Source organism: Gallinula chloropus (genome assembly GCF_964237585.1).
Source record: "Gallinula chloropus genome assembly, chromosome: 2".
Lineage (NCBI taxonomy): Eukaryota > Metazoa > Chordata > Aves > Gruiformes > Rallidae > Gallinula > Gallinula chloropus.
In genome coordinates this window covers 27,574,064-27,718,242 of record NC_140086.1, presented here as the reverse complement: position 1 = coordinate 27,718,242, position 144,179 = coordinate 27,574,064, and the positions used below count along the sequence as shown (strand labels likewise).

At 41.4% G+C, this 144,179-nt stretch overlaps 2 protein-coding genes across 2 annotated transcripts; one reads left to right on the top strand and one right to left on the bottom strand.

Annotated features, from left to right (window-relative positions):
• Positions 1 to 7,712: 7,712 nt before the first annotated feature.
• Positions 7,713 to 18,204, bottom strand: TMEM64 (transmembrane protein 64; the record flags this gene model as incomplete). Its single annotated transcript, XM_084260095.1, has 3 exons — positions 7,713 to 8,196; positions 11,589 to 11,744; positions 17,437 to 18,204. 3 exons carry the CDS (start codon positions 18,202 to 18,204, stop codon positions 8,002 to 8,004), a joined length of 1,119 nt encoding a protein of 372 aa, XP_084116221.1. The 3' UTR covers positions 7,713 to 8,001.
• Positions 18,205 to 49,844: 31,640 nt separating this feature from the next.
• NECAB1 (N-terminal EF-hand calcium binding protein 1) lies at positions 49,845 to 115,034 on the top strand (the record flags this gene model as incomplete). The annotated part of the gene is made up of 13 exons (XM_084280448.1): positions 49,845 to 49,886; positions 54,267 to 54,291; positions 66,331 to 66,439; positions 81,761 to 81,786; positions 84,156 to 84,253; positions 99,248 to 99,384; positions 101,631 to 101,743; positions 102,616 to 102,692; positions 106,518 to 106,571; positions 107,993 to 108,105; positions 110,853 to 110,930; positions 111,962 to 112,053; positions 115,006 to 115,034. 13 exons carry the CDS (start codon positions 49,845 to 49,847, stop codon positions 115,032 to 115,034), a joined length of 993 nt encoding a protein of 330 aa, XP_084136574.1.
• Between the last annotated feature and the right edge of the window lie 29,145 nt (positions 115,035 to 144,179).

The following is a 144,179-nucleotide window of genomic DNA, read 5'->3' as shown; positions in this document are numbered from 1 at the left end:
GATGTCACTTGGGATTTCATATTTTTCTTTGTTCTCTAGCTGTAACTTAGCCAGGTCAGCATCTGGAGATGCCTTTCTCCTCATCCGTGACCTTCTTGCAGAAATAACCCCTTTGCAATGTAAATAAGAGAAGTGAATGCATTGCATTACAATCACAGAGCGACAACAGACCCAAGCCACTGTGTGTTCCTTTGAGCTGCAGGGCTACATGTATGAACCTGACCTTTTTGCACCTCTGCTGCCTGCACAGCCAAGCTTCCCTATTGCAGTACCAACCTCCCAGTGCCAGCCCTCATGCCAGCATCTTCTGGCTCATCATCTTCCAGCTCTGGCAGGCCAGGGCAAGGCATGAGCAGACCAGAAGTGCCTCTGAGGAAACTGTGCCTCCCAGCTCCTGCTCAACTGCTGTCTTTGACTACCTAATGGACAGGGAAGAGAAGACAAAGCCAGATTCTTCTCAGTGGTGCTCAATGGCAGGAGGAGAGGCAACAGACACAAACTGCAACACAAAAAATTCTGACCAAGTATGAGGAAAAATTCCTTCACCGTGGTAGTGGCCAGATACTGGACTAGGTCTCCTGGACTTCTGGATCCTCCACCCTTGAAAGTATTCAGGCCTCAACTAGATGTAGCCCTCTGGCAACCTGATCTTACTGGATGTGATCTGAGCAGGGGCTGGACTGGATGACCTCCAGGGTCCCTTCCAATTTTCGGTACTCTATATTGCTACAGCCTAGAGGCAAACAGCTATTCAGAGGAGCTTCAGCTGATCAATCTGATCTCTCCTGTCTGAGACATGTTCCCAACTTTCCTATGCTGAAATATGAGGTGAAGCCAAAACTTTACTCGTAGGCAAATGCCATCACACATTCCACCTGTACAGGGCTTCCATCAAGGGTATCTGAAACACTGTAAATAACATTAAGGATAATTATTATCAGAAGACATAAGTGCATCTCCCAACTTTCCTTTATTCAAGTTTCAAACTGGTAAGAGGTGCTGCTGAGAGAAAGGGACTGTTTGCTCAGGCTTATGCCACATTATTGCAGCTATACATCTGGCTGATTCTGAGACACAAGCAGCTCAGTGGCAGTCAACACGGAGCACAGGAAGAAGACACTAGGTACTTCGGCACTATACCCAACCCTAAATGACTGGATTCCCAAAGACTTTTCCCCCCCCAAGAGAATATAATCCCCATGACACAAATCTGTGTGTGCTACACCACACGGCTCACTTTCCTTCACTGTTTATCAGAGTGGATATAATGGAGAAAAGGAGAATTGTACCAACATACCTGCCACTTAAAAAAGTAAATTTCTGACTTGCCTCAAGGTTAATATTCAGTAATCTTTATGAGTTTGCATTTTCTGCATTGTTAATACATTCTTCTGTGACTCCCTCTCCTTTTTCCTCTTGGCTTTTAACAAGCGAAAAGGATTTAGAGAGAAATAAAATACATTTAATCCATTCCCTAAGGAATGACTCATTGAAAAGGGGAGAATAACCTCGCCTAATTATAGCTGCCAGGATTTTTACCTCCTGGTAAGTATACTAATACCCTTGCACTAATTGCAACTTTTCCCCTCCTCCTTCAAGTTTTCAATTCCAGTCTCAAACTGTTTCTTTATGGAAATATTTTAAAAACTGATTACCACCAGTCTCCCTTCCCCAGCACAGATGCCAGGGGAGCTCAGGGTTCTTCCTCCAGACCCTGACATTTTCCCATCTCAAAGCTTGTTTAAAAGAACAGTAGCACTGTCATAACCACCATAATCTAAGGAAGCATCATTTGCAAAGAGAGACAATGCCTTTTATTACACTGACTGTACATAGCTGGGGGGAAAAAAAAGACAAAAAGAGCCTGAAAGGAGCCAGCCACAGCAAAAAGACCACCTCGGTGCTGGATGAACATGTTGCTTACTGAAGTATTCTGTTTGACTGCAAAGTCAGTGATTTTCCCACACCTGGAAAACAACTGGGGCTGGTGGGGAGGGGGCATGCTATGTCCAGTGAGATACAATTCAACTTGCTGCACCAAATAAACCAATAAACCAAATAAACCAAACTCTACTCTTGCCAGAACCTGGAGGAGAGACACATCACCTTACAACCAGTGCAGTCTTCCTACAAAGTGCATCAGAAACAACACAAAATGCTTGCAAAGTATCAATTCCTGAGATGCTGGAGCAGCACATAGGGGTGCAGTTATTGTTCCCACAGTTCTGAAACCTAAAATTCAGTGCAACATTTAGATGACAGGAAATCAACACCCTGATACAGGGTAAGCTGTAAGGATAAAACCTTTCATGGCTACCAAATACTGCACCCTAACAAGCCCAGCAGCAGGAGAACTTGGGTTTGGTGCAGAAGTTGCTGAGGCATGGAAGAGGTTACTACAGCTGGCTGAACACAGAACACCATCTTCTACCTCAACTTACATCTGCAGAAGAATATACAGGAAATCCATTTACTGGTAGGAATTTTACTAATCCTGAAATTTGGGAGGCACTGGGAATTTTCTGGGGGGTGATTTTGTTTTCTGGGGTTTTTTAGAGCAGAGGGAAAGGAAACTCCTCAAAGCGGTTTGAGAACAAACAGAGCAACCTCTGCCTTAACTCAACAACCCCTGCCTCCTTGGATGGTGGAAAAGCAAACGGGGAGTGGTGCACGGTTCTTCCTCAGTGAGCTACCACCTGAGCAAGGGGAAGCAGAGCAAAGCAACTCCCAAGCCTTTCAGGCAGGTGAACCCTTTGCCACATACTTGTGCTGCGTAGGATATCAAAGGGGCGGCAACAAGCATCCCTCTTCTGAGAGGCACCTGCTGCTGCTGGCTTGGGCTTTGCTAGCCCAGGCTGTAGGCCCTACAGGCAAAGGCACAAATTCAGCAGCCCTCCAGAAGCAGAGATGCTCTCACTTCAGAGCTCTTACTTGAGCTGCTGCTGAGACACTACTCCCCATAGCTGTAAAAGATATCTGAAGCAGTGGTAATAGGTCATGGTTCAACAGAATCATCATTAACTTAATATCATTGCCATTTCAGCATTATTCACTTCCACTAGCGCATGCCCCAACCCCCAAAAAACTGACAAAAAAACCCCACCCCTCGACCATCTGGGTGCTTCATCGCTTACTGAATCAAATTGTTACTCCCTCACAAAAATCAGTCAGAGAATTCATTAGTCTATTCCCTCACCACCTACCCTTTCTCACATTAAATGGAGAATATTTGTGATCTAAGCAGTCAAGTTTCTAAGGCAGAGAGCGAAAATTTGCTGTTAGAATAGTCCATCACCACAGGCCTTTCCTTCCTTCCTCCCACCCACCAACCCACAGCCTTTAAGGGAAAGTTACAGCTCACTGGGAATCGAGGGAAACACCTCACGTTCAGCAAACCCAGCTCCCACACAGTGCTCTACAGCTCCTGCTTGGCCAGGTGCTCGTGCAAGAACACCACCATTCTAATCAGCAAAAAATCAGTGAAACTTGTCAAGAAACTATTTCAGAAGTTAAGAGGTCCAAAAAACTCAAAACATGCTAAAATTCTCTAGAAGAGAAAATGGTGACCTACCTCTAGGTGACATCACCCAACTGCCCTGCCATGGAAAGAAGCACAAGTTGTCAAGAGGATTTGGCACTTAGAAAAAAAGACACTGACATCTATTCACAGTTCTGGTAACATTAAGGTTAGTTTAACCTCCTCAAACTGAGTCCGCAGTGCTCAGACTATTATTGCTTCCCCTTCAGGTTGAAAGACTCGTAGCTCTCAATTCCTCCTCCTGCAGATGAGGAGGGGTGGGAAGCAACTCACTGCAGCCACCAGTGCCAACAGGTGCTAGTCTGTAGATCATGCAATAAAACCAGACTTGCCATACTAATCTGAAGATAGAGATTTTACAACCTCTTCATCAAAGCAGGCACACAATTACCTTGACTCACCTAAGCTTACATGCATCTGGGCAACATTCTCGTCTCTGAAAAAGGATGATACCCAGTATCCATGTCCCAGGACCAGGACAGAATAAGTCCTTCTTTTGCTTTCTTGCTAGTGACCTTTTTTTCCACAACAAAACAAAACAAACAAAAACCTGTGTATAATAAACCTATTCTGCTAATTTATTTCACAATGTATCTAGTCCTAAGTAATTAGAAGGAAAGTTAGAGGACTTTGCACACGCACAAATCCTGCCCAGGTAATTTTCCAAATGAATCAAGAATCTGGATCCGGCCAACTACACATTAGTCCCCTGGCTAGCAAGGATAACTTAACTTAATGAACGCAAAACTTGATTAAAATATGGTTTTAAGTTTAGCAATATGACAGAATAATCTATTGAAGGAGGAAAAGGGCAGGACTGAATCCGCAAACTCAGTAGTTATTTCTTCCTACTTATCACTTAATATGACTTAAAAATCAATACAGCAGGATAGCACAAGACAAATACTGATGCTCACGAAGACAGGATGTGTTAGACCCATCATCCCTGCGCTGCCAGAGACCTCACTAATTCTGGAAGACTGGAGAGGACAGGGACGAGCTGTTTCCCTGACCAGACACAGAATTTGCATCCATCGGCTTCCCCTCTGTAATTTCCTGTTCCCTCATGCCCAAAACATCACCTCTTTATGTAGGCAGAACTGGTACCGACATTGAACTTATAGCAAGGAAGCCTAGCAGAGAACTGCTGGAACTATTTGCTTCTGTCATTGAGAATGACCACAGAGTAAATGGGAACACATTTAAAGTGTTTCCACTTAAGCGCTGTATCCTACATTATTTGCAAGGCCACTGATGACTCCAGTTTGGTCAGTCAAAATTCAAATCATACCAGCCTTGGATAGAAAGCTGGAAGTGAATGCAAAGGATCCAATACATGACACTACCCACACACCACTCAGAGCAGGTTTTCTATTCTTCAAACAACCTTGGCAACACTTATTATGGTGCAGAAATCAGTATGAAAATAGTATATAAAGCTCTCAGACAAAAAAGGGGTTTACTCACAGATGCTTAGCATAATTATTAACAGATCTATTACAAACTGGCACTTACCACAAGGAAGAAAAACTGGTGCCCCATAGATGAGCTTCCTTCTATATGATCTGCAGTTTAGGTACATTTCATATACAGAATGTAGAAATTTCATCATCATGGCAACTCAGAAAAAATTTAGGAAGGTTACTTGCCACACGTTATTTAAACTGGATTTATACCCTTTCATTTTTAAAATTGTACTAGGTAGGGAGACTATCTACAAAGAAAAATAAAAATCATGTAACTTTCACATTTCAGTAGGTTTCTCATAAGCACATGTATGCTGCTGCTTCTTCTATTCAAAAGGCAGCTACAAATACCTAACCTTCAAAGGACTGAATAGAATTAAGCATGTATTTAATTTCAATTAAAAAAATAAAAGATCTTTCCCTTTTAACTCCCCACCCATGGATTCCATCCTTAAAACCTAACTTGGTACACAGCTTAACGTAAAAAACTGTTTGCATGCATATGTAATAACAACACTTCACTGCATGTTCTTTCCAGCTACTTCATAACAACCTAAACATTTAATAAATATTCCTTTAAAGAAATTTGAGTGACTTTATTGTATAAAATTATGATTGGCATGGTACAGAAAAGTTCATTTTTAATGCACATTTCCCATTAACTTGTACACAAATATTACAAGTATCAAGCAAAATGTAAAAGTCTTAAGAGCTAATTCCATACTACAAAAGTGTTCACATAGTGAAGTTACTCTGGTTACAAAATGTCATGGAAATAAAAGCACTTCAAAATACATATTTGGGAAATGTCCTCAAATAACCAAGACAACTTTAAGTTAGTTAAAAAATGCAAAGAAAGAGACACCGTCTTCAAAACACTGTTGTTGATTTGGCAAAACAGAGCAAAGTTCAGATCAATTCATTTACTGAAGGATTGTTCTTTCCAAGAAACAAAAAAAAAAAAAGTAAAAAAAAAACCTTTAAGAAAGGGCTTGACTATACTGTGATGACAAATAACGTCATCAAAAAGTTATCTGGCTCTCTTGTTCGCACACAGGAGCTGTCAGAGGCAGAGATGTGTAAATGAACACTCCCAGGTATATACAGGTTGCCTTTTTAAAAACAAACCAACCAACAAACCAAAGGAAAAAACCCAACTAAACCCAAACCAACCCCTAAACAAATCCAACCAATCCCCAAAACAACAAAAAGGAGACAATCTGAACTTTGTTGTTTCATTTAACTAGTTCAGCTCCTTAAGTCACAAGGCCCAAGAACAGCGGTCTGCAAAGGATACATATTCAAACAACAAAATTGACCTTCCGCTGGCAAGGAACACGCAGACGCCACGTTATGCCAGTACCCTGTACCTTCACAGTAAGACTGCTAGAGGCTATCAGCTCTCTGCTTCCCAACGACCTTGAAGACCTGCTATTCTCAACAAGACAAAAATGCTTGAACCCAACAAACAGCCTTACAAAAAGGCGGCACAACCGTCCTGTTGAATAACAGCACAAAATCTTGAAGACTGAAGCCATCCTTAAAAACTTACACAAAATAACTACAAAGTAAGCAATATGTTATTTTTGCCTCGGATGACTGGAGCGTGTTTGAGCAGTTGAACACTGGTACGTCTATCTATGTGAAACTCACACACACAAGACCTGGTGTTCAGGCATCATCGTTGTTTTCCTTTCACACACACGCACACGTCACTACTGGGTTACCCAGTCTGTTCAAGCACAGTGAAAAAACAGTCCACAGCACGCATAAAAGGAGCGTTATCCTATACAGCGTCGTCTCGCAAATACGGAGTCAGAATTCCTGAGTCTCAGAGACACTACTGTCCTCCTCCATTGCTAGATTACTTGTTTTTCCAAGGAGAACCTCTAGTTTTCACTTCTTCTCTCTGATGAAATTTATAATAGATTGCGTCTTTTAAAAAGTGTAAAGCTTTTAGAAAAGAACATGCCAACCAACGGGATTTTTTTAAAGCTTTTTAAGGGGAGGAGGGATTCACTTACAAAATAAAGGCCACCTTCATGTAAAATTAGTACTGCCAGTATCCCACCATTTTGTTTAAAAGAGAGATTTAGCTCCCTGTTCTGGAAGCCTTATTACATGCAGTTGAAAAACTCTATCTTCTTGAAAATTAAAAATATTATAAATAGGACTTATGTGGAACAGCCCTTTGTTACATCAGTTTTACCAACTTGGTGATTGTAACAGTTAAGTCTTGAAGTCTCCTTCCAATAGTCACTGCAATCTATTATAACTTCTGTATTTTCCCTTTTGCTTTGCATATTACACAGTGTAACTTAAAATGTTATTTAAGAGCACTTCAGTCCCACAATGTAGGATTTAAGCTTGTGTGAATACATATGCATGGCTCTGCAACATTTTTAATGACTTACAAAAATACATTCAACCAAAATTTTTATAGAGCTCTCTTTTTTCCTTTTTTTTTAAACCAAAAATGAAGGAAAAGCCAAATGGTCCCATCGTTACGTAAATAATACACTCCAAGTTCTAGAAGCATTTCCAAAGCGAAAGCACATTCAAGAATAACATACACTGAATCGCATACTTTCTCATTCATCTTTACCAGTAATAAAATTCTACTACATATAATTATTCAGCCTTATAAATAACGCTAAGCAGAAAAATATTTACCTCTGTTCTACTTTTCTCAGTTTATAGATGCATTTCTCAGTTTATAGAAGCAAAGGAAAAAAAAAAAACCCTAAAGTGCAGACTACAGGCCGTGACAGGTATAATAAACGACCAAAGGTGCAGCCAAATTTACGTTTACATCTTAAGTTACTTCACCATCTCTCTTGTCTTGCTAGAAGTCGCCCCGTGTGCAACTGAAGAGCTGGTCGGTTGGTTTGTGCCACAGTAAGACCTGCAACCACTTGTAGATTTGTAAAAAACTGGTTGAATTGTCCATAGATATTTCTAGGCAATAGCTTAGGTTCACAAAACCTTACTTAAAAATCACACAATATTGACACCTCCTCCAGAGAACGCTACTGTCCTTTTGTTGCAGTATGTAGTTGAACCACTGATGCTTGGTTGACTGTCCTTAACATGTGATGTCTTCATTTCCATTTCACAAGCTACAATAGCTGCATTCAGTTCTACTTGAGCTCGGTGGACGACATAAAACATGAGTCCTATGCTTATGACAATCTGTGAACGAAACAAGAGTGTTGTAGGCTATATAAACTCCAAGCATGAATACAAAGCAACTGTTTTGAACAAAAAGTCATCAACACAAAGATGCATAAAGGCATCTTTTGACTCAATGGTTCACAGGTAAGCCATTAGAAAGCAGATGAACTTAACCAACAAGTGTCTCTAAACCTACAGATACTAACAACATAACTAGCATATCAGAACACAGACATTATGCTGAACTTAAATACTGATATGAATTGAAAAAGTAGTTTCTTTCCTTCTCTCCCCCTTTCCATTGACTTCTACATACTTGCTAGAAAGCAATCCCTTCACCTTCTCTCTTGACAAAAATGTTTACACAAAGAAATGTGGGTTTTTTTCTGTAAGTCAAAAGGGTTGTTTTCTATGTGCCAACTAAATAATAGGTTGAAACTGCACTGGGCATCTGCAACTTGCAAGATAGCAGACACACAGTAAAGGAAATAAAACTCTTTTTCCTTGCCCCTCTAGAGTGAAAGACAGCAGAGAGCAGCAGTATCACTGCTACTTGGGTATCAGGACTGAAGAGGGCTGAATCAGTGTTTCCCAGCAACTTGGGGCAGTCTGTATGGAAAGAACTTGGTTTCTGGAGGACGGCTCAGGAAGGGGCAGGCTGTTGGAGGTGTGGGGTTTTCATTTATTTTAAGGAGGAAATACTGTCCAAAACTAGGGGTTTTAGTTCAGTTTTTCGCTCTGAATTTTATTGCTAAGAAATTTCAAGCTTACACCACAAAAATTATAAGGAATGAACCTGGATACTTTTTACTTAGAAATTACTCAGTGACATTAGCACGCACGGCATTCCCCACCGGCTGCCTTTGGTTTCAATAAATCAACAGAACTTTCCGGCTGAGATCCTCCTTAAAAAAATAAATCTTCAAATAGAAATCACAGCCTCATAGCCACGCCTCATAGTGAGAGTTCCTGTTTTCAGAATGTTTTACAAGACTAGCTGGAATCTGCAACTTCCTTTCAGAAAACCAAAAAGGTTTTATTGTTTACAACAGAACGTGAAGTTTTGAGTCCAAAATCTGAACTTCTTTATTAATTGGTAGGGCTATGTTTTCTTTAACATTAAAGACTTACCACTTAAAACTTCTATCAGCGTGGCACAAAAGATGCTAGATCATCGCCATGATGACTGACAAGTATGGTCACAGGATAATTGCCGCTGGAAGGCAGCCTGGCAGTCTCTACCCCAACCTGCTGCTCAGAGCAGGGCTGGCTGCAAGAACAGACCAGGTTGCTCAGGACTTTTGTCCCATCAGATCTTGAAAGCTCCCAAGGATAGAGATTTTACCACCTCACTGGGCAATCTGCTCCACTGACTGACTATCGTTGTAGTGAGAATGATATTCCTCACTAATTCAAGTTACACGTTTCAAAAGCTGGCCAATGTAAGAGCCAGAAAGAGACTACAGACACCAAGTTCTGCATATACAGGAAAAATCCTATTCTAAAAGCTTACCCAAAAATTTAAATTTGACTGGGTTTAGACTTATTACTACCAGTAGCCTAGTTCCCTGAGTTATTTTTTTTAATATATATATACACACATAGACAACCATGAAATATGAAGGATTTTTTAGAGCTATTAAATATTTAGAGTTATTAAATCAAAGTCCATCAATGTCCATCGAGGCAAAGCACCAGGCAGATGCCTGAGAGAAAGTGGGAGAACAGTAAGTAACTCCTTCACTAACAGTCTCCCCTTTACATACAGTCAGCTCCCACGGGTTGCTCTCAAGGACATGAGCACTGCTATTCCAACATTCAGACCCTCCAGCTAGCGCTCACCTGAGCGACAGTTCTATTACAAACTATATAATCTACAAAGGAGAGTCAATGTCATTTAAAAAAAAAAACCCACAAACCTAATCCCCAAACTTTAGTAGGAAGAAAAAAATATATGGGAAAAGACCACTGGAAACTACTACCCTGGAAATAACATTTCACGACTAAAATGAAAGCTAATCAAGTAACCATTTATTTTCTCTTTGATCTATCAAGGCCCCACATTTACAAAGAAGTTTTTAATACTCATAAACCTGTTCCATGAAGCCTATAAAAGATATGTTTCATTTAACAAACATAAGAGTTTCAGGATGGGAGGGTTAAAATGGTCCTAGCCTTGATTTTATATCTTAGCATTGTTAAACATCAGCTTTATGATTGCGAAAACCAAGGAAGATAAATGACTGTAGTACCAACTGGAACTCTGTAAACCATGTTAACTGCTGCTCAGACATAGCCTGAAGTATCAATGCTGTCAGAAGAGGTTTTAATATGTATAATCTGGTTCTGAAATACTCATGACGTCTATGCTTGTAATGGTCTTACCCCCAAGATTTACTGACAAATTATTTCATCAGCTAAACTCATGTAAGAAGTACTATATACTTCTTATGAATTTACCCACTTGCAAAATTAGGATATTCTGATTTAGGCATTAGCAAAATGGTATTTCTACAGCACTTTCAGTCCTTAATACCTAGGCAAAATCGGGAACGTTCAGTACTAACAGTGAACGCTGCACAGGTGCTGGATCTACTACACACCCTGAGCGTGCTACTTCGCAGCTGGTAGCTCATGGGCTTCTGTGTATGGCTGGTCTGAAAGTCTGAAATTCAGCAGATTACCACAGAGGGCAAGAGAAAACTTGACAAAACTGTAGCAGAAAAACAAAACATTAAGTTCTGCTTCATTTCACATGAAATACAAGAGAATTAACCTCTTCTAACAGGAGAAAACAGTATCAAAACAATAAGCTGGAAATCCATTTCTCTAGGTATCTAGCAGTCAGTTAGTCTGTGGAAAAGAAACATCAGCTCATTTTTACACAATCTGCTGACAGTACCAGAGTTGTACATTAAACACCTCTTAAAACCTGTGACTCTTCAGTATCACACGCCATGCTTGCTTGGCATGCAGTCTGTAAGGGTCGGCTGCTTCAGCCTACAGAGCTGTTACGCTGACAGAGAGCAGCAATTAAACCCTGCAAAACACATTCCCCCAAAGCTTCTGCAGATCACCCCTTTTACACTCCAGGCTGTACAACCTCAAAAACAAACTCGCAATACTGAATCTTTCTGCTTTTCATGCTTTCCTATGGGCATGCAGGTCCCAAAGCAAAGAAGATTCAATGACTTGAAGAGGCAAAGCTACAAGGAAGAAAATTATCTACTGTCTCCAGAAGAAAAACTATCTTCAATCCCACTGGAACGGGAGATGAACAAGAAATACAGTGATATAGAAATAAACCAAAGACGACGATGGTTTCCAAGCGTAATTGCTTACCCAAGCAGTCATAAAATAGACTGACATTACTGTTACCAAGGTCCATGAAAGCAATCATTTTAACTCACCTGTAAACTGAATATAAAATAGCCACTAACACTTTGTTCGGCAATCACATCCTCCATGGTACGCAAGGTAGTGCCCAAGTACGAGTTCAGAAGCTGCGTAGGAAGCAGCCCAACTGAAGAAGCCATCAGGTAGTTGGGTAGTGACAAATCTGTAATCTGAGTAAAAGAAAGTGTAAGAACCCAAGCACACCTCCAGCACAATCTAGGTATATGAACAACCAGACTGACACTTCCACAAGCATCGGGGGAAGTGTTTCCTTCACTGAAACTTTCCACTCTGCGGGAATCTAAGATAATAAAACAGTATGTTGCTACTTTTCACCAGGCCTTTTTTAAGTTATTAAGTATTATTTCATTCCACCTCACATTACACAACACCTCTGTGCAGAAGTCATTAACCAAGGATGCAATTACACCGTTCGTGGAAGATTTTTAATTTCTTCATGGTGAACAGAGCCCTACAATTTGAGAGTTCTTCACTTGAACAAATAACCTTATCAGGTGTGAAGGCCTAAAGCAAAACCTTCCTTTATTTTTCACATGTATGGCAACCAATAAAAGAGGTAACTGCTTAAAACATCACTGTTTTAAATATGATCTAGGTAAAATAGAGCAGCAGATACAATATGCTCTGCAAGGGAAGTTAAATATTCATTATGACAGATGTATCTAGCAGTGATATCTATCTATACCTATCAGTGACATACATGGGTGCCATTAAGGTTTTCTACCAAAGATATTTTATAACATATTTTAACTTATGAACAAAACAGTACACATGGTTATGGCTTTTTTATTTTTTTGTTAGCTTCTCGGAAAAAAATACTAGTAATACCTCAAGATATTTTCCTCTCTCTGTTGTGAAACTTCTGTTCTGAGTCAGTATGTGGACAGCTTACATGGGAACAAAGTACAGAGTACTAGCTAAATTAGTATCAGCAGCCACAGGGAAATACTAAAAGCAAGAGCCAAGAGGCCGAAAAAGATATTTACACAAGAAAAATGAAAGCAGGAGAAGACTATGGGTTGAAATTGAGTATGAAAAGGATGATTCTGAAACAAGCAGTCTAAGGAATTTTCCAGACAATTCAGTTGATCACAAAGTAATAAAAGAAGTTCTAATTAAGAACAGCCCCTAACACTGGGAGCCTACATGGAAATTATTGACCTTGATAGTCTTCAATGTCGAAGACAAGAGAATAGCAGCAAAGTTACTCACTTCACCATGTTATTCTTAAAATAAACTCTGGCTACTATGAAAGTCACAGTACTGAATTCTCAGGGCTCTGAGCACCATCAGTGGAAAGTTTTTGGGAGGAAGGAAGGGCAACAGAGAATGCAACGAAGCATAAAGATCAAGAATAATTCACTGGAACAAGATCCAATAAACCAATTCTAAACTTCACACTACAAATTACACTTCCCACAGACTGAAATATATACAAGCAACACAAATAATACATTTCCCTTTCTATGCAAGATTAATTTAGATTTCTAATGAAAAAGAAATATGCAATTATGTCAGAACTTCGTATTTGACTGATGCTTTGAAAAGACTTTTTTTATTATTATTTTAAAGATTACAGTAATCTGGGCTATGTAATAACGCTCAACCGAAACTTGCCATATTGCCAAGGGAATGAGGGAACTGCTATTAAAAGTCTCTGAAATACTAATGCTAAAGCAAGATTTGCTAAGTAGGACACTGTCATTAAATCTAATGGAGCTGGGAAACTTCCCAAAGATTGTTTTAACACTCCCGGGCACCTCTTTCATTTCTGTATATGTATTAAGGACACTTTGGCTGCAGAGCAACACATCTGGACATCTGAAGCAGCTGGACCTCCTGGGCCACAAGAGATTGTTTCCAAATGAAGGGGAGAGGCTGACAATGCACACGCTGGACTCAGCATCGTGCTTCTCTCTAAAATGGAAGCCAAGGAGAGAGGAAAAAAAAAGATTGGAGGTACCCTTTTAACTCCTGGTTTGCGAGGTTTAGACCTACAGTGGTATCCCTTCCCCCAGAAAGCACAGGAATTGGACAGCATGCCTCAGGGGTCAATAAAACTTACGAGTCTTCCACATCTGTTTTTCTATGAAACTTCACCTGTTCTAGACACCTGATAATCTGGGGTCTGCAAGGTCAAACTGCCAAACAGAAGCTACCAAGACTCTCAAGCTCAAGCCAACAAAAATTGACATCCAATGCAAGTATGGATGCAATTCTTATAGGCCATACCAATGTACTAAAATGAATTAAGAACTACCTAACTACTCTGCTAAATTCTTCCACTAAGTTCTTCCACTAAGCCTTGGACAGTATTTGTCCAGTAGAACTTAGAATCACTGTATGCGTTAGGTTGAAAGGGACCTTTAAAGGCCACCTAGTCCAACCCCCCTGCAGTAAGCAGGGACATCTTCACTAGATCAGGTCACTCAGAGCCCTGTCAAGCCTGACCTTGAATATCTCCAGGGATGAGGCCTCCACTACCTATCTGAGCAGCCTGTTCCAGTGATCCACCACCCTCATACTGAAGGAACTTCTGTGTGTTCTTTGCAGCTGACACCTTTGGTTCAGCCCTGTCAAAGAACAAACACTTCTGTCACTACTTTGCTGGGGGATCATGTGACTTTGGGGATTGTAGCAGATCTCTCTCCCCTGAAGTTACAAAATCCCATGTTTCAGATCAGGAAGGCTTAGCAACCAAGAGCACAAGACAATTCTCATGCTCTTTACTTTCTCCTAAAAAACCCCACAACAGGTAGAGAATAAGTACAACAACAAAAAACCCACACCCACAATAATAAATAAAAAAAAAAAACAACTTAGCAACTTTCCAACAAGCAGAGCAAGCAGCCTGCATGTTCCAGCAAAGCAAGGACCATTTCTTGAGCTCTTATTTCACTGCGTGCCTTTTTCGAACCAGAGATGCATACTCGAACAATACTCCTCCTAGAGGAGAGAGAATAAATATGAATTCTGATCTAAGCTACACCTGGCACTACCAATAATCAGTTTGCACAAATATAGCTCCAAGGACGCAGTAGTGGGAAGGAGGTGATAACCTGCATACCAGCCTTCAGAACACTCAAGAGCTGCCAAGGGGAGAGGGCTGTGCGTGGGCAAACACTTTGGTAAGAGCTATGTGGCCACCTGAGTGCCCCAGGCCAGCCTGGCATCACAATTAAATGACAATTAAGCAAAACCCTCTCAAAGAGAGATAGACACATGCTTTCAGTTAAGAAGTTTCTAGGTCTCCCAGGAAAGCAAGTAACTGCGCTCATCACCCTGGTGCTCCATTCCCACAGAGCAGCCAAACAACCTCAAGAAGCAAGATGTTGACATCTGGCTAGTGAGAAACTACATTAGTGTTAATTTTCTTCTGCTGCTGTTTCAGACAATATCATCCCATCAGTAATCATATGCTAGGAAGTTCTTGCTTCCTTCTGTACACTCCTCTCCAATTCCACCTCCTCAAAACCCTCAGGAGACGGTAGACGCCACTGGACAAGTGCTTACAGAAGGCCATTAATCCCATCCTTACAGATGACCCTGCTCACAACAAGGTTATGCCTTGTCCTGGACCTGTGTCACTTCCTCCCTTCCCTCTCATTCAAGTGTTCTCAGTGTCCCAGGTTTATAGATAAACAGACACACCCAGACCAGACTGCTGGAAAATTAAAGATGCACAGGTCTTCTTATGTTCACTCTTCTCTACTATTATGAGCAATCCTTATCAAATATGTTGCTGAAGTTGCTAGCATGGGGAATGGGTAAATAGTTATGACACCCCAACTCCCCCTGCATTTTAAATCTAAGCAGAGCTTTAGGTCTTCAAATAAGTCAGATTTCAGAGAAACTACAGTTCAGTCTGTGCAGGTAGAATTCTGTATTCTATGCATAGCTTAAACATGACTTGCAGTGACAAACTGCCTTGAATTCCCAGGTTTGCATGCAGCATTTCCATTTTTCAGTAATCTAGTAGCTCACATTAAACGAAAACTGAACACAATGTGTTTTATTTGACTAAGCCACAAAGTAAAAATCCAGGGTAGTAAATGCGACCCAAACTAATTTTAACAGAGAACACCCAAGTTACGTGGCACTGTCAAAATCTGGCTTCATCTCATTTCCTAATCATTATTTTAATATTGAAACCTTCCACTTGGAAAGACAATTATTTCACTTACAGTACTTCAGAGAACACAGAACACTGATTTACAGCATAATTTTAATATTGGAGCGTCCTGAATACTCTGCTGAACTGTGTTTTCAACAGAACAGTTATGCCAGGAAGGAAATCATTTTAACTCGGTAATTCTCTGGTCAGTTCTTGAGATCCAATACTCCTCTACATCTGCTGACTATTTCAAGTGACACCCAGAAGCTGTGAACAACTGCAGCACAAACAGCTCTCCCTACTTTTCGCGGGTCACGCTAAGGCAGAAGTTTCACCTGCTGCACTGGGTCCTTGGGCTCAGGGCGACTCTGCACCATGAGCCTAAGCTTCCTCAGTCCTGAAGGAATACAGGTAAATAAAATAGCTGAGATTCTTCTTATTCACAGCAAGAAAATGGTTAAAGGATCTGCTTAAAAATAAATTCTAAGTTCCTACAGCTTTTATGGGCAGAGATTGCAACTCCCTGAGACCAATGCCCCAGCACAGTTATATACATAGCAGTTTTAGATATCTGATGTGGGTGCTAACCCCTAAAAATCATATGGATTATTTTTTTTCTTAAACAACAAATTTGGTATTCAGTGACCAAATTCAATGACTCGTTTCAACCAGATGATTCTGTGAAAATTAAGCACGCGCTTCAGACGCATACAGGATCAAAACTGCTGGTGGGGGACAGAAAGCCTGCACTAAGGAAGTGGGAGATCAAAACACTTGTTTATTGGGACACACATAAAGAACATAGGCGTTACTGTTAAACTTCTAAAATATTTAGGTGTGGTTTGCTTTGTTTTAATTTCACAGAGTTAGCATACACAAATGAAGCATAATACACAGACAAAACCAGACCCTTCAGATGAAGCACTTGGGAAGAGCTAAGGGTCTCAAACTGTCATCAGCACGTTGGTACTCAAAAGCAGAACCCCCTATGTTCCTCGATTTCCTTAAGATGACCAAAGAGAAAAGTAACACTGAAAGTTTTAAATAATTATCTTAAAGAATGTACCAATCTTCACCTAAGCGTAGAAAGACAAGCAAGTCCAGCTCTTTTCCAAATTCAAGTTTAAATTAACTGTCAGTAGCACTCAGGTATACCAAGCCCCTTTTCAGCTCTGAGCGTACATCTGAATGCTCTGCCCACAAACCTCTCTTGTGTGCATGGACTTAATGCTGCGGATTTGCTAGATGTATGCTACAAACATGAACCAAACTGAGTGAGCATTTTAATCTATCTGCTCCTTTCTTTCCAACACGGCTATTTGTATGAAGTAGTTGAGGGAGAGCTGGCAAGACTGCTTAAAAATACTTTTCCTCCCACACTGATCACTTTAAAAACAGAAGCACTTTAAAACCATCGAGTTCTTCAGACTTTGCCACAGAGCTCCTCGGTGCTTCTAATACCAGAACATAGTCTTGAAGGCCAGAAAGGAACTCTAATGTAATGCCACTATGACACTTGGAGAACCTGCCTGGCATCCCTCCGCAAGCACAGAAGAGCCACTAGCAGCAATGGGCAGGGGGTTGCTTGTACTATTCTTAACAGAAAGAAAAGGCGGCAACCTCCACCCGTGTCATGGGTCGCTATGCTACAAGCCATTATTCTAGTCAGAGCTCCTTCCTTGGCTGTAGCCATGGGGCTGCGGCACACAGCCCAGGCTGGGACTCACCGCGAAGACAGCGTTCTGCAGCCCGAAGGGGATCGGCGTCAGCCGCGCCAGAGCCACCACCTTGAGGCCGCTGCCGCCCTCCACGACGCGGACGACGGCACTGAGCGTCTCGCTGCCCTGGATCCTGGTCCGTGCCCAGCGGGCCAACAGCCGCTTGCAGGCCACGTGGGCAACGAAGGTGCCGATGAGGACGCCGAGCACCATCAGCCCCATGCCCAGCACGAAGCCGTAGAGGTAGCCAGCGGCCACGTTGAGCAGGATGTAGCCCCAGCTGCAGGGGAAGGACACGACGATGAAGCCCACGGTGAAGAGCAGCACACCGGCCAGGCTGTCCAGGCTCTCTGCCCAGAGCAGCAGGTCCCGCAGGTACTGGCGCACCAGGGCCAGCGAGGCGAAGCAGAGGGCTGCCAGCACGCACACGCTGAGGCAGCTCTTGCACCAGCAGGTGCCCAAGAGGCAGCAGGAGCAGCGCCAGCCCCGGGCCTCGGACAGTCCGGGCCCGCCGCCGCCCGCCTCGGGCAGCTGGCAGAGCAGCAGCTCCGCCGGCGGCAGCCCGCCCTGCTCCGCGTACGGCCCCAGAAGCAGCCCGCCGGCTCCTGCCGCCTCCGCCGGGACGAAGCCGACGGTATCCCCGCCGCCACCGCCTCCTGCCGCCGTCCCGGCGGCTCGGGACAGCCAGCGGCCCAGGTCCTGCCGGGCCCCCTGTGCCGCCGCCTGCTTCACGGCCCGGGAGAGGAGCTGTAGCGCCGCGGCCCCCGCGCCCAACATCACCCTGCCCCGCCGCCCGGCTCTAGCGCTCCCGAGCCGCCCAGCCCCGTCGCTCCCCGCCTCCCCACGCAGCCTACGGGCAGGGGCGGCCGCTCCCTCATCGCCCCGCCATGGCCCGGCTCCCAGCGGCGGAGCCCAGCCGAGGGCCGGGCGGGGGCGGGGAAGCGGCAGCGGGGAGGGCGGGCAGGAGGGGGCCGCGCTTCGCCGCCGCCGCCGCGCGGGCCCGGCGGGCGGAGGGGCCGCCCCGGCCTCCGCGCTTTCTCCCCCCTCAGCCGCACCGCCGGGGCTGCGGCGTTAGGCGGCGGCGCCGCGCTCTCCGTCCGGGCAGTGGCAGCGGTGGCCCTGGCGGAGCGCAAGTCCGGGGGGGCGGCAGCGGCGGTGGCACCAGCAACCGCGGCAGCGGGGTTCCATCTCCCGGCGCGCTGAGCTCCCGCTCCGCGAAGCGCCTTCTCGGAGCGGCGGTGCCGATGTGGCAGCCCGGACGCCTCTCGTAGCAGAAGGGGAGGAGGCTCAGCTCCGCCGGCAGCAGCGCCCTGCCCCGCTGCGGGGCTCGGCGGCAGAGCCGCGGCCCGCCCCCGCTCCGCTCCGCCCCGCCCCGCCCCGGGAGCGCCGCACCGCTCCGGCCGGGGTGTACTTCAGCGGGGTAGGGCGGGACCTTCTGCCTGGCCGCGCCTCGGGTTGCCGGCGGGCCGAGTGCCGCCGCTCCCGCCTCCCTCAGGCGGCCGGCCGGCCGGCCGGCCAGGAGCCCAAGGCCGGCAGCCCCTGCTGTGTGCCTGCTGCTTTCTCAGAAATCCCTCCTACAGCGGCGGGGTTTGGAGCGACGGTGCTGCAACGCTGGTTATCTTCTGTCAGAGGAGTGTGCCTTTGGTGTATCTCTGACCAGGCACCCGTGACATGTTGGCTGCTCTCCCTTCCTTCCGTGGAGGCTTTGCTTCACAAACACCTCACTTTTCTCCTCTTCACAAGAGACACAACCCTCTGCCAGCCTGCAGCCGGGGGGTTGAGCTGAGGGCTGACAACCAAGGCCCTTCGGGTCCACAGCTGCTGCGAGGCGGTGTGGCATCTCTGTATCGGGGCAGCTGGATGCACACAACTCCACAGCTCGCATGCCTGAAGGCTCTGACACCCTGTTGGATGGTTGAAGCTTGTATTTTGAGCCACAGTTAGAAAGAACTGTGTGCTCTGGTGGAGCTATATTCTTCTACTGGGTATTTTCAAACACACACGAAATGATAACGTTATATGGGAGTTATAAAGGTTAAAGGGTGATTGGAGAAAAAAACCCCAAACCTCAAAATGAGGAATGTATCTTGGAGAGTGTACCAAATATGTTTGCTTGCAAAACACACTATTAGAAACTATATGACCTGGGCAATCCAACAAATCAGCGTGAGAAAATGACAGATGTCTTTGAGCACCACAACAGAATAAAACAACCCTGGGAGACTGTACAACAGGGAAGTTGCACATAAGTATCTCCAGTATTATCTGCCCTCTTGCTGGTACCCATATCCAAATGGGATCATTTGATTTTGTGTGTGCTCTTCACTTAAAATGCAAACACATCCAGGGTGTACATCCATAATAATAATAACAATAATGGCAAGAAAACCCTGCTTGTAGAGAATGATCTGTACATTCAGTAAGGCATTGCAGCAAACTGGGGAGGATTGGAAGTTCAGTAGAAAAACAAGAATACAAAAATCTTAGTCTCTGGGTTTATACTGAGAGTATGTATGTTTCTGATGTGGATTCAGCTCATGTATAGCTTCATTCAGTACAGTTGCTTTCATAGAATATGAAAAGCCTGAGTGAAAATGTCTATCAGAGTTACACACTTTATGCTGCCTCTACATTTCTGCGTTTACAGTGCATAACCTTGTCCTCAGAGCTGGAATGAATATCCTGCTGAATCTCCTAAATCTATAGGGTTCTGTGTTTGTCATCACAGAAAATGTACTTGCAGAGGGATGGCAGAAGGGTATGACGTGTATAATGATTTAAGTGACAGTCCTGACATCACACTCCAGCCTATAAAAATACTTCAACAAGTAAGTAGAGAGGCTTCTCCAGTCCCTAGGAATATACAGGCTGAAACTTCTTGACCTCATCCATCGCCTGGCCCCCCAAAATAGCTGTTTCTGGCATTGTACCAATCCTTGGAGCAACAGCTCAGGAAGGAAAGACAACATGCAGTCGTATTTTGAATGACACAGAGCATGGTCACGAAGCAGAAGCTGAAGCATGTTTGCATAAACATCCATGCGGGGCTCCAGGAATTCAGTAGGACTCCAGCAGAGCTGGGAGCCTCTCACGCACGCAGAGCAGGCACAGCTACAGAGCTGAGAGGCAGCATCAGCTGGCTCCTGCGAGCCTTCCCGGCATGCTGTTGTTGTCTGAAGGGGAAAGAAACCAACCTCACACACCCTTGAACATTTGCTAACTGCTGAACTGAACAGTTTGACGTTCAGACCTACTAGTCAGTGAATCAAGATATTCCCGTACTATGAACATTTGTGATGGGCTGGTACAACCAAGGCAAGGTCTGTTAAGGAAAAGCAGTTCTCTTAATACACCAATCACTACACTTAGAAAAACAGACACAGATGAGTTTTTGAGCACACAGCTCCTGGACCAACAGTTCCTGCTCCAAAAGACAGTGCTTTCCCCCCGCCCCCCTCCAAGTAAATACATTTGATTTAGTGAATAATTTGCAACAAATGTTATCTAACCTGTTCTTTATAAAAGCGTTGCTGCCCTGGTTAGCTTCAGAAATTATTTGAAGTAACAGAAATAGGAAATTGCAGGTGTAGTATATACGGTTTTAAATTATTACAGCAACTAAAACTGCTCTACACTTCCTCAGATGGACTTAGATTCTCATTAAACTCATCTATTGTTTGAGCTGATTTTTTTTTTTTTTAATTTGGCAACAAATTACATGTGAGAGTCACGGGGTAAGAGACTGTTCTGCCTCAAGAAAAGGTGTTTCTATAGGAAAAAAACTCTTATGATGATGTGCATTGTAGCGGATGTTGAAGAATTTCTGCCATGGTGTTTTTCCAAGGCCCACTTTGTAGGTCCAAGATGTTTCCTTGATCTGACATGAACAACTGAGAACTGCTGTTTTGCGTTTTGAAACTCTGCTTCTCTTGCCTCATTTTTTATTTCAAGGAGTATTAGCACGCAAACACACCCAGCTAAGCATGTCAGTCATCTCATGCAACTGCTTCACATTGAACACGGGTCCTGAAGCTGGAGGGTAGGATACATTAAGCCACAAGTCAGGAGCCGAGCTCCTGAAAACCTGCCATAGTTATTTCTCAGTTGTTCTTTGGAAGGGACAAGCAGGACTTTTTCGAGAAGTCGAGGACTGTAACTCCAAGTGTACTTGTAAATGCCTGTGCTGTTTAATTCTGTCAGTGTTAATGCGAAGGTCCTTTGGTGGGAACTACAACATCGACTAATTTATGTCAGGAATAACCATTCTTTGGAAACGGCAGGTGGTCAGTAGAAGTGACTCCATCTCACCTGCAGTATGCCTTGTCATACGTTGCTTTACATCCACAGGAAGGAAGGTGCATAGACTTTGCTCATGCAGGAATACACTTTTTGCTGGTCAACAGATGATCAGTTGCAAGGATTTGGGGGAAGATATTTGCAAGGACCAAGCCACGGCTGGAGAAATTACCCTGGCAGACCAAATTAGCCCTGCAGGCCATAGCCTGGGCACCGCTGATTAGGGTTGTTATGTTTTAAATACATGTGGATTTATACTTTTGTCAAAGCAAATGAGAAGTATGCTGAAGGAAAACAAGCTGTCATGTAGCTTAATACGAGAAGGGTTAAATTCCCAGTGAAAGGGGATAGTTCTGAAGTTGCTGCATCAGAACAGGAGGTGCAAGTGGAGAAATTATACTGTTAGCAACTTAGTATCATCCCATGTTTTAATTTTTTGGACAATTATCTGTCAAGGTGTAACAAAGCTTGCGTTGCTTTCAGATGGAGCTATCTAGATGAGAAAAAGATATTTAAATAAAAGATACAAACAAAAAATTAAACACCTATAAAGCTCAATATATGGATCCATTAAAGAGTACTGCTTTTTTAAGTCTTGGCTTGGGAATCCAGGCTGTGTTATTGTGCAGCTTGATTGATTAGATGTCTACATAGAGGACTGGGAACTTCATTACTTTACTTAGAGTCCCAGTCTCCCAGATAAGTTCCATACATGCCTGTTAAAAACACTGAATGATTTTCTATACTATCATAAACTCATATAGTTCAGAAAATGAATGTGTTTATTTCCATATATACATAAAACTATGGTTAATACAGTGATATACAAGACACACTTCAAGCAGCTTTTTGTTACAGCTATATGTAAGGCATAAACAAAAATGCAATAAGCAATGTGCTGAAGAATTTACACTGAAGGGAAGATTCTGAGACGTCACTCTGGTATTAATTATTCTATAAGCAGTGACACACCTAAAACAAGTCTGTTTCAGTAGAACTGAGGATTTATGATGACTTGCATGATATTCCGTAGAGTGTTCTAGCCCAAAAACAGCAAATAAGAGACCTTAAATGTTCTTACACATAAGGCAAAAATACAGCTATATACTTGGTATGCCTATAGCTTTTTTTCAGTGGCTGTAGTAATGGAAAACTTAAGGTAATTCCTCTTAAAGACTCACATGGGGATCTTCCTCACAAAAGGATATCCTTAGGCTGACAGAGGAAACTTCCGCCAATTTTTCATTCTGTGCAATGATTGCTTTGTTGCCAAAAGGCCGCATTTGTCAGGGCCTGTAGTTGGCCTAAAGTTGGGAAGTTATGAAATTGCTCCTGAGGACTGGACCAGTATGGGCCGCCCTAGGAAATGGTAAGCTCTAGAAGAAAGACCAAATTTATTGCATTTCATAGTGTGCCCCCGAATTACACAGTGCAAATACTGGACGCACCTCAAAACATTAATGGTGTACTTCCTTACAGAAGTAAGTACAGGCCCACAAATTGGGAATCTACATTTTTGTGCAACAGAATAGTAGAGACCATTGCTGACAGTACTAAAGTTCAGAAGGCTCACTTTCAAAATTAATTTGGGATATGAAATACAGTACAGTGAGCAAAACATACCTGGGTGTTAGGAAACTCCCTCAGTAAAGTAATTTAGTGAGGTTGTTTACATACAGCTTCTTATCCACTAAAAAGTGACTAAAACAACTATGTCTAAATGTAGACCATGTTCCATGGGAGGGTTTAGGCAAATGTAAATGTTGGCATATCCTTAGTGTCCTGTTTTCATCAGTTCCCACTATGCTTTGATACTCTTCAAGAAGCCGTGATGTTCCTTTTGATGCTTCTGCAACACTTCTTATCCAATTCCATACTTAAATGCGATATCTTTCTCCTTCTGTATATGTATTTTTAAAGTATACTAGACCAAGCTGCAAAGCAGACTGCATTTTCACTGCATTTTACACACAGCAAAGGGATTGTCCTACGGGTTATGGTTTGGGGGTCAGTTTCTCCTAATATTTTTGGATTTAACGTTAAAGGTTAACCCAAAGATTATGTTTTAACAGCACAGTAATATTCATCCAGAGTTTTGCTCTTAAGTGTTACCAGGCAGCTTTGAGGTTAGCTTCAAGTCAGCACTGAAGCAGAACACTGGATGTGTTTGTGGGTTGAATAAACAAACACCTATTCAGGTTTGTGGTTATAAAGCAAGCCACTGATCTCAGCTACAGCAATCCAAGATCAGATTTGTTTTTTCGTGTTGTCTTACTTTTACTTAGCAGACTTTGAGCAGCCCTTGTTGTTCCCATCCTTGTTGTTATTCCTTTATCTGAGAAACCACAATGTGGTAAGTGCTGGCAGGTGTTGAACACAGCAGGATTTATGCCTCGGGAGAAGGAAGAGGATTGAAAATAATCCTGGCTTCTAAAATCAATGGCAGAACCTTCCTCAGAGTGTTATACTGTATCAGGCACTGCCGCTGCAACACAGCAGAATTGTATCTGTGCACCTTTACAAACCTAGTTGTAGCACTTCTATTATTTTTTAAATTTTTCGTAGCTTCCAGCCAGACTAACTGATGTGCTACCAGCCTCCTCCATGGGAACATTCAACCTTTACATTAAACACTGGTGAAAATATGATTTGAAGCCTAATTTCCCTCCCATTTTAATTGCACCAGTACAGGTCAGGGGTGACCTGCCAAGAAGCGATGCTGTGCAGAAGGACCTGGGAGTCCTGGTGAGCAACAGGCTCTCCATGAGCCAGCAGTGTGCCCTCATGGCCAAGAAGGCCTAGGGTGCATCAAGAAGAGCTTTGTCTAGTCTCTGGTGTCTGCACCACTACTCCAGCAGCTGAGACTGGGAACACAATGTAGTTGCAGGAGCAGCAATCCATTAGGTTTGGTTATGCCAAAGGTTTGGAGTGTGCTTTCTTCCTCTTGAAGGATTTAGTAGTCCTCAGCAGGCTTAGCAGCCACTGAGGAACTCTTTAAGAGGTGCTCCATGAGAAGCAGTTTTGGAGATAGATACCGGGTACAAACAAATGAATGATCAGATGAGACAGAGAGGTCCAATGGGACTTGGAGAAAACATCTTGATAGGAAACTATATGAAAATGGGTTGTGTGTTGTTTTCAGGTGGCGTCTTCCCTCAAAGTCAGAAGCAGTCCTGTAACCATAAAAATTCCCTTTAGTATTACTTAAATGGTGTTATACAGGAGAGGCTACAAGAAACAGGCTAAGAGGGGGAGGGTCTGTACATAAAACAGCCTTCTCTCTCCAGCCCTAAAAACACTGTATACAAGGCAACCTCTTTGCACCCTTTTCTTTCCTTGAGGGCAGCTTCTCCATAGCAAGAAGGAAGAATCTCTAATGCTGTAAGAGACAACCTTGCACACAGTAGTTAAGATTAGCATATTTGCCAAGTAGGAAGCCTGTGTACAGAGTGGATCTCTACAGGGCACACATCTTCAGCAAGGAGGAGCCCAGGCAATGGCAGTTTGGACTTTTGAAAACAAACATTCCCAAACTGCACCCCTTTACTGGGTTCAACAGAGCCAGAATAGCTGTGTTAAAAAAATATTTAGACATGTTGAAACTATTTATTGACTCTGAGACTGACTTAAACTGCTCATACATTGATATCCCAAAGCACGTGTTTTAAACTGAAGTTATTTAGTAAACCTGGTTTAAATGATACAGGCAGATCAGAAAAAGGCTTCCAAACCTGATCTGACAAAGGCATAGCAGCACATGGGGTTTTGTTATAGAAGTAGATACTTTAGTCTGCCCTTTTCTGACTATATCCTGGGCAAAACTGTGCTTTCTGCAGCAGCAAAACCCAAGGGAATATTGTGAACCGTTGCATACAGCTTTATTAAATGCACCAAAAAGTAATACATGTCACTGGCTCTCCCATTCTTTGCATCCTCAAAACACTGCATAAGCATTTTGTGTTGGATTATTGCATCCATCTGTTCCTCAAAGCACTTATAATTACCTTTGTAAGATGTGATACATTAAATCAAGCATATCATAGATTTGAATGAATCTGTTCTAAAGTGCTTTCCAAGTCATCAGGCAAAACAGGCAGCCTGCAGACCCAGGAAGTATGAAAGATATCCCAGAAAGACGTTCTCAGCCACAAAATACAGCCTTTCCCCATTATTCCTCCCATAGTAAATGATTATGTGAACCCTTGTTTGCTTGCTCGTTTACTTCTTGTGATCAGAAATAAGGCGGAAAGTTTGGGTTAGACACAAAGGGAATTAATACCAAATCTGGGACATGAAATCAGGTCTTGACTTCTATTATGTAAATTTAGATTCTTAAGGATTCCTTTTCCTCCTAAAAAATTTGAAGAGGATTGTAGCTTTTTCTTTAAAAATAAGTTTGCACAGTAGTAAAAGGTCCTAATAATTTCTGCATGTTTTTCACAGTTTATTTAATCTGAAATCACTGTTTCTACATAGTTTGTATTCCTCTGTGAAACAGTGTGCTTCATTAATATACTTCACCTCATCCTGCTCCGTCTTTAGCAAAACGTCAGCTCCCATCCTTATGTACGCTCCCAGCGGTAACACTTCACATCATCCGTTATTTCCTCGTTCCACTTGCTAACGGCAGGAGGTTCGCCTCTGCTTTCCTTCCTCCTCGGTCTCCTTTCTGGCATCCTGCCTATGGCCGTGGGGTAGCAGGCGTATATTGTTTCTTCAAGCAGTTACACCAGTTACTTCAGGCGTGTATTTCTCTTCACATTAGCTTCTCCATGCTCCTTCGCAGCTGTTGCTGCTTTATCACTTTACTGCCAGATGGGCAGCAGGCACCATCCCTGAGCCAAAGCGGGCCGAGATGCCATTCCATCTTTATAGCAGCAGCAGCATTAAATTCCTCACTGGAAACTGGATAACATAATCAGCTATATTTATTTTTTTTTTTCATTGGAATCTAGTTTCATTCTTCTTTATGTGTGTTATTTTAATTGTCAATAAGGCAGGACTAATTTTGTCCTAAAGGCAATACTGAAGAACTATTATGTGGCTGTGTACCTATGATTCTTTCATGGGTTCTGAAAGCAGCTCCAGACCACTCCAGGACAAAATTTACCTGAATCTGAAGTATTCATACTTCTTTATGCATGAAGGCCTTCCAAATTACTCTAACATCCAGCACGTTATACAAGAATATAAAAAAATGTTTTGCTATTTACATTTTAAAGCATAAGGTCTAGCTCTTGTACTCTGAAGTGCACAAAAATTTCCATAAAATGATTATTTGACAAGGAAAGCAATAGAAAAATTACTTGACTTTTACTTGAGCAAATAGTTATAGTCTGTGACAGCCTCATTATCCTTCAGTAATAAAAGCAGACCAAGTTACACTGCTAAACCCGGTGTAGGTAATTTAATGATACTCTCAAGCATATGATATGGCCTATAGGAACTAATACACTATTTGCCACTTATGGCTGGAGTAAGACTGTGGCATGCTCTGTTAATGAGCCTCTCCATTCCACAATAGCTTACTGCAATCAAAAGAGAGAGGCTGTGATGTCTATTTTCTTGACCTATGACTTTTTCTGCAACACATGTCTTGATCTGAGGTACGAGAAGAGAACTGTTGGATTCCTGCAAAAGCCTTTACTTCCTCCAAATCAGATGTTGTAACTTGTTTCCTTCTAGGTTGCTTTCATCAGTTGTATCATAGACACACAACCTAGCAATGACAGAAATATAAATTACCTCATCATGGACAAACTGTATTTTCTGTCCCTCAGGAGCACTGACATCAAATGTGCAGATATCCCCAAAACATCAAGTTTCATACAAGAAATATAATTTATTTTGCACTTAACTTTCCTTAATTCCAATGAAATTTGTGTTATGAATGAAAGCTACTTGTCTGGTTTATGCATGGTTAATGTGCCAATAGAGGTTGACAGCTGCAGATGAGGATCATGTCTTATTTGCAGACATGGTGTTAAAAATGTTTGGGGGTTTTGTTTGCTTATCTGTTCCTTTTATTTTGTTGTAGCTATTACTATTTTTTCCTAGATTTTTTTCTTTCTTTCTTTCTGGCATGGAGGTTGAGATGAAGTAACATAAAGTAGATTCTCAAAGAAAACAGAAAGCTAGCAAGAAAATGGGGTGTGAGGCATCTATCTGTTGCTGAGACCAGAAATCAAGTATCTTGGGTCTCTCCAGGACTTTCAGCCTTTATGATTTCTCCATCTTGCTTGCCTAGTTGCTGCTTCCTTTAAAATTTGTCATTCACTTTAAACTTTCATTTCTTCAGATGCTTTGTGTCACTTCAATACCCACTACTCCTCAGCTTGCCCATGTGGCCAAAAGTTGCTGCGAAGAGAACAGCCAACATTTCTTGACAATACCTATGGAGATGGCTTCAGAATTTGGACGACTGATCATAAACTTGGTGTATAGTGATAAGGTCAATCCCAGTAGATTCCCAAGAGATACAGGAAGCTTTTTGCAAAGTTACCCTTTACAGACATCCCAAATACAAGAACAACTCATTGCACTGGGATTTGAAATCCATGAGGTGTTATTTGTTTTTATGGCCTTGATTTCTAATTAGCATTTGACTAACTTCCCTAAGCTCCAGCAGCCCTTTTCCATCTTTGCTGTTACTCTTTTATCTCAGAAACCACAAATGGACTCCATCAAAAGTAATCAAGTTCCTCAGGCATGATTTTCCCTTGGTCAATCCATGCTGACTGCTCCCAACCACCTTCTTCTCTGTCATGTTCTCAGAAGACTTTATTGTCACTGTGTGTCTTTTAGAGAACATGCAGAAAATATTTAATCAGAGTATTTTGTTATTGCTGCTACACATTTCTCACCAAATATTTTATGATACAGTATGTATAGTGTGAGCACTGAATGTCACTAGTGGATCCAGCCCTGGTCCAGCTCTGGGGACTGTGCCCTTCACACGGTGTGTCTGAATCCATCTGCCACACAAAAAGAAGCTAAGGGATGGATGGGGACAAGGAGAAGGCTAAGGGCCATGTTACCTGTCTCACCTCCCTCTGTGCTACCCTGCCTTTTCCAGCAAACCCTACCTGCAGGACATTGTACCCTCATTAGGAACTACTTCTGTAAATAGATAACAAACTGGAGGAGGGAGATTAATGAAAACTCTACACAAATAGTTACATAGCTGAAGACTTGATCTGATCCAACAGAGCATTACAATAGCTGGAGGACAAGTTATCCTCTGTGACATCAGTGCTTTTGCACCAGCAGAAAACCAGGAAAACACACAAGTAGTCAGGCTTACCTAGTCTTCAGCATAACAGAAGGCTACTTTAACAATAGAGGCAGTAACATAGTTGTAGATCTCCTGCAACCAATTATGAAGTTTCTAATTATGAAGAATTTATTTAGGATTCCCCCAAGGAGTTCTTTTTAAAGAGTACTAGAGATTATCTCTAAAGACCTCTTCAGACCTGTCACACTTAAAAGCATTCCAGCATCTCAGACGTGCTGCTCAAGGGAACGCTTTCTATTTTATTAGTACCAATAGAGAAAAATAAGCAACAGCCAAGTTGTAAAAAGGTTGGGGTTTATTACTTAACATTACAGCAATTTGCTGTTGCTAACCTTGTTGGAAAATTGCAGGGAGCTGAAGATGAGTGGATCAGCTGATTCACTGGGGACTATAATTGATTGATGGTGGGAAAATAATGAGAAGACCCGGGGAAGCACATAGGAGAGAGGAACTTCAGCTGGAGGAGAATTTTACAGACAAGTCTTCTGTATGTGTTCCTTTTTTTTATCTTTCCTTTTTTCCAAAAGCACCCAGCAACTTCATGATACACTTTGATCTGTGAAACTTTGACTAGGTTATTTTCAGGGAGCAGAACGCCCTTCATCCAGTGTGAAAGTGAGAAGGCTGGGCTTGCCACCCGTGGAAACAGCTGAGGGATTCACAGTTCATCCAGAGCTCCTAAGAAAATATTTCCTTCTGACAAAGTAAAACAAAGTGGTTTTAAGCTGTTAAGAAAAGCCCAGAGTAGGCTACCTGTCTTGGAGAAAGTGGATGTATATCATGTGTGACTGGACCATAAACCGCTCTTTGATGAGACATCATTTAGTTCAGAGAAAAGCACATATAAAAAGCCCCAAAATACTTCCCCACCTGTTCACTGCCCTTGCACAGATCATAACAGTGGGTGGTTTGGGAGCAGAACCAAAGAGGGAAGTTGTGGTTTCAAAGCAGCACCATGTGGGAAAACGTTCAGTGTGGTGAGAAGGTCTGCTGTGCCCGCTGTCCTGCGGGAGAGCGAAAAGGTTGCCCTGCCATTCCGACTCTTGCTGACTCAGTTCATCTGAGGCAAAGATCACCACTTTGTGGTCTGGAACAGCATCTCTGCTTTGCTGTGAGGGGTATAGAAACAAATCTGTACGGCTGAAAGGACAGCCTACAGAGCCAAGGGATTTCTTCTTTCTCAGAGCTGAAGCAAGACAAAATCATGGCAAGGGATGATGAAGACACTTCATATGGACATCTCAGAGAGGAGAGGACAAGAATGCATGAGCATTAGAAGAAAGCCATGCTGGAGGGAAACCAACCAGCCTGTCTTTAGCAGAGCTTTGCTTTCAGGGGAACTCAGCAAAGGGGTGAACTTTCTGGTTCTTCTCCTCCTGACGTATACTGGCAGGTACCGCATTTAGTCCTGCCCTTTAAGGTGCAGATTACCACACAAACATGATTCTCCATCTTCAAGGGGTTTTTTTAATTAAACTTAAACATACACTGTACCAGTACAACTAGTGTTACTGCAGCAGCAGCTGTGCTTTATTTCTTATATTTCTGCAACAGTGCAATTGAAATAATGAACCTGATTTTAAGGCAGAAGAGCCACCGGTAAATAAAATGATCTCATCAGCCCTCTGAACCCAACCAAATAGCCCTGTTTCAGTGCAGACCAGACCAAAATCAAATAGACTTAAACTTGGGCTGAGCCTTATGCCTTCTGAGGGGACTGCAACACAGGACCTCTCTTGAACAGTATTTCAGAAGCCTTATCTCTTGGATGCTGCAAGTCCCTTGGTGACACTCTTGCCAACAAATGCACACAAAATCACCTGATGATGTACACAAAATTCTCTCCTATGACAGCAGAATCTAACACTGAAATATTCTCCCCAAGATATGGAGATAACTTTTCTTGTAGAAGTTGGCTGGAGGCTACAAGGCTGCTCATGCAGGTCTAGAAAAGGGAGGCAATCATAAAGGAATTACTCCCAGTGCTTACTTTGGGCATCACTTTTCAGACCAACTTTGTAGCCAGAAATAAAGAAAACAAGAATTCTGTTACAGTGTATTCTTAGTAAGATATTAATTAAGTAATGAGACAGAAAAAAATAAACCAGGAAATTATTCTTCTAATTCCTGAGCTTTTATTAGCCAGTGGACACAGGCTAGCTCCTGAAAAAAATTTGTTTGACAATTGGACAAGAATCAAAATATAAATTTGAAAGCCACCTACTCTGCAGGTCTCACGACAGGCTCTCTTCACTGTGCAGTAAAAAGCACTTAAAAATATTATGAAGTTGGTCTATCTAAAGATGCCACATACATTTTAGGAGAGGCTCAAAGTTAATCTAATCTGCTAGAGCCATTGTATCCCACAATAATTTATTCTGTGTTCATCTAGCATCCAAAACATCAGCATACCAATCAGATTTTATTAATCTTTGCACTTCATACTGTACTGCATACAGTACGAGCCCAGGATCCCTCCGAGGACTCATCCTGTGTGGATCTCTCACAGCCCAGCAATTTGGGGTCTTTTGAGACTGAAAACATGTCCTTCATGATTTCCTTTACCATGTGGGAGGGAGGAGAAGGAAAATGCTATTAACTATGCAGAAAGAAGAGTGCATTACACCAATTACCATGGCTTCTGTATGACCAAGTTTGAGGCAGTTTCAGGCACTGCAGCCGGATGCATACGCTGCAGCGGATGGAGACACGCCCACACTTCTCTCTCCAGAGCAAAATCACTCCCTGAATTAGGCCAGATTCCTTCTTGGGAAAAGCCCACAGGAATTAACAGCTCTAATTGAATTATCCGGAGCGATTTTGGCCATGGTGAGCAGCGACAACCATGAATGAGACCCTTAGTCTCTTGCTCACTGCTAGTTACCCATTTTAAGCAGCTATAATTCAACAGTATTATACATTTTTATGGGCTATACAGCCTTATGCAGCCAGCTGTAGTGCTGGGGACTGAAGAAAAAGAAAACAGGAATACTCAGAGATGGAGAGCCTGAGCAAAAGAGCAATACAAATACATCCCATCCAATAAATGATGTGCTTCTGTTTTATTTTGAATCTGTTACCATTTATGTTTAAAATCTTATTAGTTCAGGTTTTTCAGCACCTGGAATTGTCTCTTTACTGCTCTCCAAAAATAAATTATTAAGCCTTATTCTTTGTGACAAAGGACCCTGGAAAGGGAAGCCATGGAGAAAAAGACAGGAGAGTATGCTTAGAGAAATGCTCGGAATACTTAGCAATGGGTTTGCAAGCATTTCTAAATCCACCTGAAGCCTGTGAGAGACCATATCCCTGAACCCTCATCTACCTGTCTTTTAAATACATCCACCCATTGGTGACTCAACCATGTCCCTGTGCAGCTTGTTCCAATGCCCAATAACCCTTTTGGTGAAGAATATTTTCCCAATGTCTAATCTGAACCTGTCCTGGCACAGTTTGAGGCCATTCCCCCTGGTCCTATCACCTGTCTTTTGGGTGAAGAGACCAACACCCATCTCTCTATAACCTCCCTTCAGGTAGCTGTAGGTGGTGATAAAGTCTCCCCTCAGCCTCCTCTTCTCCAAGCTAAACAGCTCCAGCTCCCTCAGCCGTTCCTCATATGATTTTCCCTCCAGCCCCTTCACCAGCCTGGTTGCCCTTCTCTGCACTCGCCCGAGGACCTCAATGTCCTTCTTATAGTGAGGAGCCCAGAACTGCACACAGCACTCAAGGTGTGGCCTCAGCAATTCTGAGTACAGGGGCACAATCACCTTCCTAGACCTACTGACCACACTATTTCTGATACAAGCCAGGATGCCATTAGCCTTCTTGACCACCTGGGCACACTGCTGGCTCATGTTCAGTCTGCAGTCAGCCAACACCCCCAGGTCATTCTCCACCAGGCAGCTTTCTAGCCACTCTTCCCCCAGCCTGTAGCTCTGCACAGGGTTGTTATAACCCAGGTGCAGGACTCTGCACTTGGTTTTGTCGAACCTCATCTCATTGGTCTCACTCAGCCCATGGATCCAGCCTATCCAGATCCCTCTGAAGAGCCTCCCTACCCTCAGGCAGATCAGGGAATGGCAGGCAGAAGAGGCCCCACAGGAGTGCTCAACGGTGGGGATGCCTGAACCCTTGGTGTATCCTTAGCTAGGGAGAAAATTATTATTTCTGTAATTTTGCCACTGAGTGTGAAATTCTACATGAAACAGAGTGTCTTGATGCTGTTTCCCTGCTCACAGATGATGTTTCCATGCATAGTTCTGTTCACATTTACTGGTCTGCCAACAAATGTGCATCAAATACCTGTCCACTGCTGACTTTTTCTCAGAACCTCTGCCAAACCACACAATTGATTTTATTTTCAGTGTTTACAGACAGTTTCAGAGTCTATAAACAGTAGTTCCTGCAATATGCGCAGAAAAGCGAAGGAAAGGCGGGAATAAAAATCTCTCACCTGCTTTGATACAAAGTGTCCGTACGACAAAGAAATATCAATTTTCTTATTCTTTTAAGTTTCAACAGCTACCAAACTCATACTCTGCTAAATTCCAGTATTTCAAAAATACAACAACTTAACTGCAGGGGATTTTGCCAATGAAATGGAGTCTGAAGCTGTCTTTTCCAAACCAGCATATGCAGCCCATTTTTTATTTGGGTATAGAAGTTCTCCTAGCCCTGGCCTCAAACCTAATCTTCCTCATATTTTCTTCCTTATCGGATCAAGAAGCACTTTCATCCTTCAAACTACTGATGCAGATGTTTATTAGTACTAATTAGATTAATATAGATGTTGTAGTTGCACAAAAGACTTGCTGGTGGAACCTGGGAAAGAAGAGGGAAGGAAGAGGAGGAGAGATAAGAGAGTTTATTTGTGGAAACTACTTCACAAGTACCAAAGATACACCTCTGGTTGCTATTTCTGAAGTATAAAAGCAAACCAAAGACTTGCATTTAGGCCCATAAGCCTGGCTGCCAAGTAATCAGACCATCTTCAGAACTGCTCTCACTAAGCAGTACTCCCCATTACACTGGTTTTCTCATGTGAGTTATTCAGGAAAAAGAGCAGAAGGAAAGGGTCTCTGAGTGAAGCAGAGAGAAAGTGTTCAACAAAACAATGTAGTTGCCACTTATATTGGTAAATACTATGTAATATATGCTAAGGAATAATCAGTTACCATCTTGATAATTAAAAGGTAACCCTGTCTAACCCTGTGCTGTAAGGTACATGGAGATGTGCTGACCCAACTGAAATTTGTGCAAGTATCATCAGAGACTAATCACACCCTTCTTCTCTATAGCTTTGCTTGAATATGCTTATTTTGGAAACAAAGCAAAGCTTTAATCTCATTTATTAAAGCTGTGCAGGCAGTAGAACTCGCCAGCATTCTGTGCTGCCTCGTGACCAGAACCAGCGGAGTTCCAGGAGCAGAAGTTTTAACTGGTAGAGATACAAGGGACAGAAGTGACTTGTGGGTTGTAAGATCAGCGATGAAATAACCAGCTCTGACGTATGCCCCAGTGCTGTATTCCACTGTTGGATATTTGCCATTTTCCATCAACACATTTCTGTGAGATGTCCTGAAGCTCCTCAGCACTAAAATTATAACAGTATAGTCCAGTTCAGCCATCATCTACAACAGTATAGTTCTAGATTAACGTCATTATTACATTTTCATCAACAAGATACCAAGAGCATTTAGCTTTTTCTGGAAAGACTAAGATCAAAAATTGTTAGTATTACATTTCCCTCAAGATTTTACATTGGCAAATGTGATGGGAGAATGTGGCTACTAATTCACCAGCTTAGAATGAATTTCTTAACTTTATAAAGAGCCACAAATTACTTTTGTTCTAACATCATTACAGTTCTTTTCAGCTCCTTAGCAATCAGAATTCGAAGGAAAATTCTGACTCTTTCAGAGCTGTGCTCATTCTGAATGGGAAAAAAAACCCAACTTTATATAATTTTTTAAAACACAAGTTTCTGGAGGAGATGCTGTTTCAGAAAATTTGAAATGCATTACCCTAAGATAATTAACTAGTAAAGAACTTTGAGCTTGAAATGTGACAATTTATTCTGAAAAGGATCGAAATTAATCACACCAACATTGCTAAAATGCTTTTCAATTCTTTTCTTCATAGAATTTCATGAAAAGCAATGCAGGTTTCAGATGGTTTGGCCTTTAATGAAGCTTCAATTCCCAAAGGAGAATTTTTCCTACAGTAAATTTCTTACCTTTTTTATCTTTTCCTTTGTTTTATATACTCTGTATATCTGAAACTCCATTATACAACTGCTACAGACACTCGTACCACCACCACCACTTTTTCTGGGTACGAATCTCTCACTCCATCTGCCAGCGCAAAAGTGTATTACAGCACAGACATTGCAGCTCTATGCATATGGCATTTAATAGTTTGAAGATTATCTAAGGGTTAAATATGTATACCAATTTACACCAGTAAATGCATTAAATTTACAGTAGACCCCAGCTTTAAATGTAGTTTTGTATGTTTGAAGTGTACACTAGCTAAATGAAGCCCTTCTGCTTTTTAAGAGGTGATCGGAGAGAAATGGGTAGATTAGGAAAAGAAGCTTAACTAAAAAAAAATTAAGAGGGAGGAATAAAGCTTAAAGTTGCAAAATACATAGGCAGTATCTCAATTAACAGGCAAAAGCTTTTCAAAGAACGGATGTACTTGGAGCACAGTGAAAAAATTAATTGGTTCTCTTTAGGGTAATAGGGAATTAGAGGGAGGATGGAGTAACATTGCAGGCTGGTTGTGTGATTTCCCTGTTTGCCCTCACAAATGGAGAGGGTGGAGATTTGCTTTAGCTGGACATCCCTTTTCCTGAAGACAGGGAGAAGAGCTAAGTAATAATGCTGAGCTGTAGGTACGGGCAGGGTGCAGCAGGGCCAGAGGGAGTCGAAGCAAAAGGTTTGTGGGTGGGAAACTCTCTGAGGTAACCACTGACAAATGCTCACCAGGCTGGCCTTGATAGACTCGATGCAACATCTGTTCTGAAGGACAGGAAAGAAACAAGTGTAAAATGAATACCAACACAAGAATCAGGCCTTGTTTGCCAGAGATTACAGACATTTATTACCGAGCACACAAATGCAAATCTGACCTTTGGCAAGAAGACAGCAACAGGACAAGGGGTAATGGCTTAAAACTGAAGGAGGGTAGATTTAGATTAGATACTAGGAAAAAAATTCTTTACTGTGAGGGTGATGAGGCCCTGGTACAGGTTCTCTGGAGAAACTGTAGCTGTCCCCTCCCTGGCAGTGCCCAAAGCCAGGTTGGATGGGGCTTTGGGCAACATGGTCTAGCAGAGGGTGTCTCTGCCCATGGCAGGGGGTTGGAACTGGATGGGCTTTGAGGTCTCTCCCAGCCCAAACCATTCTGTGATACATGTGTATTCTGTCTAAGATACACTTCGACAGAATACACACACACTGCATGCAGAGAGTGTGGCTTTCCCACTGAAGAAGGATTCTAGAAGAAGCAGTATCTGAGGCACACTGGGGCTATAAATTGGTGACCAAAACATACTGTGCATGTACCACCTGCAAAGAAAACAGTGCACATTGTCCTCCTCTGGAGGGGAGGCTGCACACTCTTTGTAGCACTGGCACATCACTGACTCAGTGAGACACCTAAGAACTGGACGCAGCCTCTCCATCAAGCCCATGGTTCTAATCTTCTGCAAAGGCATCTTTGCCCTTACTTTAGATAGTCCAGAGTTAGCAGAGGAGTTATTCCCAGGCTCCCACAGACAGTGATGATGTTCTTTTACTAAGGGCTGCTTTAGTGGTTTAAGAAGTCTTGGATATAATTTGCTCAAGTGAGATCCACCTGATAAGTACTTATGTATACTGTTCAACTGCCAGTATGTTCCTTATTGCTGACAACACAAACCAAGAAGGGATGATAAATCCTCTCTGTTAATTAAAGCTGTGCTGAAAGTTAAGGGTTCTGCCATAAATGGCCACATTATTGCCCTGTGCAAGAACCACGGAGCACAGCTCCTGGGGTGAGCTTACAAAACATGAAAGGATAGTTTTTCTAACTCATTCACCAACTATTCATAAATTCAGCATAGATGTTCCTCTGGTGTGTGCTACCTTCTGGGAAGATTCCAGTTTTCCACATATGTCTTTTGAGCAGGACAGTCAGGACCAGGATGGTCCATATAATGCTTTGCACACCATGAAGCAGGATTGTGGGAAGGAAGCTGGTGTGAGGACATGTAACTGCAGGAACAGCTGAAAGGAAAGACTCCTCTGGACCAAGGCCCTGGGGCTATCAGGATTTTTTCTGCTATAGATAAAGAAGACACCAGCTGGGGTCCTGCAGATGTTTAAAAGAAAAGTAAAAGGGCAGAAGTACAGCTGCCATACATCTTCATAAACTTTCTCATCCATACAAGGGTTTCAGAGATTAAATCCCCTCTCAGCCCAGAAACTGGAATTGCCTGAGAATATTCCCATTGACAGATCAAGTGTTGAGTGAAGACAGATGGGGAAAGGATTAAATCTGGAACTTCTGTAATCTTTTTGTGCATTGTATCCATCAGAGTCTTTCTTCTTATATTCACCAGAATTAAAGCTCCCTCTTCATAATCTTTTCTGATCATTCAGCCACTTTCAACCTTGAGAAACAGAATTGGGAGCCAACAGCTTTGAGTTTTTAAGGACAATGTAGTTAAACACATTGTGCTAATAAGGAGAGAGGAGCATCCAGTGGACAGTGCCAGCTTCTGCAAACAGTGCACATGCTTGTCGGGAATGGGGTGCTCACTGTAAGTACTTACCCTGCTTGAATTTGTGGGTTGTAGGAATTGTTTGATAGTCCATTAGCAAGTATCTTAGGTCATCATCCTATTAACTGCCTTCACAGTTTAATCAAATACACCACGAATGCTACTGAGCCTTGTTAGGTCCCAAGTTCTCTTCCGACAGGAAGGCTTAGTGTGGGCAATGCTCTTTGTGCAGACAGTGTTTGCACCTGTATGCATTTTATTTCCACTCCTCATTTAACCTCATCATGTTGTAGAAATTTAAATGCAAAATGGAGGGAAAGAAAATAATGTAAGATGGAAACCAGATGTGACTGGTAAACCTCTTTTCATGCACCACAGCTTCCTAAAGACTAAACAAAATTGCTGAACGTCAGGCAGAGTGGAACAGGATAACAGCTTTGCACAGCTTTAAAACTCCTCTTTTAGTGACTTGGTAGGTAAGAGGCAGAATTTAGAGAGCACTCCATTTCAGAAACTCACTGGGAATGACAACGCAGATGAAACAGAAGTTATGTCGAACAAAACACCTTCATGCTATTTCATCAGATTACAATTCTGTTTTATATTTAAATATAAGCTTAAGATGAGTTGAAATTAATATAGGCACTATCTTTATACTTCAAAAATATAAATTAGAGACTCCAAAACAGTAACAAATTTCCTTTTGCATTTTAAATGAGAATGATCTGAGTATTTTTACAATGTCAATTTAATGTTTTACAACTTTTGTCAAATGCCTCATTCACAAGCATATTTGATGGTATAGTTGCTTAGTTCTGAGAAAACACTATAATGTGGGAAGTTGGAAAGATTATCCAAATATTATTCTATTCAACCAACTCTGCTTGAGAGCCAGAAAAAGACATGTTTGCTGAAAATATGCTGTTCTAGCACTTTAATTAGGAAAGGACAGAGAAAATTCCCTAAAGCTCTTGGTTAGACAGTATTAGGCTACAGCGTAAAAATTAAAAACTAAATCAAAGGAGGGAGCAGTTCCCCATGGCAGATTCGGGCCTGGGTCATTTTGCTTGGAAGCTGAAAACACTTTGGGGTTTGTGTGCTTTTTTTACAGCAAATTTACACACCAGGTAAGAAGGCAACAGTAACAGATCTCTGAGATTTAAGACACAGTAGACTTCTAGTAAACTACTAGGAGGGCCCTAGTTCTAGGCTCTCTTAGTGTGCCCTATTTCTGTCTTTACCTCTCCGGGGCAGCCTGTGGCAGATGTGAGCACAGCATTTCCTAAGGCTGTATCCCGTGCTGTACCTGATCTGTAGATTAATGGAGTTGGGCAAGCCCAGCTGTTAATCCCCTGCTTTGCAGGGACACGGCATGTATATTTATTTATACTCAAGTTGATGCTCATGAATGTATAAAGCAAATGTAAAGAGAACAAAAGGAAGCCGTTAAAGTAGAAATAAAAATGAGACTCGTGGGAACTCTGATTTCTAATTAGAAACACTGTGCATCTATTATAATTTTAGCTCACAGAGGTTAATAGAAAATGAGATCAAAGGAAGCATGTGTTTACCAATGGTAGTCATGCCAGACTAAGCTTCTTTGATGTGCTAAGAGATCTGAATAGGAAATGCAGATCTCAGCTATCTCAACTTCAGGAAAACATTTAATGTGCTGCCACTTGGGACCATATCTGTTAGATGAATGATAAAAGAACTCATAAAAGAACTATAAAAGTGCATGAGGTTTCGAACATGGCAGGTGACAATCTGATTTTGTTGAAAGGAAAATTACTACGCTGGAAGGAGGTCTGTAGTAGAGATCCTTGTGGATTTGTGGTGGGTTTACTCATCTTCTGTAACAGTACTTATGTTGTTGTTCCTCCTCCTCCATCCTCACAGATTCATGAGGGGTTTTTTTTAACAGATGCTCCAGGGCTGCTCAGCTAATGGACGCAACACTGCCCTGGACTCTGAGCTGTGCCACCCAGCTGGAGGGAGCCCATGTTCCAAGTCCCTCACTTCCTGGGTAAATCCTCACCTGGGCTGCAAAGTGTTTTCTCTGGGGAGAGCTTCAGTAGCCAGCAAGTGCAGGGATGGTGACACCTCCCATTTTCCTCAAGCACGGACACTTTTAGAAGAGATCCACAGGGCCACATAAACACCACAAAACCTTCTGGACTCAAGTCCAATTGATAGCACTGCCAGGACAAGCACTGCCAGGTCAGCTTTCAGCTGGTAAAGAAAATAGCTTCCTGCGTTGGGTGGAAGCAAATAACAAACACAAGAAGATAGCTTTCATCCATAACCTTAAAATGTTATTTTTAATTGAAATTGCAGATGTGGCAAAGCAGAAGACTACAATATAATTTAGGAGGAGCTAAACCTTACAGCATGTAATCACAGAAGTGTGATGAGCTTCCATCAAATATGTTGTAAAACCTTTGGACCTAGACCCTTGGACCTGGAATGAGATTTGTGTTACGGACTAGAAGCTTATCTTCTGGGGAGATGATGGACCAGGGATTTGTTTCCAAAGAAACAAAGATACCTGGAAAGTATCGTCTGAGATACTTCTAGCAAAAAGGAGGAAACATATCATGACATTTTCTTTCTGAGCTCTTTTTGGAAGATGGCATAAAACCTTTGTCTCTTGCTTTGAAAAACGAGGGGCAAATGTGAACCATCACAGAGAAGGCAGAGATTATGGGACAGCTGACAGTTTCTCTTAATGAGAGAAACACTAACGTGTTTAACTTAGTCTAACAAAATCAAAACTGAAAGAAGAAGCAATTATTCTATGTAAAGCTATCAAGACCCAACCTCAGGGAAGGAAAAGGAATTTCTAGCTTACACAGCAAGACGTGCGAATAAATTGGTCATTAGTATGTTTAGGCTGGAAAATAGGGAGAAAAAAATTAACTACTGAGGACAAGGGGTGCCTCCCAGTAGAGGCAAATAAAAGCAAACACAATTTCAGGATGGCACCTGATCAGGACATCTTGAGCACTGCCATGCTGCAGCAGGAGAAAGAAACCCTGAGAAGCCGTAAGACATTGCTACTTTGCAGCTGGACACACAGAAGCCCAAGGGATACCACATTGCATGGCAGTAAGTAAAACCACCTCTTCTCCTTTAAATGGGAGAGACTGCTTTCTAAACACAGGTTATTCACGCTGGGATTAAAAGGCCAGTCCTGCATCAGGACAAGCAGTTTTGTTGCTTTAGCATTATAAGTGAAACTGGAATCAAATCTATCTTGCCTCTGTAGACCCATCTGCTGCCGCCTCTAAAAACAAGGAGCAAAAAGAATGGCAACAGGAAGAGCAGCAAGCGCACAGCTGGTAACTCCAACCAACGTTCAGATCCACAGTGAAAGCTGAACTGCAATAGCAGAGGGTTGCTCATAAAGCCTCTGCTTTGGAAAAGAACACAGGACCTTAGAGAAAAGTTTACATAACTTTTGCTATGAATTACTGAGATTACAAGTGGGACATGCATGTGTTTTGAATGTGGAAAGACCTCTGGCCATTACCACAGTGACAGCCCTTGTTCTTACTGCCCACCAAACCAGGCACCTGCAGACCTGAAGCTTTGGTTTGAGCACATATCTGCCAGTGAAGCATCCTCTGCTTAGGAGAAGGGTTGGACCATTGCTCGGCGGGGTGCCCTTCGGTTCGTGCTGCCTTGGCTGTGTCCAATAACAAGGTGTTACATTTCTGATTAACTTCCAAGCTACAAAGCATTCCAAGCTTTGTGCAGACCACAAGATGGCACAACTGTAGTAGCTATATAGAATGGGATATGGTAGATCAGCATGAACACAGTAAAAAAACCCCAAAATCTGAACACAGTATTTAATATCAATTAGAGTTGTGAGGGAGCAGAAAGTACCCTATTCTGCTGAGAAAGTCCTTATATCTACTTGAATGGCAGTGTTCTCTGAGCCTATAAATAGACAATGCTGAGTTCCTTCATTTTCAATGATCGACTTTATATTTCATTTACATTTCAAAACAGAAAGGACTTTTCAACAGGAAACCTGTTTTGTCCGAGATGTCATAGAGTCCCGTGACTTTTCAGTCGAACATTAACAATGATGATGGAATAGCATTTTAGTGATCTGGTTTTTTTAAGCTGGAAAATCCCTTAATGCCAACAAATTCTCTGTATCCTACAGCCAATTACATTTGCAACTGCTGTCAATTTTTGAATAGCAGAAGAGTTTGAAAACAATCCTTAATTGGATGTCAGATACCAATGACCTTTTGAAAATAGTCTTTTTATTATATAGTCTGCAAGGCAATGAATGCACTCCATGAGACCTTCATGTTAGTAATGTGGATTTATGGGATTCAGATCCACTGTTCTGAAATATTATGTAATATCAGGAAATATTACGGAAGTTTAACCCAATCGTTACTCTGGCAGTGTATCACAAGGAACATTATAGGTTAATTATCTCCAGGTTATTTGCTTTTATTACCCCCTACTACTGAAGGTAGATTTGAGGTAAAGAGAAACAGACATATATTGAGGACTGTGCAGGAGGGGGAACTGAATTATGTTTATATTGTCGGGGGTTTTAAACAGAAATGATGTGATTTGCATCATTCACCAATGAGTTTTGTCATTTGTCTTGCAGTGTTCAGCATCTTGCATAACAGGGTGATAATCCATGGCTAAGATAAAATAAATAAATGTTAACTTTCTATCCATTTATCTACTGCCATATTTGTCAATAACTCTCATAAATGCCAGGGATTTCAAGAGGTCACGTTATGGCAGAATAATCAAAATCTAAACATAAATTCACCTACATACCGCCGTATATGTCTGTCAGAAATATCAATATCTAGTCATCTAATCTATATCCAAAGGGGAGGAAAATGATAACTATTAGTCAAGTCTTCTTGTAGTGAATCAGAATTCCTGATTAGCATCCAAATGAAAACCTGGCCTTTCCAAACTTGCTACATTTCATCCAGCAGTCTGTTCTCTGCCTTGGACAGTGAGGAGATTTAGGAAAGCCTGCTGTTTTTTTTTTTTTTTTTTTAAGTGAGATCTGAAACTTTAATTAGTGAGTCTTTCATTTGGGTTGATGGTTTTCCTTATTTTTAACTGGGAAATGCCTGTGACTGTTCTTGATATGCCTAGTGTAATATTTATAAGGAACGTCTTTGTAAGTAGTAATTTAAGTCACTGACATTCACTAATAGTCATGGATGTGATTTTCAAAACAACCTGAGGGATTTGAATGCGTAATGTTCTTCCCAGACGTCTATCATTATCATCTGCTGCACTATTGCACCTACCTCAGGGCTCAATCCCCCAAACACGGAATGTAGTTCCAGGAAGCCCATGATGCTGAGTGAGTCAGATTAAAATATTTGTCAAGGAAGGAACAGGCATTTGGAGCTCTGTAGGGGAAGACAAGGAAGGGAAAAGAAGAATAAGAGAAGAAAAAGGAAAGCAGATAAGAAATGTTGATCGATTCCCACAGCTCTCATAGTAGCTTAAATGAAAGGAGTCAACTTCTAGTCTCATACCGTTAAATCTTCTACTCATACCAGCAGCGTTGCTTCAGGGAGCTCTCCAGAGTTCAACAGACTGACACCAAAGGAAACAATTATTCTTTTCATATGTTACTATAACTCAGCACAGAGACAGACTTTAAAAAGAATTATAAACTGTTTATTTTTAAACTGAGGGTAATAAAGAGACTTCAAAAATTCACAGAAACAATGTGTATCCCGTGTAGAAACTCAGTCTTGCCATTCCCATTAATTTTAATGTGATCTGTACAATCAGTCCCTCAATGCTAAAAATGCCTCTGTCAGTGAAACACACACAATGTCCCTGTTGTTTTACCACATCCTTTGGAGATTAAGCTTGTTTATTTTTGTCTTTGTAGAGATTACACATCCTAAAATCTTGCTTAGAGTTCCCTGTTAGTATTGCAGTGAGGGATCACATTCTGAGATCTGTAGAAGTTTGTTTCCCTGCCCCTATCTCTATAATTATAAGCACTGATGAGGTCTGCCCCGATCCTTCTCTTCTCCAGGCTGAACAGTCCCACCTCTCCCAGCCTCTCCAGGCCAGCTGGAAGCCAGTCACTAGTGGTGCACCACAGGGGCTGATACTGGGACTATATAGCATCTTCATTAATGACAAAGGTGATGGAACTGGATGTACCCTCAGCAAGTCTGCAGATAACTTATGGATCATGGGGCTCCTTGGCACACTAGTGTAACTAAATTATTTGTCTAGGAGCCTACAGAAAGTCTGCAATATGGCCAGGAGCTTAACCTGCTTGCTTTGAGGTTGCATTGTGGCATTGAACCAGCCTTCACAGCCCTGGCTCTGGGATAACAACTGCATTAGTTGGACATGTTTGTCCAAGTCACTGCTATTCTCAATCTCAAATCCCATCTGTAAATTGAATTTCTCTAGGAATATTCTAAGTACAATTTCTCCAAAGATACACAATATTCATATGCAAATGAAAACTTTGACCACCATTACTGGAAATTATTTCATTTTCTAGTTCAGAGTTAAACTTGGATAGATGCATCTCCAAAGCTGCATTCTGTTGGGATTAAAACAAAAGTTTCTGTTTTGGTTATGTCATTTAGCAGAACTGATTTTTTAATTTCAAGTAGACACATATTAATTGTATTAAATATTGACCTATTAATTGTATTAATTATTCTTAAAATCAACAACAGAGAAAATCACATCCCAATTCCCTCTTCCTCTTCTTGCATTTTGTTTCATTATTCTCCTTAGCCTGGGATTGGTAACAGCTGGGGCAAAAAGAAGCACGAGCCACTGAACGCTCTGGCAATTTAAAGTCACTAGTTTTCTTTTCCTTAATAATATGGCTCCATATCTGCTCTTTCTGCAAGAATTTGGCCCCTGAAACAATCCTCTGAAAGCAAACCAGAGTAACAGTATGAGCACAAGCATCAGTTAAAAAGACCTTGAAGAGCCCTTGGCTTTCCTTCTTGTGAGAAGTACCAGTAGATGTGCCATCAGGCTGTGAGTGTTGCCTGTCCTGGGGAGAGGGGGTTGCCTGCAGACTCTGAGCTCTCAGTGTAGCTGGGAGTGATGAAATCACTGAACTGGAATAAGCTGGGTGGCCATTTCTGACAGCAGAATTTCCACAACTGCCAGAGGTTTTTCAAACTGAAAAGCAAAGAAAAAAGCTGGCATCATCACATCGGGTACGACTTCATGGGGAAATTGTACCTCAGGAGCAGCGACAGACTGGGAAGGGTAGAGAGAAAATTCTTCATTTCACAAAATCATTGGATTAATACAATTTTTCTTTGAAAAAAATCCAAATTTTCTCAAATCCAGTTATAGAAATGAATTTTAAATACTCCATGACCCTGTTACTGGATTCATGTAACTAAATCCCTGTTCCATAGGAAGGATGAAGTATTTGGGCACCTAAAGCAGAGTTTAGGCAGCACAGCTTTGCTAAAGCCCAAAACCATGACTCCATGTCACGGGACTCAGGGACACTCCCAGAATGATGTGCTGCCTGTTACATGCTTATAGGCACTTCCTTCTGGCCCAGCTGTGAGGCAAAAAGCCTTTAGCATTTTTCTCAGTGGCAGTCCTCAAATATTTTTTAAGTCAAAACACACTGGTTGGCATTGGTGGGAGGGTACATAGGCACAGAAGGAGGAAATGGTAATTATCTACACACCCCAACAAGCTTCAAACACTTTAATAAATTAACCAGGCTCCTAAAATTACTTTGTAGTCAATGGCTTCTTCAGAACCAGTCTAGACCAGGACCCTAAAGATTGGACTTAACTCTTCGGTGGATCTTCAGCTGTATGGAAAACTGTCCTCCCAGATTGACAAATAATTAGCCACTATGTCTTTGCAACACAAATAACTATATGGTTCCCCCTTCTGAAGGGAGGGAGCTGGGGTGTGTGGTCTCCTCAGGACCATTGTTTATGTAAGAATCTGGCAGGTATTGTGAACTTGACCTCTTTGGTTTTGGATTGATTATAAATTATTTTTAGCCACACACTAACATTACCAATTTCTTTCTACTTTTTTTCTTTTTTGTTTTCCCTAGAAACATTGCAAATGCAAAGAATGAGAGAGCTTCCTTTCCACTGTGCTGTTGTGGTGTTGTGCTTCTGATTCTCTGTCATGTTTTGATCTTTTCCCTTTGTTCCTTTTCTTAGCTCTTATAAGTAAACATCTGACTTAGCCATCCAGCCACACAGCAGGCTTTTTCTCAACACAAGACACAGTCTCTGCTGGATGCCCCATTACAGTCATTTTAATTACATTTCTTGCTTCTAAATGCTCCCGCAGGGCTGGTCATAAACACAATGTAAATAGGAAAGTCCATGCAGCACATTAATTATCATCACACATCTCCTGCATTTCGTATGTTTCAAAAAAAGTTCTCCTAAAATCCACCAAAATTGCCTGGCTCTACATGAAGGAGCATGTAGAAAACATGTGTGTTACATCTCGTGAGGAGCAACGGATATTCTCTGTACAGTTACATGCATATAGTTTATTTACTTAGGCATTTGCAACACACTGCTGTGAACTGCTCCATCTTTATCGTGTTTATCTTTATAATGATACTTTTCCATCCCAGGAGCATTTTGTGTCTCCTGCAGATAGAAAGGAGGCTGGCAAAGAGAGACTGAAGTTCATAGCTGCCGGTCAAAAGTCCGACTGAGATTGCAGGGATCCCAGGCCTGGCATTTCCATTAGCTGGGGACAGTCTGTCAAAGGCACCAAACACCTACGGAAAAATTAGGCTTGGGAACTTACATGAAACTGGATTGAATTAATAGGTCTTCAGCCATTTTCCCCCAAACACTTATAAGAAGGCCATGCAAATAAATAATTGAACAAAGATCATGTTCCAGTGCAAACTGTGTGGTTCTGTCCTGTAGAAGCTCTTATCAACATGAAAGCCAGCATCTCCCTGAATCCCTCCTGTGTAATTATGGCTTTGCCTTACTTTTCTTTTCCTGGAGATTTAGACAAGAACTGAAATCCACACAGACTGTATCCAGGTTTACCTGCTCATATACATCCCAATCCTAGTTGTCTATGCTGGATTGCTATTGGAGAGCACTGTGGCTCAAGTGCAACCCATGTCTGGGCTTCCTTTCCACTGGAAAGGCGGAGAGGAGCAAGGGGCTTAGGAGCAGACTCAGGTCTTGCCCCAGGAGGGATCAGGGTGAGGGTAAAGTGAAGTCCCAGAGCTAGAACTTTGAGGTAGTTTGCATCCCATGAACTAGACATAGCCATGTATTCCTTGTATAGGTGGTTGATGTAACACTTTTCGAGGTACACCATGACGCCTTTTGGGGTTTAATGTATCTCCCCTTGCTGCACTGGTACACATACCATATGGAAAGGAATTCACTTTTACATCCTCACAATCCCATTCATAGAAACGCAGAGCTGTAAAGATACTGGCTCCTTAGTTACATCAGATTAGCTCATGTGTAAGACACAAAAGGAAAATAAAGGTGGCCTCTAGTATGGTCTGTTGCTGCTTGTAAAACACGCCATGGCTGCACACGTGCCAGGCCAGAGAAGCTGTGGCTGCCCCCTCCCTGACAGTGTCCAAGGCCAAGTTGGATCAGGCTTTGGGCCACCTGGTCTAGTGGAGGGTGTCCCTGCCCATGGCAGGGGGGGTGGAACTAGATGGTCTTTGATGTCCCTTCCAACCAAAACATTCTATGATTCTACAATACGTGTATGAGAGCTGAAGAGATGTCCTATTATGCTAACTCAACTCTTTCAATAGGTACCAACCCACTCCTGAAGAAAAAAAAAAGGACCACAAAGCAGATCCTTTTCCTTAGCCAAGGGCAAATAGTGCTTTACACTACAGACCTGTGGAGTACCCAAGCATGCAAGCTGTTCTGCAGGAAGGGTTGTATTTTGACATAAGCATTAGATAGTGCTTTTCCTGTCATTTAGAGGCAGAACACATAGATAACCATCATGGAGTGATCTATAGACTTGATTAGACCTTTCGGCATTTCCTCAGTAAAAAGGAAACTTTGCTGTCTGTCTGTCTGTCTTGGCACTGATGGCTCTCCAGCCCATTGCACAGTAAGTGTAAGGTAGCTGTTGCTGACAGATTCCATTTGTTTGTTTTTCCCAGCTAAAAGGGCAAAATCATTAAGTACTGGCTGAGCACTTCATTTCACATGAGCGAAGATGTTGGTACAGCAGGCTGGTTTCTAAACAGAAGTTTAATGATGTGACACATGCCAGGAAAAAGACCAGGCAGTTTTCACATTCTGTTCTCATCCACACACAGAACGACTTTATTTCTTGCAATGCATTATGAGCAGCACAGGTCTGTGGCTGCAGAAGTGAGCCTATTGCTGAGTGCTGACCTCCACTAACGACATCTGGGCATTTCACAAAGCCACCATCCTCCCGTTAAGGCAGCAGGTGCCATACCTGTGCTCCCACACCACAGGGAACCACGCATCCACCATCCCCTCTCCTCTGCCTCACGGCCTCTTCCTCAGAATCAGAGGGAAATTACTGAAAGAATAGGGAAGCTGGAATTCAGAGCTGCCATCCTGCCTGTGTTGTTAAAATTGAGGTATTACTTCAGTTAATTTCAATGTGGTATGAAACCCGTACCCCAGTAGGTTATGGATACTGACAGGTTTGTTTGTGGAACTGAACACGAGAACTAAAGTCTCTGAAAATTATAACTTATTTTTTATGTCACACAAAGGTAACTTGAAAATAAATCTTTTAATAATGAAAATAATGCTTCCTAATCTAATAAAAGTTGTAGGAGTAGGCTTTGCTTCTTGTATTTTAATTTTTGCCCTAAAAAATACCAGGATTATGCTTTTTATGTGCTGTTTTAAAGGAAGATTTGTCTCACAAACTTAAAACATTCCCAGTGAATATTGAGACTAATCAAAGGGGAAAGATACTGGTTCTTCAAAGTAGGTCTTTTCATTCCAGGATAGTAATTAGCCAACAATGTTAACTATGTGAGTTACTATTGTTGCTGTTGCAACAGTTAAGAACAACAGGCTCATCTACGGTCTAAAGAAGCTTTAGGTAATCTCCACTCACCCTCCTTTGGACAACCTTCCGACTTTTTTCTTCTTTCCTCCCCCTGGAGAGAAATACATTTCCATACTTCCATCATAAAAATCATATTAAATAAAAACATTTCAGCATTATATATTTTCTTTTTTTAAAAAAGGCAAAAAATAGCCTGAGATGATTTTTCCATCTCTTTTTCAAGCCATCTTTAAGAAGCAGGATGAAAATCTCTCCCCCTGTGAGTAATTGTCTTTCCTTTCGGACAGTTGTGTCTTCCCTTCTCTTCCTCCTCCTCCTCTGCACCTGCCCTCACACCTCACAGCCTGCTCCTGCCCTGTCCCACAGCTCCCCACTTGCTCCCGTCCAGAAACACCAGCACTCCCAGCGGCCCCTCATTTTTTAGGCCAGGCACCTTCATGGGGTATGTTATATTCCAAGATCTTATTTTCAAGCCCAAGCGCTTTTGTGGAGTGGGGGTTCCTGGCAGCAGCATCAGCACAGTTCGCCCCACGACCCCCTCCGCACCACTGAGACCTCACAAAGCGTGCTGAGTTTGGGTTCAAGAAAGACACAGACACACATCACACACATGGAAGAGGAAAGCAGCCAAAATGATAGTGGAAACCTGACCTGACCAAGACAGGGTGCAAGAACCAAGTTTCTCTCCTGGAGACAAAGCGACCGGGGGACACAACCCCTCCCCGTACCCTGAAGGGTGAGAATCAGCATTAGCAGCCGCTTCTCCAGCCTCTTCTAGGGTGGTTTTCCAGGGGCAGGAGAAGCCTCCCCTCCTCCCCAGGCAAAGCAACCATCCCCAGGGCTGGGGGGCGGTGGCGGGGCCGGAGGGTGTGGGGGTAACGGACCGCCCCCGGGGCGTTACCCCCCCACACTCTCCCACCCCCCGGTCCCGCCGGCGTCTCCCCCTGGCTCCGCCGCGGCGCTCCGGGCGGTGTCGGCGGCTGCGGCGGGCGGATGGCGGCGGAGCTGGGAGCCGGGCTGCGCATCTTCCGCGATGTGAGTACGCGGCGTTCTTGACACGAACCTCTCCCATCAGTACAGGCAGCAACTGCAAGCGGTCGGGGTGGGGGGGAAGAGGGAGGATTTTCTTTTTTACTTCTTTTGCCTTTTTCTCCTCCCCGCCCCCCCCCCCCTTTTTTCTTCTTCTTGTCTTTTCTTTTTTTTTTTCTTTTTTTTTTCTTTTTTTTTTTTTTTCTCCTTTTTCTGGAGCCGTGATGTCCCTCCTGGGGGAGCCCACTGAGTCTGTGGGTTCCCTTTCCCTTTCCTTCTCTCTTCCCCTTTCCTTTCTCTTTCCCTTTTCTTTTCCTTCTCCCTCCCTTTCTCTTCCCCTCTTCCTTTCTCTCTCCCTCTCACCCTGCCTTTCCCTCTCCCTCTCCTCCTCCCTTTCCCTCCTTCCCCTTTTCCCTTTCCCTCTTCCTCTTTCCCTTTCCATTTTTCTTGTTCCCCATCCCCCTTTTTATTTGTTTTTACCATGTAAAATGATAATGAGGGGATGGAGTTTGTTTCCAGCGTTGTGCCTGTATGAGATGAGAAGCTCATCTGGGAATGATAGGAAAGGGGCTGAGTGAAAAAACCTGTTGCTTGTCAAAATGCATTGGTCTTTTATTATTTTAAATTTTCTGGGCCTTTCATTGAAGAGTTTCTCACCCTGCAAAAGTTTTTTTTCCCAGACTGTGCAGGCTCCCTCCCATCCCACTAGACCCTGATGGATTTGAGGCTGATGTGCAGAGCAACCCAGAGCCCTTTGAGGGGAAGCCCAGCGAGGTGTCCTGACTGAAGGCTACCCTGTACCGCAGGGGTGCTGTGCTAGACCTTAACCAAGAATCCAGCATCTCACAAGATGCAGATCTAAAGTTTTTTGTTTAACTTGCCCAGCACAAAGCATTTCTGTGGTCCAAGGCAAGTCCTGATAAAAGACAAACTCCTACCCACAGATCTCCAAAGTATCCCCTGTCCTTCATAAAATCTACAAATCTTCAGACCAACTCTGCTACCAGCTCTGATCTACTTCAGACCAGCAGTTATATCAGGTTAGTCCCCAGCATCAGATGGAAATGACATTCTGTATTAAAGGACTCTTCAGCCAGAATTTTTTTTCTCTAACATGCCCGCATTAATTTCCCCAACCTTTTTGCCTACATTATTTCAAGCAGCCTCCATTTGCTCATCCCCTGATTTCTCCAGCCTCCATGAGAAATCATTTCAATTAGACTCTTTGTTGACTACTGTTATTTCAATTCAAGTGAAAATGCAGCTTTTTCTTGGCCTCAGAAATACCATTTGTCAGAGAAGCAGAAGAATTACAGGTATATACCACAAAGATAGAAGAGAAACCTGAGTTGCCAGGAAATACGTAAAAAAGCAGTAAATGAAGCCAATTCCCCAGTTTACCTGAGCACATTGGGCTAGGAAACTGGACATAGTCAGAATATCTGATAAATTGAAAACTTCTGATTTCACCAAAAAAAAAAAAAAATCAAATGAAAACATATTTGTCTAATTTTCAGCAGTTTCTTAAACCAATGTCAGGTTCATGTTTATAGAAAAGCAGATGCCTTTCACAGAGCTGGTGAGGAGGGAGGGGGGCTGCTGCCATACTTTTGCTCTTATATCTGGAGGCAAACCCAGTCTCTGCCTGCTTCAGAGTGGGAACTGGACACCAGGGGCTTTTCCTCCTGTGAGAGTACCCTCATGCCATGGCTACTTGGGGGTGAGCAGCTCTGTGATTACTCTTCAGGTATCTCTGTCTGTATTAACACTTAGCTGTAAGTTAGAGCAGGCAGCAAGAGACTGGCTCTAAGGCTGCACAGAAACGGCAGGCACTGAGGTCCTTGGTCCCACTGGGGAATAGGCAGAGACCTAATAAGAGGAAGACCAATTTTCCAATGCAACCTCCTCTCTGGTTATTTTTGTGACATCCCTTTTGAATGTCTGAAGGATTTGTGTATTTCCTTAAGTTGTTTTGGTCTTGAGGCTTTTTTAATTAATTAAATTAATTCAAAATTTAAATGGCAATTAATAAAATTATGAATACTTTTACATTAAATAATTTAAACAGATTTTAAAATAAAAAAGAAAAACTACTTAGCCCAAAACTTGCCACCCTTGACCCATATATATGAGGCACTTCTGTTTGATTGAAACTCCACTACTACAGCTGACCCAGTCCTACACATCCATAAGCTAAGCCTGAGCATCTGTCACTCCTGCTTGCATAGAAGTCTTGCAGAAGGTGAGGGCTGCACCATCTGGTGTGGCTGTAACACCCATGTGTGTCTGCACGGGCCCTTGCCACTTGTAGCACAAGTGATTGGTCATCTGATGATGTAGCTCGGGTCCATGCTGGGTATATTTATCACCTTGCTGAAGCACACCTTGCTCTGTCCCATCAGAAGTGCACATGCCCACAGTGTGCAGCGCAGCTCAGTTCAGGCACCCACGAGGTGAGGAGCAGGATTTCGGTGCTAGCCCCTTCGGTATGCATCTGCTCTGGGGTACCCACTGTTCACTTTTATCAGGTGTGACTGGGTAGAAGAGGACTGTTAGAGCATCATGTTTCTCCACCCTCCCCAAATTTCACAAACTTCTCCACTTCCAGCTGAAAATCTGCAAAACCTTCCAGTTAACATATCATCACCAAGTCCAGAGCAGCGTGGAGGTGGCACCTTGACAAGCAGGCTGGCTTTTCCTTCAGATGACACAGAAAGGGAACAAGACAGCTTCCCAATGAGACAGAACTGAGTTGTGGCATGTGATTTATTTGGATATATAGGGAGGGAAGATGTGATCTCGCCAAGTTTATTTCATACCTTATCTGCTGTAAACTTGATCCAATGCAAATTTCAGCTTAGAGACCATCAGTGAAGTCCTAGATGTGGGTCACAATTCTATTAGCTCCCCACCAACCCCAGAGTACAATCATGAACATGCTCCAGGAGAGCTTGGCACATGGATCCTGGGGCTTCTCATTTGGTTTCACCTCTAGGAGCAGAGCAGATATGACATGTGTTGGAGAAGCTGTTTAAATACTTCTAGCAGCTTATCAAAACAGAACGGTTCCCTTGCTGTCAGCTCTCAAAATTACATGTGCCTATTTTAAAATTCTTTGCTGATATTCATAGCAGCCATGGAGATTGTACTTGGAAGATTTTGCTTTCTTCCCTTATCCAAATTTGTTATAGCATTGCCCAGATGACTCCCAGTTGTGGTTCGGGCTGAAGTGACGATGAGGACCATGTCCAGAAACAGCAGGGTGACAATGGATGGCAACTGCATATATCTGAAGTGTCACGTGGTCACCCATGCCATAGCAAAACTACCTCATCTGGAGAGCAGGCAGCACAGAAACTGGAGGACACTCCCTCCATCACTTCCACTCCTGATCCCTGATTCTTTCTCTGAAGTGTGACTGATATAGTACCTACAGTGGGATGCCAGCAGGGACAGGCAGGCACGCTGGCATCTCACCAGCAGTGAGACAGGGCCAGTGCACCTGCATACAGTCCTAGGTGGGTTGGTGCTGTGTCTCCCTGTAGATGGTAAAGCTGGACCTGGAAGACTCTGTCACCTCTCCTTATGGGATGCACCTCCCAGGATCCTTATCTCAGATATCGCACGAGGAGATACAGACTCTCACCTGCATATTTAAATAGCTTTTCCCAGCAGGTACCATTTACAGTGGGGAGAAAAGGCAGACCTGCACATTGTGAGGGTAAGCTGGGGTCGCATACAGTTTTTGTGGCAGTGCCCTTGCCTTCCTGTATTAGGCTGGGGCTAACCTGTGACAATCATAAACTTCTGTGCTTTCCCTCACCCCTTTCCCCTGTATCTGGTTTCCATTCGCTATGAGAGCAATCCTCAAATTTGCTCCCACACACCTTATCTCGCTGCCTCCCACACCCAGTCTGATCCCTTCACACCACCCAGCTCCTCTCCTGACTTATCCCTCTGCTTCTGCCGCCCACACAAACCCTGAGTCTTATCTCACCATCTCAGATGCTCAGTCCATCCTCCCAGCTATCATCCTTGCTCTGCTTCTTTACACCACTTCCCTTAACTCTCAACCCAGTATCATGGTAGCCATATAAGTGCAGGTTTTGGGCATGAACACCATTTTTATAAGCCATGCACAAACTAGAAAATAAATCTGTACTTCATTATGGACTTAGTTTTCAGTGCACACAACACTGGAGAAGTTAGACAGCAATACTCTGGGGGAAGGATGGAATCTTCAAATTTTTATGCAGGCTTGTGAAAATACAATGCAGAGGTCAGACTATAAATGGCCACTAAATACAGCACTGTGTGATATTAACCCATTAAAAAAAAAAGAAAGAAAAAAAAGTGATTTTGTTCTCTCTCTCTCTTTTTGTTTAGATACTAAGAAGAGCAGACAAGAATGGTAAGATCAGTCATGTATCTTCCCCCCTCCCTTTGAGAAAAAAACTAATCCATCATTAATTCAGTATTTTAAGTCAAGCTTTAAATATCCAGAAAAAACAGCCATCCCTTGTCTCATTTTCTGTTTTCTACAGGCTCAGTGCAATGTATTTGGTTGTGAACTGCTCCTCTCTGTGGGTTCTTTAAGGGCAGATCTTGTGCTATCACAATTTGGCATGTGTGTTTGATTTGTATTTTGGGTGCATGTGGGTGTTTTTTCAGTGACATTATGTTCACAAGCACGTTGAAAATACTTGTTAGTAGCTAAATCTTATTACTTTTTAAAAACACCATAGGCTATATTCAGCCATCAGACTTGTTTCCTACATTTTGCAGTTAACATATTTGTTTAGCGTGTGAGTAAGCAGAAGAGAGCCTTGAATTCAACTCACATCTTTGTATCACGAAAGTAGTGAGGCTTTTATTACTTTCTTAACCAAAAGGTTTGCATTCAGTACTGCTGACTGCTTTTCCTTCCACATACATTTTCTCCCTTATTTAAATTCAGCAAGCTGGAGCATAGCACTGTAAGGTTTTGCAGATGTTCTCAATGTGGCTGCAAGAGGATGAAGGTCCCTAATGTGAGGACTACAAGTGTAACTACCAGATTTTTTTGTGCTGTAGGTAGTCTTGAACCTGGCTTAAACTCCTTTTCCCATCTCTGAATTGCTGCACAATTTTGGACAAGTTACATTGTCCTTTTTGTGACGCATACCCCAGAAGGGAAACGAAGCCACTACCATGTCCCTGCATCACACAGCATGAGATTCAGTATGTTTGAGGCTATGAAGAGCTTCTGTAGCTCTGCAGTTACCATAATAGTATTTATACATACAACTCAGGTAACCAGTTAGGTCTTACAGAATGAGAAGGAAATATGAGCTTGCAATTATTTGGCACTGTAATACCGAAGTACAGGAAGAAGGGAGATACAACTTCTTGCAGAAGCACCACAGCTTAGACAGGTTTAACCCTGACAAGAAATTCCCAGTCAGTCCTCAGAAAACAGGTTTTGTTCAAGGTCAATAAAATGTACTCTCAGATATCTGGAGGCAAATGGATACAATTGAGAAAATCAGAGAGAATAACCTTAAAGGAAGAACTATTGGACAGTAAGGGGCTACCACACAGTTTGATGGTATAACTGAGCCTATTGAATAACTATTTACTGTTGCTGAGGGAGCAATCGCACCCTCACAACCTGTCTTTGATTGTTATTCCTGTCCCAGCTCATGTCCAGCAACTAGCAGTTCTCACTGCCATGGCAAACTCCTTCAGAGACCTCAGGAGTCCCAAAATCCATCATTGTGAGACTTTTTGGTAGTGTTTTTGTTATCTCATTTGCCGGTGGCTTTCAAGGTTAGTAATGCTGCAAGGTGAATCCCAAGGGGCTGGCATGTGGAGAAGGCCCTTTTGCTTAGCTGCATGCCAATCACAGACACGTTCTGCTGGTGACCCCAGTGGACCTCCTTGTACTTGGAATGGATGTTTATGTTTCTATGGTGAAGACTGAGGAGAGTCAGAGTGCACAGTGCAGAGTGGAGATTGTCACCTCCCTGGAGCCAGAAAGAGCCCATATAGCTTCATGTCCCTGCACTTTGAACTCAAGTTCTGTCCCAACCCTGGTGTATCCACAGCTCTTCAGTGGTCAGGATGACTTCCAGTCCTTGTTGGGCTTCCCCACAGCTTATTACCTGTATGTCATTGTTTGAATAGGGGAAACAGCCCAATTTCTTGTTCCAGAACAACATGAAACCACATCAGCCCCAGAGACTTTGGTCGCTGTTATCTGTACCTCTGTATGGATGCTTTACAACATATTGCTGGGAGACAAGTGCTTGAAGTTCAGGCACTGTAGTTCTATTAATTTAAGTCCATGAACTTGAAATGGTTTCAGCTCTTATGTGCTTAATTGTGTTTGCTCAATCGTCTGCCGCCCGTGGGACTTCGACTTTGCTAATCTAGCACTACACAGGCTCCTGCCGCATTAATAGGGCAGAGATTTGTTTTAAGGATGAGGAGTTCAGTACCTTCTCTGAAGGGGTATTGGCTATGTGAACACTTACCTAACACGTCTACACTGTTGTCAACACAGGTGATTAGCTTTTGTTAATGACTGGGATACATTGTCAGTGTCACAGCTCTGTGCTACAGGAAACCAAGTACTGCCTTTACAATACATAACAAATGTTATGTTGCTGTCTGTGATGTGGTCCCATTAAGTTCTCCAATACACTTTTAACAGGACTTCCTCAAAGCTGATGTATTCATTTTCTCCATGAGATTAAAATACCTGATAAAAAATTATAATCAAAAACTTTACTAGATTCTTGCTCAACAGCAAGAAAAACATACATCCCAAAAAAGTGGATCAAGCTGATAAATACAAGTAGTATAGAAGACAATGTTCTTACTACGAATTTAGGCACTGTGGGACTTCAGGTCAGACTTCCACAAGGAAAGACAACTCTTCTTACAAAGACAATATAAAATAAGAAAACAAAAAAGACAAAAATTCCTACTGAATTGCTGTTACTCACAAACACTACAATGAATTATGACAGCTGGGTTTAATGGAGAAACTCTTTCATCAAACTCTCAATCCCCAACTTGAAAGAAGCCATATAAGTGTTGTTTCTTTTGGGGTGATGGCATCTTTCTTTGCCAGTTCAGGTACATATATCATTCCATTAGACTTCCATTTCTGGAAATATCAGCTGTGCACAACTTCCACAAGAGGAGCAGCTTCATCAGTTCGACCTATAGTTCTTATTTCATGGCTGAACAACTCCACTCCTCTGTGTGGATCTGCTCCACAGTGGAGTTCCCACAACTGAAAAGGTCATGTGATATTGTTAGGGGGAGAGCAAGTCATAGGGAAGGAATATCGCATTTCTAAGAAATATATGGTTCGTAATATTGAAGAAAGCAACAGAAAACCCTGAGGGGGGAAAAAAGCAATTTCATAAAGGTGAGATGTTGCACATTGACCTTTTTGGAAAGGAGAAGTTTCAGGTTTGCATGTCAAAATGAAATTTTTGTCAGGTTGGTTTACTTTACAGAACTCCGTGTGTTCAAAGGAAAACATGTGGATTTTATACAGAACTAATCTGGAAAAATTCCAGATAAAAGGAAAGTTCTTAATTGATTTAATTCCTTTTGCTATTTAAAACATAATCAAACCCATTAAGTTCATCTGGAAAAGTAAAATCTTGCCCCTAGCCTGCAAGGGAAGCAGTAAATAAATATGGGATGCTGGAACTGCCCAATGCAGTCTTTCCTAATCAAGAAAATGTTTTACCTCCCTCATCTCACAGGCAACAGTGGTTGCACCCCACACGACTGCAGGACCTGCATGAGGTGTTTATTGTATCTTCTGATACACTAAGAGGGACATGGGGCACCCTGTTAGCCTTGCAGTGATTTACAATCAAAGGAAACAATGTCAGTTGTTCATAAATGTCACCCATAGGCCTCTCTGTCTGTGCAGCTTTGACATGTGCCCTATTAGTATAGCCTCACACTGTAACTCCCTCCAGTTAGCATGGGAATGGAAATTCAAATACGGTCTATATTGCAGAAATCCAATCACAAGCAGTCTGACTGTCAAACCGGAGAATGACAAAAGGTAATAATCTACTGAGAATGCAACTGTCAGTCTTGCAAGACAGTCCTCCTTCAGCTGAGGGAAGGTGCTTCACCACTAATGGTTCAATGCTGACTGGAGTAAAGGTGTACCACAGAATAATTGGGGAGCAGTGCCCTGCCTTTGCCTGCATCAAGGTGTCAGGGTCACTTCTCTTCCCATCCTCCTGCAAAAGAAAAGCTCTGATCTTCCCTTATAGTAGAGTGTGTCTATTTTATCATCTCCAGATTTTATTGAGAGGAGTGTGGCTGCTGCAGATCTAATTTCTTATGGTGGTAGAAACAAATTACTCTGAGCCAAGTGGCTCAGCTGTGGGCTTGCCTGGCTGTGGGCTGGTAAGTGCATATCTCCTTTAAGGCATGAGCCTCTTCTCCTGCTCTGGGAACATGGCAAGCTCAAAAACAGTTTAAAATTCCTCTTAGCACTTTTCAGTGTGAAAGCACCCATCCAGTCAAACCTGGAGGGAGGAGGGAGTGACTCCAGCCATGTCCTCCAGAAAGGGTGACCTCTCAGATGTCTGTCTCCTCCAGTTTCAAACTAGTACTTGATTATGGCCTAGTACTAAACTTACAAATCCTGCCCCCAAAATGTTCAGATTAGCTCCAACCAGGAGCCCTGAAAAGGGCAGTTCTAATATGCCAGGTTTAGCAAAGATGGTTTGCATATAGATGCTGTCATTGATTTGCAAATACAAGTCAGCTGTTATGAAAAAGCACGGAGGATAAGTATGTCTCGAACATCCTTTGAGCTCCTAAGAAGATATTTGAAAACACCATGTGTAGTATCTACTATAGAAGCAGACACTTAAAAAAACCCCAAAAGCTTTAACCATAAGAAGCACTATAACAAGTGAGCTGCAAGCAGTAAAGCATGACTGCAGCCAAACAAGAGAAAACTTAAAAAATGAGTAAAAAAAAAGGAGAGTAAAGCTCTGGAGATGGCCAAACCTGAATATCAAACACCCAACACTGACCAGCAACAAAATGTTATTAATGCCAGAACCAGTGCATTTATGTCTGATTTAATTTTTTTCTCTGACATTTCAAACAAGCGCTCAATGAAAGATTCCTCCCCTCTTAAAAATATGTCTTTTATATAAGTCATTGAACTAGAGTCTGTAAACTGAAAAATACAGTAAGAGGAGAATAATCTCACTTTGTCATAAGTCTTCATTCAGCACCTGTGATGGCCATGATACTAAGCAGGCACATCACACTTTTAAATGCAGAATCCTAAAACTGTATAAAATAGCATATTAATACATGCAGTAGCAAAACTCTTGTTGGTTGCAATGATCGGGGGATTTCAGCCCAGCTCTAAAATCACATGCACATTAGCCCAACAAAAAAATGTGGGTCATAAAGGTATAAAAGCTGGGGAAGAACTTCACAAGGGCAGGTAGCAGTAGGACAACGGGTAATGGGTTTAAACTAGAAGAAGGTAGATTTAGGTTGGATATTAGGAAAAAAATCAATATAAGGGTGGTGGATCACTAGAACAGGCTGCCCAGAGAGGTTGTGGAGGCCCCATCCCTGGAGACATTCAAGGTCAGGCTTGACGGGGCTCTGAGCAATCAGATCTAGTGAAAATGTCCCTGCTTACTGCAGGGGGGTTGGACTAGATGGCCTCTGAAGGTCCCTTCCAACCTAATGTGATTCTATAAATAAAGGATTCTTTAAAATAAGGCAAATGTCGCTACCCCCACCCCTCCTTTCTTCACAGACTTAACTTTATTCATGATTTCTCTCCCTTCTCCTCCCAAAAGTTGTGGGGGAGGGGTGGGGACAGGAGGAGGGAATGGGGGGTTTGGTCAGTTCTTCATGAGTTGTTTCCCTTCTTAGCCAGGGGTGAGGCATTACTCACACTTCTCCCCGGTTCCAGCTTCGGTCTCACCCACGGGAGACAGTCCTCCATGAACGTCTCCAACATGAGTCCTTTCCCACGGGGCCTCAGCTCTTCACTGGCTGCCCCAGCGTGTGTCACTTCTATGGGGTACAGTCATAAATCACAGAATGTCTCTGTGTCTCTCAGGCCCCGACTGCTCCAGCCTGGTCCTCCACAGAGTCACAAGTCACCCCAGCAAACCTGCTCCAGATTGGGTCTCTCTCTACATGTGTTGCAGGTTCTGCCAGGAGCTTGCACCAATGTGGGTCACAATGTCTTCCATATGCCTCCACCTGCTCCAGTGTGGGGTTTCTCCACAGGCTACAGGTGGGGTCTGTACTCCCCATCATCTTTCATGGGCTGCAGGGGTACAACCCACTCCACCATGGTCTTACCCTTGTAAGACAACCTCCAGGGACTCTTGTCATGCTGCTTCCTGACCATCTGGATCCACTGCAAATATCACCTTGGTTCCTGTTTCAGAACCCAGGCTCCACCTTGGGTAGGACTCCCCATCCGACCCTCCTGGACTCTGCAAGCCAAATTTTAAACAGTATTTCTATAAAGATAAAATACCTACTTTTAAACTTTTAGCTGAGTCCCCTTGGACTATTTTGTTACATGCCCTAAAATTTTTTATAGCTTAACAAGTAGAATAATGGATTAAAATCATTATTTCTGGTTATATCAACACTCGATACAGATCAGAGTCAATGAAAGCTCTGTGGATTTGCCCAGAATCTTTAAAGCTTCACCCTATGGGTGTTCTTTATCTTATACAACCTCTTTGTGCCTAGGACCTGGTGGATATTATCAGCATATTCTTTGGCATGCTGAAATGCATCATTCTGGCATCTCTTCCTTGCTCGATTCCAGTCTACGTGCCGTGTGCCAATAAATCAGATGTAATTTTTAGTGCAGTCCATTCATGTCTGTTGTCATGTCCCTCCCCCACCACTACCTCATTCTGTGTATAGGGCACTATCTTTTAGCAGTCGAGTGCTCTGATAAAAACATTTTACAGCAGGTATGGACTATCAATTCCTTCCAAAAAGGCAAGTCACAGAGCAGGTGAGCTGGGAGGAGGCCCCTCGTTTATGTTGCCTTCCTGCTGTATTTGCTTCCACCATGCAAGGAACTCTGGCCTGAGTGACACGCTTCAAGGCTTTAAGATTTTCAAGGGCAGACAGATTTCAAAAAGCCGTAAAGGGCTGTCACAACTCCTAAAAGGGATGTAGGAAGTCAGCTTCTGATAGGGCTGTAGTGTTGGCCCTTGTCTTTCCAGTGGCAGAAGTGACTGCTTCATTTTGAGCACTGTCATTTCCTAGTCCGTGTTGTACCTTCTTAGCTAATAAATACTTTCTGTCCTTGGGGGGAAATTGTCTATTTATTGATTTTACTTGCTGTTATCTATCTCTTCTCCCTTTGCTAATTTTTGCCCTACAGGGGCAGAGGACTGTGCTTGTAGAGCTGCAGACCCTAAATAACCCAACTGCCCTGGCAGTGTACAGTTTGCCAGCCTGGAGGCAGGCTGGGCACCATCTAGTTGGGCCAGGACTGTGCCATTGGCTCTGCTTTCCAAATCCCATCCTGCCCAGGTGAACCCTAGCGTGAGCTGTAGCCCAGTGGGGTTATTCCCTCTGGTTGCCGTAAGCCCTTCCAATCACCATACACCCCAGCACTGTCATTCAGCCATACAAGCACCATCTGATGTAGCTCCTGCTATTGAAAGGCTGCTCTTGTCATCCTCTGTGTAGCACACAGGCATGTCTAACTGCTAAGAAACGTTCACAGTCCTAACAAGTAGCCCAAAGTAGGTAGAAGTTGAAGCTGTTTGGTTGTCCAGCGTTTTCTGGCATCTCTGTGAGACATCCTGCTCCTACATCACTGTAACTTCCTTCACTGGCTGCACTCACCGTCTTTGAGCACATGGACTCTAAATGCATATGTGGCCCTCTTTATTATTTGCTTGATTTCTTTTCACTCACCAAAGTCATCTTTCAACTCAGAGTATGTATGCTGCTTTCCTTCATTGGACATGCAGTTATCTATAGAGGTCATAAGCTATCCAAAATGTGTCCTGGAGATTACTAGTGTTTTGAAAACAGGCTGGCTGGGAGAGATCACTTGGGTCTATTTTACACATAAAAACATCTATTCAATGGAGATGTGAATTTTACTGAAATAAATGTGAGAATGCAGTTGTAACCTGAAGGAAAGCTCCTCTAAAACACTGTACAAATACATTCCTAAACGTGCAAATTCTACATGGGGAGATTAATTTTATTGTTTTTAATTTTGTCTGCCAGTCAGGAGTGTTTTGGCTCCAAGGAGGATGGGCAACTGTGTCTGTTTCTGAAGAAACGCTGCCTTTGAGAAGACATACAAAAGCAAGCAAGGCTTGCAAAACAGCTTCTTTGAGATAACGTTGCCAAGGCAAATGCTGCTGAAGGTTGTCTGAGGGGTGCATGGCTTCAGAGAAGTTTTCCTTTCATGAGTCATCCATCCCCTGTTGCTTTGGCAGTGACAAGGATTGAAGCATCTATAATAAAGGTTTCTGCTCAGCTGCTCTGAAGCATTTAAACCAGACAGTATTTATCTGGGCGCTCCGGGGGCAGCGAGGTGTGCCCCAGGGAGGCTGTGCTGAGGATACGTAATGCAGCCTTTAAAATAAAAGCCATTCCTGTCACTTGAAAAAAAAAATCAGGCTAGGCAAATGTGTCTTCAATTAAACATCACAAGGAGGACTTGTTAGGGTTGGGTCTGAGCTTCATCTGAGTACTGAGGAAATGCAGGGGCCACTGGTGGCTGAGTCCCCAGCAGCACTACCAAAGCAGTTACAGAGCTTTTTTCTCTGTAACTGCATGAAGCCTGGAAGTAACTGAATAGGCTCAAATCTCTTTGGGTTTTGCCAATAAGAAGCTCGGCAACATGTCAGTCCATGTCAATAGCATTCCAAATGTTGTTGAGAATAGATAACAATGAAGCAAAAGGCAATCTCTGCTCTTGGATGATAAAATTTAAAGAAAATAGCTGAAATGCCCAATCTGGCTGTTGGCAGATCATTTGCTTTTCTGTGTTGATATAAAGTAAATGATCCCAGAAAACAGAAATAAATGGGCAGATGTTTCAGGTTTCGTGTCATACCCAGACTGTTCTGTGAGTAAATTCATAATGTTTATCTCAGAAGACTTGCCAAAAGTCACTATTTTCTTGTGTATGTGTATAACTTGCATGCAAATCACCCTTCCCAGCACACGCTAAAGAATCAGATGCAGTTTGATTAAACAATCAATTGTATCTATATGGGCCAAAGGAAGCATAGCTGTGAAAAGAAGCTCATTTCAGCACACTCAATATTTGATATTCCTTCTCTGTAACCAGTGCCAAATAGCAGATGTATTTAGATTCTCAATTAGTTAATGATGGCAGTTCTGTCAAAGAAAATTGCCTACCTTCAACACAGTATTGTGCCATCTTGGTTTTTAGCTCATGTAGATCCTGACATTTTATTTTGATCATAATGATGATTATCTCCATCTACAATCTGTCTTTTCATATTAAACATTTCAAAATGTTTTTGTGGAAGCAGACATTCAATTTGTCCAATTTTGAAACCTCTTGAAGATTACATATTTGAAGCCATATATTCAAGTCAAAGAAGTGATGAATAAGAGCAAGTAAAAGAGTGAGGAAACTCAGGTCTACTCTTCAAATCTGCATGCTGTACTACAGCAGGTACTTACAGGATTCAGATACTGCTTTCATAATAGTTTCTTCACCACTGTAAAATTAGGCCACAATATGTTGCAGATTTGTCTGCTGCTCAGGACATCTTATTCTTATCCTCCAGCGTTGTTTAGTGCCCTATGAGTGATTCAGTATGTTACTGAGGGAAGACACAGAGTCATATGAACTTAAATTTAGTGCTACCCAAAGTGGATTTGCAAAGTGTTAGGCTCTGAAAATATTCTTTATGCTCCATGCAAAGGGTCAAACAGTTTACAAAAATTATCACTTAACTACTGTTTAACCATTCCAACTTCTAACTAAAAGCAAAAGGTGAATCTTTTCTTCTTTGACTTTTATTTGGTGCTTGTCAGTCTTTCGTTTACAACTCTGTCAGATACACTGGTCAATGAAGAACAAATTGCAGTAACTTTTAATGGAGTTATGGATATGCCTCATCCTCCATACAATTTTTCTGAAGTCATACCCTGTACAGCAAAGAAAACAGGATGCTTGTTCTTCTGGTCAGAAACAAATGTGAGCTGTTTTAGAGGGATCCTTGATGAAATCTTGTTATTATATGTGGGACCAGTTTTTCATTTACAATTTTTTTTCTTTCATTTTTTTAACATCCTGCTGACAAGCATTGGTTGTCTTCTTGCATCACCTTCTGTACAATGTCATTCAAAGCCCCATCCAGGCTCTAGTTCATTTCAGCAAGCAGAATTATCTTACATTTCTTCTTTTAATTGATTCCTTGTTCTCAGCCTTGAATCATACATGCAGGAACAAATTGGTTGTTCTGACTGACATATCATAGAACATGTTGGGTTGGAAGGGACTTCAAAGACCACCTGGTCCCAACCCCCCTGCCATGGGCAGGGACATCCTCCACTAGACCAGGTTGCCCAAAGCCCCATCCAACCTGGCCTTGAACACTTCCAGGGAGGGGGCAGCCACAGCTTCTTTGGGCAACCTGTGCCAGGGCCTCACTGTTGTTTAAGTAGCCTTTGTGATACAACTAGAGGCCAGAATTAAGAGGTTATAAAGCTGCTTGCATCTCCAAGTCCTACTTTCAAAACAGATTCTAGCCTAAGTCTGCCATTTCTCTCAGCGCAGCCATGGCCCCCTGTGGGTAGAACAGTCAGTCTAAACATATCTGACCTCATTTATAGAAACAAACAACAACAGAAAAAAAACACCCTAAAACCCAAAAAACGAACAAGCAAACAAAAAAAATGAGCAAACCCCCCAAATAAAACGCCCACCCCCCAGACAAAAAACACCACCAAAAAAACCCAACCAACTGTGGGATTTTTAGACATGCATAGATGAGGTGGTATACAAATATGATCCTTTCCTCAGTTAAATGCTTTAGTATTTTTTGGAATACCCTTTGGAAAACATTGTTGGTTGTGCAACTTGATCTGACAAAAGGAAGATAAAGCTTCAGTCTGAAGTGCTAACATCCTGAAAATACCAGATGAGTTAATCTCTGCTTAACACATCTCAGAATAAGGATGTTTCCTCATGTAGTAAAGGGCTTGCTATAATTAAAGCTAAAATAAGAAACAGATGCAACAAACTGCACTAAATAATGTAGTAGAGATTGTAATAAGGACTTAGTCTTAAGTTAATGTGTAACCCATTACTGTTCTTCGAAATGTTGTCATATGGTACTACCCCTCCCCCTGAGTCCCACTAGTTCCATAGACACTTCCTAAATATATGAACATTACTGATTAGGACCAATGTGGTAATTTTGTCCCAGATGAGAACACCATATGCTTAGAAGATAAAGTCAACTTCTTTGTAGTTGGGCTTCACTGTATATTACATGGCCAATCCAAATTCCACCTGAAAATCCACTTGAGGATTTTGACTGACCTCTGATGTATGTCTAAAACAGTTTTCTAATTCCTAAATTTTAATGTAATCTCCAGACATTACATAGACAAGTAGAAATTTATTTTCAATGCTGACCAAGAAAATGAGCTGAAATTCTTTCCAGCAGAAAAGGACACACAGATGGTTCCTTATTGCATGAAAGTAGAACTTTCTTTAGTTAATTCCACAGCAAGGCTAGAGCTTTTTGAGAAAGATGTATCTTATGGAGAAAGAGAGAATCAAAATGCTGCAAATCACTGCAGTGTCCTTGGCTAGAGAGGAGAGCCCGAGTCAGATCCTTGCTGCTATTGAATTGTGCACATAGGTCTTAGTCTCCCATGTGGGAGGAAGGGAACAGAGGAAAGCGAGGGGAGGAAAAGGAAAGGGAAATAAGTAGATAGCTCTAGATAGCTGAAGAATTTTTCATTGAACTAATATGTTCCTTCCGTAAATGTTTCCTTTTGCATTTCCCTGGATTTTCCCCTTCACTCTTAGGAGGTCAATGATCTTCCATGCAGAGATGAAGACAGTCACATGGAGGAAGTGGGGAAGCGTGGGGCACAACAGGGAGAAGCTGCAATGAATGGGATCAGGGAAAGACAGGATTGTATTGATGTGTTTGGCAGTATGCTTATACAAAAGCAACTATCTTTGCTTGAAAGATGAGAAGGAGGAAGAATAATCAGACAAAATGAGATGCATTTAACATCATGTGCTTTATGTCTTGATGAAATATGCAACGTTACTGCACTTAATCTGAAGAACTAGAATTTTTAATAACATCTTTTCTGCATGAAGTAAACAAGCAAAACCATAACTGAAACTAAGGCATTTTCCATTTCTTCATTGTTTCAGATGATGGAAAGCTGTCTTTTGATGAATTCAAAGCTTACTTTGCTGATGGAGTTCTGAGTGGAGAAGAACTGCATGAACTTTTTCACACGATCGATACTCACAATACTGAGTAAGTGTTCCCTTCTTACAATCAGTGTCACTCTCTACATGTGAAGAGGGAAAAAAAAAGATAGCAGGTTGATTTTAGCAAACAAGCCTAAGCAGAAGTTTTCTTCAAGAAATCTAGGTTGTGTCTAAACTATAGAAGTGAAGTGCTTCTAAACCCTGTAGAAACACCTGCATGTTCAAATAAATATGATTTGGGTACTGAATGCTCAGGGTGGAAACTGAATGTTTTCTGTTCCCCACCCATGATAGTAAGGAATAGGGTCTGTGGCTTCCTTGAGGCTGAAATACCTCAATTCTCAAATTCCTCAATTCTTGACAACTCTTCACTGATTTACTACCTGTTATGAATACTTGGAGCATAGCTTAAGGGAGGGTGCAAAGTGGACAGAAACAGGCTCTTTTCAGTGCTGCCCAGTGCCAGTACCAGAGACACAGAGCAGAAAGGGAAACACAGGTGGATCTCTCTGAACATGAGGAAACACTTTTTTACTGTGAGGATGACCAAGCACTGACCCAGGTAGTTCAGAGGTATCATGGAGTCTCCATCCTTTGAAATATTGAAAAGCCATCTAGACATGGTCCTATGCAACTAGCTCTAGGTGGTCCTGCTTTAGCAGGGAGGTTAGATCAAAGATCTCCAGAGGTCCCTTCCGACCTCAGACATCCTGTGATTCTATGACTGAAGAAAAGAATTAATTGCCTTTTTATTTGCTTTCTGGCCTCAGCAGTTATTCACAGCAGGTCTTCCTTTTATTGATAATTAGGAGGGTGTTACTAAGCTATTAGTTTTTAAATTGGACTATTCCTGGGGTAGAGAAAGTCTGAGAAGAGGACATTTATTGCTTTTGCTAAGAGGTTATGAAGACACCATGTAGCAATCATGGTGTGTGGGTTGTGATTTTGTTTACAAGGAGCGATTACACAAGTCAGTATTGCTTTTCTCAGCTGCGTATACTGGAGCAACAAGTATTAAGATGCTATCACAGCCTTGCTCCCAGGTAGGAGCAATGTTAACAGGATCTTATCTCATCCAATGCCAAACTTCTTTGTGTCTCAGGGTATTTTTATCTCCCACAGGGGAAAAAAAGAAACCAACATGATGTTATTTGATATTTCATATACTTCCTGACAGTGACTCTCCTATGGCTTTTTCTTCTTTGGCTGCCTGTGTCACAGCATCACAGCCCACCTTGTTCCTCTCTTCCTCAGCTTCTGCCACCCCTCTGTGAACACACAGTTCTCATATCTTTTGTGTATTCTCAGCCTCAAACACTGACCCGAGGTCAGGCCACTCACCCATCATGCTGGCCATTGACATGACAACTGTTCTTGCAGCAGAAGGCCTGGAAGTCCAGTTGAGGCTTTTTTAGGAACCACCTCAAAGCTTGTGCTTCTGAAGGAGCCTCACTTAAGGCCTTATGTGCTTGGGAGCTTGTCCATTTTCCCACCCTTATCAGCTAGTTTAATTAGTACATTCTTTCTCCTTGCAAATTTTTCTCCCCTCCTACCTAGGTGGAATTAATTAAACCACTTAACCTTTTCCAGAAAATATGGAGGAACCAGTTGAAGTCTGAAATCCGATTGATACTGTACAAGTGTATGGTAGGGAGCAGGTATCTCAATTTATGAACATCTGTAAACATCTTTCAGGATGATAAACATCAAATTTTTAAAGAAAGTTTCTACGTTATCAGTAGACATTATACAAATAGCTTTTGTAAAAAAATAATTCATTAGATTAATTCAGGTATTAACCATTCAAATTGCTACTTAGTTTGAGACATTTATAATATACAGCCTATACACAGAACCACATTTCTTTCCTGTCTTAAGATCTTGGTTACTTTTTTATCATGATGTGTGAAGTATTTCTCATGAGCAGTATTGTTTGTGTGATTATACAGAGCCACCAAACCTCTACAGTTAAGAATCCTCTTTTAGGTCTGTGCTCTGTAATCTTGGGGCTTTGAACTAGATGAATTTTAAAGTCCTTTCTAACACCCTTCCTCCCCCAAACACATTCATATAGGCATCTAATCCATATAAACATGGGAATATGTCCTCTAGAAATAAATATCTAAATGGTTTGGGTTTTAGCTCTGAACTCACATTTCTGTGAATCAGATGTAACCTCTCCAGAATCATTAGATATAATCAGGCACAAAATGGAATTGGACTCCTAATCCCAAAGCCACCCCAAAGCATACAGTTAACTATCCTGTGTTGAAAACTCTTGATAAGAGGATGCAACAAAGAGAGGCTTACCTGATACATCATCCTCCTGAACAGACAACACAGCAGAAGCAGTTATATAAACAGGTTATCTCTTATCATAAGAAGAGAAAGTTTTCATTATTTCTATAATTTCATATATATCCCTAATTCATCAAATTAGAAATTCAAAGCAGAAGGTAATAAATAGGCACTGTGTGCAGGAGAAGCAAGCATAACATTTTAGTTTCCTCAGGTTTCTTAAAATCAGTGAAAAAAGCCTGAGAAACAGCTACAATCTTGAACAAATAGAATGCATGCAGTCCACCTAATGCTAGCAAAATGAATCCCATGCTTCTTGGCACACCGTGGAAATTTGCTTTGCAGGAGAAGAGCCTTCATGCAAATTTTTAACCCTGAGGCAAAGACTCGTTCATACAGCTTTGGACTTCCTCATGTTACTACATGTGTGCATGAGATTGGTTTTATATTACTATGCATTTGCCAGGGCGCAATATGCTCAATGACTATGTAAGATTTCTGAGAAGAGAGAGATGTTCCCCATATGTTTTGCCTTTCTTTTTTATTTGTAAAGCTTTTTAAATAAAATTTAAATATTTTTATCTGTGATTTCTTTATTATTGCTGTTGTTATTGTTATTATAGCTTTTTCTCTTTATGAGATAATACCTAGATCTGAAGAATATGTATAAAAGTGAGAATAACATTATGAACATTGTGAAGGCTACAGATAGTAGCTGAGACCAAGTAATGACTGGTACAGTAGCCACTTGAAAGAGATCATTCTCACTGTCCAGAAAAAGCCTGGCAAAAAGCAGGGCACAAAAGTCACAGAGAAGATGTATAGAATCACGCCGTCATAGAATGTGTCGAGTCAGACCTTTAAAGGCCATCTCACCCAACCCCCCTGCAGTAATCAGGGACATCTTCACTAGATCATGTTGCTCAGAGCCCCATTAACCCTGACCTTTAATGTCTCCAGGGATGGGGCCTCCACTATCTCTCTGGGTAACCTGTTGCTACACTCCCTGGTAAAGACCCCCTCTCCATCTTTCCTGTAGCCCCTTTAGGTACTGGAAGGCCACTATAACATCTCCCCAGAGCCTTCTCCAGGTTGAACAAGCCCAACTCTCTCAGTCTGATTTCACAGGAGAGATGCTCCAGCTCTGATCATCCCTGTGGCCCTCCTCTGGACCTGTCCCAAGAAGCCTATGTCCTTCTTGCATTGAGGGCTCCAGAGCTGGACACAGTATTCCAGGTAGAGTCTCTCCAGGGCAGAGAAGAGGACAAGAATCACCTCTCTCCATCTGCTGAACACACTATTTGTGATGAAACCTGGGATGCAGTTGGATTTCTGGGCTGCAAGCACACATTGTTGGCTCATGTCCAGTTTTTCATCCATCAGTAGATATACAGTGAAGGATGGTATTTTCATGTATTTCAGGGAACTGAACAGGTGGAAGACTACTAAATTATCTATTCCAACTGGAAGAAAGGGTGCCTTCTTTTGACTGGTTAACATTGTTACACACATGTTTAAAGTTTAAATTTTAAACAGCAACAAGAAGCTTTTAGAATATGTTTTTTCATGATGTCACAACTGATGAAAGGCTTAGTGTCTGCTGTTGCTGTTGAAAAGCATTCTACTCCACTTGATCTTTCTCTTTAACAGAGACAAATACATTTTAAAGAGTTTCCCTCAGGACATTTGAAAGCTTTTGAAAACCTTGTCATCAGGCAAGCAACGAGATGTAGCATGCAAAATATCAGACGGAGAAAGGGTTTGGGCAGTGCATTATACATTACTTGTTAGCAATATATACTTCCTAGTATAGGTTTACAGCAAGAATCACATGAAGCAGATGTAATAAGGAGGCAAAAATGTTACTCACTGGCATTTGCTGGAAAGGGCAGATTATGTAAAATGTCTCAAATTAACCAGGTGGCTAAGAGAAGCAGCAAAATGTTCGTTGAACCTTGGGAAGTTTTGCAATGGAAGCATTAGGAGAATTATATACCTATCAAACAATTCCCAAAACACCTATTTTGCGATGTTTTCACTTGCAAATTACCCAAGGGAATGAAACAAAAATCGTGGTTTGTGCCTGTAATTCCCAAGTGATTTATGGCTTGTTTTTAGTAGGAGAGGGTGAGAAATTCAATTGAGTTGTGTATCTACTAGAAGATTTGCACAGATTTTTTTGTCTCTCTTATCCCAGTTAAAATACAGACTCTGTCAAGCTCTGGGGAAATCATTTCTCTTTTCACTGCTCTGCTTCACTATTTACCAAATGCAGACTGTAGTTTCCTATCCCAGGTCTATTTTGCAAGAATCAAGATTATGCAATGATTTACCCTACACATAAATGCCTAGGACAGATGGCTGGGGAAGCACCTCATGATCCTCTAGATCATTTCTTGGGGTATCTCAAGGTTTCCCACCCATTTCATGTCCAGCTTGTCACAAGAGCAGACTCTGGGTTGTTGCCACCTGCACTAAACCTTTTAGCTCTGGCAGCATTCGAAGTCTCACTGTTTCTGTGCAGGAGTCTTTGTACTTCAAAGTCTGAAGATAAAAAATGAGACATGTCCTTGGGGTGATTTCCATGGGCCACAGACTCAAGAAATCTGAATTCCCTTCTCAGCTCTGCTGCAGCAATCTTTCAAAAAAAAAAAAAAAAAAAAAAAGCATAAAAGACTTACTCTGGCTTAACACTTTTAAGGGAAATAAATTAACCAGGTATTAAAAACATGGGTCCTAATGTCAGACTTGTTGAAGAGAGATTTAGAAGATTATTAACTTTTAAAAAGACCAAGCCAAGCTAATGTAAAATATTTGGAACGGAACAGATAGGCTGAGGAAGGCTGCTAAAATGAGCAATTACCATTCTCAATGTGATAGCAGGGCAAATAATAAGGGGTTCAATTTCCCAGTAATTAAGGTTGTGTCTGCCTAACGGTCTATGATCTCTACACCTTGAGATTTTGTGCGGACAGGTCTTACCTTTTTTCAAAGCGAAAGAAGAGTCAATTGGTGCTGCAATGACCATAATTACGAGGAGAAAAGATGAGTAGGAATTAGTTACCCATGCATAAAGTTTAAGAAAGATATGTGGAATGGGAGTTCATTATGCCAGGATGAATTTATATTTACAATTTTTCTGGATGCTAAAGTACAGGTTATTCATCCAGAGCACATCACTATTTTTACAGAAAAATTTGAATTAGATAAGGATCTTTCTTTGGTATATAATTTCGACATATATTTTGCAATTTTTGAATGTGCTTATATGTAGACTGACTATTTTTTTTCTTTCTATTTCACAAAATCTACATTTTAAACAGTAAATAAATACCAGTAAAGACACACTGTACAAACTGCTTGATTGTTTTAACTTCTGTTCCTTTTTCACAGAATCACAGAATCACTAGCTTGGAAAAGATCATTGAGTCCAACCATATCCATCCTCTACTAAACCATATCCGCAAGCACCTCATCTACCCGTCTTTTAAATACATCCAGGTTGGTGACTCAACCAACCATTCCTTCTGATACAGCCTGAAACAAACATATAAATCAATATACATCAGGTACAAAATAGAAGAATGCAAAAAGAAGTATTATTTCCCTTTTTTTTATTATTGCCACTTTCTTGAAAGTGTTTTAAAACATGAATTGTATTTTAAGAGCTTGCAATCCAATCGATAATGTGTAAACAAATTTTTGGAGGCGTCCTCTGTCCACTGAACCATTAGGTTCATTAGGAAGACCACAAAAATGATCAAAGGGCTGGAGAACCTTTCCTATAAAGACAGGCTGAGAGAGTTGGGCTTGTTCGGCCTGGAGAAGAGAAGGCTCTTGCCAGGACCTTCTAGCGGCCTTCCAGTACCTGAGAGGTGTCTGTAAGAAAGCTGGGGAAGAACTGGTCACAAAAGCAAGTAGCACTAGGATGAGGGGTAATGGTTTCACACTCGAAAAGGGGAGATTTAGGTTTGATATTAGGAAAAAATTATTCTATATGAGGGTGGTAGATCACTGGACCAGGTTTCCTAGAGGAGGCCTCATCTCGAGATATTCAAGGTCGGGCTTGATGGGGCTCTGAGCAACATGATCTAGTGAAGATGTCCCTGCTTACTGCAGGGGAGTTGGACTAGATGATCTCTAAATGTCCCTTCCAACCTATTGCATTCTGTGATTCTATGATTAGTCAATATAAAAACTAATTTAAAAGACAGCTACTAAATACACAGAGAAATTCCCCTGTGTGCAAACTAGCTCCTATCCCTTCACAAGGGCTTCACATAGATGTGTTTTATTGGGTTTTTTTAAAGCCTTCTATGACCACAAAGAAACAAGAGGATACTGGACCAATGGGCCATTGCAGCAACCCAGTGAACGTCAGTCTCCTGTTTGTTAATCTAGGCAGGGAGATAATGCCAAGAATTAAGTCATACATTATATTAATTTTAATATTCTTCAGTAAAATAAGCATTTTTTTATTATTCAGAGATCCCATGATTCAAAAGATATATAAAGAAACAGCAGACAGCTTTGATTAGGCCATACAACCAGCATTCTTGATGTGTTATTAAGACAAGATGACCACCTTGAGGGGAGTAGCAGTTAACGATTCTTCCTTAAATGCTGTTTCCAGTATTGTTTGTCATAATTTGACATTGATGCTGAAAGCCAATTAGGCATTTGACTTTCACTGAAAGTCATTTCTATTTGTGCTTTCCAGGTTCTCATGAAACCTTTGGGCAATTCTTACTCAATCATTTACCATTAAATAGTATAAAGAATGAGTTCTGGACAGTTACAGCCAGGTCTCCAGGTTTTTGTTTCCTAGCACTTAGCACTTGTATTTACTGCAAAGCAGTGTCTTGTATTTAAAGACCTTGGAGGGGTGGGGGGAGCAGGGGGAGTCGTGGAAGAGAATAGAAGAAAGTATTGACAAGGAATCAAGAGCAATGATTATTAAAGAATTAAGCCTCAACCTTGTGTCGTACAATGATCCATCCTCCTTATTCATAAGGGTTTAAGTAGTTTGCAGATAGCACAAAAATAAGCATACTGTAAGCATCTGGGCAACATACTAAGCTCTCTTGAAGGTATCAGGAGGGCAAGGTAGGTCCGCACATTGTGTTAGGTATGCATATTTGACATGACATTTACGTCACACATATGTAGTGTCACAGCTGGGGAGGTTGTCAGTGCTTGTCCTGGGCCCACAAAAAACCCTACAGTGCATTGGCACTCTACGTAAAAACCGAGTTAACCTTTTCATAGGAATTTTGTGAGGGTGAAGGAAGCCCAGTGTGGTTTCTCACTCCTCTCCCCACTCCCTAACCTCATCTCCAAGCTTTGCAGTGCTCAGCGAGGCCATATAAGGCTGGTGAGAGCAATGAGAAGGGTGCTGGAGGCAAGTGCAGGTCCTGCAAAGGCATGAGAAGTTGTTCCCAAGGCCAAGGAGGAGGGTGACAACATACAGGTCATGGGTGGCATGGTCTTTGGGTAATAGCTGAAGTGGTTCTGAAGCTCCACTGTCTTGGAGCATCCTAGTTATTAATTCCTTGATCAAGTGGACATGAAATACTCATTTTGGTTGAGTAGCATTTTGTACTATCATGACACAAGTGTAAATCACTACACACAGCTTAAGGCGAAGTTTATCAGTGATGCTCAAAGCTAATGTCAGGACAAGTGAGCTGGTGATGGTAGCTACAAGAAACACTTCATGTTTTCAAAATTTTCAGGTTTTTACAAAGCAGCATCTGCAAAGTTTAAGGCTGAAAAAAAGTCGAGTTGTCTTGCAACCTTAAGCGTTGTGTTTCTGAACATATTCTCCTAAACATTAATTTTAGGAGCAGATTGGAGGACAAGAATATTTTACAGATTAAACAGGAAGAAGTAGTGTTGAATGTGACTGGCTTTTGCTCATTTTCGGCTTGAAAAATATTGGGGTTTTGGTGCTATTTCCATTGCTATTTTATTTCTTGGCCCTTCTGGTTCACTAAATTATTATGTATACACCAAACCCAAATCTGAAAATCTTCTTCCTCCCATATTTGCTTATAATCAGGAACAAAAAATGGTATTTTTGTTGTAAACTTTATATTTTAAGTAAGCACTGCATTCCGTTTTGCAGAGCGCAGCAAGCGCTAACAATATAAGCATCATTCCTACTACCTACTTTGTATCTACATTACTACAAGCTCCCATCTAGTTTCTAAATCCAGTGTGTGCTGATGTTCAGTACAGCTGCCTGGGAGTTGTAATACTCTAGCAGAAACTATTTAAACTTGCAGTTTACCCCAGCTTAGAAACCCCTAACTTGTGGGATTAGCATTCTCTAAGCAATTAGTAGTTTTCTTGGGCTTCACATCTTTACTGCATGCTAAACAGCTTCCATGCAAGGCAATATGGCAGCACAGTTCAGTTTCAGAGGAGGCAGATTGCTGGAAATACAGCTGTCTTGTTTACATGTGTTATTGCCTGAATAACCGCACTGAAAGTCAAGTATCAGCAGCACAGGTCTTTTTATACACGGAGACAAATATGCAGGGAAGGTTTGAAATTTGTGGCTTATGGGGTGAGTGCTTTTGCAGCTTATTTCTTTGTTAAATCTGCCCCTGGTTAATTTTTATGTCAACTCTGACAAGCCAGTGTTTCAGCGGAGCAAGAATCCTTGACACGCTTAACAGTTTAGTGAATAAGTTTTAGCAGGCGTTGTAAATGTAAACCACCCTTTTATCCTCCTCTCTTCCTTCCCCCCACTCATAACTTTCATGGAAATAGTTGTTGCATAATGGCATCCTCAGGGAAAAAGTGTCAGAAGATAATAAGAAGATTTGGCAAAGTTACAAACTAAGAGATATGCGGAGGATCTCGAGGGGATTCGGTCTGTAGCACTGCTGGAGAGAGAGCGCAATAAATGATTCACTGATTGCTGACTCGTATGAGTCAGTGGGGAATCAGATTTGTTTTTCTCACTTTTCCCATTCGTAAAATGAAGTCCTCAGCCAGGACCCTGGTTACAGGGTAAGAGGGATGCTAGAAGTATTGAGGCAGAGCTGGGGCAGCAGCAACCTACCAAAGGCAGGTATTCCATTAAGCCTTTGTGTGTGGCACAATCTAAAGAAGATAAACAATGCACAAGGCAGACAGGAGTTTGGTGAGGACCTGAAAGTCTTGGACGCCTGCAGGTCTGAGCTTGGGTTGGTCATTTGAGAGTCTGTCATGCTGCATGTACTGCACATGTAGGGACGAGACGTGGTACTATGGTGAGACTTCTACTCTTGGGTGTGTATGTTATCAGCAGGATGTCTAAATCTCCCTCTAGTCTGTGACTATGATGTTAGCTAAGAAATAGTAATACTGCTCACCCAGGCTTCAGCACTGTTGTCCAAGCATAAGGCCTTTAAGGTACTCCCACCTGAAACATGAGCACAAGGTGGACAGGATGGCAGAGGAGAAGCAGTTGGAACATGGGTGGTGGAAGAAAGGCTAGAGCACCTGAAAGAACACTGGATGCATGGGTTATCCAGTTACTCAGGCTTCTGCCAGCTGGTTCACTGAAACCCCCCAACTCCACTGAAAACACTGGGGCTCCTTTCCCTGCACACCCCATATACACCTTGACATCTATATTTAGGATTCTGAGCCCTGAAGTGAACCCACTTCCTTCCTACCTGCCAAGTCTTTCATTAACATAGCCCAAGTTTCTCCCTTGGGTCAAAAGAGAAATGCTGATATCATCTGCCCTAATAGCAGGCTCTAAAAGGATGCCGGTTTGATGTTTGAGAGCAAGAGCTTGGTTAGTGTTATCCTTGCAGTTGTGGGAACCCATCTGACTCTGTTAGCTTTCAGTCTGAGTGCTGAGCACTGAAACTGAAATTAAATGCATCCTATATGGGATCATGGTGCTTCCTTCAAGACTCTGGTTGTGAAGATAATAATGAGAAATCCTCCGTAGTTTCACAGTAGTCTAAGGATAGCAATTATCTATGACTTGGATCGCTTTCTTTTGTTTCAGCTGGAAGGCATATTTTAGTCTCATGCTAGTGCTGATTTATCATGGTTCAATACAAGTGCACAGAAAAAAATCGACTTCTAAGGAAAAAAAAAGATTTATTTAAAACAGCATGAGACACAGATAAGCTCTTTAATTAGGTGAACTGCAGATGAATGAAAAGTGTTTTTTTCTGGAAAGGAATTACTGAATGCAAAAAAATCACAGGTGGGAAACAATACATTGGCTTTTGACCATTTTTTAAAACAAGATCTCTTTAATTAAATAAGAAATTCAGGCACATGGTACAGCTGGGACATCAGAAAGGTGTGTTTGCTACTATTTAAGAGATGTTATTTCAGCTATTGGCATTAACTCACAGACGTTTCTAAACAATAGCTATAGAAATCAGTTTGGAAAAGAAATACAGGGAAAAAGGCAATATAGTGGTCAGAATGAGCTGATTATACGGTTTAGTATTTCATGACTGAAAAAAGCAAGTTCACTGAGAACAATTTACAGAGCCCTGATGCTAACAGATCCTCTGGTCAGACAGACAAATTGCAAATAGAGTTGCTTGGAAATTTTCCATATGAATAGTTACTCTTAATGAGAAATTCAGCTTTCCACAGAAAAAATGAGAATCACTCACACTGGGAAAATGAAATTGTAACGAGAGGCTTCAATTGCAGTGACCTAAATGGAGCTGACCTAGAATGCTTCAGTTCATTTCTTCAGAAGACAGCTTTGGCTTCCTAACAGTGAGCTTATTGCTTAATGGTAGGTGTAGTTTGAGCGCCTACTCACTTCCACGATCTGGCTTTCCCAGAGAACCTTGGCAGTTTTGGTATCTATCAACATGCACGTTTCCAAGGAGTTTAATAAACCAAAATAAATGTTTAACAATAAAAAATTTCATCTCAGTTTTTTTTTTTTAAAAAAACAATACAAAAGCCAGTTGAAACATTCTCGTGTCCTACAAGGTGAAAGCTCTGACCTTTACTCCTTGTGGCAAAAGAACCACCACAATGCTGCCTCTCATCTCATTGCTTAGGTTGGTGTGATTCAGACTTAAAAAAAACATAGCTCTGTAGCCCTTGCACATTCTCTACAGATTTTAACCTGCACTGCAACTTTTAAAAGCATTACTAAGACTCTTTTAGGAACGCAGACACTGATAACTAGGATGAATAAGGTGGCTAGGCAGTTAATTGCACTCCTGTGACTCATTGCCCAATGCAAAGCCCTACACTGGGGTTTTTTTCAGATGAGTTGTTACTCAGCACAAACTCCTTTATTCTCTCCTGTAGTGCTGCCACATGCAGAACCGTAAGCAATGGTTCTGAAGTTATCAGTTGGCCTGAAGCTAAGCATAAGCAAACTAGGCAATTATTTAGTGCAGCAAAATGTGGGACACTAAAACAGCCATGACCCTACTGTCAAAGTCCAGAAAGCCAAACCATATGCTACATTTGAAAGGCTTGAGGATGCACAGTCCAGCTAGCCCTGGGGTTGAAGAGCAGTAGTGTCCTTGGGCAGCAGGAAGCTTGGATTCCTAGGGACCAGCCTGGGACCTCTGTGCCACTTTTGCCCCTTCTTCTTCCTCTTCCTTTTCTGTGGCCAGAGCCCAAAGCCTGGGCTTGTCCCAACACCATGTCCTTTGTACAGCACTCTCTATACTGTTAGAATAATTACCTCATGTTCCTGGGTTGAAGTGGGATGATACGTGGGCTTTCTTGTTGCAAAGGGCTTACAGCCTTTTGGCTGAGTTTATCTATGGATGACTGTTCAATTACCCTTGCACAGTTTAAGTAACATGTAACTCCTTTCAGTCATAAATTATATGCTTCTACTTATACATAAGAGATACTAGCCTCAAACTTTCCTTCCTAAAACCAAATTTAGCAGACATATGCAAATGGGACCTAAAAAAGAATTGGTTCAAGCCTCTGAAATAAATCTTTCTCATTTCTGAGAATGAGGGGAGATCTGAAGAAGAAAGCATTATCTTTCTGCAGCAGTGATAGTCATGGCAATGTATTTCCTAAATTTAGTTTATAAAGTCTTTCGTATTATATAGAAGAATCCAATAATGGAACTACTTTAGATGCCATGGTCCATACTTTGTCTAATTTCTGTACTGAAGAGATATCACCTTTTCTTGCAGTCCAGGGAAAATATACATATCTTCTGCTGATACTTTCTGCCTAGAGGTGCTTGTCATCTCAGAGAATGGTACATGTCAGGTCAGCAGACGGGGCCGTGGATGGGTGGAATAGCTTCAACCTTCCCTCCTCCCTGGCTGGCCCCAGTCCACAGCTGACTGTGGTGGGCAGAACAAGATCATGACCACAGATGTTTTGCAGTCCTACATCTTGGGCCACTTCCAGAGGTACCACAAATAGTCACTTTTACCACAGTTGATACAAGTGAATTTGCGTATGTTTCTGTCGCTGACCAACAGGTATGATCAACTTTGCGGGATTCAGGACTGCTCAGTGGAATATCTGCAATAGTTCTTTAAAAATAGCTCATGGTGTTAGGTAGGGAACATTTTAGACACAAAGTCAGACATGTAAAAGGACTGCATTTAGTAGGCAGAAGGCAAACTGAGAACAGAAGTTCAAAAAACGGATATGACGGGAAATGCATTTGGCAACACCTTATGCTTTGTGTGTGCTTATCGGGAGTGGAGGGCTGGTGCCTGCATGTGAGTCATCCAGCAAATACTGCAAATAACATGCTTGGCATTGCCAGATTATAGGTCTAAGCAGAAGCATCCTTGGCATATGTACCCACTGCGACGATGAACAGGTGCCGCTATAAACCTAAGCATGGAGCTGCAGAAGCAGCTCTCTAGTGTCATCCCACTCCCACACTATTAAATATATTCCAAACTTCTTTAATTGCTTCTGTAGCATCCTGCAGGGAGCTCAAAATTGTTTGTATACAGAAAAAGAATTTCTAGGTTTGTTCATGACCGTGTTTTAAGCAGCCTGTTATTATTTCTGAGAGAATGAAATAATCAGTGACACAAAATTATAGTTTCTCTGCCTAGAACAACATCCCCTTCAAATGGGATGCCAGGAACAATGGAGCCTCAGAGAGTATTTATAATAGAGGGGGAAGTACTGCAAATATGCTAGACTGAAATCCACGCTCTTTATGTCATTTCTATTCTCTGCCACAGGTGTCCTGAAAGCTGCTGCACAAATCACTTTGGACAGTAATTATCTCGTTATTCAGGTGCCCATTGCTAACTGAAAATGAATTCAGCGCCCAAACACTTTTCCATTTTTACTCATAGTCCATTTGCAGCTGCATTGCTTCGATCAATAGAACTAACAGCGATGTTCTGATGGCAGCAACGCGGAAAGTCTCGGAGCCACTCCCTTAATATGCTACCACACTGCTGAGGATACTGCAGAAGAACAAGGAACAGAATGGATTTTAGCATGAAATTTTAAAAATAGAGCATGAATTTGACTGGCTAACAATGTGAAAGGCTGTTTTGAGCACAGTTATCAAGCTGTATATTAAGAAATGCAGCGAAGACAGTAGGGCAGATTGTGTGAAGGGGCAAAAGAAGGCATACACAATGAATGAAGAGCAGGCATCATAGCAGCAAACTCCTGCCATTTAACATCATCTTATCCTCTCACTGCTTTTTTGAGTTAGGCAACTTTCCATCTTTTGGAGTTACACTTTGCATCCAAGGACTGAACATCTATTAACCTAAGAGTTAAGTTTCTCAGCTTCAGCACCAGTTCTTACTACGCATTTAATTATACCTGCCACCACTTTAATTGAAAAAATCAGATGCAAGACCCATTTGCAGCCATCAAACTTGGCCCATCCAAATGCAGATTAAGTCATCTTTCATTAATAAAAATTGTGGGAAAATCTCATTTAGACATCAATTAAAAACTTTAAAAATTTTTATAGCCCTAAGTATGCAAGTTTGTGACAACTCAGGATGATGAGACTTGTGTCTGTTTCTCTCTCTCATGAAGTAAAAGCCAGATGTATGGAAGTTAGCATTGGTGAAAGTGACTTTAAGATAATACTGTGTCATCATTTTATTAAAAGGTCAATTAAAAAAGCCTATTAAAAAGATAAGTGAAAAAATCCAAAGTGCAATCATCCATTCAATATTCACCCCTCAGCAAGATTCAAAAAGGACATTGATGTTTTTAAGTTTCTTTAATAATCAGTTTCTTGTCCTCCTTGGAAGAAAGTCAATATGTTAACATTCAGAATTGAGCTGTAGGTCAAACGGTTTGTCTTTTGACTATAGAAGCCCCAGAAAATATTATTTTTAAGAACTGGCCAAGATTAAATCGGTTCGAAATGAACAGTTTTGAATTGCATGGAATACTAGCATTCACTTATGTATTTTTATGGGAATATGTCAATGCAGATGGGGGGTTTTGCATCACTAATTTTGCTGTAGTTAGTACTGGTGAAACAGTTTTTTTATGGCCAGAGAGACTTAGAAACTGTGTGTGCTGGTGGGTTATATCTGCTGTTACTCTCCTGCTGTACTGTCTCTCCTGTAGTGCACTACTGCCCAGTGAAGACTAGAAACAGGACAAATCTGTTGGGTTTTCCCTCAGTTAGCATGGAGGGCCAAGCTGTCCAAGCCATACTGTCCAGCATGGCGGCCACAGAAGAGGAGGACAGGCTGAAAGGTGTGGAAAAAACCCTCAAATTTCTGGTGTTTAGATGGATTTCTGCCAGCACTAAGATCAACAGCTCAAAGCCTGAAGATCATAACTGCATCATGATGCCCAAAGGCTAGATGAGGAACTTCAAAGAGGGCTGACAGTGAATAGGAAGGTACCAGTGGGAACATTATCAGGAAAGGAGTCTGTGCATGCAGCCAGAAACAGTGTTTAGCTTAGGACAAGCCTAAGGCAGCAGAGAAAGGCCACCAAGGGATAGGCCCTCACATCTCCTGCTCCAGCATGAGCAGGGAGGGATCATATCCTACTCAGGCTAATATTGTGTCCTACTATTTAACTATCCAACAAGAAACATTACTAAGCTCACTGACCTTCTATCCTCTTATCTTTCCAGCAATCTTGACACCGAAGAGCTCTGTGGTAAGTTCCTTTTTTCTGTGCCTGCAGCAGCCCTGTGCAAATGAACATACCATGAGATATGATTGTTTTTCTGTTTATTCTTTGTAGCTCGAACAGAAAATAATTTCTATTGAAAAAACCCCTGGGAGAATGCAGATGGCTTATAATCTTTCAGGCTGTCATCAGTTACATACAGAAAATTACTTTGAAAATATTTTTCCTAACTGAGCTTCAAAATCTGTTCTTATGTAAAGAGAGAAATATATATAAAGAGATATTTTATTTCCCTTTCTTTTGAGGCTGTTTTTCTAGTTAGTTCATCACTTTCAGAGCCATGAGTGCTTTGTCAGTTTTGAAAGAGATTGTAATATTAGTACCCCACTTGAGGAATATTCGTTACTCTCCTCCAACTTGAGCCACTGCAAACAGCAGTTTGACAAGTTCTATCTTCCTTCATCACAAGAAACTCCTGCAAGTTGTAGAATTTGGCCCAGTTACACGTTTCTGTGCCCTATTCTGGGCTGTCATTTTCCCAAAACCCTGCTTGCTCTCCAGCTGATCTTACAGCACCTGATTTAGGAATTCTGCTTGCAGCCGAAAACAATCACAGAAAGTTTCTGCAAGTCCTCCCACAAAATGTCAAAACAAACCAGTTGTACTTGTCAAAACCAACCTATTTCTGAGAGGAAGATGTCAACAAACAGTAGTGTGTTAGATTTTTCCGGTGTTCAACCATGTTGAAGAGCTATAAAAGCTGAAAATTCTGTCCAGTTGAATGCCAGCTTATTTACCCACAAGATGACTGTACACATGGCCAAGAACCGAAGATGACTCTACCCATGGCACCTCAGCCTGTGGCTTATAAATATATAACAGGAGACTCAGATGAAGTGAATTGGGCTGTCACAACTTGTGCTGGTTCAGAATCTGGCCAAAATTATATAAAACTGGCCAAGGAAGACAGGGGTTTTTCTTCCACAAGAGGTCTACTGCTGTTGATATTGCAATGGAGGCTTATAGCTTTGCTCAGCACCTGACTCCACCAGCCCCCTCCGGCTGGCCAGAGGGCTGAGGAAGATCTCAGTCTGGCACTGGCTCTGTTTACTGTCTGTTTTGATTAAATATGGGGTGCTTCAGCTGCCTTTGAAGTCTTTCATAGGATGCCACTAGGCTGTTTCTCCTCTGTGAATCTGGGACTGAGTTTATGCAACTCATGTTTAAGCTAGGGATTGTACAGCTCTTCTTGAGTTACCTCGGTTCTCCTCAGACATGAAGCTTCACTTCCAAGATACTAATTCACAGTATGCTTCCATTCTAAATCAGCCTCTCAGTGATACCAGCCTATATTGCAGTGCTCCTGAAACCTTATGCTTTCATGACTCCCCTGAGAAACTCGTGTTGGCCCCTTAAAAGCCTCAAAGTATCGCTAGTTATTGTTTCAAAAAGCTCCTACTTCTTCCCAGCTTCCATTTAGATGTTTTTCCTGCTCTTCTAGGTGATTTCATGTTTAAATACCTTGCCTAACACAGTGTCTAGCTTTAACTTTCTTTTTCTTTCTCTGCTTCTGTCTGTCTATCTTTTCTCATGCTTCTTCCTTCCTGTGCCTCCTTCTATTTTATTTTGCCATAAATGGGAACTCGGATCATGATTTCCCAGGGTTGCCTTCTCCTCTTGCTGCAACTCCTGATTTAATTACACCCCCTGGTTTTACATCAGCCCTTTCCATTAAAATACCCTTTGCTTTGAGCAGTTACACAAGGACTTCCTGCAACTTACATTATGTCCATGATTTTTGTTAAAACATTTTTTCATGGACCATATTTGTTCAAAATATAATCAGAGTACCTGGGACAAGAAGCTTATCTGTCCAACTCATTGTCTCTTTGCTTCTCAGAGAGAAAACCACTGGTCTTAGCTGACCCAGAACTCAAAACAGCCCCCACCTGATCTTATCTTCTCTAAGGGTTTTAGTAGAATTATTCATTTTTGTATCCATTTAATCAGGTTTGGTACATACACATGAAAACTTCATTTCCTGCTACTAACTATAGACTATTAAACTGAAAATCCAGTTTAGAAAGAAAACGTAGATATTTTGAAAATAATTGCTTCAACTCTCAAACTGATATTCTAATTTTTTTTTATTTGGCAACTCATATAATGAAAGAAAATTTTTTGAAACACCGTGTTTTTAATTACTTGAGGAATGATTCTGAGGGGAAATAATACAAAATTTAAAACCAAATCCATTCTTTTCATTGTAACTCTTGTTCATCTTATATATTCAGATAGTTAATAATACCATAACTGAATTTAGACTTGATGAAATTAATGAAATATTGGGGATTAGTTCATTAATATGTGACGACATTTTTTCTTCTTTCTTTTAGAATATTTTTCCCAGCACTTAGGAGAGTATGAAAATGTTCTATCTGTCTTGGAAGACTTAAACATAACCATACTGAAGGCAATGGACAAAACAAAGAAAGTAAGTAAAAATATATATTCTGTTTATTTGAACATATATCCAGTGTTTTTCTTATCTAGATAAAATTAATAATTGCTGAAAAATATATATATGTTTGTAGCAAATTTTCAGTAGGAGAAGACTTCTCAAAATCGTTGAATGTCAAAGCTGTAAAGCTAATCCATCTGGCACTCAATTCATTGTTGTCATCCCTACTTGTATGTTCAGACCTGCCTGTTCATGTCAAATCTGAGTTCAATGTCCTGTCAAAAGCACATCAAGTCATTAGGTGATACGCTCATTTTTCCTGGCTCAACAGTTAAATACTCTCTGCAAGGTGGAACAGCTTCAAAAGGTAAGGGAAAGCCCAAACTGGGAAAGGAAGTGAACCTAGATCCTCCAAACCCACACCATAAGGCTCTTCACTGGAAGACAAGCCATCAGCAACAGAAAATTCCACCAAAATTATTTAGTGAGATTCCCTGGGGGAAAAACACCTTCATTTTTTTCAGTCAGTCAATGGAGGGATCAATGGGGAGAAAGCTGCACTTCCCAGTGAAGCTGTTACCTTTGACATTCAGGTGTTTGCAAGAGCGCAGTACTCAGACACATTTTACATAAACTGCCAAAATAAAACCTGAGAGGGTAGCTTATTTATTTAGAGCTTGAGCCAGTAAGCTAAATGTCTCTCTTCTCATGCTGTGCATCTTCCACTCCTAATGAAGTGAATGTGTGCTGACTCACTCCCTCATTGGGCCGGACACTTAAATGCAACAGATGGGTTTATTCTAGCTATGTATAATGTGTATGAACTACTGCTAAAGGGCAGGACATGTCATCTGATAACTACTGGAAGTAAATAAACACAGCATTTAAGAATTACTTTAGAAGGTAATTACTGAGAAGTCCCAGTAGACTAATCAGAGACATAAGAAGTAAGCATTGGCCTGATTATAAAATGGAAAAGAAAATCTGGAATATTAATAAGTGTTTCCCTTGTCTGCTTGAAGAATCCCTTTAAAAAAAAAAAAACAAGCAAACAAACCAACCCACAATTTCTTTGAAATTTATTTTCCTGATTGAAGATTAATTTAATGGGGTTTCTCTCTTCTGGGAATATCCCATATGACTATTCATTAGAGGTGGCAGAACTAGAGCAGGGCTTATGCTAGAAAAAATACTTTTATTCCAATTAGCAGACCCACTGTGTGAACACAGTGGAACAAAAAAAGTGTCCTCAAATATTCTAAAATAGATATGCCAAGGATATGTCCAGAAACTATGGCTTCATATGGAAATTAAAGTCTTGATTTAAACTTGTGATTTCCAGCAACAGGAACTCAGTTCTCAGGAAACAGAGAAGTTATGTGACCTGACTACCTGATAAATCCTGGAGTGGAAATAATAAAATTTTCATCTAAAATAGCCCAAGCTTTACTGAAGTCTAGAATATGGAATATACTCACCTAAAATCAGTGCTGGGGTACCGCATTTTACTACATTAAAAGCTAGTTAGCATACTGAGATAACCTGGATAAATAAAAAGCTACAAAGGTATGATGTATCTACAGTGGTTGTTTCCAATAACCAGAGTCAAATTTGCAAGAATCAAATTTTCCTATTAAAAACCAAAAGTAAAGACTTCCGAGACTGCACCTGAACTCCACTCTAGAGAACACGGAGCTGATTGCAGTCCCAGTCCTCAAGCTTCCCGTAAGCTTCCTGTCCACTCTTTTTGTGGATTTGAGCACGCACAGTGCCTCTAAGTCTCTGCTAAACTTTCCCACAGTGCATGCCACTTCAGGAAGGCAGCTCATTCAGGCTTAACTATCTGGGGGCGGGGTGGGGGGAAAGGAGCAACTTGTGCATTTTATTTGTGCAATTCAGAGTCAGACTGAGTCATCACTCAGTCCTTCCTATAGGAAATCCGGCCTTCCTACCAATTTGTGTTGCCTGTACACAGTAGGTACATTGCACGAGAAGCAGCTGCTGAGTTGGAGCTCTAGAAAAACTGTTCAGCTTCAGTTTCCAAGGAAACCCCAGAGAAAGAAGATGTGTCAGTCTTCAAAAAGAAGCTGAGCAGTGGATCAACATGCCTAAACCCCCTCCCTAAAACTCTAATCTATAAACCCAAGTTATTCTAGGTATAAACAGAAATTTACCCCACCTAACATGTAGCATTTAATACACTTTCCTTCACATTTTGACATGGAGTAAACTAAGTTTCATAACACCAAAGTGTGCGGCATTATTGGACTCATATCCATATACCTAGGACACAGGTGAGCACCAAGTAGCTTTTGCACATGAAGTAGGTATGACTTCATGTTGTCTTGGGTTTTTTTAATTCACCCTCAGTGACAATCACATGCAGATAAGAGCAGCACCTTAGGTTTTGTTCCCAGCCTGTTCAGCCTCTAGTCAGAAAGATCTCTCACCAAGAGCAACTGGAATTTGGCTTGGCTATGGACTCCTGGATTTAAACCTAGATTGACCAATTTGTCCCCATCATTCCAAAACATTTCCACCAGTTTTTAACCCAACAGATCAGCAGATAACTGATTCCTGCAAGGAAATTGCAACACGATTTCTCTGTGCTTTATTGCCCTCTGTGGTTTGAAAGCCCAGCTTACCTGAACTCAGCTTTTTCCTAGTCTTCCAGCCCTGTGCTATCTGAAAATGAAAATATCAAGTCATTTAGGGGACAAAATGAGACTGTCTTTCAGCAAGAAAGTTTGAAACCAGGCTTCTTTTCTAGGGCCAGGTCCCTCCAGCCCAAACAAATTAAATAGCACCTTATCCTTCTAGTCATCTCCTTCAGACAAGTAGGGGTTTTCCTGGGTCTCAGTTCTGTATGATGAGTGTGAGTGGAGCAAAATCCCAATTTCAAACATTTTACTAAGACTAGCAGTTACAGGGCAGCGTATGAGATGGGAAGACACTCGTTGGTGTAGGAGTGGTTCAGCTCTTTGTTTTACAGGAAGATGCTAAGCTAACAATGCAGAGAAATAGATATAGAAAGAAACGTATTTCATCAGGGAAAAGACTGAATTGCATTGGCAATCAACTTATTTTTAATACAAAAAATCTCACCAGAGAATGCAGGGGGACAAGGCTACAGGCCTTTTATTTTGGTGCTGGTCTCTTCTGGTTTAGTTACCCTTACAAAAGGAAGGGAAACGTATCTGATGGGTTTTAGAGGGATTTGTGGCATCTGACATTTGATCATTTCTTTCCTCAGGATGGAGAATCTTTATGAGTAACATACACAGGAGTGGTTAGGACAGATTAAACATTGGTGACAGTTGCTTTTCTTGTACCTGCCAGGTTGGTATTTTCCTGATCAAAGTACAAGCTGGGATAGCTCTGCTTATCTTGTTTCTTCTTCATCTTATATACAGGAAACATAAAAAATTAAAGACTCGGCAAGCCTTTACAGCAAGCATTGGAAGGCTTGTTTCTTTAAGCTTTTTTTCCTGTCATCTTTTACAGCAAAACACATAAGCATGTCTTTAAAAATAATTAATCTTAACTTTTTTATTACCCAAATAAACATAATATTTTCAGCAAGCTGCATTTTTATTACATGCTGTATGCACATTGCAGTTACATATAAATACAATGAAGAGAAAGTCTGCAACCCGCAGCACAGAAAATAAAACCTGCCTTTGTGTAATGATGTAGATAGATAGATAAAAATAGACTAGATTTCTAGGATGCCTGACATGATTTGGATAAGGGAATTGAGTGCACCCTCAGTAAGTTTGCAGATGACACCAAGTTGGTGGAGAGTGTCAATCTGCCAGAGGGTAGGAAGGCTCTCCAGAGGGATCTGGACAGGTTGAATCGATAGGCAGACGCCAGTGGGATGAAGTTCAACGTGGCAAAGTGCATGGTCCTGAACTTTGGTCATAACAACCCCAGGCAACACTACAGGATCGGGGCAGGGTGGATGAAGAGCTGCACAGAGGAAAAGGATCCGGGGTTGCTGTTTGACACTTGCCTGAACATGAGCCAGCAGTGTGCCCAGGTGGCCAAGGCAGCCAACAGCATCCTAGCTTGTATCAAGAGTAGCACAGCCAGCAGGACTAGGGAGGTGATCATCCCCCTGTACTCAGCTCTGGTGAGGCCACACCTCAAATGCTGTGTTCAGTTTTGAGTCTCTCACTACAAGATATCAAGGCCCTGAACCCTGTGCAGAGAAGGGCAACGAAGCTGGTGAAAGGTCTGGAACACAAGTCTTACAAGGAGCAACTGTCTAACCACAGATTGCTGGTGGCCAAGTGACTGTGCCCAGGGGATTTCAGGATGGGACATGCTTCCCGCTCCATGATTACAGAGGCTGTTGGCTTGACCCTCACCTAACGTGTTAGTCTATCACAGAGCTGATGGTGGTCTGGATGTGCTCTTGACTTACTTCAGTAACAGCTAAAGTTCAGATGTATTTTCATTAGCACATCAACAGAATGGTGGGAATTGGGAATCACTGAGAGCATCTGAGCCTGGCAGAGATGCTTCCTTGGGAGCACTAAGTGCTCAGGTTACTGATTCTTCTTTCACGCAAGTGGAGGCCACCCTGTGAGCTGTCTCAAACCATACTTCTGGTAAAAGCAATCAGACCTCCAGTAACAAATAGCTTCATATCTAACCTTTTCCTTAGGTTATATTAATTATATTTATTAGGTCATGTATCTTAACTTCAAGAGGAAATGATGCAAAATATTCTATTTAAAAAAAAAAAAAGTAAACTGAAACTGGTTTTTAATGGTACTTATAAGACGAAACTTTGATCCAGTGAGTAAGACTGGAGCTTGGCCCTATATAATTTTATATCTAAAGCACAAATCCAATACCTGTAACACAACAGCAGCCTCTTTGATCAACTTGGGTAGGACCTTTGTACAGCCAATAGAAAGCATTTATGAACAGCAAAATGAGAAATTGAAATCTGGAGTAAAGGGAACATCAAAATAACCAAGAAGGACTGTCAGCACAGTAGGAAATTGTTTAAACTAATATTAAAGATTGTCCCTTAATCTATTCCTCTGTGTCATCTCATCTTTCCATCACCTGTATTTCATTGTTCTCATTCCATTTCCTTCCTTTCTTCCCCAAAACCACAGGGCTTGACAGGTATGGCCCAGGCCTCAGCGCCTTGCAGTGCTTCGCATCCCTCTGAAATTGCCGAGGTGACAGCATACTATATTTTACTAGTTTTACAGAATGCTGCATTTGTCCAGGGGCAAAGTTCCAAAACACTGGAGGTGCCCACTGTTCTAAGTGCCAACCCATGCTATCCCATTCACCCTGCCACTTATAACTAGCCAGCTCATAAACACTAAATTACTATATTGTAAAACAAAATAAGTGAAAAATAAAAAGCTTGACAAGCATATGTCAACAAGAGTTCCACAACTAACATTCTGTTTGAGCAAAAATGAAGTTTAAGATTATTTTGTTTGCTTTTTACCTCAAAATCTGTGTTAAATTGGCTGGCACCACTTTTTGCACATGATTAGAATTGATTAACAGTTTGCACAGAATCTAGTCTTGTTTGCACTTTTTACAAATGCACCTTTTGTGGGATTAATGTAATGAATAGCTGCTGCCAAGGAATAACTTAAAGCAGGTATTGCTCAGTTTATCCTGATTATGTTCATGAAGTGGCTTTGAGTCCAGTTCATTTGTTCCTTGCCTTCATCACCAAGTTTTTTTCAGGTGACCAGCAGTCTAAAATACCATAGCCATCTGCCATCTTGATGTTTTAAAGTAGACAAAATATAGATTCCACTGGAAATTAAAACCCATAACAGAAAGGATTTATTCAGTTTATTACTCCTTGTAAACAAATAGAAATCTGTTGAGGATGAAGATTACAAAAAACACTAAAGGCAGAGAAATTAAGTTCAAGACATTGAATCATAGAATTATAGAATCATGGAATGGTTAGGGTTGGAAGGGATCTTAAAGGTCACCAAGTTTCAACCTCCCTGCCATAGGCAAGGACACCTCTCACTAGACAAGACTGCTCAAGGCCCCATCCAACCTGGCTTTGAAACTCCCAGGGAGGGGGCAGCAACAGCTTCTCTGGAAAGCCTGTTCCAGTGTCTCACCACCCTTGTAGTGAAGAATTTCTTGCTAATATCCAATCTAAATCTAACCCCTTCCAATTTAAAACCATTCCCCCTCATCCTATCATGACCAGCCCTTCTAAAAAGTCCCTTTCCAGCTTCCTTGTAGGCCCCCTTCAGGTACTTGGAAGACTGCTATAAGGTCTCCCCAGAGCCTTCACTTATCCAGGTTGAACAACCACAACTCTCTCAGCTTGTCTTCATAGAGGAGGTGCTCCAGCCCTCTAATCATTTTTGTGGCTCTCCTCTGGACCCATTCCAACAGTTCCATGTCCTTCTTATCTTGGGGACCCCAGAACTGGACACAGTACTCTAATTGGGGTCTCATGAGAGACTAGAGAATAGGGGCAGAATCCCCTCCCTTGACCTGCTGGCTACGCTCGTTTTGATACAGCTCAGGAAATGATTGGCCTGGGCTGTGAGTACACAGTGTTGGCTCATGTCAAGCTTCTCATCCACCAAGTCCTTCTCCTCAGGGCTGCCCTCTGTCACTTCATCTCCCAACCTGTACTGATGATGAGGATTGCCCCGACCCAGGTGCAAGACCTGGCACTTGTCCTTACTGAACCTCATGAGGTTCACATGGGACCACTTCTCCAGCTTGTCCAAGTCCCTCTGGATAACATCCCATCCTTCTGGTGTGTCAACTGCACCGCTCAGCTTGGTGTCATCCGCAAACTTGCTGAGGGTGCATTCAGCCTCAACATCTATGTCATTGGTGAAGATATTAAATAATATTGGTCCCAGATCGGACCCCTGAGGGACACCATTTTTCACATCTCTTCATCTGGACTTTGAGCCACTGACAAGCATGAAGAGCAGCAGTGGTACACACCGCAGCATGCAATGATTAATACTTAGTACTGTAAGCCAACTGAAAGAAATATTGCAATATAATGTTTTTCTTAACTGCACTTAATTCTTCTGGTATATTTGATTGCTTCAAGCTGTCTCTTAATGACAGTTCTTTCTATTTCATTAGTTTAATTGGACATATACTGTATCTCCTTCCATTACGGTGAGTAGTAGGTTTGATTCTTCTAAGTATTTAAAAGATGTAAGATAATTATTAAAAGATCATAGATGAAGAAGAGTTTCACAAAAACTGAGTACCCTCTGAGTTCCACATCAGAAAACATCCTCTCAGAATATTTATCATTCAGTTAGCCAAGTAAACTGCAGTCAGAATTTGTCTTTCTCTCATTAATAGCGTGTTTTCACATCCTATTGGCTACCTTCAGGTACAGTCCCTGGTTAGGCAACACTTATTACCATGGAGGGGAATGATGGTTGAAAGATTTGCTGTAAAGTCATGTTTTTCACAAAGGAAACAAAGGGAAAGACAGAGCCAGAAAACCAATAAAAGATGTGTCTGCCTACAGATTAAGCATTACATGTCCTGCACTGCCAGTGCTGAGACTCAGGAATAAAAAACTGAATGGAGGAAAAAAAAATAATCCTAACCTTCAAGGCAGATGTCAGCTATGTTGAAGCAAAAAAATGTATGAATTATTGGTCCAAAAGAAGAAAAATAGAAGATTATTTCAGTAAAAAAAAAAGTCAATTTTTCATTCTAAGAAACAAATAGTAATTTCAAAATATCATACATATTCATTCAGAAAAATTAAAGGTATGATGCTACTTCCACCTTGGTTTCTTACAGGCATTTAATTCAGCTCTAATATCAAACCAAATACATGCCTCTAAAATAGTAACACTATTCAACACTACATCTATAATATGTGAGAGGATTCTGAAGCAGTTGTTGGTGAAAGTCCTAAAGACTACACTTTTGTGACTGAAGAATTGTCAAAGGTTTTTTCAGTAAAAGAAAAAAGTGGAATAAAGCAGATGCCTTCAATGATTTTTTGAGATGTTCACATTTCAAAGCTTTATCAAGTTAAAATTTTGGTGGGAATTTTTCATCTAATACTGTTTGGGTAATCAAAACTCAACAAAGGAATAAGAAGTAGTAACATCAACATATCAGAGTAATAACTGAACATGTCACTAACCTGAGACTGCACTAGGGTTTTAATAATAAAATCATGGAATGGTTAAGGTTGGAAGGGACCTGAAAGTCCATCTAGTTCCAATCCCCCTGCCATGGGCAGAGACACCCTCCACTAGACCAAGTTGCCCAAAGCTCCATCCAACCTGGCCTTGCACACTGCCTTACTGGAAGGAGGGGGCAGTTACAACCTCTCTGGGCAACGTGTTCCCATGCCTCATCATTCTTGTCATAAAAAGCTTCTTCGTTACATCTAATCTAAATCTACCTCCTTTTACCCTAACACATTACCCTTTGTCCTATCATGTTATGCCCTTGTAAACAGCCCCTCTCCAGTTTTTTTTACCTTCAGGTACAGGAAGGTTGTAATAAGATCTCCCCAGAGTCTTCTCTTCCCCAGGCGGAACAAACCAAATTCTCTCATCCTGATTTCATAGGAGAGGTGCCCCTCCCCTCTGATCATCCTCATGGCCTTCCTCTGGACTATCTCTAACAGGTCCACATCCTTCTTATGTTGGGAACCCCAGATCTGGATACAGTACTCCAGGTGGAGTCTCACAAGAGTGGAGTAGGGGAGGGAATCACCTCCCTTGACCTGCTGGTGACAATTCTTCTTTTGATACAGTAAAGGATACAGTTGGCTTTCTGGACTGCAAGCACACATTACTGGCTCATGTTGAGCTTCTCATTCACCAACACCCCCAAGTCCTTCTCCCCAGAGCTTCTCTCAATCCATTCTCCACCCAGACTATAGTTGTGCTTGGGGTTGCCCAGACACATGTACAGGACCTTGCACTTGGCCTTGTTGAACTTCATGCAGTTCACGTGGGCCCATCTCTCCAGCTTGTCAAGGACCCTCTGGATGACACACCCTCTCTACATGTCGATCACACCACTCAGCTTGGTATCATCAGCAAACTTGCTGAGGGTGGACTCCATCCCACTGTCCACATCACCAATAAAAATGTCAAACAGCACTGTTTCCAGTGCTGACCCCTGTAGAACACCATTTGTCACTGGTCTGCACTTGGATATCAAGTGCAACTCTCTGAGTGCAACCACCCAGCCAATTCCTTATGCTCTGAGTGGTCCATCCATAGAATCCACATCTCTTCAATTTAGAGATCAGGATGTGGGAAAGTGTCAAATGCTTTGTGTAAGTCCAAGCAAATCGCATGAAATCTTCCCATATTCACCAGTGCTCTAACCCCATTGTAGAAGGCTCCCAAATTTGTCAGGCATGATACATCCTTAGCGAAGCCATGTTGGCTGTCACCAATCACCTCCTTATTTCCCATGTGCCTGAGCACAGTTTCCAGGAGGATCTGTGCCATAATCTTGCCAGGCAAAGAGGTGAGATCGACTGGCCTGTAGTTCCCTAGGTCTGCCTTTTTTCCTTTTTTAAAAACGGAGGGTATGTTTCCCCTATTCCAATCAGAGGGGTCTCACCGGACTGGCATGACTTCTCAAATATAATGGAAAGTGGCTTAGCCACTTCATCTGCCAGTTCCCTCAGCACCCACGGATGTATCTCATCATGTCCTGTGGACTTGTGCATCTTCAGGTTCTTTAGATGATCTTGAACCTCACCTTTTCCCACAGTGGGGATTTTTTCATTCTTGCAGTGCCTGCCTTTGCCTTCCGAGGGTTGGGTGGTATGGCTGGAGCATTTGCTGGTGAAGACTGAGGCAAAACAGTGGTAGGACAGCTCAACCTTCTCCATATCCTGGGTAACCAGGTCTCCCGTTTCCTTCTGGAGAGGGCCCACATTTTCCCTGGTCTTCCTTTTATCACTGATGTACTTACAGAAGCTTTTCTATTTCTTTTGTTTTCTTTTTCATTCGTTTTCTTGTTTCTTTTTAAAACTGTTCCTGCTGGATGCATAGTTGCTTCTCATATTCTACTTTTTCTAGCTAAAGCAGCTATAAAAATGATTAAATGCAGCAGTCTGTAAATTCCTAAAAAGAACCTTCCAAAATATTTCTTCTTTAGATTTGACCTAACTTCCTTGGGTTGCTTTTTTTTATCATTCCCCAATTTTTGATGATATAGACTTACTGGTAGTTAGAACCAGAGTCTGGATCCTTTTTGCATAAGTCCATTACTCAGTTGTTCATCTGTAAACTCAGCTGAAAAGAGTAATGCTGGTGCTAGTGCTAAATATACTACCAGTTGCATCTTGCTGTAAGGCAGAGAGAACCTTATGAATACAAAGCTATTTTTTTTATCCAGGGACATTATTAAATGAGGTTTTGGAATTTCATTTCATATGATATTATATATATATCATTTATTTGAGGCAATGGCTATCAGTGCAAGTCAAGGTGACCACTGGTAACTTCAAGAAACTGCAAGCAATGAATTCTGAGCAGTCGTTCAAGGATACGAGGTTCACCCCTTTCCTTCAAGCTCCTCATCAAAGTAATGAAAACTCTTGGGAACTCCTTTGATTTTTTATTTTTTTTTTGTGGAAGTCTTACACCTACTGGGTCGGAAAGAGACAATGCCATAATTTTCACTGGTAGCAGAGAGGATATGTTAAATAGAAACTAAAAAAACACCACCACCTTAAGTTAACACCCTTACCTTTAAACATAAAATTGTACAGAAGTACCCTCACAGCAGAAAAAGAAACATTTTACCTAGCCATTTTCCTGTCGATACCTATCAAAACTACCAACAGCTTAGATGTTTTCTTTGTATTCTTGCAGCCTTCTCTCAGGAGCTATGGCATTATACACATCCCTGCTACCTGCTGACATAAAATACAGCTGAAACACAGTTTTTGGTCTCTAAACTGTATGATACACTTAATAGCAGTTAAATAGGAGTTACTTTTTATCCATACATGAAATTTTTACATACTTTTATTGCAGTAAGAGTGTATTACTTCTTCAATAATCCCAGTAAAGGTGAGTGATAGACTCTTGTAATGTTCTGATGGTCGCTATTACGAATGTGTGTCAGCATTCTGTAATCAGCCATGGCTGCCTGTTTTATTTCATTGCTCTTATGTCACCACTGCAGGTGGTTGTAGAGTTTGTCACTGATTCAGTTCTCTAGGCAGAATTTAAACATGCAATTTATTCCTAATATAACACTTTGATAGAGTTGTGAACTTTGTGCCACACTTTGAAATTGAGTCTACTTAATAGTTTGGCATGTTATGCCTTTGCTTACTCTTACAGTGAGGATGCTGTGAAAGTTGCGCTTGTGTGAAGCCAACACAGACAGCATCTCTGGATACGGCTTTTGTTAAAATTATGATTTTATTCTGACTCTGTCCTACAGTCTAAAAAATTAGATCTTACTGGTTGAAATGAAGAAGATTTGATTTTTTTTTTCATTTTAGTGCAGTTATTCTGACTAATTTAATAGCCTCCAATTAAATTTTTAACCCAGGGCACTGTCCCACTGATCCCACTGTATGACCTAAACCCATAGGGCGGGAGACATTCCATGATCAAAGGACATGTAAATAGATTATTCCTTACTGAGTTTTACCCAACTTTTCAGTTGCCTTGGGGGCATTTTCTGTAAAGATAAGATTAAATAATTTAATGGAATTATTTTGCTATGACATACAAAGTAGGAAACAGAAATTTGCAGAGTAATATAACAGTAACACATAACTATTGTAAGTAATGTTACAAATAAAATCAGATACAAACACGTAAGTTATAAAGTGTTATGTAACATAAACTAATACATAGCAAAATAGCAATATAGAAAGGAGAAGCAAAGGGCACCAGGTTGGTTCAGCCTGGAGAAGAAGCTGAGGGAAGATGTAATTCTCCTTTCTAAAGAAGGATTATAGAGAAGACAAAACAAAGTTGTCTTTTTCTAGGGTGCAAAGCAAAAACACAAGAGGCACCAGCTACAAGCTGTAGAAAGGAAAATGCTCACTAGGCCTATGGAAAATACTCTGCACAGAGAGGATGGTGCAACAGTGCACCAGAGAGATGGTGTAATCTCCATCCTTGGAGACGTCCCAAACTGAGCTGACATGTCCCCAGGCAGCCTGAACTAACTCCTGGCCCTTCTCTGACAGGGGATTGGACTAGATGACAGCCAGACATCCTTTCCCATGAAGTTTGTGGAGCTCTTGCCTAGCCCCTCCCCCCCGCCACCCCCCCCCCCTCCCCGAGATATTTCAGAGTTCTTTTTTATCCTAACCTAGTTAGTTTCTCTTTCACCACTTTCAATGAGCCACTCTTTTGATAAGTCAATCAGCTTGGCATCAAGTCACCAAAGGGTAAAGGATCAGGCCTGGCACCAGGGCACAAGAGGATCAACGGAGTCACTGAACCTGTGGTAGCCCTGAGATGTGGACACCCATAGGGAGTATCTAGGCCCTTCCTCATCTGCCTTTATGAAAGGAGAACATCTTCTGTACCTTTTAAGATAGCTGTAAGCCAGTTTTAAAAACCATGGTAACCTTTTCCACAGGGAAATCACTAATTATGTGTATCTTCAGTTGCATTAATGGAAACCCAAATCTTAGCTGCTCACAAAGGTCGCAGTTGTATCTTGATGAGGAAGATGTAGAAAATTATCCTCATTCACTCACAATCAGTAAAACTAGCAAGCAGAATGATATGCTAACACAGACTTATTTCATCTGGACTGCCCAGACTGCTGTGCAGTATAATGTATATGCTAATTAGTGGTAATTTACAGCTAATGAAAATTAACAGACCATTTTTCTACATACAGATACCATCAGTGGGTCCCATTTTTAATTGGTGGTGCCGTATACTGAGAATACAAATGCTGGACATGCCAGTTAAGCTGAAACTACCATAATATACACTTAATAAATTGTTACATATTTTTCTTAATTCAGAATTAATATTTTATTTCTTCTAGTGAAATCTTGTACCGTGCCCCTGTTGTAAAATGCAAATGAAAGAACTTTTCCATAGGAAGTAGAGTGAGGAAACGATAGCAATGCGTGGCTGGTTAATTCCTCATTGCTGAGAGCTGGAGTTGATGTTTAAGTTGAATTGTAAAGAAGAATATTTTTCCATACATGACTTAAATTATAGCAGTGCTAACAATTTATAAGATGAATACTTTCTTCTAAGGTCTTTGAAGAATTTCAGAAGGATGGGTAGGAGTAGTTATCTTTCAGCAGGCAGGAGTCAAAGCTGTTCGACATTTATGTTCTGACTGCAAACACAGACATGCAAAAATTCTAGCAGAAGTCTAAAAGTCAAAAAGGCATTTCAGCTGTAATGCACATTGAAAAGAACAGGGAACAGATTAAAAACACCCATATTCATTGCCAAGAATACTGAAATGGGTCCTCAGCTAGAGTAGGAGGCAACACCATTCAAATGACAAGTTTCCTTAATGCTTGGAGTTAACAGACCATCCTCTATCTTCAGATGTGGTGACTAGAGAAGCCTTTCATTCAATAGGCCTCATATTTTACAAAACCATTTTAGATGGCTAGGTTTTCAAGATCAACTGAGTGTGTTTTCTGCACACATCAGCATACTTTGGGTATACAAAAAATGGAAACCAGCATACTCTCTTCAGAGCAGGAGTCAACAAATTCACTCAGCGTTTAAGAGATTTTAAAAGTCTATTTTCCTACTCTGTTCCTGATGACAGTAAGCAGAGGCTCTAGGGGTTCAGTTTATCCTCTCTATTACATTAATAAATGAGAAAAACACCCAAAGAGGATATTTATTTTATTGTGAGGGTAGCCCCCTCACACAGCATTACCTGCATGTCACTGCAGAACTGGGTTTGACAGAAATGTTAAAGTCAATGCCATCCATAGAAATAAGATTCATTGGGTCAGGGAGGTAACAGGTATAAGAACTTATTTCTGAAATTATCTACACAAAATACCATAAATATTTTTGAACACATAAAATATATTGGAAATGCCATGACACAAAGAACCATTACAGACTGCTAAATATAGGTGCAAACTTATAATAACCAAGCTCCAACTCAAAGAGCATTTAGATTCATTCCATGTAACTGTGAAATATATAACCTCAGGAGGCTGAGAGGAGACCTTATTACTGCCTACAATTACCTGAAAGGAGGTTTTGTATAGAGATGGGTGTTGGTCTCTTTAGGATGAGGGGAAATGGACTCAAGCTGGGCCAGGGCAGGTTTAGATTAGACTTTAGGAAAAAATTCTTCACCAAAAGGGTTATTGGGCATTGGAACAGGCTGCCCAGGGAGGTGGTTGAATCACCATCCCTAGAGGTATTTAAAAGGTGTGTAGATGTGCTTGAGGACATGGTCTAGAGGTGGTCTAGGCAAGGTTAGGCTGTGGTTGGACTCGATGATCTTGAAGGCCTCTTCCAACCCAAGTGATTCTATGATTCTATGACATTCAGAACACAATCTCTCTAGCACAGGCAGTCCTTCAGCCAAACAACTGGTTGGAATTTTCCCGGACAGTATTGTTAAGTACATGTCCTGCTCAAACTGTCCAAGACAGGCCAGTGGACTAGATAAACATCTTTTCACAAGAATGGATCTGAATAAAAACTGTAAACTCACTTCTGCAGTTGTCAGTTATATTTTGGCTTTTCCATACTTAAAAAGTAATGTGGTACTGACAACAACTTAAGAAACATAAGGAAAAGGGGTTTGTTGAGTTGAAAATATGTTGTGCCACTGTGTATCTGTGCCTCTCTCATCTTGGATGGGATCAGAGTCTATACCTGGAAATTCAGAGGTGTTTCTGTCCAGAAACATTAAGGTTACTTACGTGTCCTGTATGTATAAGCACAGAAACATCCAAGCTGCTTCCTTTCTTGAGACAGAATCTCTCTTTACATATTTGTAACCTAGTAAGTGAATCCTTACCTTTTTTTTTTTTTCCTCTCGTGTAATTTTTAGGACTATCAGGAAGCTTCTAATTTGGAGCAGTTTGTGACTCGGTTTCTTTTGAAAGAAACATTGAACCAGCTTCAGTCCCTCCAGAGCAGCCTGGAGTGTGCCATGGAAACCACAGAGGAGCAGACTCGGCAGGAGAGGTAAGCAAGCCTTCTGTCCAGCTGCAGCGAAGGGGGTGAGGAGTGGGGTCACCTTGAACATCCAAGACAATTTTATATTTCACCCAGCAACCTGATGTAGGGAATAACTGGAGAAATAAGCATACACTTTTTATTCTTTGTAGGAGCTCACTCCTGAAACTGAATTCAAGCAGGTTCCCATCAAATCCCATGGTGGGTCTCATGTAGGAGGACTATCTTATTACATCCTAGGCTCTGGTCTTTCAACTTGTTTTTAAATCCATCGACTATTTAATATCAAATGCAGAAACCAAACCACTGCAACATGGAGAGCTCTGAAATTACAAAGACCATTCACTGTCTCCTTATTTGTTTCTCTTGGCTTTATGATTTTCTTTTCATTCCTGTTCACACAAGAATCCCAATGTTAAGAGGAGAAATCACCAGGCTTTTGCTTGTTACATCTTCTTCTGGGAACATAGGGCCATAGTATTGGTTAGCATCCAGTTCTATAGATCCTCAGTCAGGGGTTTAGCTGAATTTAATGCCTCTTGGATGTGGGTTTGTACAATCAACAGTCAAAACATTTTTAAAAGACGCTTGGTTTTTGATTTTATTGATGTTAAAGATGAGAGGAAAAGCAAAATGCAAGCTGCTGTATTTCACAGACATGTTTTAAAATCCGTTGCTTTTCCATTCTTCCTTTTGGAAATGTCATTTTTTTGTTTCATTTGATTTTGAGATCTCTGAAGTATATGAATAATAGACTGTGTTTTCATGCCAGCAGCTTGACCTGCAGGAATCAAGCAGGTTTTGAAAGGTGTGCCAATATGCATAGTACATATACCCCTGCATTCATACACACATCTTTCCAGGTTCCCCATGCACCCGATGGGACAGAAAGAAATCTTGAATGGCTAGTTCAGAGCTGGAGCCTAACTTAGGAGCTTTTACATCTTCTGGGGTAATCACTGCCTTTTCCTCTGACTTGCTCTTTAGGAAAGCCTCTCTAGAAATACTGTCTAGAAAGACCATATGAGTAACTCAAACTATTCACCTGGGTGCGTAGAACTGGGTGGTATGAACATCCCTTTCACTGCCAGCTTTCTTGCCTGCACTGTTTGGTAGGGCATTGTGGAGACTTCTTTCTCCAGTCATATCAGTACAGTTGTTCAGAAGTAACCTCTTGAATGATGGTTTATGTGAAAGAAAATAAGAAAGTGTGCCAAAAAGCATCTTCCCCATTTTCTGAGGTAGCAACGGAAAAGGCAAGCAAACTCAGCACTATAACTACAGCTGTTTTGGAGAAAAGTTAGTTTCTAGTGCAGATGCCCCAGTCCCTGTATAAAATCATTTTCAATTAAGTTTAACTTAAGTCAGGGGCAAACTGGATCAAAATCCCCCTAAACTAATTTAAGAGTGCTCAAGGCAGGCAACTGCTGCAATTTGGCTTACTGTGAAGGGATTTTATGCTTCAGAAAATACCATCCCAGAACATCTTCTTAACATAGTGTGTGAGCTTTTGGTGAGCCTTCAGTCTGTGCTTCGGGAGACCAGAGAGCTTTCCAAAGCAGTGACCTGGGAATTTTTTAGTGAGCTGTTTAGACTACAGTCAAATAGGCTTTGCAACCATTCATCCAACTAACTGCTTAAAACTAACCATAGTCCTCCATTGTTCTCCAGCTGGATGATGAAGAAGCACGCAGAGAGAGCCTTCAGTACCCACACAAACTCTCAAGCTTCAAGGGCTCTTCCATTGCAGCATGAACAGAAGTCATTCCTGTATCTGCTATATTTCAATACTGGCCTCGGGAAGGTATCTGTCCTCTGTCCAGTATTAGCTAATTCTCATCAGTGTTCCTTCCTTATTAACAGATACACATTGTTGTTTATTTTACCTTTAAGCTGAAGGGGTCAATGTTTAAAGTTCCTATTTCACTTCTAGTTCTTGTGATCCCAGTTCCTCTGTAGAGATGCTATGAAAATCCTGTGAATGGAGCACTGATGTGAATGGTTCCTTAAGTCAGGCCAGAACTACATCATGGACAGACACTGACCTTGAGCTTTCTCTCCCTGAGACAGCTTTACCCCAGCTTAACCCTCTTTCTTTTTTACTTCTCTAATGACCAGCAACCTAAACACAACTCATCTGTAGTACTGAAAAACTGGAAAATGTATTCCTCATGTTCACAAAGGAACACCCAAGCACATGTGAGAACAGGGAGAGGAACGTTTTACCTGATGAAGTCTCCTGTGTTTCTGTGCAGACAAGGTCCAGCAAAACCTGAAGTGCTCTCAATTCAATGGCCAGGAAAGCGCTCAGCCCGAAGGCTTCAGAGGAACAACAGCATGTTGCCCAGTAGCCCTCACTTTAGCACGGGTATGGTGTTTCACATTTCAAATATATTTGGAACACAGGCACACACACACACGCACAGAGAAATGTACATCCATCTGCCTCTCAAAAATGGAATTCAAACATAGTAACTAACTCAGATACTTTACTGACATAAATCAATCTTCAATTTAACATAGAAGATATTACCTCAAACTGTAAGGAAAGTAAGTATATACCTACAGATCAGAACTGATAAAAAATAAATACATAATTATGGGCCAAAATGCAGTATCGTTTTGAGGTTGTGGGTTGATTCAACATTTCTTAGGCAACATTTGTAGCCTGCAGACAAGAATGGAAAGGTGAAGGCTATGATATACACAGAATCAAGTTCTCTATCATGGCGTTTCCCAGCTGAGGGGAACAAATAAGACACATAAAGGGAAGATACAAAACCTGAAGGGGAAAAATACTGATGATAAAGATAAGATGATACAAAATAATCAGAAATGGCACTTCTACTTTGGAAACTACAAAAGGGTACTTTGGTAAACAGGATTCTTTAGAAGCAGTGACATGAGGCTGCAGTGAAGGCATCTCCAGATGCCAGATTCTCTCAGAATCAAGGCATGCAGATGACTGACACACCAAAGGATGCAATGGGTCAAGCCCACTTCTTGACCAGTCATGCAGATCTCACTGCTTGTAGCCATGTGCTCACCTCTTCCTTTTTAATGCCCTTTTGAAGACCCTTCTATCACTCACATTCTTGACCCACTTACTACACCCACCTAATGATGCTGTTCATTCAGTGCAGCGATGAAGGATGATGCTTGGTCCCTTGTCTGTGAGTTGCTGGTATTCATAACATTTACTAACGTGTACAGAACTTTCATTATTTTTATTTTCCAAAGGTTGGACTGAGGAAGACAGCCAGTGGATGACCCAGATAAACAGACTCCAAAAACTGATTGACAGGCTGGAAAAGAAGGTGTGTGTTTCTTTATACCTGTTTATTCTCTCATTTTCAGTAAAGCAATCCTGAAACCACAAATACTTTTAATGTCCCAGCCACGGTCTTTCCAATCAATAACAAATGAAGCTATAATATCACTTAACTGAGCTAACACCCACTGAATGACTACATTTCCCTTTCACCTTCTTTCCTAAGAGCATGACATGGTTTTCCCACGGTCCCCTTTCCATCACCACAGATCAAACTTTACACAAGGATCTGTAAAGTCACATTCCTCTATGACTGGAGTATGTTATTGTATTTTGTTATGTTTTTTAGGGGAATATCAGACAAGGTTCTACTTTTGGCATCAGGGCTTTTTCTATTCCTCTCCAAACTCCTACTAAAGCTTACAGAAAGTTTTGTTTCTTCCTTCCCTGACAGAGAATACTGATTTATAAAGATTAAAACACTTTCTTAGTAAGCACAGTTTGACCAAAAGCTCTTGCAAATCCCACCATCCCACAGGGGAGCTGCCCATCTCCAGAGCTGCATCAGCTCCCAGAGCCGCATCAGCTCCCAGAGCCCTGAGACTGACTGCCTGTGGTTCCCATGCCAAAGCAGAGCCCTCCGGGAGTCTGACAAATGACCCACCTGAACCACCAATGCCAAAGTTTCCCAGGGCTTGTAAAAACCTGAGTAACACCTGTCTGTACAGAAAATACCTATTTCTTTCAGTTTACATCAGATTGATTGCTACCCTGGGTTATAAAAGTTGGTTTATGTCTCTGTGGGATGAGTTTGGGTTTTTTTTGAGATGAAAAAACAGCAGAGGAGTAAGGAAGGTGTATATGCCTGTGTTGTTCCCTACATAAAGTGTCCCTACTGAAGCACAGACAGATAACTTCAGACAGGTGCTAAGGGTGTGGCTGAATTCAGTGGCTTTTGGGCCCCAGCGGATTTCTTCCTTCTGGTCCACCAGAAGGGAGGTTTTAGGTTGAAGCACTCTCAGATCCAGGAGCTGCTCCAGCCCCAGTGTGGCTCATGCTGCTCCAACCTGTGGGTAAGTGCTCACCAGTGGCAAGGCTGTGCGTATACTCCAAAGACATGGGTCCGTGCACACAGGCACAGGTGCCTTCACCAGCACCCACAGACAGGTAGCACTCACAGAAACACGCACATGAAACAGCCTGACTCTGGTCTTTCTTTCCAGCTGATAAGGGTGGATGTTGCTCAGAGAACAGTATAGTGGGCCTTTAGTCCACCTAGTATTTGTGGTTGGAGCCATGCCCCTTACCCAGGCATTGGCTCACACCAAGGGTCCTGTCAGACAAGTGTCTCCTCTTACTTGCCCACTAGTCTAATTTGTGTTCAGTAGCAAATTATACACACAGTAAGTGAAGGTTTTAACAAGAAGACAGAAAAAATTGTACTGACCCAGGCAGGACTCAACACAACAAGTATACTGACCTTTCTCTGCCACTACCCCCAATTACTTTTCCCCTTTGGCTCCAGTTTGTGACCAAAATTTGGTATTTCTGTTCTCTCATCCATGGCCTTTCAAGACTCCCAGTGCTCCCTCTGGTTATCCCTCAGGTCTGGCAGTCTCTTGCATCACTTCTCCTTACCCAGCTGTGAAATTCAGCCATTCCTCATGGCACTCTCTGTAACTTCTGTCAGCTCCTCATGGTCTGCTCAGCCCATTAAGCCTCTGGCCAAGGCATACCTCTATGACTGCTTCTTCTCAGGGGTCATTTCTGCATGAGAAAAGCAATTACACAGCAGTTTCCACATTAGTGACATTTTAGTAGCAACTTGATTTTTTTTCAATTGATATAAATTGGATTTTGAAATGTCAAAGTCCACCATGAAATGTAACTCTTGGTGGTGGTCCAGCTTTACCCCCAGTTCTGCTTTGGAAGCAGCAGCTTACTGCCCAGCCACAGTGACCTCCCGACATGGACTGATGCCAAAAGGAGTTCAAGGAAACTTAACATTTAAAAGAAACCCAGCATACAGCAATAGCTCAGTGCAACTGATATAGATAGCAGCCCACTGTTTTGTAGTCAGCTTACAAGGATGCTGTAAGATGATCAAATCTGCTGCAGATATATAACAGAGTACCTCAGTTTGAAAAGGAACTGAATGCCAAAGTAGCAGGGCATAGACCTTCCATAAATATCTCATCAATATAAAACTGGATTATTAAAACAGCAATTAGATAAACCTAATTTTGCCAATAGGTGCCCTACACCCACTTCTACCTGACTTTGCATCAGCTTGACTTTGTATCTCATGACCTTGAGTATCTCAGGAGCGCCTGAGTGTTCTTTCCACATGGACAAGGACTATGTGCCAGTGCTCACACACTCCAAGGTCACAGCAAGCTGTCAGTGTAGTCCTCATCTGTGTAGTCCTGCCCTGTTTAATGACATATGACTGAAGAACTTGTATGGATTGATTTTAACTTCTTGAGGAGGGCAGCAAGTGATCAATGGTTTCTACTGGAAAACTACCTGGTGAATGGTCAATTAGGTGTTGTCTAAGTCTTCTGTCAAAGGTAAATTTCACCATGAATCGATCTTGTAGGTCATCTTTTTTTTGCCCTCAGGTTCTAAAGTTAAATATACTGGGAAAATAAGATTCTTTTCTAGATACCTTAAGAGAAAGTTTGCCGAACAACTTGAGTTATTCCTCTGTTTTTCCATACATTTCCCTAGGAGAAAAGATGCAGGAAAAGCATAGAAGAACCACAGGAATATGCATTTTCCCTCGGGCTTTTTATCTGAAGTGCCTGCACTGACAGACAGCTGTTAAAGCTGTGTGTCTCCCCACTCCTCACTCATGCCCTTCCTGAGCATGTTCTGCAGGAGATACACAGCTACACAGCAGTTACTCTGTGACTGCTACTTCACTCCTGCCTTGCCCTGCTGCCTCCAGCTGGTGGAGGTCTCTGGTTCATTTGAATTCTACCTGCAGGACTCTAGCTGGCTTGAGGTCCCTCAATCCCCACCCAGCTGCAAGCAGAAGAGTTACTGTAATACTATTTTTAAATCTTCTCCACACAGTAATTGTTTGCAATGGGATGAGAAGCACCACTGACAAAGAGCACCTTTTGCTCCAGCTGCTCATTGCAAATCCAGCTGCCTTTTTTTTCCCAGCCGGTGGAGATTGTTCAGCCTATCCATAAGGGGGAGGGGGTACAGCACATGCCTAGCATGCAAGTGGCATTTTTTGTGTGCCCTACTAGATGGGTGTTCTCATGAACCACTGATTCACAAAGCATGCCTCTGGTCTGTGTATTAAGCAAGTGTACTGCGGCCTCACAGATGCACCTGTCGCGGGTGCGCAGCCTGTGCTCAGAAGGAAGCACAGCAGTGCAGAAACCTGACTTGGAGCACCATGTGCATCTTTTTCTATGCTAGAAATCAGTCCCTCGCAACTCCATCCACCCCACCCCCAGAGAAGTCTCTTCTGTATAGAGTTTTATGGTGGCAGAGTAACAGTAGCTGGTGGTTCATTTCAGATTACCAGCCTTGCTCATCTCCGTGACAATTTGAGAAGGTATCTGTCCTTTCTGAATGAAGCCCAACATACATTTGTGAGCAAGTGGATTGATTACAAATAAGAAATGACCTGGTCATCATTAGAAATAAAACTTGCCTGGGTTAGATTTAACCACAGAGTTGTGCAAGATCCTGCAAACAATACTTAGTTTTGACTTACAGCTAATAAGCAAGGGATTTAATTATAACTTCTGGAGCTATAATAGTCTAGTTATTGGAGTAACTTGTTAAATAGACCAGAATACAGATGTAATATTATTTCTTTTTTTCTACTTTATTTTCAACTGCCTGAAAGGACCTAAAGCTTGAGCCATTTGAAGAGGAAGTTTTGGAAGAAAATGCAAAATCTGTAAGTGCTTTTCAAGATAACGACTTTTGACATTTGATTTTCATAGCCAGGTAAGACAATCTAACCTGATCTCTTTTCTTAAAAGAATAATAAATAAAAGTACGACCACCTTCACTTTTCCCAGTGGTAAGCATCCATTTTAATCAGCAGAATGCATTGTGCAACACTCAACACACCAAAGCTTAGAATATATGGGCAAAACTTTTACTTGAATTTTTGCATTGTTTTCAAAGGATACAGTGAGCCAAAACCTCAACTCACATAAAGAGGAAAAGGTGTCATTAATAACATTTACAGAATTTGGCAGCAGTGTTCATGGGGTGATAGTTTCTCAGCTCCCAGTCACCTCATGCTGTATGTACACTTTAAATCACAGTTGAACAGCCAGCTTTCTTTTCTCCTTCCCACAACTGCTATAAGAAGCCTTATGAGGAAAGATGGGAGAGCATCTAGTGTTAAGCAGTAATCCATGTCACAACTTACAAAACAAAAATCATAACCAGAAATAAACTTACTTTTAATTAAGTTCATGTCCCAAGATTGAGATGGATTTTTCAAATACACTACCATTCCAAAATTGAGGGCTTTGAACCTAACAAAATGCAAATCAGATACACATGAAAAAAATACCCAAAATAGATAGTCCATAAAATTCCTCATTTCATCACATGAATAGTATTAGATTCATTTTAAAAGAGATTATACAATATTGCTAGACAGGCAAAGAAGAATATCCCAAAGAAGGGATATTCCAGGAGATAGCAGTATCAAAAAGGCAGAAACAAGTCAAAAACCCACAAAAGAGATTAAGTTGTATTAAATAAGAAGCACATGGTGTTTCTTCAGATTTCATTAGTAAGGCTGACAAACTTTATTATGTAAAGATTTATCATTAGCTAAATGATAATCACAGTAATTCAGCATAAATAGGTCTTCTTTACTGCCAAGTGTTTCTACAGTCCTGTTTATAAAGATTGATCACTTTTTGCAGAAAAATGGAGGGAAAAAACCCTCTCTATTCATCATTTGCCACTGGCTACCTTACACATGCTCTTCTCTCAGACCTTGCAGCTGCTTGTGTACAGATTAATCCATGCTGACTTTATTGTTGAATATTTCATAGATAAGCATTTGCTTTGCACTCTTCCAGAAAGTCTCTCTTATCCAGGATTGGACCATTCTCAATTTCTCTAAAACAGACACTAATTTGGGGTGTTTCCATGCTGTGCCTTGGCACCGCCACACTTGAGCATTTCCACTTCCCCACTCCAGAGCACTACAACTGGGACTTCAAAGGAACTTTTCAAGTTGGGGTTTTTTTACGATTGTGGTTTTTATTGTTTTGTGACAGACTTCAGAGTTTAAAGAACAAAGGATTTTGAGGATGACGTGGCAGTAACTTTGTACTGTTTTTGTACCAGCACATAATGATTGTTCAGCGTCAGATGTCTGTGATAGAAGAAGAAATCGCGGAGTTCCGGCTTGCTCTGAAGCAGTATGTGGAATCTGCTTCTACTCAGGGTGGCTGCTTGCAGTAAGTACAATGTTGTTGTCCCTGGGCAGCAGGAAGGAATGTAGTCTGATTTCTGGAGTGACATTTTCTCCTCTAAGTGGAGCTGGATTATTTATGAAGAGTGAACCTGTATCATCTCTCCTGGCTGGTTATGCAGGTGTGTAAGGCAGAGATTTTCAAAGACAACAAAAAACAGATGTCAAAGTAAATGTGCAGACTCTAAGTAGTATCACAAAATGACAATACAGGCTGTCTCAACAATCTTTTAAGGCTTCTCAGATCTGCAGGTCATCTATCCATGGCTTTCTGAAAGCTCCTAGGCTGGCACTTTATTGTACAACTCACTTGCCATCTTTCATGCTCACCCAGCAAGTGAGCAACTTACCAGCTTGTTTGGCAGCTCTCCATTTGGAACCTTTCAAAATCTTCCCTTTAGGCTGTCATTTTAAAACTTTCATTCATAATAAAGAATGGGGGAAAGGAGAAAGCAAAAATTTCAATTAAGTAGTGTATTTCTGCCTTGCTCCTTTTAGAATGAAATAAAACATCAGAACTGGGTTAAGAATAAATTTTAGCAACTCACCACTCTACTGAATTTCTTAATTTAACATACCTGAGAAAGCTCCAAATATACACACTACAGGCGACTATGAAATTAATATTTTATAATGAGTACACAGTACAGTTTCTTCCTATATATTCAAAGCTGTCACAGACTGTCTATCACATCCCTGATTTATGAACCCTGTTGCTATGAGACCGTCTCACGATAATATTACGCACAGAAAAAGTAAGCTAAGCTGGAAGAAGAAAAGCTGCCTTTGTGCAGTGGATCACTTGTAAAGGCGGACTGGCGAGGAAAGTAAAACTCTCTTGTGGGCCAAGAGGTGGAAAAAAACAAAGAGAAGCCCCCTAGCCCCTTTCCAAAACCGAGCGCCCAGCAGCAGGGACTGCAGCCTGGTCAAGGGAGAGAGCTTACAGAAAGCAATTCAACAAAGGAAGGCTCGAAGTTCCTTTCCTGCCCAAGTCCAGAGTCATTCGGTAGGGCTGCATTGCCACCTATCGGCTGGGTTTCACTGTAGCCGTTTTTGACGCTTTCCAACAGCTCTTGGTATTTTGGCTATTTTGCAATGAACTTTTACATACGGTGGGGGAAAACCAATAAATCATAGTACTTCTTGGTTATTACGGTGTGAAATAGAAGCCAAGTCTGCAAGCACATCAGTAATAACATTGGCAGTCTCACACTTGGGCACGCAGAGGACTATGTGTATATACTTTGTCATAGGATCACAGAATCCTAACAACAGAATGGTTTGGGTTGAAAGGGACATCACAGACCATCTAGTTCCAACCCCCTGCCATGGACAGGCACACCCTCCGCTACACCAGGTTGCCCAAAGCCCCATCCAACCTGGCCTTGAACACTGCCAGGGATGGGGCAGCCAGAGCTTCTCTGAGCAACCTGTACCAGGGCCTCATCACCCTCACAAGGAAGCATTTCCTCCTGATGTCTAATCTAAATCTGCTTTCTTTTACTTTAAACCCATTACCCCTTGTCCTGTCATAACACTCCCTTGTAAACAGACCCACTCCTGTTTTTTCATAGGCCCCTTTGGGTACAGGAAAGCTGCTCTGAGGTCTCCCCAGAACCTTCTCTTCTCCAGGCTGAACAACCCCAACTCTCTAGGCCTAGCTTCATAGGAGAGGTGCTCTAGCCCTCAAGGCCCTTCTCTGGACTCGCTCCAACAGTTCCATATCCTTCCTGCACTGGGGCTGGATGCAGTACTCCACATGGGATCTCACCAGAGTAGAGCAGAGGGGCAGAATCATGTCCCTTGACCTACTGGTAATGCCTTTTTTGCCACAGCCCAGGATACAGTTGGCTTTCTGGGCATCAAGCACACATAGATGGCTCATGTTGAGCTTCTCATTCACCAACACCTCCAAGTCCTTCCCCTCAGGACTGCTGACAATTACAGTTGTGCTTGGGATTGCCCAGACCCATGTGCAGGACCTTGCACTGGGCCTTCTACTGGAACTCCTACAGTTCACATGGGCCCATCTCTCCAGCCTGTCAAAGTCCCTCTGTGGGTCATTTCTCACCCATGATTAATTCTTCTGAATAACATAAGCACAAGTAAATAGCACCCAAAGTTATTATTTTAAAAGTGTATCTGCAGCAAACATCAGCCTGGTTTTGTATTTGCTTTCAAAGCACCCAAACTCTCTGCTGTTTTGATGCAACTCTCATGCAAAGGCATGAGTTCTCACAATATAATTCTTCAGTGAAACAGAACATGTTTACAGACAAATTTCAGCCGATCTCCAAGTGCAATATGCTTTATTAGCTGATTTTCCCTGAATCAGTTAACCTGTTTGATTAAGCTTCTCTATTACTGTTGAGTATTTCTCTAGATGAATGACACTATTGGAGCAGTATGAGAAATTGTTTTCATAAATGTCCATACATATAGTAATATAAAATATTAATAAATAAAATGCCATGAAAATACTCCAAGAGTTTAAGAGGAAAAAACCCTCAGTTAATTTGCAATGTTTCCAAAAAACCACTTATTTTTTGTTAAATTCAGTATTTGGTTGGGGGTTTTTTGTTTTGTCTTGCTTCCTTCCCCTCCCCCCCCCCCCCAAAAAAAAAAGAAAAATCACTGTATTTGTTTCCTACTCATTAGCACTTTGGAATAAGATGTGTATGTCTGATAACTTTGTCATGTTTGATTAAATTATTTCTATCCTACAATTCTTAGTGTTTCGATACAGAAGCTTCCAAGTGATTCCCGCTTCATAGTTTATGAGTTCTGGGAGAACTCCAATGCCTGGAATAGGTATGTTGTGGGGGATTGGGGCGGTTGGGGTTTTTTTTGTAATATAGAAAATTTTAAAGGTTAGAAAGCAATTATCTGTAAGGACTGGCTACAAATTGCTTTAAAGGCTGCTAATTGATCTCTTGTTAAATATATCATAATAATACTTCAGAACAATACTTCAGAACAATACTTCAATTGTTGAAGACTAAAATATACTGAAACAAGTAAATAAAAATGTCAGACACTGCTAATTTGAACAGTACACAGCCTGCAAGCAAACAGATAAAGGTATGGCATTAGAGGGATGTTAGTTGATTAGAGACAAAAGAACAGGGAAACAGCAATATTACCACAGTTTTAATGACAATGAAAGAAAGTAACGGAGCCAATGAGTGAGACAGATATGCCATCCAGCATCACAGTTAAGCATGCAAGCAGTCAAGAACTCTCCCAAAGCTTCCTAAATCCACATCACAAAAACTGGTCTGAAAGACTCCCAGAATGTCCCTGAGGTCCAAGGCAGAAGTTACAGTGATTAGAAGAAATCCTACCACCTGAGTTCTAATCTGGCCCAGGCAGATGGCTAAAAAATTATAGATAATAATATTTTCCTTATCTACTGTTGCTATTTAAAAAACCCCAAACAAACCTTCAAATCCTAAATCTGTATACAGAAACTGTTCTGAAGGAAGATGGAGAAGTCTCCTGAAGTTTACCACCTTTCCCTTTAAACAAATCCCGAGTCCAAAGCAGGTACGCTTACTTTCAGAAAGACTCAAAACCACTAGTGACACATGTCAACCCATTTGGAACAAGAACTACTATACTGTCTTATAACCAAGAGAAAAGCATCAGAGTGGTGGGCAACCAACCATATAAAAGCAAAAAGTGTCTTTAATGTAACATGCACGAACTTCACAGCTTATCTGGTCTTCTCTCCCACTATTGTAACTTTAGAAGCCGAAATCATGGCTTAGAGCATTATATTTAGCTCCGTTAAAGACTCTGTTTTATATATATAGACATTTTTTTTTTTAACATTTATTTAGCCACCTTCAAATGAATTACAGCAAGACATTCCAAAGAAGTAACGTGGACTTCTTGGAAACTCCTGAGCTCATCACAACAATGCTAGTCCCTGGTGAGTATCAGGTTTTCACAGTATTTTGTTTGTTCCATGTGGAGAGTTCTGCTGCGTTAGCCTGTTCCATATGCAGGACCACTGTGTAATATTTCCCTCAGTGGGACAGTCTTTGGTAAAGTATGAAGGAGAAAGAGACTCCAGGTGTTTTTATTTGAAGCACAGAATTGTAAAAATGCATCAGCAACAAATAAGACCCACAATGCTTTATTTTATATAGCATAAAGTTAGACTAGCATATGGGTTTTAAGAAAATATCTAGAGTAAAAAATAGTATTTGTCAGTACTAAAAAATTCTCAGGCAATTTTTTTTGCTAATGAAGACTAAAACTTAATTATATCTTAATTGATTGACACGAGACTTGATTGCTAATAATTTATTTTTACTAACCAACTTAGTGTACATGCTTCCTGCTGTGTTAAGTCAAACTACTTCGAAAAAACAAGGTGTTAATGATTCCAAATTACTACTTCTAATACAAACTAATAACCATGCAACATCGTCTTTCACAGAGAAATGACAGATGGAAGAGACAGTGCAGGATAAAGCACAGCAAGCATCAGTCCCACATTTACAGAGGGAGGACAGCAAAATTTTTATCTTGGGCAACACAGATCTATTACAGTGAAACCCTAATTTCCCCTATGTCTGAGTACAGACTGAATTCAAAATAATAAAACTCCACCTAATAAGAAAAAAATCAAAAATACATAGTCCTGTACTCAAATTTCTCCTTTAAAGAAACCAGCCAAGACATTTTCAGACCTCACTCGCCTGAAAACACAATTATGTGTCAGGGATTCCTGCAGTGTCAGGAGATTGCACTTAATGAACCAACGGTCCCTTCAAATCTTGTATCTTACTGAGGAAATTGCTGGGTTTAAGACAAACTTGGCTGTAGGAAACAATGCAGCCTTTTCCCAAACTTCTCTGTGTCCAAGAGCTAGACCAGGTATGTCCCAGGAGGTTAACTCACAGCTGAAGTACAATTAACAGAAAATTAAATGTAAACATCATTTATAAATGCCTAAATATAGAAGTGTCTGAAATCGGATTCAAAATGCTCATTAAATCATCCACTCTGCCCGCTAAGAAGGATTCCAGTCTGCAGCACTCTATCCTGGCAGACAGTTGCCATAGAAACAGCACTTCTCACTGTGCACTCCTTGCTGGGGGTGGGGGGAGCGAGGGGACACGTTCACCGGTATTTTTACAGTTTTATGGATTATTTGTTACTTAGAAACACAGACTTTTGTTTCATGGGAAGTACCGCCCATATATGATTTGATCTATACAATCCTATTTCTATTTGGAAGACAGAAGACGTTCATGGAGTTAGGAACGATGGCTGCAATGCTACCAGTCTACTTTATGGAAGAATTTTAGGCAGTGGAAAGCGATGCTGCTGTACAATCAGGAAACAAACACGCCTGTCTGCAACAGGCATATTTTAAAAACAAATTTACCATAGCACAGACACATCTGTGGGGTTTTTTTTTACATTCCTGGTTAGCTAAAGACTGAAAAACATTTCTAAATCATAATCTGAATCAGATTCTATGATTACAATCCAAGAGTCTTCACTCAGCTAATTAAAATTAATAACGATACACTTACCTGGCTGGAAATTATGCAGAAAGACATGGGTATTTCAGGACTCTTAGATCCAGTATTATCCTAAAGCAAATTCATTACCATCAGTTAACAGGAACCACAATCAACTGCCATCTCTTCTCGCACACCTGTTAACCCACCAAGCTGCCTCAGGCCAGTCTACCAGGGTGGCAGGAATCAATTAATCTTCAGCGAATGCCTGATCTTTATATAAGATCTGGACTCCAGGGCACTGGAACCTTTTGGTGAAGAAAACAAAAGCTAGGGGAAAACAATTGAACACTTACAGCATTATAAATGATGAAATAAACTGTTAAATTGGCAAATTTTTTGGGCCAGAATTCATTAATCCACTGCTGTGTCAGAGGATCCTAGGCTTTCATAGCCCTAATTCAGGTTAAGATTCTTAAGTATCTTTTCAACATTCTTCTTCAAGAATACCATTTTTTTGTCAGAAGAGCTCCTTAAACTGAAAGATGTATGGACACATTCACAGAAACAACCTGTGGTCATTAATTTAATCCCCAAACTGTGCAGTGGAAAACCTACAGAGACTAGAATACTCCTCTACTAAGGGGACATGGCATCTCAAATACAGGCACAACTTCATTCCTTTCCTTCCTTCCTTTCCTTTCCTTCCTCCCTCCCTCTCCAAAAATTTTATGGCTCCTCTCTGCAAAAGGTTCAATTTCAAAAGGACAAAGTGTAGGGACTGTGGGGAAGAAGTACAAATATGCTTCACTCCAGCCCTGTCTATAATCTGGTGATTACAGAACTCCTTTTACAGGAATGACATTTTACAAGTCCATCAATTCTCTTACTTTTAAAGCAAAACACTCCTAATTCCTAGAGCTGTGAAAATGAACAGCATAAGCGTTGAATAATGTCACCAGGAAAGAAAAGTCATTAAAGGCAGCACAACCACCCAGGGGACACACTGCTCAGCTAAAATACTGACCCACAGAGCAGAACAGGAGTGAGGATTTATATGATTTTCCCTCTGGGATCTGAGCATTTAATTCTATGCAAACCATACCTATGACATCTTAATGCTTCTTTGGATGCCATCAAAAAGCAAGAGATACACGTTCTTGTACTAAAGCCACCTCTCACCGGATATACTTGTCTCTCACAGCATTGCAGATATTCTTCCCCTGCTTGGAGAGGTTTTGTCCTTGACAGTATGCAGCTTTCAAATGAAGTAATATTAGCTGCATACACAAATGAATGTTTCTTTGTATACGTTAGAGCTATTTTATTTAGGATTTTTACAAGATGAAGTATAGGAAACATTGCTTATGTTAACAAGTACCTAACTAAATTCTTCTCTCTTTCAGCATCGTGGTGGGTCCTCAATAACAACTAGAAGCTGTGGTGCCAAGTAATGTTAATGTTGCATTGTTTTTCCATTACAGTAACATTCATACAGCAGTGTATGGGTGTGCTGGGTTACAAATTTATGGTGTGATACTGTTTGTTATCATGGATGTGATCTTTTCCATTTTAAAATATAGAGAAGTGCACACCTGCAACCTTCCTCTCTTGTGACTAGTTCAGTGAAATGATGCATTCTAAAAGCTAAAATAAGACAACTGCGCTAAACTGTTTATCGTGTATATCCAGTCAAGGCTGTCACAGGAAAGTGCATCTTGACTGGTGTGACTAAATATTTGTGAAAAGTTTTAGTCTTGTGTTAATAAACAATTGTTACTTAATGCTGCTGTTTTTTCTTTTTACAGAAGAAAGGGGTATGAACATGAACACACATTTTTGTACTTGTCTTACACTTCAGAGAAGCTGTAAGTCATTAATTAGTAGAATAAAGACAGAGACAACTTTTTATGTTCATACAGAACTTCACTCATACAGAAAGTTTCCTTCCCACAACAAGAGAAGGCAGTACTATGTTTTTCAGAGCCTCTTGGCCCTGCCCTTAAAGAGGAAACATGCCTGCCAAGCTGCTTTGGATCCACAGACTTAACATTTCAAGATTTGCTCTAAAATCTATATCCTGAATACTCGGAAAATATTTCATTAGACCACCGACAGCTCACTGAAAAGTCATTAGAGGAACTGCTGTTAGAGTGTAAATAACCATAAACCTTGAAGTAAGAATACTTCTTTCCCTTTCTTGTTGTTGTACCCTGCATCTGAGCAGCAGGTGCCCTCCAGCCCAAGAATGAAAGGTGATTGACTACTCCAACCTCACACCTCCATGACAGCTTGACAAGCTCTACACAGTAATTGGCCACTCTCCACTCATCTAGCAGCCATCTTGCAAGGTTACAAACAGTAACTTAAAAGTCATATTCAATAAAATACCTTCTTTGGTGTAGGATTTATCTGCTTTTACTTCAACTCAACTAACAGATTACCATATGTAGTTAAAAATGAGGAATTCAGACTACCAAGAAGCAATCGTCATTGCAGTAAGGTCACGTGTTCCAGAAACCATGACCAGGATTGAGCTCAAGATTAAGAAACACATTACTTTTAGGTACCCACATGTGACCAAGGCATCTTAGCTCCTACGGTATCAACGGAGTTCTGAGGCAAAATTAGTTGCTTCAACAAAGGAAGCTAGTACATGGAAGAGGCTCCGAGGTGTATCAGCTGGTCTTCAGCTTCCAGCTGAGGACATGAGTTACCTGTAGGTTGTGTGCTACTTATGTCAGCCCCATGCAGCTGTTTCAGGTATCCAACAGATCTCAGGTAAAACCTGCTGCTAATCTTTATGCAACTCAATCAAACCCTTTCCCAATAAAGTTAATGGAGCCAAGTTCTTTACTGAGGTGATGTGGCCCTGGCTAAAGGCCAAATGCCCACCAAAGCCGCTCTATCCTTCCCTTTTTCAGCCGAAAATGGGAAAACACATATTTTGGGTGGTTTAGGATTCAACATAAGGACAGAGGGGAATCACTCTGTAATTAGTGTCATGGGCAAAAGAGACTCAACACAAAATAAAGGAAAGAAAACTCATTTATTATACTACGCTACACACCCAGTGAAACCAGAGTCAAGTAATGAGAAGTGTGACCAGGTCTTAAAGCACCTTCCCCCACCACTCCCTTCTTAGCAGACTTAACTTCATTCATGATTTTACTCCCTTCTTCCCCTCCAACACAGCCTGGGGAGGGGCAGGGACTGGTGTAATGGGGTTCCGGTCAGTTCCTCACAAACTACTTTCCTCCTCCAGATCTTAAACCACCTCTACTTCCTCCCAACCCCTCCCCTCTTAGCAGACTTTAGTCATGATTTCGCTCCCTTCTTCCCCACCCCCAATCATGGCACGGGGAGGGGCAGGGAATGGGGAGTAGGGATTTCAGTCCGTTCCTCCTGAGTTGTTTTCCTTCTTAGCTGGGGGGGCATTCCACACACACACACCCTTCCCCTGCTGCACCGTGGGGTCCCACCTATGGGAGACAGTCCTGCACGAAATTCTCCAGCGTGAGTCCTGTCTATCAGGGAGTCATCTCCTCACCATGTGCCTCAGCGCAGCTCCCTTCCATGGGGTGCTGACCTTCGGGCCCAGAATGCTCTGGCCTGGTTCCCCCCTGAGTCAGAAGTCCCCTGGCAAACCTGCTGTGGCGTGGGGTCTATCACTTCACAGACTGCAGATGGTCTCTCTTTCCATCATTATCCATGGGCTGCCAGAGGACAGCCTGCTTCACCAAGGTCTTCTCCACGGGCTGCAGGGGAATCTCTCTCGCACCTGGAGCGCCTCATTCTTCCCCCCTCCCACCACTTCTTCCTTGGCCTTGGTGTCTGTATGCCTTCTTGCATCTTCCCACTCCCTTCTCCAGTGGCAAAATGCAGCTGCCTATGTTTTTTTTTTCTCCTATATGTGATTCCCAGAGGTGCGGTGACCATCGCTGATTGGCTCAGCCTTGGTCAGCAACGATTCTGGCCTTCAATTGGCCAGTGTTTACTCTCTGGGGCCTGCAGAGACTTTCTGGTTGCTTCTTTCAGGAGCCATCTGCAGCCCCCCCCCCCCTTCTTTACCAGCACCCAGCTACGCAAAACTGCAACATTTACACAAATGTGAATGCCAGAAAATGATGTCTACACACCTAAATAAAATTTAAGTGTCCATGTTAGAGACAAAGTTAACATTTAGATCCTCTTACAGTAACTGAGAAAGACTCAACGTTTCATAATACTGAAGTCCAAAGTTTTCCCATATTGGCATGATCCAACTACAGATCAGTTCATCCTTAAAGAGGCACCCGAACAGCCATAGTGCACTCACAAAGGATGGATCAGTGACAGTTCAAAAGTTTCTTGTCTTTTGCAAAGTAAAACTACTCATATTCCTGAAGATCTGGACGGCCTTTTCCTAGGCCATGATGTCAGCGTAGTACACTGCACATTTCTCTTTTGTCATTACTGATCTACCAACAAAGGAAATACAGTGGTAGGTGACACCACTGTCAGGTAAATCCTCATGTGAAAGCTGACACTATACACTGAGGTTTACGACATTTCTCCTTTTCACTGGAAAAAACGTTATTCTTAAAATAACCTGCTTTAGAACTTCATGTCAATTAGGTGCTGGTGGGGGGAAACTCCTAGTAGGTCACACGTCCTTCTAATATTCTCCTTTGTATATACAGGTAACAAAAAACCTGATAAATCATACACAAGGACAAGTTTTAGAAGTTTCACTTATTAGTTTTGACAGCTACAAATACAAAATTTCCTTCAACACATAGTGGGAATAAAGATCCATAGTACTACATTAATCGGAAACAATGTGTACAAACAGAATGAATTCACTGAATACTGAGGAATCTCATGTCAAGCTGCAGACTTCAAATGACGAAGCAAGTTTTGGAAATAAGAAAGAAAAAAATAACCAAGCCAGAGGAGTACAAACCCCAAGACATCTGAGAACTGACACAGCCAGTTACTTGTTGTTTCATTATTACTGCTAAGTAAGGGAGGTGGAAGCAAGCAAAAAGCCCCAATCAAGTATTGGCTTGGAATTTATGGTCAGGCAAACTCTATGGCTACATAACACAGAAAATTCAAGAAGAGAATTCTGTCACAGCGAAATATAAAATTATTTATTTTCACTGCAATTGTATTGTTTAAAGCATTCAGGCAATTTATGGGAAGAAACAGGCATTTCTGTAAGTTTCCCAGGGTCCTATTTTCATCTGTAGGCACCTAAGTACCTTCAAACATCTTCAAGATCTACATCATATGTAGCTCCCTCACATGTACTTCTCATCTTCCAGACCGCCTGTCACTTCTTGCACATGGCAATAAAAGGGTTGCTCTTTTCCTGCATGACAAAACAACCGTCACATTACTCAATTTGTAAGAGATCATTTAAACCAAGTTTTCATAGTCTGCTTATAGCCCTTTTCTATTCTATGCATCTTCAACAATTCGATTTATAATTTTTTTTCATTAATACAGACAGTTCTACTTTCATTAATCATAGAAGATTAATCTGAAATCTTCCTGGCAGACTTTGTCAACACAGCAACATGAGTGCAATTCAAATGCTGAGCTACACATAGGTGGGCCTGATTCCCAACACCTCAACCAACCTCAACGTCTTACAGGAAGAATGCACCACACAGCCCACTAACTGTAACAGCAGTATTGCTCTTGTATAAATCACTCTAGGAAGCCTTCTCCATCTGAAAATACAGCTTTCACTCATATATGGGCATAGACCTTAGCAGTAAATTCAAAAATTCAGAACTAATCACCTGAATATTCAAATCAGTAGCAATAATCTTCCTCTTTGTGTTTTCTAGAAGGGTGGGGGAGATACAGACTAATTACATTTTGATTTATTTTTTGTTTCTAACTAATGGGAACATCCAATAAGATCTGATGAGAGAGACACAGCTTTCACAGCCCACCTCAAACCAATTGTTTTTTTCACTGTGAGGGTGACCAAGCACTGCAATAGCTTTGCAATCCCTCCAGGAGAGGTGGTGAAGTCTGTGTGTCTGGAGATTCTCAAAATCTGACTGGACACAATCCTGGGAAACCTGCTCTAGTCAACTCTGCTTGAGCAGCGGAGTTGGACTAGGTGATCTTGAGAGGTCTCTTTGAAAATTAGGTGACTCTTGAGAAATTCATTAAAATTTATCAAAAACATGCTTAGGAAAGATAAACAAATAAGAAAAAAAAAAATCAACCCAAAGTAAGACTGCAAATTACAATTCTGTCTCATCACTAAACTGATTAGAAAGAAACAGCACCTGTTTCCTATAAAATGGGTTACCAAAGCTTCCATGGCTGTTTTTATAACTTCACTTAATGTGAAAAAAATGCACTTACTGGATTTTTAAGTACAACTGGATGATCAGGGAGAAACTCGGGCTTCTTCTTAGAGACAGAAACACTTGAAAGTTGCAGAAGGAAATCTCTGCTGTACTTGATCCTTTCTGTGAATATACAAAACTGTTAAGTTCAACATTGCTGTTTAAGGCATTAAAGTTGGGAATTCAGAAAACTGATTTGGTTTCTTATAGAAGGGTGGATATGCTGCAAGTAGAATATAAAAATCAGCATTAAACCAGCATTAATTTAAGTCTGACCTCGCATCAGGACAGCCTGTAGTAAATTTCAGAGTATTTCACTTTATTGAATTGACTTACATTCCAAGCTAATAAAAGTTTGTTGTTTTAATACAAAAGAACACAAACACATGAATCCAACCTCACACTACAGAAAGACTCTCTGTATCTTGTTCTATTTAACAGAAACACCACAAACTGGTCCTGAAACCTTAGAAAATCTGTTGGTGCCTCATACCAAAATGGCACATTTTTATGGGACAAATAACACAAACTGAGTGCCTCTCTTTTTGGAGTTATTAAGTTCATGTCTTTTAACAAGTAGAAGTAATGATGCATGTAAACTGGCAAATGGATTAATACCAGTGACATAGTTTTAAGGGGTTTACACTGAATCAACAAGTGTCAGAGGCTTTTCTGAGAAAATGCATGTTAGCATTTGAGTCCGTACCACTACCTTTACTCTAGAATTATGGTCTCAGATATGTGTACATGCTATTTTAAGATCATGTTCTTATACAAAAGCAGAAACAAGATGAAAGGAATCATGCAAAGAAGGGACAAACTTTATCTCTGTTCCTTGGCAGCAATGAAGTGTGTTCCTTTAGGAATAATGGGCCTCCTCTAAGACCGTTAAACAGTCATTTGACAGACTACAGTTTTTGCTTCTCAGGCTGTAAGCTGTTCACAAGAGAAACCACAAAGTCAAATATGAATGGGACATTTTCCTGCCTTTGAACAAAAAAGGATTGTAATAACTGTGGAACCTATGTGAGGGCATAAGGATAACTTTTAAAATAATAAAAAACATGAGCATACTTGAAAATGTATGGCTGGTTGGATTTTTCCCTTGTTTAAAGACTTTGGTAAGGCTTTGACACAATCCCCCAGCACCCTTCTCTCTAAACTGGAGAGATATGAATTTGATGGATGGACTGTTCAGTGCATGAGGAATTGGTTGACTGGCATCCAGCAGGTAGTGGTCAATGGCTGAGTGACAGGCATTACAGAAAGAAAAGCATAAGGAGCGAACCTTAAGGACAGTATTTAAGCAAGAACAATCTGTCCAGGACTAATAATAAAAGAAATTAAGTGATTTCTAACTAGCTGAAAATTCTGATTTCAGAAGCACTGCATTAAGAGTAGAAAAAGGAAGACAAATTACTAAATTTTTAAATTGCTTTCATGCAGTAGTGTTAAGGATTGAATGTCACGAATGACCCCTGCAATAGACTAATGGATGCATCTCAAATGTATACTTCTGAACACAGAAGCAATTTACAGAAAAACAGGATTTTGAGTGAAGGGTTTTCTTATGCATGGGGTTTGTTTTTTCTAGATATTAAAAAAATATCAAACAAAACCACAAAAGACAGGTACATCCTTATATGCAAGTTATCAATGGAGGTTTTGCACCTCAGTTATTGCCAAGTTTTAGAGTGTTATGTGAAAAACAGGAAGGTTTCCTATTGCTCTCAAACTGTGCTCCACAAGAAAGCCAAACTCTCAAACACTGGCTAATCAGGATGATTTAACTATCTTCCATCCAAAAAATACAGTTCTGATGCAGATCTCCATGCAATATTTTACCTTTTTTTTCTTCTGATGCATGCTGTTTTGGTTGACAGGGCATCACGGTTTGAGTTAAGATCTTCACTTCAGTCATTTCAGCTAACTAAAATAGGAAGGAAATAATTAAACTTTTTTGGATATATTATACAAAATTAATTTATGAAGCTTGTTTCCTTTAGAGATATTAGAACAAGGATATGCCTTTCTACGTTTCTTAGTTAAAAATAACAGTTCTAGCACAGTTTCAGTAATCAATTTTGCTTTCACCAGTCATCAAGATTTTGGACAATTAATACTTTCTCTGCATGAAAAGTGGACACTATTCATTTTTTCTACTCCTTGCAATTGAATCAGTCTTCTTTATGGTATAAGAACAGTTTGAAATGAAAGGTTTTCTCAAAAAACTGTAATCAGAACTGTAGCTATTTATAGCAATTAATGCACATCTAACTTGAAAGATGAAGATCCTGCAAAATAACTCTAGAAAACTGTAAACAAAAATACTGGTATTATGAACTGAGAAGTTTAATTTGAACCTATAGAATGTTTGTTACTCTTGAATACGTACAATAAAGGAATAGTTCAATGACCTAGAAAGCAATATAGATAAGCACATCAGAGACAGCAATCTTTTAGACATAATTTTACAATGTTATTGCTAGTTTTTAAGAACACAATTACCTCATCCTTTCTCACCCAGAACACAGCCAGAAAAGTGACTCACTGGGAAATAACAAAAGCAGGAAGGATTTTCCTTAAGACCAAAATACAGACTTGGATATTCTCACTTTGTGGACGTTCTCATAAGCATCAAGACTCAACATCTACAAGGTAACACTGGGTTCTGCTACCTAGCAAAACCTTGAAGTGAGTGTTTTGAAAAGGGAGCGCAGTTTACCCTCAATAGTTTGTCTTGATTCCCTAAAGGCTCATCAGGTTTGGTTGAGGAATTTTACTCTAGGACAGACTTTTTTTTTGGAGGGTTGGGGATGGGGTCGAGAGACAGAGATGGTGTAGTAGGGGGAGTGGGCAGAAAAACCTGAAAAATTTTGGGAAGCATTTGTCAAAAGCTGAAGATATCCCATTTTCTGCAGCGAGACAGCAGTTAATACTTTGTACTGTAACTGCACCAACAACTTCCATGGTGTACTAAGACCAGAAATTTTGAAATGGCAAAATATTTCTAGCGTATTATCCACTCAGCTCTCACTTCAATTTTCTGGAGTTGAAATTTAGTTATCTTTTTCTGACCTGTCTAAAACTTCGGGGCGGGGAGGGGGGAGCAAAACTCAAAAATCTAGGGATCTCAGAGAAAGAAGGGATTGAAAGAGATAGAGAATGGTGAAGAAGAATTTCAGAGAACAGAGCACCATGCTGCTAATTCTAACTGCTTTGTCATGTTTAACTAGTCTCAGTCTTAGCTATTCAAAGCCTCTTTCCAAGTACCGAAAAGGATTTTACACATTCCTAAATCCACAAGGACGTACATGCTAAAGCAGAATTTTGAGCAATGTGCCAGACAATGTCACCACAACATTTTTACGTTTCTTTCTGCACCATCTCTCATCACATCGTATCATCATTATGCCAACTGCTTTGTATTGGCCAGAGTTCTATTACGCTTGGCTTCTGGTCCAGAAGATAACATCTAAGCATCACCAATCGCAACAATGCTATTGTATATGCTCCTTTCTGAAATCCATTGTCAGAGAATGGAATCCATCTGTAAACAATAACCCTAGAGCGAGCCCCATAATTTTTACATGTTAGTTAAGCAGCAGTAAATTAAAACATATACTGACTGATGAAGACTTCAAGCCTCTCCCTCTACCTCAAACAGATCTGAGGTAGTGGACTCAACACTCTTCAGATCTTCTGAAAATTCTTTGCATGCCATGAGTGAATGAAAATTGTTCTTTGCTTTAAATTATCCAGTTATGGCACAATGAATATTCAGGCACTTTCACTCTGAACACCTTTTTGTGGAAATTCCCTATTATCAAGGGATACAAGCACTATCACTGCTTTCATTATTAACAGTAAGTCTTCTCAACTTCCTCTAAGATGTATGACTAGAAATTTCAGACTACAAGTTCCTCAGATAGTCGTTTTAATACCACAATTCACTTTTCTTTAGATGACTCAAGAGTTGGACCGAATACTGACCATCACTACTACTGGGCATAACAATGATTCTTTTTTCCTGACAGAAGTCCAACCAACTTTGTCTATACTAAACACTGCAGTAAAAAAAATTGGGAGAATCAGGTTGCCAGATTCCTCTTCAGTTCATTCGCTGCTTGGAAAACCTGGTTTGTCAGAGTATTTTTTTTCTTTTTCTAAAGCCTAGATTTTTTAAAAAATCTATTTATAAGATAGTGGCATATACATTACATCTGCTTTAATTTTTAAAATCTTTACCATTCACCATGCCTTCCAAAAAATAACCTGCATTTCCCCTATCAAGCTGAGTTTTTATTCTCTAATAGATTGTTGCTACGTAAGACTATGACTGGCACAAGAAGTTGTAACAAGTTGGTTTTTATTCAGCAATACTAAGTGTAGTATCAACAGCTGCTCTTGTTTTTCACCTTACAGTGTGTTGCATGTTGTAATTGCTTACCTTCTATAAAAGGAAATATATTAGAGAAGGAAGGAAAGGGGATCAAGATAATTTAAGTTTTGTGATTATAGATACAGAGCACTCTTATTATCTGCCAAAGGGGTGTTAAAGATTTGAAGTACCTGAAATGCAACTAAAATTTTGAAGAACAATTTCTTGAAATAAAGTATCTATATTCTTCTAGATATGGGGGATTATTTCACTCTATCAGGAGCCAAAGAGAAAACGGATGACGATGTACAGCCTTCTCGGATCATCACTGAGGCTTTTTGAAACATAGAGAATGTTAAACTAGATTCATTAAAGAGTGGCAATAAGGGATCAGCTCACCTTCAACTTAGAGCACTCTAGAACACACTCCATCAACTTCATCATTCCTATTCACTCAATACTCACCTGGTCAGTGTTACTCTGCAAGCATACTTCAGTGTTGCCAGGTAATTCAGTCTCAAAGCTTAACTCAATGGCTAAAGTCAGTGAAGAAAAGAGAAAGCATGTATTTAAACAAACCCCTCTTTTTTTTTTTGTGATGCTTGCCAAAAGAACATTATACAACCACAAAGTGATTATACGGGCATTTATTCACAACTTAAAAGCTCTAATCACACAACACCACCGTTTTTCCATTTCTTCCACGAATTTTAAACAATGTAAACATATATCACTCAGATTCTGTCCACATCAGCCCAGCTGTCACTGTTTATCTGGACTCAAAAACTTTCTAATTTAACAATAATAATAGCTGTAATAGGGCAGTATCCAGAAGGCATAGAGATATTTTAAAACAAAGCCAAAATATATGCACTTGGCATAAATACTGCATGATGTTTTTCTTAGGTTTTTCTTTGCTTTAAACTTGTATGGAGGGTAGGTAAGAACGGTACAGTGCAGTATATTGTACTTGCAATAAAACCTATGCAATAATCTATTTGTTACATTATATGTATTTTATGCTTTCAATAGGAGTCAATTAACCCAAGAAATCCAAATGTAGCAGAGAAGCCTCATCCAGCTTTCTAAAGCTAGAATTTCAGACCATCACCAAAAAGGGCTCTGCACAAATCTAACGTAGTTTAAATTCCAATCTTATCACAGAGATGATGTAGTAAGAACAACACAGTAGGATATTCATACAGCACTGCAGTTTGACTAAAGTCGTTAAAGATATATCCAAGCCACCTTGCACATCATTATTTCCTCAAAAGCAACTGAAGCTTTGGCAAAGTGAACTCTGTTTTAGCCACGCTACTCACCTTGTTTAGAAGACAGATGATGCACAGGTCGTGCTGGTTGAAGGGATTTACCAATAAACTTTTTAGTTTCCTTAAACATTTTGAAGCAGAACTTTAAAAAAGCAGCAGAAATCAATACAGAGCATTCAGTTTCACAGACGGATGTTAAGTCTATGTACCACTCGTTGCATGTCAAGAGAGCAGGAAAAAGATGAAAGGCCTAACACTTAAGTTTTCTTAGCTGACAAAACATGCTTCACTTCTTGTAGAGAAAAAGAATAACAGAAATTATGATCAACACAATAATAAAGGTACTGAAATTCTGTTTTCTTTAGATTTTACAAGACAAGGAAAGAACTGCTATAAAAAAGATTCAAAGGAAAGTATCATGACTTCAAAAGTTAAAACTACAGAGTTCATTATCCAGTTCCAGTATGGAACAGGAAAAGAGAAGTTAGGCTATTTAAAGTATGATACAGTGTCACTTCTCACATTAACTGTCCTTTGCATTACAGAAAAAAAAAAATCAGATGATTTACTACTTTATGATCTTTTGAATACTTAACTTGCTTTATTCAAGAAATAATTTTCCAATGTAGACAGTTTGAACCTCTTCAGGTCTAGAAACCAGCTGTTAAACGATTACTGTCTGAATTAGAACAGTTAAGCTAAAGCTAGGAAAAAAAGTTCTGGTTTGATTCCCTAGATTTCCTACCTTCTCATCTTAAAAGAAAAAAAGAAAGACTTGAAAGCTGTAGTCAAAAGGAACAGGGAAAACTCCAGCAGCTAACTAAACTTAGGCTACTGACATGGAAAATAGATTTGATTTTATCCAGGTGAACAAGTCTATTTATACCAGATACTAAATTGCAGTATTAGTAGGAATGTGGTAATAATACTTGCATTGGAAGATTTTTTTTTAAAAAAAAAGTCGAGTTTTCTTTCATACTCCAATTACAAGTGATGTGCATACTTTTTAAAACTATGAAAAACTGTTTAAGAGGCTGTCTAGTTTCTAGAATGAAGCACACCTGTATTTTCCAAACTTCTCCCATGACAATGAGAACAAGATGACTTGTGGTAACAGCAAAAGAACCCATTTGGCCCCTCTACCCCCAAATTTCCATGAAGAGAATGTCTAAAAAAAGACAGTATGAGAGAGAAAGTGGAGTTTGGTCCAGGGTGACATCAGTATAGCGTTCAATGAACTCTACTTTCTCCTTTAAGTAGAAGGAAGAGGCTAGAAAAGATCTCAAGTTAACTAGCCCAACCTTCTGGATTAATACAATGTTCTATCTGACTAGTATCAGGAAAAGTGAAAAAAAAATAGTTTAAATAGCTGGGAAATAAACTGTTGTCTAAGACTTCCCACTTACAAAGACCATTTTGAGTTATTCCTGTTGGTGAGCTGCCCACCAGAAAGCAGCCTTCTGCAGCAGCCAACAAGCCTAGCATGATTTCTGTATGATTTGGGTTTTTTTCTGAGCATTTAAAAAAGATGGGACATTCACAGCAGACAGGTCAGAGGGCCCATCAATGTTCTTCAGGAGACTTTTTCCTGAACACATCAAAAGAGAATCAATACCTTTTTTTTTGTGAAAAATCCCCCAAGCCCAGCAGGCCCATGAGCAACCAGAACCTGACCATCTCCCCACTTTGGATCACAGAATCAGATCTTTAAGGCTGGAAAAGCCCTCTAGGATCAAGACCCGTCACCAACCCATCAACCTACCACCCTGCTCAAAGAGGCGCTGCGCTGCTTCGTCAGAGGCCCTGAACGTCTGCCACAGCCCAGAGCGAAACGGCACCTATCTCCACCTGCCCTGTCCCTAGCAGCCCGCCGCGGCCCTCCCCGCCCTCTCACCTCGCCGACTGCCAGGCCCTCCCGCTCCTCTCGGGGCCGCGGGATGCCAAGGCCTGCCCCAGCCCACCCGTAAACGCCTCCCAGGTCAGCTGCCCCACCGCAGGCAGCCCCTACTGCCTCGGGACCCCAGTCTCCCTCAGCGGCGGGTGGGCCCGGCCCTCGCGCGACAGCTCCCGCCACAGCCGCGTGCCGCCGGCCGTTTAACGGTCGCCCCGCCAGCGGGTGGAGGTGGCGGTTGTAGCCAAATGGCGGTATTCGGCGATCCCCCGTGGGAATACCGTGGCTTCCCCTGCTACCTGTCGCGTTTCAGGGAGAGGATGCGGACTGGAAGCGTACGCAGCGGGTTTTGCCGGCCCCGCTAAAGGCGCAGGAAAGGCAAGATGGGGTGCTGCCGCCAGCTCCCTCTTGTGTCAGGACTGAGGCTGGAAATAAATGTGGTGTCTTGGGTGATTCTTTTTCCGCTCGCCTTCCAAGTTTCGCCATTTCACGTCGCTGAGTGCTTGTGGCTATTTTATTTTTGCGAAGGTTTTTGGTTTTTTTTTAATAATTAAGGCGTATGTTACCTTGTAGCAGCTAGTGCGCCACCCGTGCTGCAAGCAAGGGGCAGAGGCCCTTCTCCTGTGTGAGGGAGGAGCCCAGGGTCAGGTTTGGGGTGTGAGAAAAGGGCTGTCCTCTGAGGGGTGTATTCTGAGGCACCCCTGAGGATGACATCTGATTTCAGTCAGTATAATGCCAGTAAAAAGTGCAATTTACGAGTCAGCAAGTGCTTTGGTGCTTTACTGGCTGAACAGGAAGCACCCCTCCACGTGTTCTTCCTCCCTCCCTCCCTTTATTGGTAATTAATGAGATTTTCCTGCTCTTTCAAAAATTAAGGATTTATCCTTATAACTACTCCTCCATTCCACAAAGTGTATTCATGTTTTGTCAAGACCTTACAGTGGAAATCGAGAGAAAAAAAGTGATACTTGAACACAGCCATGAGGTCTATACATCTGGACTTGTGCAGAAAGACAAGAGGCCTGGGATAGCTGTCAGGTATGATTTGTGAGTCTGAAAAGGGCTCTAGTCAACCAGCTCAATTGCACCAACTGGTTATACTGGTATGAGGGACCAGCGAATGGCCACTGGCTTTCCACTTATATAAGTGATGGCATCCTGCATGTTTTGGAAATTAGAAAGTACTTTTTTTCTTACACCATGTAATTAAAAACATCAATGCTAACTCCCAAAGGAACAGACTAAAATTCTATGATGTTAATTTTCTAGATCCCAGGTACTCCATTTAATTACATTGCCACAGAACACAGCGCTTAACTTTGTTAACTTCTTTGTCCTTTTTTTTTTTTTCAGTATTTCATAGCACCTAAATCTGACTCCAGAGGTTCAGAGTAGATAAGTAACATCAAGTATGTAACTTAATTATATAAATAGCAAGTATTTAAATAATAGCTATTTAATTATTAATATCCAATGATAAGATTTACAATCCTAGCTTGTTTATGACTTTTGTTTCACCAAGCACTGTGATTCTTCTTTGCAGCAATCTGAGTATTTTTTTAAAGTTAGGTCTGCAGAGTGGAGTACTGCCCCTCTTCTCTCATAACACATCATCTTCCAGTTAGCTTCCTGAACTGTTCGTGCTTGGTGCGTCATCACATACATTCTTTTTACAGGCACTGATGCAGTACGTCTGCATACTTGCTGACCCGCTTAGTGCCATTTAAAGTCTGGTTCGAAGTAATTTCTCCCAAGTGAATTAATTTATGCTCAGACAGATCATGTTTCTTCTGACCCATATCATCTGTTCTCCTAGGATTATCATGTAAAACAGTTATTCCCCTATTCATGCCAACTGTTTCCCTTAGCTAAATCAGCACTAATTATCAATTATTAATATGTAAGTGTACATAAATATTAAATGTCTTCTACTACTCCAGAACAGTTACTGACAGGAAAGTCAGTGGGGCAACCAAGAAGAAGATGGGTTTTTTTCATGGGGCTCTTAGTTTTTGAAAGAGGCGTGCCAGATGCTGCAGCCCAAGATCTGCAGCCAGGCCTACACAACCCTTTTTGTGGTTGACATACTGAAACAGTATCGTATACAGTGATGTATAATTAACATATCCTTCCAGTGTTTTTGTAGACTTAAACATGCTAAGGATGAAATAAACAATAAAGCATCTCACCTGTATATTTCTTAGGGGATATAGGCTGGGCCGCTACTTCTAATATGTAAGGGAGGGAGAAGGAGCAGGAGCTAAAACAGAGCAAGAAGAGAAAGAAATAGAGTGTGCCAGATATTTTGAATGCTTGTTGCTCCTGGGCCTGCTGGGAAGATGGGAATATTAGGGTTGGTAATGGCCTTTTTTTGAGTCACTGGCTGTCCCAGCAGGAATAGTTATCGCCTCGCACGCTGCCGCCTGTGAGTTGGCAATACCAGCAGTGGCAGTGAGGCCAGCTTTCCAGCAGCCTCACGTAGGCAGAGGGAGCACTGGACCGCAGCCATTTCGCAGATCCCAGCAACCTGCTGCCTGAAGCAACTCTGCCGGTGCCTAGAGAGAATCCTGCTTCTAACTGTGGGAAATGAAAACGTAAGCTACAGTTTTTTCCTCTTTATCCTTTGCCTCCTGGTTTGCCTGGTCTCATAATACCCCCAGTGGAAATTTCTACTTCATTTGTTGAAGTTCACGTTCTTACATGATATGTTCTCTCACATACCTGATACATAAAATAATTAAAGAGCCAATGACAGGTCTAGCCAAGAGAGATTTATTATATATAGCAAAACATCAGTATTGAAGGGTTTATTGCTTTATGAACAAACTACATACATGTAGGAAAAAAAACCACCCCAAAACCAAATGGCTTTTTCTACTTTGCAAACCAATCAGAGTTTATTTCCTTTTTTTTTTTTAACATATTGCTTGTGCTCCTGAAGGCTGTAGATTGCAGAAAGCCGCACAGTCACTCTTACTCCCTTTACTAGCTGTGGTTCAGGAAAGTATAAAGCATTTATGAAAGACAATATCAATACTGCATGTGTAAAAATGAGCAATCGCACATCTATATGAGCATGTAATTGTAACTGCACATGACTTTAGTTTTGTAATGGATGGCACTTAATAGCAAAATTCTGTCTTTGTGCTGAAATGAAAGGACTCTTGGGTCAACCTGGGGGCAGACATGTAGTTGCAAGTTTATAAACCATTTTAAGTCTAATTTGTCATTCAGTTGTGCAGTCAAATGTTATCTATCTATGTGCATACATAACTCTGATTTATTTATCAGTACTTTGTTGTTTTTTTTTTTTCCCCTAAAGCTGCTTTCAAAGTAGTTTAATCACAAAGCAAAAGAAGCATTCATAGAATCATAGAATCATAGAATGGCATGGGCTGGAAGGGACCCCAAGGATCATAGAGCTCCAACCCCCCATTGCTTCCAATGTTATGTGCTTTATTAGTCAAACAGTAGAAAGAACACTGAAAGACAACAGTGGACCTGTAAATGTATGTGTCGGTGCACACGGAATACTTTGGCTGTAAATTTGGGAAGTGGCTACTTCAGCTAAGCTAGTGATTTGTCCTGTGGTGGCAGCATAGCGGAAGAAGGCAAAAGCTTTTTTACCCCCCTCCCCAACCTGTTCCTTACTTATTTACTGTATTGACATTGTTCTTTCAATAATTTTTAGAATTCTGAATATTAATAATGAGCATTAAATTTGTTCGTTTTGAATTGAAGAACTGTAGAATTAAATTGGTAAGTTATTGGTGTATTTAGTGATTACCATGTGTAACTAAAATACATTTGAATGCTTATGATTAGCATATAATACTATGTACATTAATAAATGTAAATATATTTTCTGCACATACAAAAATTCCTTCACTCCTGTTAACTGTCATCCTCCTCTTGGATTAGGAATTTGTATTTTTCTTTAAAAATCATTAATTGTAACAGATTCTCAAAGTTTTTCTTCAAAATGCCTGATTGCTGTGAATGTGGATCAAAGGCACCATATAAGTACCAAAAAATTTTCCCAAATGGCAAATAAAACTCATTTTATGAATAAGTATATAAAATCGCAAAAAAGAACATTGCTTATTTTGGGGGAGGACTGCCTTTCTCACCACATCACTGAGCACTGGCAGTACTGAATTGGCATGCCTAAACTGAACAGTGCATTCAGGATGTATGGACTGAATATTCTCAGTAACTGCAAATGCTGAACATCAAAATTTCAACTGACCTTTTTTTTTGTAGGCTCTGAAAAACCAGCTGCATGTCCTGGCTTCACAAAGGGGCTCCGAGAAGCTACTGTCAGGAGGATTAACAGGTAGAAACGCCCATGGAACCTGTAGGCTCTGTTAAGCCACAGTTTTACTTCTGCTCTTACAGTCTTGATCCGCATGGGCACTGCCTGCTTCTCAGGGTTGCTGTTTTGGCTTTGGAAGACTGAACTGTGCCTCTGTTAAAGGAACTAGGGTGTGGAGGGCACATCTGAGATGCAGAGCCTTGCTTTCCTGTGATTGCATTGGACAGTGGAAGAAGATGCCGTGGGACAGTTGATCCCTAGAGAAGGAAGACTGCTAGACTGCAGCTAACAGCTTGATGAACTAACTTTGTGTGTGAAGGAGGAGATCAGAAAGCATCACAGTGTGGAGGAGATTAACAGAAGGGACTGAGGATTCTTTAAAGGTCAAACTGATAGTTTGTTCAAGTCATAGATAGATGAGCAAATTACAGGCACTTATCAAGCATGCAATCTAACCATTAAGCCTATTAACATTTAACTGCATGACTATTGACCGGGTTCTTGGGTCATAAGCAGGAGCCAAGTCACCAGGATCAAAACAGTAACAAGAGAGGGTCAATCGGCGAACACCCGAGGGAGAGTATTTTCTTCATCCCCCGACCACCAGAGGCCCCCTGAAGCCCACCAGGAAGAAGTATTGCACATGTGGCAGAAACTTTGACATATATAAATTAATTCTTAGAAATCTAATGACTATGCAGATTAGCTCTTGGAAAATGTATTGAATATGTATGATTTTACAACATAAATTCTCTGTTATCTCACTGATTCGTTGGAGCACTTGTGGTGGAGCAATCCCCAGGTCTACCCAGCACCTCAATAAAGAACACCTGCTTAACAGTTACATTGGACTCTGTTGAGTGAATTTGCACGTTTCAACTGCTTGCTTTATATATATATATATATTAACAAAAGCATAAGAACAGTTAAGGGTTGGAAGGGATTTCTGGAGATCATCTAGTCCAATCCCCCTGAGAGAAGGAGACTCCACAACCTCCCTGGGCAGCCTGTCCCAGTGTTCCATCACCCTCACAGTGAAGAATTTTTATTTTTTTTCACATTTGGACAGAACTTCCTCTGTTCCAGTGTGTGTCCATTGCCCCTTGTCCTGTCACTGAGCACCATTGCGAACAGTCTGGCCCCTTCCTCTAGACGTCCACCCTTTACATATCTGTAAGTGTTGATGAGATCCCCTCTCAGTCTTCTCCTGGCTAGAGACCCAGCTCTCTCAGCCTTTTCTCATATGAAAGTTGCTCCATTCTCCTCATCATCTTTGTAGCCTTCCGATGGACTCTCTTCAGTAGTTCCCCGTCTTCCTTGAACTGGGGAGCCCAGAACTGGACACAGTACTCCAGATGTGGCCTCACCAGGGCAGAATAGAGGGAGAGGATAACCTCCCTTAACCTGCTCTTCTTGATGCACCCCAGGATGCCATTGGCCTTCTTGGCTACAAGGGCACACTGCTGGCTCATGGAGAGCTTGTTGACATCCACCAGGACTCCCAGGTCCTTCTCTGCAGCGCTGCTTCCCAGAAGGTCAGCCCCCAACGTGTAATGGTTGTTGAATTTCATTAGGTTCCTCTTCACCCAGTTCTCTAGTCTGTCCAGATCTCACTGTATGGCAGCACAGCCTTCTGGTGTGTCAGCCACTCCTCCCAGTTTTGTCTTGTTTGCCAACTTGTGAAGGGTACACTGTCCCCTTGTCCAGGTCATTGATGAGTATGTTGAGTAAGACCAGACCCAGTACTGACTCCTGGCCAGTCAATAAAAATTCATCCATATCTATCATTATCTAGAACAACAGGGATTTATGTACACATACACTTAGCAGTAGAAAGTTTCAAAAAATAAATGTGTGCTTCTATATATACATATCTTTAATATTGATAATAATATCCTGGATGAGTTCAGTTTGCTTGGGGAGAATAGAATTTTGAAATCATGGTTTAATGAATTTAGTGTAAGTTTTGCAGTTTTTTTCTGAATTTCATCCAGAATCTCACTTGCTATTTGCATAGAGCCCTTTACTCTGAATAGCTGAATTGCAAGACCTTTATATGTGCTGAAGTCAGTCTCTGAATCTGAAAATAAACTTCAAGAGAAATCAGCCCGTGCTCCACTAGACTGTGGAATTTTGCTTTCCAGTATTTCAGTCATGGGAACTGTGTTTAGTTCTTATGCTGATTGAGATTGTTGTCATGCCTTTTATTACCAGGGGTATATATAGTATCTTCTGACTAAGACATCGCTACCTTTAGATTCAGACTAAATCAGCATGACTCAGCAAATGCCACCAAAAACTGCATTGATAAATAAAGATGCAGTGAAGTAGGGATAGAAGAGTCAGGATGAAGAGCATGACAGGGAGTAAAAAGATCAAAGTTTGGAATGTGACACAAGGAAACACATTAGCTATGCAAAAGAGCAGTGATTATAAAAATTATACGCATTAAAACTACCCATTTGTGTTTCTCTGGATTGAGAGACTTGTTTATGTCGCAGCTGTGGAGAAAAATGGTTATCAACATTGTTGGCAATTATAGTTTATGTGCCAAATAGGAAATATGATTTCAAGATAAAAAAGCTGTCATGTGTTCACATATGTGTACATACATATGAGGATAAGAATGACCTAAATGAAAATGAATTCCTTGTAAATGAATCCGTTGTCATGCCCCCGGGAAATCAGATTGACTTTGTCACCATGAAATACATTGTTGTAAAGTTACTAAATGCCAGTTACCAAATACTGGAATGGAGTAATTCTGACCTCATTGCGTTATTTCTAGATGCGACGCATGGCTGATTTATAAGGAGTCAGAATAAAGTTTCTTACTTGTCTTGCCATTTACATTCCCTTACAGGAGAAAGAGTTTAACACATCTACAGCTTCTAAGTTAGTATCTGCCCTAGATCAGCGCACTGTTCATCTAGGTGGTAGTGTCTATCTAACAGCTCGTCAGGATGAGCCGCGCAGACAGCGGTCCCTATGACTTCAGCACGTGTTGATTCAGCGCGTTCCGGCATTATGCAATGAGCCGTCTCCGTTTCTGTGTTCCCTTATGTGCACATGTATCGGGGGTTTAAAAGCTCCTTACAGCAAATGTGCTTTGCAGCCCTGTCTGCCTTTGCACCTGTACGTGTACTGCCGGACAGATAATGAATGCTTCATGCAATGCCCGGAAGGAAAGGACAGGGAGAACTCCAGTAGGTTCTTTCCAGTTCACACTCTCCGTTCCCTGATGGAAGCAGGACAAGGAGGAGGTTGGGCATGAGCTTTAGTCTTGTCCTAAAACAATGTCTGGACCATACCCCTACCTACAGCATAGAGATAGCTGGCTGCTGTGTGTGTTGTTGAAGATGGGGGAAATGTAAGAGTGCACATTGTTCTCTGCTCTGCTGCGCGGAATGGTGATCTCTTGCCATGCCGGCTAGCGAGCGAGAACTGAGGCAGTGCACTTTGGTTTCCCAGTGATCAGAGAAATAGCAGTGAAGAGGAATTGAGAAGAAACTCTAGCACTGGAAGTTTGGGCTGTGCACTTAGCAGCTGCCTTTTCTCTACAAGAAGTAGCAGCTGGATAGAAGTAACTCCTGCCTGGGCAGGACTCCTTGCAGTAGAAACTGATTGCCAGAAGTGGGAAGGCTCTGACAAGTGAAGGCTCGCGCTGGGGTGCACCAAGGGAAAATTCATGGATTGTGGGGTTTGGCATTGCTTACTGGAGATTACTGTGCTAATAGAAGTCAGAAACTGTATGGTTTACGCTCCAATACACTCACTGTTTGCTTGCTCTCAGTTATCTAAGCTTGCCACTTCATTGTAGCAATGGACCCATCAAATTTCAGCTGTTCATGTACTCGGGACAGTAGGCTGTTCTGGCCAAGGAAGTTGTTTTTCTCACCCAGATGCTCAGGATCTTATTCTGTGATTTACTGTGTGCCTCTTAAACAATGACAAAAGCAGGGAAAAAGGAAAAGTCATCAAATAGCTAATGAGAAAGGACAGGAGTGGGCCATAAACAAAACAACTGCTGCTGTCATTAGCCAAACACAAGATTAATTAAGAAAAAGAAAAACCAAGAAAAGAAAAAATATTGCCTAGAAGCCCTATTCTGGAACTGAAGCTGTATGAGCATCACAGGAACCAAATTTAATTTGGTTTTTTGAATACATAAAAGTCTATTTTCCAGTGTATGCATTGGGATAAAAAATCACTTCCTGCAAAAACAGGTGAAATCTTTGACATTACTAAAGACAGAATGTGGACCGGAACTGGAAAAAAACAGGATTTTAGATTCATCTTACTAAAAAAGAAACAACAAAAAAATTGTAATGTTCTCATTTCTTTGTGGGAAATGGTTGTTGATCAGTCTCTTCTCTGAGGGGCATTTGGCTGCAAGTAGTTATAGGTATTCCTTTACATTTATAAATCTTATTTTCAGAGGCATTAGAGTATCGCAGTGCCTTGGGACAAATTTATACCAATACATTGTATCTTTCTATTTTATATTTTTTCCCCCAGCTTATAGTACAAATTGTGGTTTTCTCAAATATTTTGAGATAAATATTTTTTACAAATATTTTTAATCCAGATTTAATGTTTATCATACAAATGTAGTGACAGTAATTTGCAAAAGAAGTCTCTGCTTATATAAGATGTAGCAAAGATGACATTTTTCCTCAAATGTTGTAAATTTAAAAAGATTCTTAGGCAGGTGTTTCACCTTTCACACTGCCTTTTAACTGCCAGTGAAAACTAAGGTTGGTGAGAAACCTGAACTTCTATGGAGCAGTCCTTCTCATGACATATTAACTGCATTGTAATCAACAGATATAACCCTTTCTCAGATATATTGAGTTTTGAAACCAAAGTTTTTAATTAAGCACAAAAGCTTTGAGGAAGTTGGTATTATCAAGGGACTTTTCTCAGCCATCCTTCGCAAAATTCTGTTGCTATTCTTCAGAAATCAGTTTCAATGGGAGACAAAACAGTTTGTGAGCTGCTGCATCCCTGCCTTCGCTCCTCTTACAACAGGGGTTGTATCTGGGAAGCATATTTTGGAAGTTGAACACCGATGACAGTATTCCACTCTGAACATTCAAGCGTGTCCTGGGTCAGGAATTTGTTGTTCAGTCTGATCTCATTCCTGGAAAGCGACCTCCAAGGACTTCAGTCTCTTATCAGTAATACCGTGTTTTGCAGGAATGGTAAATGTCCTGGATCCAAGCACAGTTAGCAATATGGCCATTGTTGAAACTATAGTAAAGGTAGCTGTACTAAAATGTTATACCACTCTAGTCAAAAAGTATCAAAGAGAAATTGCAGTGTTAATGAAATCATCAATTTAGAAAAGATTATAGACTTGGAAGATTGGCAGAGATTCCATAAATAATAACAAAACAGAAACTTAGGGCTCAGTCAGCTCATGCTGACGCCTCATTAAATCAGCTCACACCAAGGCTTCCCTTCACGCCAAGATTAGGATCTGCTGTTACTTAAAAATTCCATTCAAGCTTTCTAGCTTAGCCAGCCCCTGCACTTACAAGTGTGAAACTAAAAGCAGGTAATCCTAGGAGGGAAATGTGACGGTGAGCTCCCCCCTCCCCCGGCCTTTATTTCCCATAACCAGCTCAAGCGATAACCACCACTGGCGATGGTAACAGACGCGCCTGGGCACGATGGCTGCATCCCTCTCAAAATGGACTCCGAGGCAGATAACACAATAGCCAAGAGCTAATTTGAGTGATGTGCCCACCTAACCACAGTGCTGGTTGGTCTCCAACCCAAACCGAATTTGGAAGAAACTGGTATCTGTGGTTGGTATACAAGTGTGATGAGTAGTCAGTCATGTCACCCCCATAGATAATGAGCGGCCCAAGAACACTTTGAGCTCTCCTGCATGGCAGTGAGCTGCACACCAGGATCTCACCTTGAGCAGGGGGCACCTGTCAAAGTTACCCCTCCAGGCTGAGCAATTCCTGACCACAACAGATTCTTGGTGAGTGAACTGGGAATAAGCACGCTGAAACGCTGAAGATCTGAGCTGTGTTATAAAGGACTGATTGTGCACATACACATAAACTGCTGACCAAGTCTGAGCCTAGAATTGGATCGAGCTGCACCTAGATTTCTTTGCATTGGAGCTGAGAGAGCAATGGGTCCCCTCTGTACCTCATGACTCAATGGAAGGGTTTCCCTGACAGTTTTGGCTGTCCCTTTCCTCTATGAAGTAAATAATCAAGTGCATCTTGTTAAACCAGTGTCACAATTACCGCAGAACTTTGTTACTACTAAAATACTATGCTGCTTCTCACTCGTGAGTGAAGTGCATCATTATCTCTCCACTCATGACAGGAAGTAAATTAAATTTCACATACACAAAAAATTTACATTGTAAATTTTATGATTTTTTTCTTACTCTGCCTAATCCCTAAAATCAAATCAGTAATTATGACAGCCCAATGCACTTAATGCTGTATTAAAAATACACAAGCTACTTTGGGCATAGCAAGTGTATGCATCGTGCTGTGGTAATATTGTCTTCCCGGTCAGTGCTGGAAGTCCTCGCTCAGAGCACTGCGCTGCTGGATGGCTGCTGCTACAGCCAGGCTTCTTCTACTGTGTGCCACCAGTGATGCTGGTAACAGGGCACCAGGAGTGTTTTGAATAGAAATGCAGGAAACCTCCAGCATCTGTTCTGATCAGCAATATGCAAATGAGAACGCTTCAGTGTTTTTTCCTAATTAGAATCTAATTTCTGGATTTGGGGACAGCTTAGATGTTAGCACTGTGTAAGGCAGTAGGTACACAGCGATGCTCACGGGGGTGAGTGCTTCATCACCCTCGTCAGTGGGGGTGAAGAGAGCTGCCTGCACCCAGCCTTAGACAGAGATCAGCACACGACAATGATGAGAAACTTAAACTTTTTATTTTGTGAGCACTGGGTCTCTGAAGAAAATCTCAGGCATTTCATAGCAGACTGATGTTTGCTTTGTATCTTGTGTGCATTTGTAGCAATTTTGCACAGCTCCATTAGCTTTCTAGTGTGTAGCATCTAAACATGGCATTAAACACAATGGCTTTTTAAGTGACATTCAGTCCTTTACAATTTTTTTAAAAAGCAGAAGATTGTTCTTGTAGTTCTTGTTTTTTAGTTCGTTTGACCCTTTGGAGGTGAATTTGAAGTTTATATAGTCTCCCCCTTTTCCTGGGACACACAGGATGTCCCAGGGTGTCGTCAAGCTCAGGGCATCCAGCCAGAAACTCCAAGATCCCTCAGTCATATAGGACAGTGCTGATGAAGGGAATTTGTGGGAATCACATATGCTTTTAATCTGAGAGGGATGTCTTGCTTCTACAGGTCTCCCAGTTTAGATTGATGACAGTGACAGTATCCAAGATTAAGGTCAGAAGACCAGCTCATAACCAAGGTTCTCTCCATCCTCATCCTTTTGTGGTGAAGTCAGGTGGATAATCATTGGGAATACTACAAGCACCTTCTCAGGGATGCTACCATTCTCTCTGGACAACACATTGTGCCAAAAGGCATAAAAGTTTAGCAGCCTGTGTCAAGTTGCTTTAAGGAGAATTTAATGTTGTTAAGAAAATAGGAGGTGTTTCTTCTACGTTTTCCACAACTCGTATTCCAACTTGTTGGTCTGACTCTTGCAGACTGTGTTTTCTGCCCATTTTTGTATCACTATCCCCCCTCCCCTCCAGGCTGCTGCTTCATCCTGACACTCCCTGTTGTTCCTTTTTCCCCTTCCTTCATATTTCCCATTTGCCGCCAAGAGGCTGCAGCACTGGAGGGGGCAGCCCTTTCTTTCTTTCCTTCAGGTACGCTAGGAAGAGGCCACACCAATATTCCCTGCAGAATGAAGGTACCCCTTGGGCCAGCTCAGAGGAAACAGGAGATGCTCTGAGGTCTTAGCTGATGACTTCTAATGAACATCACCACCAAACACACAAGTGAGGTTTTTCTAAGTCTCCTAACTCAGCTGTATTTCAGCCTTCATGGGAGAGTTGGAAACACGCCTGACACAATGCCAACCGATCCTGCCAAGCTGCTCCGAAGTACAGGGCAAGAAGAGCTGGAATTTTCAGGCTCTGTGGTTTTATTTAAGCATAAACAAACAGTGTTTCCCCTGCTCTCATTCCTGGAAAAGCAGCACTATTTAAACTGCATGGAACATACGCCTGAGGGACACACCTGAGATGCAAAATTTTGATCTAGGTTAGCGTCTGACATTATGTGCAGCAATGAGACAACTAAAGCTCAGAGAATGGAAGTGTTGGGCAAGTTAAGTATTTTTGTAAAGCATGCCTTCCTAGTTTGTTGACCATTCCATCAAAATAACAACAGTGTGGAAGGAATGTAAAGTACTCATCTCTTACTCCTAAAGGAGGAAGGTACACAAACTATAAATAGCCCTGTAGGCTCTGTCAGCCCTCTTCAGCACTGATTAGAGCTAGCTGAGCAATTTGTGATGGAAAAGAAAAATAAGCAGAGAATGATGGTTTGTTGAACTCAGATTTCTGAAGGGAAGCCTCCCAGGGTGACTGCATTTTCAATGAAAAGCAGCCAGAACACTCATAAAACAGTGGCTCAGCGGGTGGGTGTTTGGGTGTCCTTGCCCTGCAGTCGGCTCAGGGCGAGAGGCTCCAGCTTCCAGAGCTGCTCAGGACACACCTCACGCCTTCCGAATTGACATCCAATAGAAATCCCATCATTGAAGAGTTGTTTTCACAAGGTGCTTTATGTTTTATCTCCCCAAAATGGTTAGAAGTTACGCTCAGTATACCGCAAAGGCATCCCTTAAGAAGGTAAGAATTCAAAGTATTTAAGAAGTTCAGAGAAACTGGCAGATAGTAGTATCACAGGTATAAAAATTAAAGAGTATCTGAAGAAATATGTGAGAAAGACGACTCAAAATACTGCAGTAATACTATATAGGCAAAATTTTGGAGGCAAATAACATAAAAAAACAAATTCTCTACTTATTTCCTATTTAGGCAACTATGTTAATACATTTAATGAATTGAAAATATGACAAGAAGGATGCATAAAAGACAGGTAAGAGCCCTCATTAACTAACAGTGCAAGTTTAAAAGGTGTCGCTTTGGAAATACTAGAAATTCAGTCTGATCTATCTGCGAAGGTAATTTGCTGTGTGTCATTTGGCCTGGGCCCTCAGCCTGAGAGCAACTTCTTTCTCACAGTTTTTTATTCAAATCGCTCTTTAAATTCCATCAGCCACATCATTTTCCCTATTAAATACTGCAAGAAAAATAAGCAGCATGCCCTCAGAGGTGTTTTTCTAACCTCAGTCTCTTTTGTCCCTCCCCCAGTTCTCTATGGAGTGCAGCACACTTAAATTCAAGTGAGCTGAAACCATAACCTTGTCATTACACGTTGATATAAAGCTTAGCATTACATTTACTTTGAAATAAATTGTAGTTTCTGCATTACAGTATATGCTGTTGCTGGATAAAACCTGTCCTTACAAGCCCGTGCTTCTCATACAGTTGAGCTTTCAGCCATTATTTATAGCCAGTGTTCTTAAACCCATTTGATAATCATTTTACTAGAACATTGCAATGACATACCACTTGTCATCCAGATCAGCAATTTCCAGTCCATACTCTGCCCTATCTGTTACTTCTGTTCACAAGACTTAGCCAAATGCACTTTTTGCTAAGAACCTGTTACAAAAAGAACCATAGAAACCATGACATAGGTCCAGATCCAAAATCTGCCTAGCCCAACAAATGCCCTTTTCTCCAAAAGCAGCTGACGGTGAATGCCTGCAGATCACAGAATCACAGAATCTTAGGGGTTGGAAGGGACCTCAAGAGATCATCGGGTCCAACCCCCCTGCCAAAGCAGGCTCCCTATCTCATATTACACAGATAGGCATCCAGACGAGACTTGAATATCTCCAGAGAAGGAGACTCAACCACCTCCCTGGGCAGCCTATTCCACTGCTCCGTCACCCTCACTGTGAAAAAGTTCTTCCGCATGTTGGTGCGGAACTTCCTATGCTCCAGCTTACAGCCATTGCCCCTAGTCCTGTCCCCACAGACCACTGAAAAGGGGCTGGCCAAATCCCCCTGCGTCCCAAGTCTAAGATATTTATAAACACTAATTAGGTCTCCCCTAAGCCTTCTTTTCTCCAGGCTGAACAGACCCAGCTTACTCAGCCTTTCCTCATATGGGAGATGTTCCAGGCCCTTAATCATCTTCGTGGCCCTTCTCTGGACTCTCTCCAGGAGATCCCTGTCTTTTTTTATACCATGGAGCCCAGAACTGGACACAGTACTCCAGGTGGGGCCTGACCAACGCAGAGTAGAGGGGGAGGATCACTTCCTTCGACCTGCTGGACATACTCTTCCTGATGCATCCCAGGACCCCATTGGCTCTCTTCGCCACCAGTGCGCACTGCAATAGAGAAGCAAAAGGGATACAGAGATACCTCCCTGGCAGACTTCTCCAGCTTCCAGTGAAGTGTAACATGATGAGTTGCTAGCTAACAAGTAGCTTGATTGTTCTAAAATAAAAGCCCTTTTGTGGTAAAGGCTGTAGGAAAGTGAGCCTAGGTAGTCTTTTCTTGTTGGCTCAAATAAGCATAACAAAATCTTGCAAATAACTGAAATCTGATTAAGTTTCTCTCCTTAGAGAGAGGACCTCCAGCTTTTTGTTCCTGCACCTTCATGCCATCTGCTACACACTGACTGTACCAATAAAATCACTGCAAGAATTATGAATTAAGGAGACACAGCTTGTGATATTTTCAAGTGGTGGGCATGCAGCACAGTTGCTGACCCTCCTCTGGCTGTACAGCTCTGCTGCTGGGCCATGCCATCCGGACAGACACCACTGGAAGGCTGAAGAAAGGGGACAACTTGATCTGACAGAGCTACTGATGCACAGGTAGTTTGTAACTCTATTATAAGGAGAATAGTCATTGGTATGAAGGGTTATTTAATGCCAGGAGTCCAACTTTCAAACATTACATGGTGTACTAAATGTTACAATTACAGTTTTCTATGGCAAGTAGTTAAGCGATGTTCATTTCTTCAATATTCATCTACTTTTCCACAAGATTCTTCTTGAAAGGGAGAGCTCAGTCCCTGGCACCACAAATCTCAAAGTAAGCAGGAAAACAGGATGGGTTAACTTGCTCATCAGTTGTTCAGCTTGCTCACAGTTTCTATCAGCTGAGTGAAACAGATGAAATAAACAGCAAACTAACTTCACAAAAATACTAAGTATTTCCAGATAGCTGGCATGTTTGCCACATCCTCCAGTTCAATAATAACTGTCTTTGAATAATTTTACTGATGTGTTTCTCAAGCTTGCTTGGAAGAACATTGCAGAAGTATTTTTAGAGGGCTTATTGCATTCAGTGAAGTATTTTTGCCCTGTCAGGAAAGGCAGTTAGATTGATTAAATATGACAAATTGTCTTTGCTGCTACTCACCTATTTATTATTCAAGTCCTTCTAGTTAAGTACAGGAATTTTCTAGCAGAATTCAAGGTGCTGCCTTGGCTCTCCCTCTGTGAAGACGGACTGCTTGAGAGACCAGGAAAAAGCAAGTATGACTCATCATCCATTTCTCAGCAATAATCACTTCGTGGCTGCTGAGCACACTTCATGGTGAATTTCTTACCAGGCTGATTTGAAACCTCTAGCTTCTTTCAGCATGCTACTCATGACAAAGTTCTCCTCATAATCTTCAGAACCTTACTCACTCATCTTTTAATGTACAGCAAGTACAAAAACAACCAGTAAAATGCTTACCAGTAGGTTCATAGTTAAGACAAAACACAGCTTAAGGTCTGAAATGTTTCCTGGTCAAGACTGCTCCACTTTTATAAAACTCTTTGGTGGGAAGGAATGGAAGCAGACTCAGGAAGGGGGAAGATGAAACCCGGAAGCACAGCAGCCATTCACTGTAAACTCCAATAGCTCCTTCCCTCATCTAACACAAAAACGATAAATTGAGGAAGAGACTATTAAAATTTTGTCACCAAAAGAAATGAGTGATTATAAAAAGCTGTAAGTTATTCTAGTGGTCAGTATGCACAGGATGGGGTTTTGGGGCTGGTGTGGTTTTGGGTTTTTTTTTTGTTTGTTTGAAGTACAGGGAAGTTTAATGGATTGAGACACCACTCATAGAAGGTCATGACTGCCTGCAAACAAGAAGCCTGCTCCACAAATAGCCAGATCTGTTCAAGTTCCTTCTAGTAGGCCCTTCAGATTCTACCACTAATTTTCTTACAGGGTTAAAATACCATGAGTCTTATGTACCCAGAAGTGGTTAAAAGGTTGTGCCATTACATTTCATATTCTGTAAGAGTACTTTCAG